The following is a 140,327-nucleotide window of genomic DNA, read 5'->3' on the forward strand; positions in this document are numbered from 1 at the left end:
GCATGGTGGCACATACCTTTAATCCCAGCTGTCTAGATGCCAAGGCAGAAGGTTCATGAGTCCAAGGCCAATCTGGACTTCACAGAAAGACTCTGTCTTAAAAAAAAAAGAAAGAAAGAAAATGAGGGGAGAGACTGGAGAGATGGCTGAGTGGTTGTGACTTTTCCAGAGGACTGGAGTCAGGTTCAGCATTTACATGGGGTGGCATGTAACTGCCTGTAACTCCAGCTGCAGGGGATCTGATGCCCTATTCTGGCCTTGTTGGGCACATGTGCACATCCATTCTCTCTCTCTCTCTCTCTCTCTCTCTCTCTCTCTCTCTCTCTCTCTCTCTCTCTCTCTCTTTCTCATACACACACACACACACACACACACACACACACACACTAAATAAATAAATTTTAAAAAGAAAAAAATCCAAATGCCTGGTGTAGTGGCGCACGCCTTTAATCCCAGCACTTGGGAGGCTGAGGCAGGAGGATTGCTGTGAGTTGGAGGCCAGCCTAGGAGTTGCCTACTAAGTTCCTTAGCTTTCTTAGAGCCCTTCGAAGCCTCTGTCACTTTTTCCCTCTTGTCTTCCTGTGCCACCCTGGAAGTCTCAGAGGTAATCTGTGCCCTCCTGGGCTGCTTTCTTTCCTCTCAGCTCCCATTGGGAACCTGTGGAAACTCCTCGTGGATCTCATTTTGCAGCCCTTCCTCTCTTCCTTCGCAGACGCAGATTGTATTAAAGTCTGACTTCACTGTGTTACTACAAACAGCTTGGCCTCAGTACAGCTCAGTGGCCAAGACTGGCATGTGTAGTGAGGATTCTGGAATTTTAGTTTCTACAGAAAACACAGAGAAACTCTAGCTCCAAAAATCAAAAACCAAACCAAAACAACAAAGCAAACAAAACCCCCCAAACAAACAAAAAAACCCCAAAACAAACAAACAAACCCACAGAAATATTATAAGAATATGATTTTCTTTTGATCCCAGGTGTGGGGATATGAGTTGTTTTGCAGCAGCTGACTGTGATTTGCCTCGTGCTCTAGCAGAACTGTGATTTTCCCAGCTGCAGATAGTTTCTGTGATTGTGTAACGTTTGGAATTCTGGGGACTTTTCAGAGGGCATATACATGCTAGGGCCCTGAGAGGTGTGGTTGTTCTTGGTTGCAGTTTGTTGAGTAGTTGTGTGCAAAGAAGAAACAAGAAGAATAAACTAGATAGCCTGAGGGCAAAGATCGGACTTGCCCCAAGGAACTTGATGCCCCTAATCAGCAAGAAATAGTCCAATGATAGTTGCCCTCTTTACAACTTTTTCAGGGATCTCTTTCTTCTCCTCTTTATCATTTGTTTGTTTGTTTGTTTTTATTCTTATCTAGTGTTAAGGGGTTGAAGGGATGGAAGAAAAGGGGTGGAGAAGGGTAGAAGAAGAACCCACAAAATAGCAAACACTGGCTACAGACATACTCATTTTTCAGTGTTGGCAACTTCTGCCACTGTGCAAACAAATGATCAGAAAATCTCCTGTATCTAAATTTCTCTCTTCTCCTTCATTCCCTCCTGTCTATACCTGACTGTGGTAGCACATGTAGATGGTTACAGTCCAAGAGGCCCTTACCTCTACCCAACAGCCTGTCCTAAAAGGGTTGAGAAGTCTTCTACAGCAGGCAGTCAAAGGCTGATTTGTTCCCTATAACTAACTCTCTTATCCAGCTCTCCTTCACCAAGGTTTACCACCATGCCTGTTTTCTCTGTGACTAAAAGGAAGATTACTGTAAAAAGTGGTCAGAAACTTTACAGAGGTTGCCCCTATTAGTTCTGCAAATACTATGAGACAAATCAGGACTGTCTTTGTTTGTTTGTTTTTGTTTTTCGAGACAGGGTTTCTCTTTATTACCCTTGGCTGTCCTGGACTTGCTTTGTAGACTAGGCTGGCCTTGAACTCACAGAGATCCAGCTGCCTATGCCTCCCAAGTGCTGGGATTAAAGGTGTGCACCACCATGCCCAGCTAAATCCGGGCTGTCTTAATTCACCTGCTCATCTTTATATACAGGAGGGATCCTTCCACCTCTACATTCAAGACCCATGGGGCACAAGATGGGAGGAGAGTGTCACCGGCCCACCATATTGTGTCCTGCTCAACAGGCGCCTGGTGAACACCATCCAAATACAAAGAGTATACACCCCATTCTCCTAACATCTAGGTCAGTGGTTCTCAACCTGTAAGCTGCAACCCCCTTAGGGGTCACATATTGGATATTCACATTATGATTCATAACAGTAACAGAACTGCAGTTATAAGGTAGCAATGAAAATAATTTATGGTTGGGGGTCACCACAACATGAGGAAATGTTTATTTTTAATCTTTAAAGACTTATTTATTTTTCTGTATATGGGTGCTCCACCTGCATGTACACCTGCAGGCCAGAAGAGGGCATCAGATCACGTTATAGATGGTTGTGAGCCATCATGTGGTTGCTCTGGAAGAGCAGATAGTGCTCTTAACCACTGGGCCACCTCTCCAGGTTCAAGGACATGTTTTAAAGAGTCACAGCATTAGGAAGATTGAGAGCCACTGGTCGAGTTACAGAAAAAGATTTAAAATGTGATCAGACATTTATCAAAGGTACTTAGCTCTCTAACCCTTCTCTTCTTGGATGATGCTGATCCCAGCTCTCTGTCCTCATGGCCACTCCATCTCTTTTTCCACACCTTAACCTCTGCGTATCAGTGGCTAAATGACACTCTGCCTGGTCACTCTGGAGAATGCTGACTGTGTGTCCCTTCTGGGTCATACTCATTACCACTCTTTGTGGCCTCACCCATTGCACTGTAAGGCTCCCACCTCGATAACCCATTAACTGTCCTGAGCCAACTATCACTGCCACCCTTAACTCTCCCACACCCCTCTCTTTGATATCACAGACTGCTTGAACTCCTGGGACACACTTTATGGACACAATGGATTCCTCAGACTGTAATAATACCTTAACCCTGAGCAGTGCCACCCCGCTCCTATGTCTGAGCATTCACAATGCCTCCATCCTCTATTGCACTCAAGTTTACCACTGCCTACTTTCTGGGTGATTCAGGACTTCCTCCCTAGTGTTCCTTTCCTCAAAATTAGGAGTGATACCCAGAGAGGAATGGTTCCTGTCACAGTGTTTATAGAAGCATGGCATGACAAACAAATGGTTGGGGCCCTAACCCTTCTCACAGTCCTGGGTCTTACTCCTAGTGCTGCCCTTGGAATAGCGGGACTAACCACTTCCCTAACTATCCACTATCAGTTTTCCTCTCAGTTCATCCAGGACTGCCAATGGGTGACTCAGACCATCCTCACCCTCCAGGGCCAAATTGACTCGCTGGCTGCCATGGTACTACAAAACTGGCAAGGACTAGACTGACTAACAGCAGAAGAGAGGTGGTCTTTGTCTCTTTCTCAGGGAGGAATGTTACTTTTATGTCAACCGGTTGGATATAGTAAATGATAAGATCTGACAACTCCAGACAGATCTCCAAAAATGTAAGAAGTAGCTCAGTGGGGCTGGAGCGATGGCTCAGAGGTTCAAAGTACTGGTTGCTCTTCCAAAGGTCCTGAGTTCAAATCCCAGCAACCACATGGTGGCTCACAACCATCTAAATTGAGATCTGGTGGCCTTTTCTGGCAGACAAGCATACATGCAGGCAGAACACTGTGTACATGATAAATAAATAAGGCTTTTTTTTTTTTTTTTTTTTTTTTTTTTTTGAGACAGGGTTTCTCTGTGTAGCTTGGCTGTCCTGGACTCACTTTGTAGACCAGGCTGGCCTTGAACTCACAGTGATCCACCAGCCTCTGCCTCCCAAGTGCTGGGATTACAGACGTGCACCACCATGCCTGGCAATAAATAAGTCTTTAAAAAAAAAAAAAAAGAGGCTGTGGTGGTGCACGCCTCTAATCCCAGCACTTGGGAACAGAGGTGCAAGTGGACCTCTGTGAGTTCGAGGCCATCTTGGTCTACAGAGTGAGTTCCAGGATAGTCAGAGTGGTTACACAGAGAAACCCTGTCTCAAAAAACCAAAACCAACGAACCAACCAACCAACAAAAGCTCAACGCCTTTGGCCAGTGGATCATTGACAGTCATGGAATTGGATACTGCCTTTCTTAACCCCCTTTTCTCTACTTTTCCTAATCTTACTGATTGCACCCTGTCTTCAAAACTTCTTGTCAAAGCCAGGCACAGTGGCACACACCTGTAATCCCATTACTTGGGGAGGCAGAGGCAGGAGGATCGCTGTGAGTTTGAGGCCAGCCTGCTCTACAAATCGAGTCCAGGGTAGCCAAGGCTACACAGGGAAACCCTGTCTCGAGAAACAAAACAAAACCAAACAAAGCAAAACACCCCAAACTTCTTGTTTACTTTTCTTCAACAACAAATTCAAAACCTTCCTAATCAGACCTTTAATCAGTTGCTATTACAGGATTATCAGCCCCTGTGGGACCAGAGGTCTAAGATCCCCAATTACGCCCTGATGGTGATGATCAAGTTTGCCCCATGGACTTTGACGTCCCCATACAGCAAGAAGTAGTTTAATGATAATGTTGCCATTCTTCCCAACACCTGGTTGTTTATTAATAATAAAAAGTCTGTGAGAACAGCTCTACCTCAAGACCTAGCTATACCCATACCCACTCCTAGGCATATACCCACAAGATGCTCTACCACACCACAAGGATACTTGCTCAACTATGTTCATAGCAGCTTTGCTCATAATAGCCAGAAACTAGGAACAACCTAGACGTTCCTCAACCGAAGAATGGATAAAGAAACTGTGGTACGTTTGCACGATGGAATACTACTCAGCTATTGAAAACATAGACATCATGTGATTTGCCGGTAAATGGATAGAACTAGAAACAATCATTCTGAGTGAGGTAACCCAGACCCAGAAAGACACGCATGAATATTAGCCATAAAGTACAGGATTACCATGCTACAATCCACAGATCTAAAGAAGCCAAGGAGAACCCAAGGAAGGATGCTTGAATCTCACTCAAAAGAGGAAATAATAGACATCTGAAATAGATGGAGGGAGGGAACGGGGTCAGAGGGTAGGTGGGGGTCAGGTGTGGAGAGATGGGGCTGGGGGAAGGACTAGGAAAGAGGATGGAAATCAGTAGGGGAGCACCTCTGGGACATGGGAAGCTTCCCGGAGTCCATGGGGGTGACCCTAGCTGAGACTGCTAGCAGCAGGGGGTTAAGGAGCCTGAAGTTGCCACCTCCTGTAGCCAGGTGGGACTTCCAGTGGATGGAGGGGTCACCAACCCATCTGTAAAACCTTCAACCCAAAATTTGTCTTGCCTACAAGAAGTGTAGGGATAAAGATGGAGCAGAGATTGAGGGAATGACAAACCACTGACTGGCCCAACTTGAGACCCACCCAATGGGAGAGAGCTAACCCCTGACACTACTAATGATACTCTGCTGTGCTTGCAGACAGGAGCTTAGCATAACTGCCTTTGTAAGGAGCAGACAAACTCATTTTGAGAAAGAAACCTCATTTTGTTTTAAACCTAGCCAAGGGCTGAACTCAGATTCCAGGAAAACCACAAAGTAGTCTAAACAGAAAAATATTCCCTAGCAACACAATCAGCTCACCTTGGGAAAGTCCAAATATACTCTCTGCTGGTCAAGCTGACCAGCAGGTGGTCTGCACATAGCAACAACCAATTAGGAGAAGCCAGGCCAAAGTTCCTAATGCCCCCATGACTGCTTCAACCAATCGTTTCTACAGGCCAACTTGCCCCTACACCTATTACCCAACCATGAAACGCCAAGGCTTGTAACTCCCTGCTTGCAGCTTTTCTGCCCAAATGCCATACAAATCATAGACTGTAAAACACCCATTTCTTTATCTAAAACCTATAAAAAAAAAAAAAGAAAAAAAAACTCTCAATTGAGGCCACTTCCCTGCATCTTCTGTGTCAGTGCAAAGGGAGGGGGGATGTCCCAGGTTTGAACCTGCAATAAAGACTTCCTTGCCATTGCATTTGGACTCAGCTCTTGGGTGGTCTGTTTGGGGAGTCTCTCAAAATGTGGGCATAACACCTTCTGAGAGTCTTCATGCAGCAGCTGATGGAAGCAGATGTAAGACCCACAGCCAAACAATAAGCCAAGCTCTGGGAGTTTTGTGGAAGACTGGGAGAAAAAACTGAGGGAGCTGGAAGGGTCAAGGACACCACAAGAAGACCTAGAGAGTCAACTAACCTGGGCCCATGGGGGCTCACAGAGACTAAACCACCAACCACAAAGCATGCGTGGGCTGGACCTAGACCCCTCCCCTACACACATGTAGCAGATGTAGCACGGTCATCATGTGGGTCCCCTAACAATGGGAGCAGGGGCTGTCTCTGACTCTGTTGCCTACCTCTGGATCCCTAGCTGGGCTCTCTTGTCTGGCCTCAGAGGGAAAGGATGCACTTAGTCCTACTGTGAGTTTAGGTGCCAGGTGTGTTGGTACTTATGGGGGGGCTCCCCTTCTCTGAGAAGAAAGAAAGGGGGGAATGGAGGGAGGGAGCATGAGGGTGGGACTGGGAGGGGAGGAGAGAGGGCCTAGGATAAGGCTGTCTAGTGAGCTTCTCACCAGAGCAGAGTCAGCCATTCTCTTGTTGGCACTGGTTTTTAAACTTTATTTATTTGGGGTTTTACTGCCTCTACCTCCCTTCACCCCAATCCCTTCTGACACCCCAACACTAGGTATGAGAGAAAGAAGGTTAGTTGAGAGAGGAGATGTAGACCTCTCTACTTCTCTTGGCTGTTTAGGCTTCACTGAAGCCTCTCTCTCTCTCTCTCTCTCTCTCTCTCTCTCTCTCTCCACCATCCTCTCGCAGCACTCTCTCTGTCTGTCTCCTCCAAGCCACCACCTTTTCTCTCTGTCTGTCTTCTCCAAACCTCCACACTTTCTCTCTGAGCTCTCCTATTTATATCCCCCAGAGTTCTCAAAATTAAACTAAACTGCAGCTGGCGAAGACCATGCCCTGCCCGAGGCAGTTATCAGCTGTGGACAAACTAAAGCCCAAACTAAAATCCCACACTTGGGATTAAAAGAAAAAACATGTTTATATACCATAACTGAGTTTTTAAAGAAACCAAAACTTCCATTACAATATTTTGTGTCTTCCCCAACAAATAAATCTCTGTGAGGTTTGGTGTGCTGTGTGGTACTCCTTGGGTATTGGCTGCCAGAATAGCTTTACCTTCAGAGCTTCAACACTTGCATTGGGAAACCTTTCCATTCAGAGCTGTTAAGATTTAAATTTGCAAGGTTGACCACTCCCTTCTGCAAATATATTTTTTTTCCTTCCTCCATCTTTGGCTTTTCCTTCTCAGGATCATTTGTTAGTTTGTCATCTGACTGACTATGGGATATGGGATATGGGAGTCCACATGGTCTTGGCTCAGGCCTTTCTCTTTTCACCCTCATATTCTGTGGGTGGTCTTATCTACGGTGCGGTGCTCCCACTGTTATGATCTAAATGTCTAAGGCTCTGAAGGTACATCTCTAGTCTGTTCACATCAAGATGCTCAGAAGTGGCTAGTTCAGATCTCTCTCTACTTAGTTCAAGTCTGTCTTCCTTCATTTTACTATAGTAAGAAATATCTAGAATAAAGAAATAAAAATGGAGAGCCTAAATGTGTGGGTTATTGCTTAGTTTACTCAGTAACAGGAAAGTGAAATCACTATGTAATTACCACCTAGACAAGAAAAGAGTGTTCTTTAAGGTTCAGAAGTCATCCACACACCCCTCTGTGAACACAACCAGTTTCCTCCTTCCTGAAGCCACAGCCTGGGTGACTCTCTTCCCTGGGGAGTGGTAATAATCAGCCCATTACATACATACATACGTATCTCTAAGTAGCATAGTTTAGGTTTTTAAAACTTTTTGAATGGAGCTACACTGCATGTTTTCTTTTTGTATTCCTGCTAAAAGGGAAGAAAAAAAATTTTTAACCTCTAATCTGGCTCTCTGGCCAGGGTCCAAAGGTTAGCCTCATCTAAGATGAACAAGAAGCTGGGTTTGGTGGTTCACACATTTCATCCAGCACTAAGGAAGTGGAAGCTACAGTGTCAAGAGTCTGAGGCCAGCTTGATCTACACAGCAAGGTGTTTCTCTCTCTCTCTCTCTCTCTCTCTCTCTCTCTCTCTCTCTCTCTCACACACACACACACACACACATACACACACACACACACACCGTATGTATTCATATGTACACATATACATATATGTGTATATATACACATACCTATACACACACATACGCAAGGGAGGCTAAAAGTGTTGCTCTGTGGTAGAGAACTTGCCTCACTTACATATGCCCCTGGGTTTGTCCTCAGCAAACCTCCAAGTAAAAATTCCACTGTCTCAAAAAAACCAACCAACAAACAAAAAACCCGTAAAATTGCAATAATAACAATAGTAGGGGCTGGAGAGAAGGCTCAACAGTTCAGAGCACTTGTTGCTCTTACTTAGTCAAGACACAGATTTGACTCCCAGCACCCACATGGTGGCTCACAGGCACCTGTAACTCCAGGTCCAGAGGATCCAATGGCTTCTCTGGCTTCTGAGGGCACCAAGCATGCACATGGCGCACAGACATACGTGCAAGTAAGACACTCCTAAGTATAAAACAAATCTTTAAAAATCTGTTCACATTTTGAAGCACTTTAGGTCTAAATAATATTCATAATAAAGGTTGAATTCATGTTTAGGTCAGCAGGCTAAGGAGCATGCTGCCAAACCTGACGACCTAGCTTTTATCCCAGAGATCCTTGTGGTGGAAGGAGAGCGTTCACTCTCATAAGCCGTTGGATGACCTCCACATATGTACTATGACATGTGTGTCCTTGACACACTTGTGTGGCACTTTTCTTTGAGATTGAAACATTCTGCCCTTCAGGGAAGCTCGAGAAACTAGAAGATAAACAACTCAAAATAGATTCAGGAAGTCCCTGAAACTGACCAAGTTCACTAGCCCCCATCCCTCCCCGAGTAAACAATAAATATTACTGAAAGTCGCTCTCACACAAGCCAAACTGCCAAGAAGAGATTTAGACCAACTGTGGCTGTGCCATGTGCTCCAGGTTCCCAGCTTTTCTGAGCTGTCACCCATGCTGGGGTGGCTTTAGTGAGTCATTTCTGTTCCTGTAAGTAACCCCTTTGTGGTGATTTCAATAGAAATAGCTAGGAGTGTTTATATACTTGTCCCATAGGGAGTGGCACTATTAGGATCTGTGGCCTTGTTGGAGTAGGTGTGTCGCTTGCAGGGGTGGGCTTTGAGGTTTCCTCTACTTAAGCTACGCCCAGGGTGGCACACAGCCTCTTTCTGCTGCCTGCTGATCAAGATATAGAACTCTCAGCTCCTTCTCCAGCACCATGTCCGCCCGCATGCTGCCATGCTTCCTGCCATCATGATAATGGACTAAACCTTTGAACTGTAAGCCGAACCCAATTAAATATTTTTCTTTATAAGAGTTGCTATGGTCATGGTGTCTCTTCACAGCAATAAAATCCTAAGACACCCCCTTTTTCCCGTAAGTAACTCCAGTAATATCATTGGCTCACCAACGTGTACTTTGGTGATTGTTATAACAATTGCCCCCACAAACCACTCGAGCACCAATCTTAGTGAGATATTGATGGTTTGTTAGAATGCCACACCCCAAGACTGACCATGGCCAGGGACACAGTGGACTCGGGAGCTTCTAATGCAGGCTTTTTATAAGAAAATCCATAACCAGGTAACAACCAGGTAACCACGTGGGAAGCAAGAGGAGGGCAGCATTACATCATTCTGACTAGATGAACACAAGAAGAATCTATTTTGTTCTGAGCACAACGTCCAGGTGGCTGGACAAAGCATTTTGAGCTGATTGGCTGGCATATAGACTTGGGGACCTTTGAGTTCCCCATCATTCTGGGAGAAGGGAACAAAGCAGGGTATTGTGGGTTTGTTTAAGTAGAACATACATCATTCATTCAAGCAGAATGTTCAACAAGTAGTGAGTTGTAAGCAAAAGGCTGTTCAAGCTCCCAGGCAGGCAGAGCCTGAGAACCTGTGTCGCGTCCCTTCCGACCAGCGGAAAATAAGGACACAACCTGAGCGTTCTTCTCCAGGCAGTTTATTCAGGAACCTTTTCAGCAAGCTTCTTCTCCCGCTCACTTCTCCTCCCCCAACACCTCCGCGCCCCTTTATATCCTCTGCCTCAACCAATCAGCAGCCCTTACGTTGGTAGCTCCAATTGGTTCCCGACAAGGCGGGATGCATACGTCAGAGCAAAGCACGGCCCACAACCCAAATAAGGACTTGTTTACCAGGAGCAGAATTGCAAGTTATCCTGCCTGGCAGGTTGCCAGGCGCCATCTTAGTGAGGGCGATAGCTTCAGCTTCCCATAAACCTGATCTTACTCAACCAAAATGGAGATTTAGAGACAAAATGGCGATTTAGAGACAAAATGGCTTCTGATATACTAAAAGTGACAGCAGGTGTCAACAGAGGAGCCACAGTTATGTTAGGAACTAAAGTAGGTCTCATGGAGGGGCTATAGAGTTTAAACAGGTTACAGCAGTGGTATCTATTCTTTTGTCTGTGTTGGGCTCCCTGTCTGGGGTGAGTAGACCTGTGTATGGTCTGTCTCCCTAGGAAAAACCTTGTCACAAAATAAACATTCCCACAAATAAGTAAATAAACAAACAAACCCATAAAGGGTCATAAAGTATGACTTCACTTCAGTGTAGTTCAGTGATAGTTTGCCTAGTATGTTTGAGGCCTATGTGTAATCTCAATAATACACACACACACACACACACACACACACACACACACACACACACCACAGTGATACACACAAACCTATAGTTCCAGCATTTAGAAGGCAAAAGGGTGGCCACAAATCTGAATCGTAGGTCCTGTCTAAAAAAATAAAAATAAAGCCAGGCTCGGTAGAGCACGCCTGTAATCCCAGCACTCTGGGAGGCAGAGGCAGGTAGATTGCTGTGAGCTCCAGGCCAGCCTGGTCTACAAAGTGAGTCCTGGATAGCCAGGTCTACACAGAGAAACCTTTTCTTGGAAAAACAAAAAACAAAAAAAAAATAAATTTGAACAAACAGACAAATAAAACTAATATTGTATGATTTTATTGCTAATGAGATAGAAATCAAATAGTTTTTTTAACAGTGTTGGGGGGTGGGGACTGGGAGTATCTCAGATTGCTTTCTCTCATGCACAAGGTTCTGTTTAGTCCACACATCACAGTACATGTTTGTTTGGTGTGTGTGTGTGTGTGTGTGTGTGTGTGTGTGTGTGTGTGTGTGTGTGCATGTGGCAGTAAGAGAGTAACCTGTAGAAGGTGTGTGTGTGTGTGTGTGTTCATGTGGTGGTAAGAGGGTAACCTATAGAAGTTGTGTGTGTGTGTGTGTATGTGTGTGTGCGCACGCATGTGATGGTAAGAAGGTAATCTATAGAAGCTGGCTCTCTCTATACATAATATGAGTTCTAAGGCGCAAACAAACTCATGTCATCAGTCTTGGCGGTAAGCGCCTTTACCCACTAAACTATCTCCCTGGTCCCTTAATAAATACATTTTAAAGTAGTGAAAAATAAAAAATAAAGATCCAACAAGATGGCTCAACAGGTACTTGCTGTATAAGCCTCGTGCCTGCCAACTGGAGCCCCGTCCCTGGAGAGAACCAACTCCACAAAGTTGTCTAACCATATTGGACACCATGCACACAAATAATAATAAATAAATAATAATTTTTAAAAGCTTGAAGTGGTGGCACACATTGAATTCCAGCTACTCCGGAGGCTGAGGCAGGAGGATCACAAATTTGAAACTAGTCTGGGTAGTTTAATGACACTCAGTATTAAATTTTTAAAAAATCTCTATGGTGCTAGAGCTATAACTTGGTGGTAGACTATTTGTTTAGCATGCAACCTGAATTCCATCCTCAGTACCAGATGAGGAGAAAAATTGGGTGTCTCTGTGGGATACCAAAAATCCCAGATATTGTGTTTCCTAGAATATAAACTGGGATTCCAGTGATGAGAATTATTGAGCGATGGTGCTGGAGAGACATCTGGCCAGTTAAGAGCACTTGCTCTTTTCCAGAGAACCCAAGTTTTGTTCTCAGACCCATGTCAGGCAGCTTACAACCTGTAGCTCCAGCTCCAGGAGACCTATCTGTTGCCTCTGGCCTAAGTGGGACCTCCTGTACATGCATGCATATATCCATATACACCTACACATCATTAAAAATAATAAAAATTTTAAAAATATTCAAGAATTATTGAGTGACAAGGGCATGAAATCATACCTTCTAGATTACCTACACAAGTGTAGCCTTGCAACAGTCTTTATGATTTTTTACATTAATATTTTGTATTTTGTGAGGGGCTGGAGAAGTGGCTCAGCAGCTAAGAGCATACAGTGGCAAATGATTTAACTCTCTGATTGTTGAAAGGGAGACATATCAGCTCAGGGCCCCAAGACCAAGTTCTCAGAACAAAGGAGATTTATTTTTCCCAGAGGGACAAAGGGTAGGGAATAAGAGACAAAGACAGGACCCTGTGGAAGTGTATGCCTTTAGTCCCAGCACACAGGCCGAGGCAGGTGGCTCTCTATGAGCTCCTGAGTGACCCTTTCTCAACACAAGAGAGAGAGAGAGAGAGAGAGAGAGAGAGAGAGAGAGAGAGAGAGAGAGAAGTGGGGGAGGGCACAAAGGAGAAGGGGAAGTGAAGGAGGGTAAGGGCGAAGGGGTATTTGTCACAGGTAGCATTGGGAGTGGTGCGGTGGGACAAAGGACTGCCTCTGAATAGAAAGGAGACAGGCAAGTGGTGCTTTATAAAGGTAAAATGGAAAACTCCATGTTAGGATGAGGTGTTTAATTGGGCGTGTTAATGAAGAAAGCCAAAGGGGGTTTTTGATACCTCCACTTCAATACTTTGACAGCATGGTAGGACCTTGGAAGGCAGCCTCAGGAGGAGGAACTGATCTTGGGGGCTAGCTTCAGGAATGCAATTAGAAGGAATGGGGGAGAAGGACAAGCCTGCCGGAGAGCCACATTCGCCATGCTCAGGCTGGCAAGTCCCTTCAGTTGTCGCCAGCCGTTCAGTCTCTAACTCGACCATTGGTGCACTTTATACATCTTACTACGATGGGAAAAAGGGTTAGTGGCTTCTTACTGCTTTCAGGGTAAGGCTCCAGATTCTTATTACCGTCTGTAAGTCTGAGCAGCCTGTTTCCTGCTTCAGCTCCCTGGAACCAGGCTCTCTAGCTGCAGCCATATTGTTCCTTCTGTCACAGGACTGCCCTGGGGTAGCTAACTCTCCTCCGTTATTCTTCAGGTCCATGACAACTTCCGCTAGGAGGCATTTCCTGACCTCCCAGCCTAGACCCGACTCCGGTTCCATGCTTTTCAGTGCTTATCTCTCTGTAATTATTACACAGACACCAGGAAGTTCTCAGCCAAGTTTGTTTTGTTTGCTGTTTTATCTTAAAATGACTGTTACACTAAAAAAAAAAAAAAAAAAAAAAACAACCAAAAATACTTTTTTTAATGCTTTCCAAATGTGAACTTTGAAAGTGGCTCAGATTAGTTTAACAAACCACCAGGCCAAGTCCACAGAGCTGGGCTGCCAGCCCATCAACACATCCTGTTGACTCACTGCGAAGCGCCTGAACCCAGGGGGTCTGCTTTCACCTTCTTTTTGTGGTGGAGGAGCTCTGCCCAGCCTCAACTTACACCTCCTCAGTCGCTGTCCATCTGACTCCAACGAAATGGCAAGACATGGATGCTTCCTTAGTGTAGGAAGATGAATAAATAAATACACCTACTTAAATTCTCATCAGACAAGAAAACGTTAAATGCAAGGGATGATAGTGGGATGGAGCAGTCACAGGCAGGGTTTGATGTCATGTGTGTGCTTTTGATTTTTAAAGATTATTTTTATTTATGTGTATGCTTGCATGCTTGCTTGTCTGTGTGTGAGCTGTGTGCATGCAGTATTCATGGAAGCCAAAACAAGGCCTCCAATCCACTAGAGCGAGAGTTACAGGTGGTTGTGAGCTGACTGACGTAGCTGTGAGAGTAGCAAATGTCCTTAACAGCTGAGGTGTCTCTAGGTAGCCCCAAAGTGCATGCTTTTTGTTTGCTTGTTGCTTTTGGTTTTCGTTGTTGTTATTTTCCGGTGTTATTTGTCCCAGGTAAGATTCTGTAGCTTTGATGAGACATCATGTCTAAAAACAACTCGGAGAAGAAAAGTTTTATTTTAGCCTGCAGCTCATCCATCCATCCATCCCCGGGGGGGAAGCCAGGGCAGGAAGCTGAAGGCAGGACCTGAAACACAGGCCGTGGAGGGGGTGCTCCTTTACTGGCTTGCTTCCATGGCTTCCTCAGCCTGCTTTCTTATACCACCCCCCCAGGACCACCTGCCCAAGGGTGGCACTGCCCCATAGTAGGCTGGGCCCTCTTACATCAATTACTAGTTAAGAAAATACTACACAGAGTTGCCTACAGGCCAGTCTTATGGAGGCGTGTTCTCAATTAGGTTTCCTCTTCCCCGGTTTGTCTAGGTTTGTGTCATTTTGATAAAAACCAACCAGAACATTGTTGTAGTGAGTATTTATTTATTTATTTATTTGTTTGTTTATTTATATCACAAGATTTTTATAGCCCTTGATGGCTTGAAACTCACTATGTAGCCCAGGCTGGCCTTGAACTTGAGGTGCTCCTCTATGCTGGAAATACTGGTCTTAGTCATTGTACCCAGCAACTTGTTTTAAGTTGACACCCCATTGTTTTGTATGCTTCCCAACAGAGTAAATTTTAAAAGTTTTAAAAGAGAACATGCCAAAAGACCAAAATAGAAGTGTATATTGCCATTTTACATTCTTTTGGAAGTCCCAGACAATACTTTTAGATAGTAAGGCTACTAGAAGACTATAAAACTCAACAGGAGAAGCCAGGTGTACACCCGTAATCCTAGCATGTGGGAGGCAGAAGCTGGAAGCTGGAGCATTCAGGGTCACCTTTCTCTACATACTGAGGCCTGGAATATGTTGTACAAGACGCTAGCTTATTTTTTTAAATATTTATTTATTATTTATACAGAAGAGGCCACCAGGTCTCACTATAGATGGTTGTGAGCCATTATGTGGCTGCTGGGAATTGAACTCAGAACTCAGGACCTTTGGAAGAGCAGACAGTGCTCTTAACCTCTGAGCCATCTATCCAGTCCCCTGAGACTGTATCTTTAAAAACAACTTAAAAGGCATAGATAAAATTTCTTATTACTTAGAGGTGATAATCTTAAGAACTAGCTGGAAACCATTATAGATGATAAAAGAATTAATGAGTAGTTGAGTTTTTAAAATGTCATGTCCTCAGCTGGAGCTGCACATCTCTAGTCTCCGCGCTCTGGAAGAGAGGCAGGTGGGTCTCTGTGAGTTCAAGGGGCCAGTTTGATCTGCATAGGAGTTCCAGGCTGGCCAGGGCTACCTAGTGAAATCTTATCTTAAAAACAAAACAAAACAAAACAAAAACAAACAAACAAACAAAAACCAAGACAAGGCAAAATAAACAAAAAATAAGTCGAATGGCTTCGTTTCTATAGCACCTAATAAAGATAAGCACACCTAGGAGTAAACTTGACAGGAAGTGGCGAGAAAACGTGGAGGCGCTGTTGTTGGACACAAACAGAAAAGCACCAATATGTGGATGTGCTACATTTCTGACAGGAAGAGGCTGCACCAGGAAGAGGGCCAGCTTTTCCTAGTTTGTATATTCAGGGTAAACACCAGCAGGAGCTTGTTTGGGGACTAGCACAGTGCAGGCAGGTGCAGTCCTCTGTTTGAACAGTGTCAACAGGCTTATGCCTGAACAGCATTTCTTTCTTTGTGTGTGTGAGTGTGTGTGTGAGTGTTGAGTGTGCATGTGAATGTGTGTGTGTGAATGTGTGAGCGTGCGTGTGAGAGTGTGAACGTGTGAGTGAGTGTGTGTATGAGAGGACAGCTTTCAGGAGTCAGGTCTTTACTTTTACCGTGTGGGTTCTGCAGAGCAATCTCAACCATCAGGCTTGGCATCCAGTGTCCTTCCCTGTTGAGCCGTCCTAATGGCCCCACAACACCATTTCCTTGAGTTTCTCTCTTCTCGTTTTGTTGAACACAATGTAGTAGGTTTTTTTTTTTTTAATCTAAACATATTGGACTAATTATTACGGATTCATGTCATTTGGCTCAAGCATGACAAGAGAAGGAAGATTTATCCTTGTGGAGATGCACCCCACCACTCCTTACTTCGTGCAGAAAGAAGTTGGACCTGATTTCCATAATCAACCTTAAATGACCCGTCCACTCAGCTGGCCCCGCAGACTCCTGGGGTATGTGTTTTCCTGCCATGCCGTCTTGATGAAGGCCAGCCACTGGGCTCCTGACACTTGCAGCCACACTTGTTACCTTTTATGGAAGGCAGTCCCGAGCACAGCCCTGAGCAATCCTTTAAGCACTGGTCGCCTCTGCTGGGCAGTACGCTGGATACATGTGTGAGCAGCAGACACTAACGAAAGGGTAAGAGACATTTCCCCCCAAGATGGAGTTTCACTGTGTAGCCCTGGCTGTCCTGGAACTGGCTCTGTAAACCAGGCTAGCTTCGATCTCAGAGATCTGCCTGCCTCTGCCTTGTGAGTGCTGGGATTAAAAGTGTGTGCCACTTCTGCCCAGCTAAGGGGCAAGAGACATTTTAAAGAGATTTTAAAAATAGTAATAATAGTAAAGATAAAATAACACATTGTGCAGGGCAGCCAGATGTTTGGCTGTGCCCAGGGACTTAATGCCTGTGGAAGAAGAGACATTTATGCTGGGCTAACTGGCTTGAACAAACAACTTCCTCCACCCATGCCTGTTTTCTTGTTTGTCAAGAGCGCTTGCCTCATGGGCACTGAGGGGGCCGAGTCAGTCCATATTGTAGGTGTGCAGAGTGCCTCCCTGCACACACTCAGCCGTGGCTGCTTAATATGGACACCACCTGAACCGAACCTAGGGCTTCTCCCAGAAGTGCCTTTGAGGGATTACATGTTTGAGTTTTCACCTTTGCCTTTGGTTTTAACCTGACAGTCTAATGTTTCCATACAAAACCCAAGATAAAGGACCTCAATCTTGTCTTTATTTGCATGTGGTTACAGTTTATAAATACACTTGCCATTTTTCTCCTGTTCCCAAACTCCCCCGATACCTGGTAACACTACCCAACCCCCATTCTCACTGTCTCACTATCCTCTCCCCCAGGAGCAAGGGAGGGATACTCCTCCCGTGTGGTTTCATCTTCACAGGGTCTATCTTGGTCCATGTGGTATGAGGCTGTCAAGGCCTCTGAAGGCTGGGGATGAGCACCGTGAAGCCTTGCAAGGTTCCTGTGATGTCCTTGCAAGTGGCCCCGGGACCCAGCTCCCTCCTTTGCCATGTTTAGAATGCAGAGAGGCTTGGTGGGGTTACAAGCCTTGCCTGTGTCTGAGGCTGAAGGGGTGGAGGCCTCTGGGAGCTGGTGGGTCTGCAACAAGGCCTCAGGCTTGCTTAGGCAGTAGTAGGAGTCCTGGGTGGGCACCGCCCTGCTAGTGTCCAATTCTGCTCTGAAGAGGTGTCTGAGGCCAAGTCCAGTCCGTCCCTTAGGGCTCTGCTTCTCAGATCCTGCCCAGACCCTGTGAGTTCTGGTGGGGAGCAGCCTCAGGAAGAAGGTGCTGGACCCTCTCTCCTCCTTGCCTTTCCCAGATGCCATCAGACATGGGTGGCGAATAGGTTCCTTGGCTCTGTCAGAGGGCGTGGCACCCTAGTGTCTCTGTCTCAGCCAGATGCCAAGCTTTGCCATCCTCCTGGTAGGGTGTAGAGAGCTCAGAAGGGCCGGGGGCTCCCTCTTCAGGAGTCGGGTATGGAGGCTCGGGGGGAACTGGAGGGTCTCCAGGACCCCGTGCACCCCCCAGCACTGGCCCGTTGTATATGTAGATATTGCCAGTGACAGTCACAGAGCCTCCACTCACATGGATGCCATTTGCACCTGTTGGGGAGAAGGCTCAGTTGAGGGGGTGCTTCCTGAATCCTCTTCTCTTTTCCTCACAGTCCCGCCTCCCATTTGCTATTCTTTCCTCTGAGTCAGGTCTCACAGAGCCCAGGCTCTGCAGTGGGGGATGGCTCTGAAACCCGAAGCTTCCTTTTCCAGTGCCTGGACTATAGGTGCGCCCCAGCCCCAGCTTCGCTATAGTTTTCCCAAGACACATTGCTCCTTTCTGACTCTTCCCTTCTGTCTTGCCTCTGGATCTTTTTTAAAAATATTTTTTATTAATTTATTCATATTACATCTCAATTGTTATCCCATCCCTTGTATCCTCCCATTCCTCCCTCCCTCCCATTTTCCCCTTACTCCCCTCCCCTATGACTGTGAATGAGGGGGACCTCCTCCCCCTGTATATGCTCATAGGGTATCGAGTCTCTTCTTGGTAGCCTGCTACTCTGGATCTTTTTTATTTCACCTGGGCCTTGTTCTTTCTCCCTGCTGGCCCTCCTTCCCTCCTTCCCTTTTACCTTCTCTTCTTCCCTCCCTCCCCCCTATGGCCTGCCCAGCTCACCGTGGGCCACCTGTCCATGTTCCCCAGGCTCAGCCTCCAGCTCCGTGCCCTGGCCCAGGGGACTCTGCTGTTGTAGCACCACTTCCTCCAAGACTGGGGTCACCGGGGGTCCAGCAGGGGCTGGGGACACGTCTCCAGACATGGGTAGAAGTGGCTCTGCCAGGTCAGGGAAATGTGGGTTGGTTCTTGGAGGGGGGCAAGGGGGAGACTCTTCTCCCTGTAGAAGAGGTATAGAGAGAACCATCCGCCCGTCAGAGAGACCTAGAAGTCACCTTAGTTTCCTTGTGTTTTGGCAACTCGTCCTGTCTTCGCTCCTTGCCTCGCTTCTTGCCTCAGGGCCTTTGCACTCCAAGCTTCTCTAATTCCTAGAGTTCCCAGGTTAGCGTCCTCATTTCTTCAGTGAACTACTCAGGTATTCAGCGTTATCCAAGGCTTCCCTGTGCACTCTGCCTAAAAGACCATAGCCCCATCTTCTGCTGTCACCCACTGCCTACCACGCTTTTATGATGGTTGCTACCTGATACAAACACACATACACACACACACACACACACACACACACACAATCTTACATATGTGTGCATGCATATGTGTATATATAATGTATATAGGATGACTGTTGGTGTGGTGTTTTTGTTTTATTTGAGGCAGACTCTTACTCTACCTCAGGCTGCCCTGAATTTCACTACATAGCCCCAGGCTAGCCACAAACTCATGGTGAGCCTTCTGCCTCAGCCTCCCAAGCGCTGCAATTACAGGATTGAGCCACCACCCGTGGTGGCTGTTTCCCCCTGAGGCGCTGGCAATGGAGCCCAGGTCTTGTCCGTGCCAGCTAAATGCTCTAATATCCCTGGACTTTGCACTGTATTCTTGTTCCACTACTGTGCAGACTCCAGGATGGACGGGAGGCAGGTTCCTGGGCTGTACGTCAGGTGCCTTGGAATGGCGGCACACTTAGCAAACAACTGGGCGGAATGAATGGCGGAGGCTAAAGTCTGCCTTCCTTGACCTTGCAGCCCCGCCCCTCCTAGCTGGCTTCTTCCTTTACCTCCGGATGCTTCTTGAGCAGAGTACCTGAAACAAAGAACAAAATGGGTTGAGAGGCCTCCCATTCCCAACATCCCACCTTCTACACCCCCTCCTCCACCCCGCCCCCGCCCCGCCATGTGCTGCTGCCAACCCTAGTGTCCCAGAGGTCAATGGTATTGTTACCCTTATCCCTAGCGTCAGAATGATTGTTGGGTAGGAGAGGATGGCATCCAGCACCCTGAGAGTCTTTTGCATGAGGGTTTTTCCTTCAATAGCCCTCCCCTCCATCACCACCTCCACGTGTGGATAGGGGACAGGGGTTCCTTCCTACCCAGCTTTCTGCAGAGAGAGGGGTGCCTCATCCAAGTGCAGGCCAGGATAGTGGTGAAAAGCAGAAAGAAGACCAGCGGTAGCAGGACGGCCAGCAGCAGCATTGTTCCTGCCAGGACAATAGAAGAGAGTGATGACACCAAAAGATGGGGCAGGAGGAGGAGGGGGCTTCTCCCAGAATTCAGACAGCCTTTTCCCTCTTTTGGAGCATTGCCCTCGGGCTGTGGACCAGGGGCTGGGGCCAGCCTTGGAAAGAGCTTTGGACCACACGAGAGACTCTGTCCTGAGTGGTGGGGCCTAAACCTCGAAGTCAGTGGGTGAGGGATGCTGGAGCATCTGGTTTTCAAGGCCAGAAGTAGGTGAAAGGCGGGTGGCGGTGATGTTTGGGTCCTAATGGGAGAGCCCTGTCTCTGTGACCTGGCTGCCTTACAGAGGGGCCACCAGGCCTGAGATTGCCCCCTGTGCCCCTGAGAATGTCAGTTGCTGCAAGTTGCTCACGCTCGTGCTCATGTCAGGGCTGAAGGAGAGAGGCAGAGAGATGGCATTTTGGCTCCCCATCCTTACCTACACTAGTTCACCCACAGCTGTGGCCTAAGGGAGTACAGCATGCAAGGCACGGAGAGAAACTGGACCAGAGTCTGGACGTCTGTGTGCCCGTCTTTTAAGTCAGCTCACCTATTTGAGCATCAGTTTGTCATCTCTACAACAACCAGGCTAACAGACCTACTGACCAAAATCCTAGCTCAGACGTAACCAATGATACGTGATGCAGTGCTGAGACTTCCTGAGAGGGCATGGAGAAATACTCTTGATATGCTGAAGGGGCTGGGGAAGAACTCCTTCCTCTCCCCCCCCCCAAAAAAAATTCAAGTGATAAAACATTTCTATCACACTTTTAGTTAAAAAAAAAAAAAAAGGTATGAGTAGAAATGCATAGGAAATATGTGAGAGGAGAGATATCAAAACAGTAGAGTAAAAGGGCTCTAAGTTCAATGGGTGAATTTTAGCTACGTTTTTATTCTCTCTCTCCCTCCTCCCACTTTCAGAGACAGTGCCCCCTACAGCCCTGCCTCCACCCCCCAAATGCAAAGACGACAGGCATGCACCATCACTCCCGGTAAGAATTTACAAAAATAAAATGAAACAGCAAATCAAAACTCTATAGCATGTGCACCTTATAAGTGGGCCCCAAGTAAGACAGACTTAGGTACAGACACTGATAGCAGGGCCCCAAATAAGACCAGACACTGATAACAGGATTTACACACACACACATACAGTGATCTCAGGCTAATCATTTGACACCTCAGTTTTCTCTTCCCATCGGTGAGGATGAGTAATTCCACCTTACAGAATCGTTAAGCAAATGACATGGGATCACTGAGGGGCTCAGAGTAGTTCTCAATCCTTGGAAGCTATAATTACAAATATCTGGCCATCCAACCCTGTTCCCACATTCTGCCAATTAGTAATGATTACAGTCATCAGAAGCAACCTACAGTCAGCTACCAGGCTGGGAAGCTAGTGGGTTTCCTGGAAGACAGAAATCAAGACGCAAGAAAACCTAGAAAGAGTCAAACGGGGAGCGTGTCTCCCACGGGAGTGTGTAACTGAACGGTGAGGTATTCGATTAGTAAGTGAATCCTCTGATGAGCTCTAGGATGGAACTGTGTCCAGAAGTAATGACAAAGTCCCAGCGTACAAGTGTTTCCTGGAATGATGCTTATAATTTTCAAAGTGTGGAAGAAAATAGCCCAGAGATGTTCTAATCTCCAGGCTCTTTTTTGAGGCAATCTTGCTCTGTAGCTCAGGCTGGCCTCAAACTCTTGATTCTCCTGCCTTAGCCTTCCACGTGCTGGGATTACATGGGTATGCCGTCACAGCTAGCTTTCCAAAGTTTTGTTTTTTCCTTTGGTAGCACTTGGATCTAAACCTTGCCTTATGCATCCCAAGCAAGCAGTCTACCACTGATTTGGATGCCTGCCCCTTCCAACTTCTTTGGAAGAGGGGTGTTTCTTTTCTTTTTTCTTTTCTTTCTTTCTTTTTTTTTTTTTTTTTTTTTTTGTCTAATCCCGGGAGGAAAGATGCACGGTTCCACTGTTTTTCTAGATGAGGGAGATTGAGGCATTTGCCCAGATCTTGACTCATGTCCCTCAGCCCAGCATCCTACCTGGCTGTGGCGGGTTTTTACAAACGGTGTCAGAGTCAGAGGTGCCTGGAACTGCCTCCACCAGGCCCTGGGTCTCACATCTGTGGAGGAAACAGGACTGTGATTTCCTCCTGCTCCCTCGGTGCCCAGTTCCCGGAACATGGTGGTGGGGACTGGCCAGGTGAACACACGGAGTCAAGGATTGGGGGGGGGGGGGCGGATGACAACCTTCGGGCTTCCTGGAGTGTGTTGGGGGGGGGGGGACACGCGGGGTGGGAAGGGGCACTCTCACCTGGTATGGGGTTGGCAGCGGGCTGTGGGGGAGGAAGTGTTCTGGAAGTGTCCTGGCTTGCAGGGGACACAGTTGGTGTCAGTATCTGTAAGTTCATCTGGCAAAAGGAAGGCCAGTCAGGGTGAGTGGACAAGTGTGAGCCCAGCTGTGGGCTTCCTTTATGCCTCTTCCTTGTCAACCAATCTGTTCTATAGCTGTTACCTTCCGCAAGCTTGGCTTTGCAGCCTGCCATTTTACCCAAGCTTCCCCAGTGCTGACAGGAGCCACCTTCAGAGCTCCTCACACTTCTCCCAACTCACATCTTGCAGGCCCCCCCCCCACCCCACCCCACTCCTTGCAAAAGCCCTTTGCAAGGAATGATAGTGTCACCACGGACACAGTACCATGCTCCTTGTTCTAGCCTCCCAGCCACCTTTCACTGGCTGTCCTCAGTGACCTCTGACCTGTGACCTCAACTTCCGTGCCAGGCAGGCAGACTACAAGTTCGCAGTGCACACACTCGTTGTCCGAATAAACACAGGTCATCCCGGGCTTACAGCGGCACTCGGGTTTGCGATCACTGGTGCAAGGGGAAACCTCCTCAAAGCCCAGCACTGGCAGAGAGAGAGGGGGGGGGGTAGAGTCAGGGAGGAGCTGGGGTCCCCAGGAGTACCAGTCATCCAGGTGCACACACCCCTCCCCCCACTTACCAGAGTCACAGGGGCGGCACAGATGGCAGATGGAGAGATGGTTCCAGTGCTCATTGTAGGAATTCGGGGGGCAAGTCTGGCAAGCTGTGTCTTGGCTGTGGCTGCATACAGCAGAGACAAACTTGCCTGTGAGGCAAGTGGGGTTAAAAAGGGTATCAGGAGACGAGGAGTCTATCCCTGTCTCTGCTGCTTGCTGCATGCTGTGGAGCCTCTTTGTCCCCATCCTGCCTTCACGGCTCCGCTGCGACCTCTTCAAATCAGTGCCCGTGTGACAACGGCTAATGCTTCTCAGTTGGTCTCAACTAGCTTAGTTTTACCAGTGTTGGTGTCACTCTGACCCACCTCTAACACCTAGGCTTCCTAGGGCCACTGTTCTCACCTGGGGGACAGCGAGAGCAGCAGACGTGATGTTCGGGCTCGTAGTATTCTTTGTCCTGGTCCCTGCAAGTTTGGTTTTCAATGCGATATGGGGGCACCTTCCAGGGGAGGCAGAGACAGAGAAGAATGAACAGTCAGCTCTGGGGGGCAGAAGGGCTAGGTAGAAGCCTGCCCAGGCCCTCTTTCCCACTTGGCCCATCCCACCCAAAACCCTCCCTCACCAGCTGGGGCTGAGATGCCACCAGGAGCCCGCAGAGTCCCAGCAGGAGTGGCCCCCAGACCAGGCCGCAGGGAGAGAAGGCCCCAGGCAGACGCATGGCGGCCTTTCGGGTCGGCTGACCAGATCGGGTGGAGGCCTGGGAGGAAGGTGGGAAGCCCGGACGTCCTGAGCAGCGTTGGCCACGACTTCCCAAGCCTCTCGGCTGGGGCCGACGTGCCCCCCGGGGGCCGGGAGCGGCCGGGCCTGGCCTCCAGGGCTCCAGCGCCGGGCTCAGGAAGTGGGAGTGGAGAGAGCCGGCCAGGGGCGGGGGCAGGGAGCTCTGGGAGCAGAGGCAGGCCTGTCGCAATCGCGACGGGGGAAGAGGAACAGGCTTGGCCGCCTTGCTCGACGCAGGGCGGGAGTGGGGGTTGGCCGGGAAAGCACGTGAGAGCTGCAGGCCCGGAACCGGCCTCCACCTTTCTTTGGAAGCCTGGCCCCTTACAGGGGCTGCAGATCAAGAACACCCGCTGGGCTGGCGGAAAGGGGGGCGCAGAGCCAGTGGCTAACCCTCATTCAGGCTGCCCTTCAAGAGCCTGGGGCACAGCTGACCTGGCAACACAGAGATGTTGAGGCAGAGCAGGCAGATCTGCAATGCGGAGCCACCAGGGAATGACAGTGAACCCGACCGAGACACTCAGAGATGGCTAGCTTATGCAGCGGCTGGCCAGTCACATCACTTGGCAGAGACTGTGGCCTGCCCCCACTCTGTGACTTTGTAAAGAAAAACAACCACAGTAACAAGCTACCAGGCCTCCGCCCTGCTGGTCCACCCACACCACACACTAGTGGGCACACAAGACATTGGCGAGAGTGCAGCTGGCCTTGAACCTGTCCTCCTGACCTCTGGGAACTTCTCTCAAAGGGGGAAGATAGGGAAACCCAGGTCCTGATGAGTGGGGACCTCTGGGCTGGGGCTGGGTAGCCCAGTTCCAGCGCGTGTACCCAAAAGCCTGTGCCTCTCTTTAAACAGGGGGACCCAAGAGGCCAGCCACTTTACCTTCTGGAGAAGACCTGCTCAGGGTGCCGGGTCCTTCAGCCTGTTGGCCCTTTTCTTCCCGACGTTAATAGCCCAGAGCTGATTGCCACCTCCCAACCCCATCTCCAAATTTTAGTCCATGCCTCCAGGAAGCCTTGGAGCCCCCAAGGAAGACCAAAGCCTGCCTTGTGCTGCCTGTCTGCTCCCAACTAGGCTGTGAGCTGGCCTGGTTTGGATATTAAGACTGGGCTCACAGAGTTTACCATGATCTGGCCTATGCGACAGGCCAGGTACATACATGGAATAAGTGAAGGTGGTCCACATAGCTTAGCCATTCTGGCAGAGTCTACCTGCACTCCAGATCTCAGCCCATGTCAGCAATCTGCCTGCCTTCCTTGTTACTCAGGGGAGTCTCCTCTGGGACAAGGGGATGTCTTCTTTTGCAAGGCTCACCTGAGAATGGGCCTTCTCCGTGGTGGATAGGATATCCAGACAGGCTTTCAGTGGAGATGTGAAAGGCTGGCGCAGGAGTGAGTTTTAGAAAAGACTCAGGTCCTGCCTTGGGAGTTTGATATGTCACTCTGTGCTGTCCCCTCACTGGATGTAGGTCATCGGGTTCGATGCTGGAGACTGTCTATACATCAGCAAGCCAAGGCCAAGGCCACCTGGCAAGGAAGGAGATCCCTTATAGCAGACCCACTCTGGCTTCTCTTCCTTCTAGGCCCAGGGAGTTGGGGCAAGGCCTAGACTCACTTGCATCTCTTAAGAGCATAAAGGACAGGTGGGTAGCAGTTTTACACAGTTGTCACTATTTCTTCTTTTTATGTTTTATTAGAGAGAGGTCACGTGTACTATCTAAAAAAAAAAAAAAAAAAAAAAAAAAAAAAAAAAGAAAGAAAGAAGTATTGGGACCCAAAAAGAGAGAAAGTAATATTGGGATCTGCCATGTTGTTATTACCTAGCTTTAACTTGTGGCCAGTCTTCTTTCTTCATATAGTATATGTATCTTTTTTCTTTTTTTCTTTTCCTGACAGCCCTGGCTGTCCTGGAACTTGCTCTGTAGACCAGCGATCTACCTGCCTCTGCCTCCTAAGTGCTGGGATTAAAAGCATGTGCCACCACTGTCTGACAGTATGTGTTTTTAAGGTTTCATAGGTAGACTAGTAGATTCTCACTTAATTTTTTTTTTTACTTGTTTATCTGTATGTTTATATAGTACGTATGTGAGTGTGGACACCTTCTGAGTCAGAACTCAGAAAGATGGGAAGACTCCTAGCAACCTATAGGGACTGCAGACAGACAGCTCAATGCAAAATGGGTATTTGGATGCCTCTCCAACCTTCTTCTGGAGGGTCGGAACTCGGGGAGGAGAAATCTTCAAATTCTTAGTGTGAGCATCATTGTCTTTACCTCTTGTGCTTTCTGGAAACGTTTATCCGTGTTTACTGGGCAATACCAGAGCAGGACTAAATGCCCCCACAGACTCCCGAAAGGTGTAAAGGGCTCCTCTCCCAGGCCTCCTTCATAGGGGATTGCTGAAATGCCCTTCTCCCCACAGCCGATGAGTAATCCCCAAAGAGAATTGGTGTCAGTGGGTCCCTCTAAATACTCCTTACCTTTCTCTTAGCCAACTGATGCCCTTGGCCAGCCCAGGAACTGGCATGTACTGAGAAATGGACATAGCAGATGAGAGGTAGCCCTCTCCAGAGTGTTTGGAATGTCAGTGGAACCAAAGCCTTTCCCAGTTACTCTCAATCTTGGTAACCTTGCTCCTTAGAAGACATTTGGAAATATCCTAAGACATTTTAGGTTGCAACTGCTTAGAATTCCCATTATCACCTAGTGCACAAAGGCCAGGGATGTTGCTATGACCCGCAGTGCAAGGCAAGCCCAGACAACAAGGAGTTGCCTGGCTGGGAATGCCAGCAATGCTGAACTTGTTAAGCCCTGTACTAACCAAAGGAGTACATCTCGAATGGGGAATATCTAAGCATCTTTCCAGGACACTAAACTGAAGATGGCAGAGAGAAATCCTCTGGTCCGTCATGCTAGATTTATATTACATAAAGGAAGATAAAAGGACGATTATATTTGCCACAATAGGCAGCTCTGTAGTTAGTGCTAAGTGTAAGAGTAAAGGGGGACAGTTAATTGGGTGACTCATTTTTGCCCTAAAAAGCATAAAAGAAGGCTGAAAAGAAAAAAGTGAAGGAAATTTCGATGAACAGACCGCAAATCAGTGTGCTATCTGAGGAAGTCCCAGATGTTTGATGGTTTCCCAGTGTATACTCTCTCTGTCAAAAACCAACCTTGGGTCCTAGCCAAGATGTGAAATTCTGTTGTCTGCAGAGTGGGCCATCAAGTAGTGACCCATAAGTTGGGCACAGCAGTATACATCTGTAACTTCAGCACTTGGACAATGGGGTAGGAGGACTGGGGATTTGAAAGCAGCCAGGGTCACAGAGTCAGTGTCTCAAACAAAACAAAGCAGAAATAGTAGCCACTGGTCACTGAAGTCACCAAGATAAGTGAGCCTGATGCTTGTCCTGGGACAACTTATGGTATGATCCACACACATGTAGGCATATGCACATGAGCACAGGTGCATAAGCGGGCCAGTTCATTAACAGAAAGGTCAGGAGGTGTTGAGGTGGGCTTGCTTTCCTTAGGAGTGTGGAGGAAAAAGGAATTTCTGCCAGTCAGCTCTCTCTGGAATGAAGAGTCAGGAAGACCTGTGAATCCATTGTGGCCATACTAAGGGTTGGTAAGTGGCTGGTATAGGGCAGGGAAAACAGCCTCTTATTTAAAGGATGGCTTTGGAGCTCTGGGGGAGGCAGTGTGAAGCCCTAGGAAGTGGGTCTTTCTCAGACAAGATTAACAACAACAACAACAAAAGGCCCCTGACATGCCATACAAGACTACCAGTCAGGAAAGCAGCATCAGACTTGAAAACAGCTCACCCCAACCCCTGGGTAACCCTGAGGAAGTTACTTTGTCCTCGCGCCTTAGCTCCCCTATGTACTGAGCAGGAGGCTAAGCCTTACACACCACTTCCTGCTCCTTCATTCTTTGTCCATCTGTTTTTCCTTCCTTCTGTACTTATTTATTTATTTATTTAGAGACAGCGTCTCACTGTGTAGCTCTGGCTGTCCTAGCACTCACCATGTGGACCAGGCTGGCCTTGAACTCATAGAGATCCATCTGACTCTCAAGTGCTGGCATCGAAGGATGTACCACTATGCCCCACATAGGAATGCCTTTCAAAGACAAACAGTTTAAAAATAAAGATGGAAGTCATAGAGTAATACCTAAGATGTGGTCCCTCCCACTTATGATTTTCTTTTAAACTTTTTGAAACGCATGTAAACTGGCATGTGGCACATATCTGTAATAGTAATAGTTAGGGAGTTGATAGCAGGAGAGGATCATAAATTCAAGGCAAAGCAAGTTTAAGGTGAGTTATACATTGAAGGCCTGTTTCAACGTACAGCACACCAAAACATGTAAGTCTAAAAGACACCCACAAAGAGACAGATGATAGACAATCCCAGTGGGTCCCTTTAGGTGGGAGGAGAGAAAGAAATGGAGCCCCAGGAAGCTCTTATTGTTTTATGTATTTCTGCATTTCTGGGGAACTATACTATGACAAAAATGGATGCACAGTCCCAGCATGTGGAGAGCTGAGGCAGGAGCACTACTGTGAGTTCCAGGCCAGCCTGGGGCTACAGAAGAATGCCCTGGTTTGGGGACAAAAGTGTGTGTGCACGTATATATATTTGCATGAATATGTGTGTATGTGTTTGCATGTGTGTGTGTGTGTGTAATATTTCAAATGGGGCTCTGAGCAAAGTACAGGCCTCTGACGTCTCTCACAACAGGCTTGCTCTAGCCTATTCCAGATCTCTAGTACTGTGGTCTCCAAGCCAAGCCACTCTCTTGTACTCTGTCAGGACACGCCAGAGTCACCATACTCTTTAGGCTAGGCAATTCTCACAGAGTCCTTGAGGTGAAAACTATTTGTCATGCTGCCTTAAGCCAGTACTTGGATTTCAGGCCCAGCTAGCAAACAGAAGAGGCAGGGAGGAGCCAGCTTCTCAGAACCTCACAGACCAAACAGTCAGGGGAACCTGGCATCCTGCCTGTTGGACACTCAATAGTCTAAGGACTCACTAGTCTAAGAGGGAATGGGGTTCCTAGGGGCATCTGGTGACACAGAGAGGTAGGAACAGTTCAGAGTCACACAGCCAAGGAGACAGCAACGAATCCTTGGGCTTTGTGTGGGACCGACCAAGCCCTTCCTGGGAGTCTACGGCTGGTCCGTCTCAGAAGGTAAATGGCAAAAAGCAGCCTCAGAGGAGAGGATTTTTGATTTCTGTTTATAACTGCTGCTATTTTGCTTTCTGATGTCAGAAGATTGCCTTTTGTTTTAAAGGGCCAGCCTCCCTCTCTTACGGGAGGTTTCATGAATGCGTGTCACGGCGGCTGTGATACAGCTTCGCTAGCAAGTGGAGCCCTGATTGACAGGCTCTCGGTTTAAGAATGAGATGAGGTGGGCTGGAGAGACAGCTCAGAGGTTAAGAGCGCTGGCTGCTCTTCCAAATGTCCTGAGTTCAATTCCCAGCAACCACATGGTGGCTCACGACCACCTGTAACGAGACCTTCTGTCGTGCAGGTGTACATGCATGTAAAACACTGTATGCATAATAAATAATAATACATAATCTCATTAAAAATGAGATGAGGCACTACCTTGAGCAAACGCCTTGTTCTTCAAGACTCAGCTGCAGTGCTAGGCTCCGGGGTGTCACTTGAAATGCGTCCTCTCTCCTGCCTCCCCCAGGTTCCCAGGGCACTTGGCTCTTCACCTCTGCCTCCAGAATCCTTATCTTGCTACATTTCAGCTACTTGTTATGCAGGCCTGTTTCTTTCCCTGAGCCTCTCTGGCTACGTAAGGTTTGTGTGTACAGGTCTGGGGGCGCACAGCAAACACCTCTGCCTGTTACTGTTGGAGAGAAGGTATGTGGTACGAAGAGCCAGTGAGCACACTGGGCTACTTGTGGTTGCCCTCTACATGGTTCAAGTGAGGATACCCCAAGCAGTGCAGGGCCTGGACTGGCTCTCCAGCAGCTCCTCGCACCTCCTTCTTTTTGGGTCTGAGCCTTTGAAGTGTATAAACCTGTGTGGTCACTGCTTGATGCTTGCGTGTGTGTCTCTCTCTCTGTCCCTCAGCTGGCTTGGGTTGAGGGAGGAAAACACAGCCCTGATAAAGTGACTCCTAGGACAGTGTGCTCACCTTTCTTGCCCCAGATAACAGCGTGGACACAGCTCTTGTTTTCTCCCAGTGTCTGCCATCCCTGCCTGGCCCTGGACTCTTGGTTTGTGCCCACAGAGATGTGCCTGCCCCCCCCCCACACACACACATTGCCTCTGGTGCCCACATTCCTGTAACCCTGTGACCACAACAGGGGACATTACACATTCCTAGCCTATCAGCCAATGATGTCAAAAAGAACAGAATGTCCTAGGACCTGGCCCAGCCCCCTACTTCACCTGGGCCCCTCCCAGGCCTGGCCAGGGCCAGGTAGGTGGGGTGAGGAGTTCAGAGGGGAAAAGGCAAGAAGGTGCTCCTCGTTTTGGAGGGACCCGTTCTCGGTTTCCTCCAGAGATCAACCTGGGATGGATGACCTTGAGGGAGCCCCAATCAGAAGAGACCCTAGTTTCCGGAAGTCCACTTAAGCTTCTTTCCCCCTGGCTAGCTTGCCTGACAGGAGAGTCCCTTTGGGGAGGGCTCCCTGCCGAGTCCTCAGTCTGTCTCCCTTTCCTGCCTTCTCTGCGCTTGCTTCCTCACCTATTCTCAGCCATCATCCCTGGCTTTGTGTGTAGAATCCTTCCTCCCGGCTCCGGCTTTCTAAGCCTCACTGGTCTTCCATTCCTACTTTACGCGCTAGTCAGTTTTCCCATCAATCCCTGGCCGAAAGTCTTCAGCAAGTACCTGGTTTACCTGTCCCCCAAGAGCCCTCCTCCCGGGAGAGCTCCGAGACCAAGACTCCTCCTCCGACCCTCCCTCTGCCCTGCTCACCTTTAATTGAGATGCTGATGAGGCTTCTGTCGCTCCCATCCTTGGCAGACCGGAGGGCGGACGGGCTGGCGGACAGGCGGGCAGGCGGGCGGGCTCCTGGGCCAGGCACTGCACCTGTCAGGTGAGAGGGTGGAGAGGCTCCACTGCCAGATTCAACTGGAAAGGAACCAGTCACAGCCCAGCCACACCTGGGAGCTGGGAGCAGGAGGCAGCTCAGGCCTCCCGCAGCCCCGCAGTCCCTGAGGTAGAGAAGGAGGTAGCAGGGAGCTGGAGACTGGGGCTGGCTAGAGCCCTGAGAAGACCTAGGAGGAGATAGGGAAGGCAGGGCAGGAAGAGAGACAGGATAAGAGAGCCTGGCCTAGAGAGGGAGAACCAAAGAGAAGAAGGAGACAGCTGGGCCAAGAGGGCGTGAAAGCTGGAACCAGTCACACAGTCCGGGAGGAAAAGAGCAAGAGGGAGAGGCGGTGCTAAGCCAGGCCGATTGCCTGCTGTGGAGACCCAGGGAGGCGTGCTAGCGGGCAAAGGAAGGTGGCCTTCGCTCTGAAGCTCAGTGGCTACCCCAGTGAAACTCAGTGCTGCTGGGTTGGCCCCAACTCCAGAAGGTCAGCTGGCTCCTGGAAAGGTGGAGGAGGGTGGGAGGACTCGGGGAGAGTGGATTCAGCGTGGGATGTGGGCATGGTCAGGGGCAGCCTCATTCTGCCTTCCCAGTCACAATGTTGGACCGCACCAGAGGCCCCGAGCTCAACCTTGACCCAGACTCCTCTCCCCTCCCCAACTCACCTAAGGGCTCCATGAAGGGCGACAAGTTCAAGGAGCAAGATCCTTGTCCTCCTCAGCCCATGCAAGGGCTGGGGAAAGAAGACAAGCGCGAAGAGCAGGGCCTGGGCCCCGAACCCTCAGCGGCCCCACAGCCCACCGAGGAGGAGGAGGCACTGATCGAGTTCCACCGCTCCTACCGAGAGCTCTTCCAGTTCTTCTGCAACAATACCACCATCCACGGTGCCATCCGCCTGGTGTGCTCCAAGCACAACCGCATGAAGACGGCCTTCTGGGCAGTGCTCTGGCTTTGCACCTTCGGCATGATGTACTGGCAGTTCGCCCTGCTCTTCGAGGAGTTCTTCAGCTACCCGGTGAGCCTCAACATCAACCTCAACTCAGACAAGCTGGTCTTCCCCGCCGTCACTGTCTGCACCCTTAACCCCTACAGGTCAGTCCACCCTGTGCTTTTTTCCAGGTACCATGAGTAGGGGTGGATGGGTGGCAGCTGAGCAGTGAAACATGTGCTTAGCATGCAGGAGGCCCAGATTCCACACACAGCGGCGGCCAAGAGAGCAAAACGAAGGTGGTGATGGAGCTGGAGCTGCGAGGCCAGTGAGCTGAGGTCAAGGTCTTGCCGGTGCCTGTGGAGGCAGATAAGATCTTTTGTGTAGAAGGGAAGTTTGCTGTGCTGTGGAGTAGGCAACATGGCCCTCGGGATGAAGGGTAGGAGAGTAGAATGGGAGAGAGGCCTGTGGTCAAGCTGTCCCCAAAGTCTCAGGCTGAGGTATGCAGGGGATCCCCGCTCAGCTATCCTAGCCGACTGCCCAGGTCTCTGGCTTTTGGGGGGGTGGGGGCGATTTCGGTGTGTTCTGAAGTTTGGGGGTTTTGTCCGTGCTGTTTGCCAGTTTGCGTCTGTTACCATGGAGAAGAGGGGGAGGGCAGGGCTGTGTGTGTTTGTACATACGGTTTGTCTTCGCTGAGTTACAGCACACTTTGAAAACGTGCGTCAAGACAGACTGTGCTAGGCACCCTGCAGGAGAACACTGCTGCTAATTCAGCAAGCTTTACGGAGGGCCAGGTACTTTACCAGGTACAGGAGACGAGAGACGGGAGAGCTAAGCAAGGGGGAAGACGTAGGCGTATAAACAAATAACTGCAGCCCACCGTGATTAGTACAACAAAAACTCTTAAGTTGGTCTGCCTTCGAGGAGTGTAAGGTCTCTTACGAGTGTTTGGATGAGGGTGAACGTCTATGTGAGCACACACATCAGGAATGCAAGCAATTATGGATGGCTGGGATTGGTCACACGCTGCAGGTGGAGACTCCCCCAGGTAGCCTGTCGTGTCCAGAGATGAGTCATGAATTAACAAAGGTTGGGCAAGCCCTGCTCTGGGAAGGCAAAACTGCCCCCATGTATCGAACGCCACAGAGAACACTTACTGTAGCTGAACACGTCAGACCCCTGGAAGTCCTCTGTGGCCACCTCCTCCTCTTTTATATTGTCATTCTCAAAGTCTTGGGGGCAGGGACCAGTATTATTATCCTGGTTTTACCTATAGGAAACTGAGGCCAGGAGGCCAAGGAAGTCAATAGGGTCACCGATACTGACAGAATCCTGATTCATCCTGTTTGATGCCCAAACTTGGTCTTGTCATATACTCAAGAGGTGGGACTTGGAATAGGTGACTTGGGATAGTTCCTTCCCCTTAGCTTCATGTTTCCTGCAGGGTTCTCAGCCCTTTCTCACTTTAGGCCTGACAGGGTCTAGGACAGAATAGGCAGAAGGTGCTGGCATGGGGGGGCCAGGGCCTGGAAGTAGGTTGCAGGCACTCAATAAATATTTGTGGTCACAAAGATGAGGAGATACGGGGAGGGCTGGGGGTGAGTCTGTTTAGGGTTGCATAATTTCTAAGGATGTGCCGGGTGCATGGCCCTGGACAGACCAGGATAAAACACCCAGGGACTGGACACCACACTGCCTAGGGACCCCCTGACTGGAAAGCAGCTGTCCATACAGAAAAGTTCCCTCTAACTGGAAGGTCACTGCAGAAGGAGGAGGGAGAGAACACACAGAAGGGAGGGAGGAGCTAGAGGAGGGCTCCCAAATACAGGCGGAAACTGGAGACCTACTATGTACCTGACTCCCTGTTGCATGATTTTTAAGCACTAGCTCCTCAATCCTGCCAAGTCCTTTGTTGCTTTCTTTTCTTTTCTTCTTTTGTGAAAGATAGGATCTTGATATAGCCCAGGCTGGCCTTGAACTCCTGGGATCACAAGGCACTTGGTACCACCAGTACCAAGTGTTATCTCCAGTTTTCAGATGAGGATAACTGATGTTCACCAAGGTGAATAATTAGACCCAAAGCTATAGCTAATAATGAAGAAAAAGAACAGTAACAACGGCGAATACATATTTATGTCCCAATGGCTCTCCAGATTAATCTAAATCAGAACAAAATAATATTAAATGGGCCAGCTGTGCTTATGCTTTTAACCTCAACACTCTGGAGACAGAGGCAGGCAGATCTCTGTGAGCTACAGGATAACCTAGTTTACATGGCTCCAGGACAGCCAGAGCGACATAGTGTTGCCAGCTGTCACCAAAGACCCAGGCTGAATACATGTAGGTAATCCCTGCTCAGCTGCCCCGTCCACCTGCCCAGGTGTCTGACCTTTAAGAAAAGCGAGATTATTGACTGATTTAACCCCACAACGGGTTTGGGAAATGTGTGTACCACTATTTCCTTCATTTTATAAATGAAGAAACGGATGCCCAGAGAGTTAAACTCAGGCAGATAGCAAGTGAAACTGGGATGCAAAAATCACTTCCGGCTAAGAGCTAGTGCCTCTCATGTTAGCAGTCACGTCCCAGATCAAGTGTGACTTCAGCCTCAGCGCCGTCTCATAGGAAGGCAAGGCTTCCCCAAGGTGGAGCATCTGGTAGGATCCCAGCAGGAAGAGAAGCAGAATGAAGGGGTTCCTGGTTAGAAGTGCAGGGGTGGGGAAACATGGCCAGGGGGAGGCAGAGACAGCAGACAAGCTGGGGCAGCCTCGTGGTTGGTGACCTGAGTGTGAATCATGGCTGTTGGCAGAGGCAGGGACTCAAGTCTCGGGCAAGAAGAGGATGGGATGGAGGATCCAGTTGCCAACGAGGGCCTGGAGTGGAGAAGAGTCACACAGGGGTGTCCACCTGCTGAGGGACACAGCCAGCAGAGAATCACAAGAAGGCGGTCCTGACGGCAGTGCTGTGTTGCTTTACAAGTTCTAGTCACTCGAAGGAGGGTGCTGGACATCGCCACATCCCAGGGAAGCAGAGCTCGCAAACATACATGGAACTTAGGGCTGGACCCAAGGCAGAATTCAGCCAGGCTGGGTGACACATGTCAGTGATGCTGGCTCTTGGGAAGTAAGGACAGGAGAACCAGGAGTTGCCAGGTTGGTTTAGCTACAACTTGAGTTGGAGGCTGGCTAGGGTACATGAGACCCTGTGCTAGCAACAATGAAATAAAACCAAGGAAGAACGTGGAGCTTTTGAACGGCGAAGACCATGGCCCCGTCTTTTCTGCAGATGGCAGAGCAAGGGACCTGGCAGCAAGAGTGGGCAGAGAGAGGGCCATTTCCTGAGAGAGTCACAAAAGGAAGTGCGGCTCTGAGCCGGAGAGCCACCCTTGACCTGCACTTCTCAGTCTGGTGTCCGGCAGGGAGAGTCCAGACTGAGGGTGGAGACTCTGGGGTGGCCAGTGGCCAGGCCATTGTCTGTCAGGCAGTCTGCTGCTGGGACCAGGGTGGTACAGTGCACGGGGTCTTGCATAGGCAGAGCTGTGTGTGTGTGCTTGTGCATGGGTGGGTGCTCATGTGTTTTGGCAGGTACATGGAAGACAACCTTGTGGGGCCAGTTCTTGCCTTCCTTTATCTGGATTCTGTTCTGGGGCGGGGGGGGGGGGGTGCTGAACTCAGGTTGCTTGGCTCGTCAGCAAACGCTTTTTACTAGCAGAGCCATTCCACTGGCCACTGTCAGGTTTCCCAGATAAGAAGAACAGATAGAAAGAAAATTGAGGCTCCAAGAACCTATAAGTAAAAAGAAACCAAAAGGGCTGCAGAGATGGTTCAGAGGCTCTTCTAGAGGTCCTGAGCTCAATTCCCAGCAACCACATGGTGGCTCACAGCTGTCTAAAATTAGACCTAGTGCCCTCTTCTGGGCACACATGTACATGCAGGAAGAGCACTGTATTCATAGTAATAAATAAATAAATCTTAAAAAAGAAAGAAAGAAAGAAACCAAAAGCCACCAGGTGCTGAGAGGAGCAAGAATCAGAATCTAGGTCTTCAGTACTCCTTTGGTATTTCTGTTACAACCTCGAAGTCACATGGTGGGTAAGTGGCCGGCAGTATGCCCCTGTAATGGCATTTATCTCTAATAGCTAATACATATGATGACACAACACCAACTGGAGTTGCATAGCACCCACTCGCCTAAGAGTGATGCGTAGTCCTTTTCATATGTTAGTAGCCCGCCGGGAAGCAACAACTCTTTGCCATCTATGTGGGGTTCATACTTCAAAGGCAAGGTGAACATCTCATTGTATTGCTAAGGGAAACATTTTATAGTGTGATTTGTTGTTGATTTTGGGGACTGGCTATCCATAAACGATGTCTTAGGTCAGTAGGGGTCAGATTCTACATGGCCTGGCCAGCTCATTAAAATGTGGCATTCTAAGCCGGGCATGGTGGCACATGCCTTTAATCCCAGCACTTGGGAGGCAGAGGCAGGTGGATCGCTGTGAGTTCTAGGCCAGCTTGGTGTACAAAGTGAATCTAGGACAGCCAAGGCTACACAGAGAAACCCTGTCTCGAAAAAGAAAAACAAAAGAAAACAAAAAGTGGCATTCTGAGTTTGAGGCAAGCCTGGTCTACAGGAACTAGTTCCAGGACAGCCAGGACAACATAGAGAAACTATTTATTTATTTGTTTATTTATTTATTTATTGGTTTTTTGAGACAGGATTTCTCTGTGTGTGGCTTTGCCTGTCCTGGACTCAATTTGTAGACCAGGCTGGCCTTCAACACACAGGGATCTGCCTGCCTCTGCCTCCTGAGTGCTGAGTGCTGGGATTAAAGTCATGGGCCACCACGCCTGGCAATTGTTTGTTTGTTTGTTTGTTTCTAGATTGTCTTTACTATGTAGTCTTGGCTGTCCTGGACTCCATTTGTAGACCAGGCTGGCCTTGAACTCAAGTGATCAGCTTGCCTCTGCCTCCCTGAGTGCCTCCTTTGTCTTGGAAAAACAAAACAAAGAAACAAACAGAAAAAGTGGAATTCTACGCAGCATCACCCTGATAGCCTAAGAGAAATTGTAACAGGGGTGTGTGTGTGTGTGTGTGTGTGTGTGTGTGTGTGTGTGTGTGTGTGTGTGTGTGTCTAACTCTAAAGAAGTAATTATCCTGCTTAGAGGCCCTGAGCCCTGCTTGCCCAGAGGCAATAACAGTCCTGCTGTGAGGCCAGAAGAGCTCAGCAGAGCCATCCTCTCAGCATGACACCCACACTCGCCACCCTGGCTGCCCCTACTCTCAACAGCTCCATGTGGCATCTGAGAGCTCAGAACCCATGCAAGAGCTCTGGATAAGGGCTGCTTGTTGGGTGTCTACATGTGAGTGCAGGCTGTGTGTTGGGTATCTACAAGCTGAGGCTATAGGGTCTGTGCGTGTGCCTCGTTAGCATTGTTCAGAGCTGCTTGGGAGATGAAGGGCTGGGAAAGTGATCAAAGAGAGGAGTGTCAAGACTGGCCTGGCCGAGGCAGGGAATAGGCTGAACATACAGGCACACACTGCCAAGGAAGGAGACTGCCTTGTCTCTTGTTCTCAGCTCTGCCAAGAACTCTAGAATGCCGGCTGAGAATCCTCCAAAGGTCCCTGAGCGGGTGTTTGGGAGCCCATCAAGTCTATCAGGGATGGAGGAGTAGACACAGATGGGAAAATATGTGTGCCAGCCCCCCAAGCCTCTTAGGATTCCTGTATCCTGCCAGCCTCTCTTTTACAGAGGAGAGTCATCTTCACTTTGTGTCTCCGAGTATTTCTTCCTTCCATCTCTCTAGGACTTTCTGTGACAGGCTGATCTGTCTAGTTCCACAGATGAGTGGCCAAGGCTGGGACTCACAAAGGTTTGACATCACCTAGCTGGAGCACCAGAGTGCCCTTCCAGCAGGGGGCAGTGTGTGAGAGTTCTAGTGGTCTGGGACAGACTAGAGGACGCTGAAGATGGAAAGCACATTCTGACCCATGTCCTCCTGGCCATATTGTCTTGGGAAAGGGCCACGGCAATGGTGTTAGCCCAGATGGTTAAGCCGTATATGTAATGGATGTGCCTGGCTCCTCAGAAGTGCTCATACTAGCCAGCATGTCCATTCTTGGAATATCAATGCCGAATCAGTCTCCCAGAAGGCCTTGGGCACACACCCTTAAGCCTGAGCTCTCTATTCTCCTGTGAGGGAATGAGGGAGCGGCTGCAAAAAGGGAAAGCCTAGGGTCCAGCCAGCTAGATTTTCAGGACGAAAATAGAGGCAAAGGGGGAGAAGTGTGAAGGTCTGAATGGGACAGTTGTACATTATCATCATGTGTGAGATTTTAAATAACCTTGGGCTGCAGGTGTGGCTCGTGGTGGCGGGGTGGAGGAAGGGCTAGCATTTGTAGGGCCCTGGGTTTGATCCTGCGGACCACAAAAGCAAACAAAACAAAACAAAACAAAACAAAATGGTTTTTGTGTCAGAGCCCAGATGCACTAACCCTACTTCCCTGGCAGTATCGCTTTTCACTAGTGCTCGAAGCTTGTTTTCTTTCTTTTCTTTTTAGACAGGGTATCACTGTATACCTCTGGCTGTCCTGGAACTCAATGTGTAGACCAGGCTGTCCTTAAACTCATAGAGATCAGAACCCATAGGCTGCCTCTGCCTTGAGCGTGCTGGGATTAAAGATGTGTGCCACCATACCCAGCTCTTGAATTTTTTTTTAAAGTGACATTTAATAGTGACGATATTGGGCATTTCCAGCCAATTCCTCTTGTATGTTTATTATTTATGTTGTTTGTTTGTTTGTTTTGAAACAAGGTCTCACTATGTAGCCCTGGCTGACCTGGAAATCACTATGTACATCAGGTTGGGCCTAGAACTCACAGAGATCTGCCTGCCTCTAGCTCTCTGATGCTGGGATTAAAGATGTGTGCCACCGTGCCTGGCCCAGCAAATATTTTAAAATTATTACTGTTACTATTATTATTACTATTATATTTCAAGTGTATAGGTGTTTTGCTTGACTGTACGTCTTTGGATGTGCATGCAGTGCTCATGGAGGCCAAAAGAGGATGAATCCCCTGGAACTGAAGTTACAGATGGTTGTGAGCCACCATGTAGATGCTGAGAACTGAACCCAGGTCCTCTGGGAGAGCAGCCATTGCTCTTAGCCTCTGAGACAGCCCTCCAGCCCCCTCTACAGTAAATAGTAAACTCAGGCAGTAGAAATCCACCTTTTTTTTTTTTTTTCTTTCCCACAATTGTTTTGGCCACGGCAGTTTCCTTGCAAACAGGCATTGTGGAATGTACCTGCAAGCTCAGCTGCTCATGAGGTTAAGGCAGGAGGATTTCAAGTGTGAAGTCAGCCTGAGTTTCATAGACACTCTTTGCATTTCCATAGAAGCCTTAGAACCACCCGCCACTTCCTTTGAAAATGTTTGCTGAATATGGGGTCTGGATTGTATGTCGTCTAAAAATCAAGTTGGGAGACGCGGTGACATCGAGGGCATGAGCAGCTGTGTGATTGCTTTGGGTTTGGCGATGGGTCTTTACTTTTGCCAGGCGTAGTGGCGCACGCCTTTAGTCCCTGTATTCGGGAGGCAAAGGTAGGCAGATCTCTGTTAGTTCAAGGCCAGCCTGGTCTACAAAGAGAGTCCAGATCAACCAAGGCTATACAGAGAAACCCTGTCTCGAAAAAATAAACAAAAAATAATTAAAATAAAAAAAAATAAAAATGTACTTTTATTTATATGTACATGTGTATGTCTGCGAGTGTATGCCACATGTGTGAGTGTGGCTGGAGGCCAGAAGAGGGAGTCAGATTTCCCTGGAACTGGAGTTCTGATGTGGGTGCTGAGAATTGAACTTAGATCCTCCAGAGGAGCCTCGAGTGTTCTTAATCGCAGAGCCATCTCTTCAGCCCCAGTGTGGTGTTATTTTCATTTTCCCTTTCTTTGTTGCTAGTATTTAGAAATGCAATTAATATCTGTGTATTGGTTTTTTTTTATCTTGCAGCTGGTTTAATTTACCACCTCTGCTTTGTTTCTTAGACTGTAATTCTAAGGCCAGCAATGTGGATGTCGGTCATGCAGATAGTAATACGATCAGTATTAAGAATGAGTGAGAGCCGGGTGTGGTGGCGCACGCCTTTAATCCCAGTACTCGGGAGGCAGAGACAGGTGGATCACTGTGAGTTCGAAGCTAGCCTGGTCTACAAAGTGAGTCCAGGACAGCCAAGGCTACACAGAGAAAACCTGCCCCGAAAAAACAAACAAACAAAAAACAAACCAAAACAAAAAATGAAGAGTGTTAGGATTTATATTTTTGAGTCTCCCTCCGCCCCCCCTCGCGCCAATCTCTAGAGAAATAAATGGGGTATTTTTAAAGCAGTTAAGGGAGATTCTGAAAGTGCAGTTGCTGAAAAGCCTCCACTTGAAGGTACAGGTGACAGGCACTCCCAAAGGGCACCCTCCCCTGAGGGGATAAGGGCAGGACGGAGTTCCTCCATAAATGAAGTCCTGGCCTAGGCATCCCCTACAGACAAGTCTCTTTCCTCCCCTACTTCCAGACGGCTCTGGAGCCACCATAGTGATCTCGGATCCTCTCGTTATTTACTGTTTACGGAGAACACCGTAGCGCAGCTCGAGATTCGGCGGGCGCCCCTAGACCGACCTCCTCCCCGTTGACTCTTTTCAGATACACCGAAATCAAAGAGGCACTCGAAGAGCTAGACCACATGACGGAACAGACGCTCTTTGAGCTCTACAAATACAACTCCTCCTACACTCGCCAGGCTGGGGCCCGCCGCCGTAGCACCCGCGACCTTAGGGGTGCTCTCCCGCACCCCTTGCAGCGCCTGCGCGTACCGCCTCCACCCTACCCAGCCCGCGCGGCGCGCTCGTCTTCCAGCGTTCGTGACAACAACCCGCAAGTGGACCGGAAGGACTGGAAGATCGGCTTCGAACTGGTAAGCCCCGCCCCTCAGTTCAGGACCCGCCTACGCTCTCGCCCCTTTGTCATGGCCCCGCCCACTCCGTCAGACTGACAGCCCCGAGGATCTCCTGGACTTTCAAGCAAGTAACACAAATACATAAATAAGTAAACAAGTAAATAAAAACAAATAAACAATCGGTGCAAAAAAAAAACAAAAACAAAAACCACAGCGGCGCCCCTCCCTGCCACCTTTCGTGGAGCCTCTTTGCCGCCTGCTTATGTAGTAATAAGTGGCGAGAAGTAAATCTGTTGCAGAAAATACACAGTTGTGAATTCAAGTCCCCACTGGTGGGACTTAGTTGAGACCCTTCCATGACAGAGAACAGAGAACTGAGGTTCTTCAAGCCTGTAACAGATGGTAAGTAAATGAGACACTGAATAACATGAGGGGTGTGTGTGTGTGTGTGTGTGTGTGTGTCTGTGTGTGTGTGTGTGTGTGTAAAACCCAGGTCATTCCTTGCGCTTGGCAAGGGCTCTTCCCCTGAGCCACATCCCCAGACCCTAAACACCCAGACTAAAAGTAAGAGTAGGAGAAAATGGGAAAGAGTGAAGGAGAAAGGGAGCCCTGTGAGATGGACCATACCACCAGCACAGTGGAGTTCTAGGCTTGCTTTTGTTGTGGAAACAAACCTTTTGATCCCTGACCTTTACCATTGGTAAAGGGGGCGGGGGGGGGGCAGGAATTCTTGCTTCTCTTCCTACCTGGTTGTGTAAGTAAACTACACCGAGGAGACACTGCCTACCACTGCCTCAATCCCATGATCCTCTGGCCAACTCTCCTAGGGGCTTCTAGGAGAATGTGTTTCTCCCTTTCTGTCCCACCTACATCCTGCTCCCTATACCTTCCTGGTTATCCGCCCTCAGAATAAGTCACCTCTCAGTCTTTGACGCTGATGTCTCCCTGATGGGCGCTGACATCATGGTCTCTTGTGTGCAGTGCAACCAGAACAAATCGGACTGCTTCTACCAGACCTACTCATCTGGGGTGGATGCAGTGAGGGAGTGGTACCGCTTCCATTACATCAACATTCTGTCCAGACTGCCCGACACCTCCCCGGCTTTAGAGGAAGAAGCCTTGGGCAACTTCATCTTCACCTGCCGTTTCAACCAGGCCCCCTGCAACCAGGCGTGAGTAGACCCCGCTAGCTCGGTGGTTCCTCGGAATCGCCTTCCAGGGTCCTCCCGGGGGGGCTCAGGAAATGCTTGCTGGTTAGACGAGGAAACAGATGTCTGAGGGTCGGTAAAATTGCGAGGGCACTAGCCTGAAGCCCACGTCTGTGCCCAACGCGTCATTTGTAGACGGTAATGTGGTAAGATCCACGGAGCGGAGGATCCCAGTCCGAGTTCCCACTGTGGCTCTGTCTCTTGTTGGCCTGGTGACTCTTTCATCTCGCAACGGTTTTCAGAACCTTTTCTTTGTAAAATGGAAATAAATCAAAGCCCAAGAAAGGAGGTTTCTGACAGTGTGGGCCGTGTGCCAGATCCGGGTGTAGGCACGTGGGATATAGTGCCCTCTTGGCGTTTTCACTCAAGTGATGATGACAGTGACTATCTTAGGCGGTACACCGATTGCCTGAGGTGGCAAATGTGAGAGGGCACTTTATACACTCCAGGGCATGGCGGGTCGGTCCTCTCGCACCCAAACAGGTGAAGTGCGGTGCCCAGAGGCTCAGGCTGACCTAAGGATTCTCCACATCCCACTGTCCCTCAAGGACAATTTCTGTCAGGACCCCTGCCTACTCTCCTTTCAAAGAGGACACAGACACCTAGTCAAGCTGGTAGAAGGAGGAAGTGAGGGGCTCCTTTCTGTAGCCTCTGGCCTCCTACCCTTGCTTTTTCTCCTCTACCTGGGCTGCTCGGCTTCCGGCTTCCAGGGCCTACCTCGGAGCCTCTAGCTGGCTGCGGACTGGTGCTGAAGCATTGTCTCGGCTCTGCAGGGGGCCCTTCCGCCACCCGTGTCACAAGAGAGTGGCAGCAGGGCCAGGTGTCACCTGCTTTTGCTTGTATTTCTCACCCCATCACACAGTTATGTACCTGCGTGAGCTCTTTGTTTGTTTATGGATAAACACTAACAGCAGGGAAGTGAGGCAGCTAAGCCTAGGTCAGCCACACCTCCTGTAACCAAGCCTCTCTGTCACCTTCCACCTGGAGTTTTTATCCCAGTCCTCTCCCTTTGTCCACTCCGAGCTCTGGCCTCCCTGTCCAGCAAGTCCACAATTCATCGTAATCCTGGCATACAAGTCCCTCCCTCAGCTCAGAATCTCAGCCTTCCTCACTCGACTGTTGGAACAACCCTATAAACTGTCTAACTTCCTGCCTTCAAGTCCTTGCTTTATTCCTCACAGGAAGTCTTTGTCCCTTTCTGTTGTAATAATGGAAAGCTACAAACTGGTTAATTTATGAAGAAAAGAAGTTCGTTTCTTTCTTTCTTTTTTATTTTCTGATGATCTTGGCTATTATGCATTTTGTTTTATTTTTTAAGATTAAATATATACGTATTTGAAGTTCGTTGCTTATAATCCTAGAGATTGAGAAGTCTAAAAGCCCGGTGCCGGAACCTGGTGAGGGCTCCCATAATGTAACATGGCAAAAAGAGGAAGGGAAAGTGAGCGTGTGAAAGAGAAAGCAGGAAGTTGGCCTGACTGAATAACAGCCTGTCCTTAACTATAGCTAACCCTCTCCAGAACCCTGAGGTAGCTAATGATGTGGATCCATTCATGGGGATTTACCCCGTGACCCCGTCTCTTCCTGTTGGATCCTGTCTCTAATACACTGGGAAGTCATTTTTTCAACATGAGAATCGAGAGGCACATTTGAAACGTTGCTTTGTTATATTAACTGTTCACGTCAGTGTCCATTCAAAGCCCTCTTGAGAAGGGGCTGGAGAGGGGACTGGCTGCTCTTGCACTGGGGCCAGATTCAGTTCCCAGCAGCCACATGCATGTGGCTCACAGCTGTCCGTAACTCTAGTTCCATGGGACCGGATGCCGTCTTCTGGCCTCCAGAGGTTCCAGGCGTGCTCATGGTGCGCAGATAGACATGTAGGCAAACATGCATACACATACAGTCAATACAACGAGACCCTCGGCAGTCTTGGTGAGCTTCCGAGCACGGCCTCCCGGATCCTTCCCTCCTCCTTCCTCCTGTCTTCTGGTTCTCTTTTCCCTTTCGTTTTGTTCTGACTATCGAGCCCAGGCCCTCGCAGCAAGCATGCAAGCCCTCTCTCACTGAGCCATGGCCTCAGACATGATCTTTTCTTCATAACATGTAAAACTCTCCTTTTTCATATGTCCAGATCAGTGGTTTTAAACATGTTTAGAGCTGTGCAACTCTTGCCCGTTATCTAACTTTAGGACATTTTCCTCACTCACCCCCAAGAAGCCTGTTTACTGGTTAGGCGATTCCCCGGTCCATCTCTTTCAAGCCCTGGGGACCACTAGTCTGCTTTCTTGTCTCCATCGACTGCTCTTCGTGGAGATGCCATTACAAGGGCCAGCGCTGTATTTCAGTGGAAGATTGGCTGTCTAGCAATTATTAGGTTCTCCCATATACATATGTGTGCACACAGACACACACGCACAGACACACACGCACAGTGGCTGGAGGTGTCTTTCACCTAGCATGTGCTTGCCATGTTTATCCAGGCTGTAACTTGTGTCTGAACTCGTATTTGAGCAGGTACTGCTGTGTTGTATAGACATAGCACGCCTTTGTGATATGGGACATTCCTAATCCTAGGCCTTTATGAGGGACACCTATGCAGATGTACCTGAGTAAGGTTTTATATTGGCAGTGTTTTAGTTTCCCCAGGAGTGCAAGGCTGGGCCCCATCACTGCCCAGCATCCGGAGGCCCTGCTGGACTCACTCACCCAGGCACACACACCTTCATATTCCCAGCAGCAATCCTGAGGGTCCTAAATTCTCCGCATCCTCCGCTTGTTATTGTCTATGTGAAAAACAAGCAAAGGAAGGAAACTACCTGTAGTTATTTGTCTATGTGCATGTGTGTAGGCAGAGGACAGTTTTCCCGGGAGTTGCTTTCCTCAACCTTAGACAGGTTTGGTGGCCAGCACCTTTATCCAGTTGAGCCATCTCTGCCTGTCTTTTTTACTTTAGGTGGTTTAGTCGATCTCTCCCTCCTTAGTGGGAAGCTAATACAGTCCTTACTAAGCACTCATGCTTTAACTTAGTGCTCAGTGCCCTACTCTAGCTGTTTCTTTCTTTCTTTCTTTTTCTTTTTTTTTTTTTTTTTTAAAGATTTATTTATTTATTACGTACACATTGTTTTGCCTGCTTGTACCCCTGCAGGCCAGAAGAGGGCACCAGAGCACATTATAGATGGTTGTGAGCCACCATGTGGTTGCTGGGAATTGAACTCAGGACCTCCAAAACAGCAGTGTTCTCAACCCCTGAGCCATCTCTCCAGCCCCCCCTAGCTGTTTCTATCATCTTCATTTGACAGAGGAGGAGAGTAAGAAACTTGTTTGGCCTCCTGTCTAGTATTTCTTAGAGTTAGCGGTTAAATATAAGGATTTCGGCTCTAGAGCCCCCTTTCCTGTTTTTTGGACAAGGTCTCACTCTTTCCCTAGACTGATCTGAAACAAACTATGTAGCATGTAGCCTCAGCTAGACTCATATTGATGGGGCTTTTTTTTTTTTTTTTTAAATTACCTTTGTACACACTTGCCTTCTGTGGAATACTTGTAGAGGTCAGAGGACTTGTGGAGCCCTAGGGATTTAACTTAGGTTGTCAGTCTTGACAGCAAGTGCCTTTATTCTTTTTTTTTTTTTTTTTAAGATTTATTTATTTTATTATGTATACTTGCATGTACACTTGCACACCAGAAAAGGGCACTAGATGTTTGTGAGCCACCATGTGGTTGCTGGGAATTGAACTCAGGACCTTTGGAAGAGCAGCCAGTGCTCTTAACCTCTGAGCCATCTCTCCAGCCCAAGGCTTTATTCTTTTTTTTTTTTTTTTTTTTTTTTTTTTTTTTTTCCCTGAGACAGAGTTTCTCTGTGTAGCCTTGGCTGTCCTAGACTTACTTTGTAGACCAGGCTGGCCTCAAATTCATAGAGATCGCCTGCCTCTGCCTCCGGAGTGCTGGGATTACAAGCGTTCACCACCACGCCTGGCCAAGGCTTTATTCTGAAACATCACATGATTTGGCATCTCAGTGGACACTGTATTAATGTGTTTAATGTACATTTCTTTATATGTTCATTTACAAAGTTTATTTTTTAATTTACATAAATGATCTTGTCTGTTATAGATCTTATTTTATCTTTTTCTAACATGCAGAATAGAACCTTCCTCGGCTCTGTATTTAAGACCCATCCATGATGCTCCATCGCACCCACTGACTTCACCTTCTTCATGCCATCCATCGCTGTGTGAATCCACCACACTGTGTCCTTCTCCGCTCCCAGCCAGTGGGGATCAGTGGCACTCTAAGATAGAGCCCTCCTTCAGTCTCCCTGCATCCAGCCCAGCTGTAGAGATGCTGGCTTCCTAGTGCAGCCTGACAGGAGCCTCAGAGTCTCACACCTTGTACCTGTCTTTGGTTCTTAAAGCCAGCAGAATGTCCCGGATCTTCTAGTTTCGCTCTGCTCGTTTTACAGATAAAGAGAACGACTGTGGAAGTAAGGCTAGCTCAAGGCCACGTGCGCAGACCCACTCTTAGATGGTCACTGTCCCCATCTCACTCCTCTACCGGTCACAGGCCAGCGCCTCATGTGCCTCCTGTCCTGTTCCCTCTGCTATCTCCCTGATGGCAGCAAGTGGAACCTGGGTCCCCTCTCCACGTGGCTCTCAGAACCTGTGATTCTACTGTAGCAACATGGCTGTGTGGTTTTCTTCCTGACTCCCGGGCCTGTTACAGACCAGCTACTGACTGGACCTATTCACCTGAGACTCGCTCGTGCACAGAGGCTTCTGGAAAACACCTGGCTTCATTTCCTCCCTTGTGCTCTGAACTTCTCCCCTTTAGCTCCATCTCACCGTGGCTTTCACTCCCTCCTCTAATGCTGTCCCCCCCCCCTTTTCCCTCATCAGTGCTCCCAATAGCCACTCATTATTATTTATTAGTGTTGTCTGTGTGCCACACTGGAGGTGACAGGAGTATGGGCGACCTCCCAGTATTATGTAGACACACAGGAGGTGACAGATGATTGATGGATGCTCTATAAGCCCGGCTTGGGAATGGTCTCTTCTGCCGTACCTCATGCTCCGCTGACCTCCTGTACTTCCCTCTCTGATCCTTTTGCCTACTAAGGAATTACTCTCGGTTCCACCACCCTGTGTATGGGAACTGCTACACTTTCAACCACAAGAACAACTCCAATCTCTGGATGTCTTCCATGCCTGGAGTCAACAATGGTGAGCAGCTCCTGCCCCCATGATGCCCTCCCTGCTGACCTGCCTCACCCATGTTCACTCACCTCGGCCTCACATTCTAGAGATGCTGGGCATCTTCTAGGGTCCACCTGGATATGTCCCCTCACTATTCTGAAAGGGTCTACTCAGTCCATTCTCCCCACACGCACCCCCCACCCACCCACCACCCAATAATCCACTCTTGGTACGGAAGGATTTCTTTAAGCTGGCCCAGAATTCAGCTCTGGTTTGCCAAGTTCACCTGAGGGGCTTGCTGGCCTTGTTCCAGGACTCTGCAAGGATGAGAGGGTAGGTCTCCACCCCCAACTCCTGTCCCACTGTGTCTCCAGGTCTGTCCCTGACACTGCGCACAGAGCAGAACGACTTCATCCCCCTGCTGTCCACAGTGACAGGGGCCAGGGTGATGGTCCATGGGCAGGACGAGCCTGCCTTTATGGATGATGGTGGCTTCAACCTGCGGCCTGGTGTGGAGACCTCCATCAGCATGAGGAAGGCAAGGATGCTCTGGCTGGGAACCTGGAAGGAGAGCATCACTGGAGGGAGAGGAAGATGGGAGACGGGATGTAGCCTTAGCAGCTAGGAGGCTGAATAGCCTTGTGAATAGTCTTCAGGGTGTGGAGGTCTTCAGGAGAGGAACCGGGTGGAGGGGCTAGCCAAGGAGGCTGAGGGAAGCAAGGCTTTGAGGAGAGGACCCAAAGTGCTAAGAAGGGTTCAGGACATCCTTAGGATTCCAGAGTGGTACAAGGAGGGGTGTCTGGGGCCCTGGAAGATGGTCCACCAAGATGGGGAGGCTGACGGATTGCTGCCCAGGGTGTGAGTTATACTTGGGATTGAGGGAAGACTGAAAAGCCAGGGTGAAGCCTGACCACCCGCCCCCCCACACCCTTTACCTGTGAACTAACTCATGGTGTGCACCGGTTCACAGGAAGCCCTGGACAGCCTTGGAGGCAATTACGGCGACTGCACTGAGGACGGCCTCGATGTCCCTGTCAAGAACCTTTACCCTTCCAAGTACACGCAGCAGGTACACAGAGCCTGTTGCAACCGTTTCCAGGAGTTGGTCAGCTGGGTGGAGGGGTGGAGAGGAAGTAGAAGGGGCGAAGGTGGTGCAGTGGTGAGAAGGGTGCAGCCTTCCTGCATGTGGGGGATCCCAGGGTAAGGTTGGGCCAGGTCTGAAGCCTCTCCTCAGCCCTCTCTTCTCCTCCAGGTGTGCATCCACTCTTGCTTTCAGGAAAACATGATCAAGAAGTGTGGCTGTGCCTACATCTTCTACCCCAAGCCTGAGGGCGAAGAGTTCTGTGACTACCAAAAGCAGAGCTCCTGGGGTAAGCCAGGGAGCCCCCTTGCACTGTCCGGAGTCCACCTCCATTTACCTAGGTGTCTGGCTCCCAGAGCCCTTGCCTCAGATGGCTCACTCCCACCTGTCCTAGGCTGCAGTCTCTACTTGCTTTTTTGCCTTCTGTCTCTGCCTCTGTTTCCCTCCCTCCCTCCCTTCTTCCCTTCCTGTCTTTGGCTGTTGTGTGTTTGTGAAGGAATTGTCCTGTTCTGCAGCAGAGGGAAGGAAGTGTGTGTATGTGCGCGCGCGCGCGCGCGCGCGTGTCTCTTGCGTCTCCTGCTGTGGTTTCAGCGTGCCTCCTCATTATTTGGAGTGCTCAGCAGGGATGGCTCCTGGAGGGTTAGGTACAGCACCCAGCTTCTCACTGGTGGCCCAGGAAGAAATTATTAGAAGCTCCCTGTTTCTGTCTCATCACCTTGTGCTTTAGAAATTGTGTTGTGCCCTTTCAGCATTCCAGGGATGCAATTTGTGAGCTAAAAATCATTTTTTAAACTAACCTCTCTTCCTTCCTTCCTTCTTTCCCTTCTCCCTCCCTGCATAGGTGTGCACGCGCGCCACGTGGTGTAACTCTGATCTTTGGGTTCAGCGGCTTTACCCACTGAGCCATCTCTCCCTCAGGGATGTAATTTGTAAACCAAATGCACATTCGCTTGTTAGAAAATGTTTTTACCTGGAGCAGGGCACAACCAAACAAGTTGGAGAGCCCTGGCATGCCCTACTTATCCGGTCATTGTCTTGAACGTGCCCTTTTCCTTTCCACGGTGGCAGAGCTAACCTAGGATGCTGGGAGGAAAATATCCTAACAGGAAACTACGGGATTGCAGGAACCCCTCAAGCTCCTGGCCCACATGCTCTTCTCTGCGTTTCAGAGCCCTCCTCCCAGGGGCCCCTCCCCGTCTCGTCCCAGAGCTTTACTTAATCAGCTCTCTAGCAGGCTGAGAAAGGGAGGAAGGGAGCCAAGGCTGTTGCTGGAGGGGGCAAGGCACCAGACACCATGGACACGGGGAGACCTCTGTGGAGTTCTCTCACCTGTCCCAGTCCCACCTGACTGTGGCATCTGGATCCTTTCTTGCCTTGGCCCACTGTGATAGGACATTTCCTCTGTCGCTGCTCTTGTCAGGGCAGCCTCCTGCCCCTGCCCCCTACCCCTGCCCACAGCCTCCTGCCTCTGCCCCCTACCCCTGCCCACAGCCTCCTGCCCCTGCCCCCTACCCCGGCCCACAGCCTCCTGCCCCTGCCCCATACCCCTGCCCACAGCCTCCTGCCCCTTGCCCTCTGCCTCTGCCTCTGCCCCCCCCCCCCCAGTCTTGGAGAATTGCAGAATGTCAGAACTGGAGGGAACGCAGAGGCCACTTGGTGTCACCTTATTTCTCAGATGGGCAGACTGGAGAGGAGGAAGGCATAGAAAAGACAGTGGGGGTGCTGGCTTGGTAGCAGCTCTCCTCTTCTCCTTCCTGCTTTTTAACAACTCTAAATTCATTTATCTTTTCATTTATTTACTGAAACAGAGTCTTGCTACAAAGCTCTGGCTGTCTTGGAACTCATTATGTAAACTAGGCTGGCTTTGAACTCACAAAGATCCTCCTGCTTCTGCCTTCCAAATGCTGGAATTAAAAGCATGGGCCAGGGCTGGAGCGATGGCTCAGTAGTTAAGAGCACTGTCAGCTCTTCCAGAGGTCCTGAGTTCAATTCCCAACAGTGGCACACAACCATCTATACTGTGATCTGATGCCCTCTTCTGGCATGTAGATAGAGTGCTCATATACATAAAATAAGTAAATAAATCTTAAAAAAAAAAAAGCATGGGCTAGCCGGGCATAGTGGCGCACGCCTTTAATCTCAGCACCCAGGAGGCAGAGGCAGGTGGATCTCTGTGAGTTCGAAGCCAGCCTGGTCTACAGAGTGAGTCCAAGACAGCTGGGGCTACACAGAGAAATCCTGTCTTGAAAAACCAAATCAAACAAAACAAAACAAAGCGTGGGCCACCATGCCCAGCCTTCTTTCTGAGTTCTGGGGCTTTGAAAGTCTGAGGAGAGTTGTGCAGATGAGGAGGAGGAACTAGAGCCAACAGCATCCTGGCGCCTTTCCTACATCTTCCTCCCCAGAGAAAGCTACTAGGCTGCTTCCCATGACTTCCTAGCATGGTAGCTCAAGGCTTTGGACCTTAATTGGAGGATATGTGGCACACCCCAAATCTCCCCCCATCTCTCTCTCTCTCTCTCTCTCTCTCTCTCTCTCTCTCTCTCTCTCTCTCTCACACACACACACACACACACACACACACAAATGTGCATGTGTGCACACACTATAACAAATCAGTTGGGTTTTTTGTTTGTTTGTTTTTGTTTTTGATTTCTTTGGTTTCCTTGGAGCTCTCCAGTGCCATAGGGGGGATCCTATAGCCCCATTCTTCTCCTCTTTTTTTTTTTTTTTTTTTTTTTAATCTGTTTTACTGAGATCATTTGCATCTTTCAGAGTTCACGTGCTTAAACTGAATGGTTTTAGTTAAATGTAGTTGTAGTTTGGGGTGTTCGGCTTTTATTCTAGTCTCGTGGTCACTATTTTAGAATTTTAAAAATCACTCCCCAAAGACAGTTTGTATCTTTGAGTTGTCCCCCAAGTTTCTCAACCCCCACTGCCAGCCTCTGGGCAACCACTAGTCCCCATGTTGAACATTTTGTGTAGATGGAGTCTTGAACATACGGTCTTGACCACTGCCTTTTTTCACTTCACAGTGATTATCCACGTTACAACACTCCAACATTTTATTCCTTGATGGTTGAGGCAGAATCTCATACTGTTATAGGCCAGGCTGGCTTCAGACTTAGAGCAACCCTGCCTGAGGCTCATGAGTGTTGGAATTACCGGTGTAGACCACCATTCCCAGCTCTGGTCTGCATTTTGTTTATTCACTTAACCAGTTGGTGGATATTTTGGTTGTTTCTAATCTGGAGTTTTGTCACTAATGCTGCTGTGCGTATTTGTGTACATGTCCTGGTGCAGACTATGTTTTCAGTTCTCTTCTTGTGCGCCTAGAAGAATAGCTTGGCTCATGGTAATTGTTTAATCATTCTGAAAGACTGTTATGGAGGTGGCTGTACCATCTCGTATTCTCAGCAGCTGTAAGTAATGGTCCCAGCGGTTATTGTTGGCAGTGATTTTTTTTTAAACAGTTGTCCTAGTGATTGTAAAAATTGTATCTCATTGTGGTTTAACCCTTTGTTACACAATCATTGTTCCCATTTTTTTTTCTGACTTTTAAGTTTTGTGCCTTTTGGAGACATATTTACATGGGTGTTCCCCAGCCCCAGCTTAGCTTAATTTGTTTTGTTTTGAGACAGGGTATCTCTGTGTTAGCCATGGCTGTCCTGGACTCGCTTTGTAGACTAGGCTGGCCTTGAACTCACAGTGATCCGTCTGCCTCTGCCTCCCAAGTGCTGGGATTAAAGGCGTGCGCCACCAGTTTTGTTGTGGTAGCCACTTCCAAGGCACCATTGAAATACTCTTGTAAAGTGGGCACTCAGGCAGCCTAGAGGACCTTGCATGTGGAAAATATGGGGATGCCCTCAGAAAACAGGCATTTCTCTGTACCCCCAGGCTACTGCTATTATAAGTTGCAGGGTGCCTTCTCCTTGGATAGCCTGGGCTGTTTCTCCAAGTGTCGGAAGCCATGCAGGTAAGGGCCCTTCCCTGGGTGTGGGCTGGGCAGCAGCTTCTAGGCTGGGTAGGATGGCAGCTGGGAGAGCCCCAGTCCATCTCAGAGCACTTTGATCTGTCTGCAGTGTGACCAACTACAAGCTCTCTGCTGGCTACTCACGATGGCCATCTGTGAAGTCCCAGGTAACATAGGGAGGGGAGAGATGGGTGTGCATGTGAACACAGCTGCCTATATGTGCAAGTGTGCATCACTCACTGGCCTTCTGGGTATATTACACATGTTGGCATATTTGACTGATACCATCCATCCCTGTAAACTCTCATTTTTTTTTCCAGGATTGGATCTTCGAGATGTTGTCCTTACAGAACAATTACACAATCAACAACAAAAGGTCAGGCCTGCTCCTGAGCCCCCCCCCCCCCACCACGGGCAGGACCCTTGGGAGGAGAGGAGGTGTAGGGAAGAGGTTCTGACGGAGGTATTGGGAAGAGGACCTGTGGCATTAACCCTCCATCATTTCATCCCACTCTCTCCCATTCCCCCAAAGAAATGGAGTTGCTAAACTCAACATCTTCTTCAAGGAACTGAACTATAAAACCAACTCGGAGTCTCCCTCTGTCACGGTAGGGCCCGCATGAAGTCAGGAAGCCTGAGATGATCTGGGGGCTTGACAGGGTAGTTGTGAGGGAGGATGAGGGGTTTGTGCCTCAGAGGTAGAAAACCAGGAATGGGAAGTGGAGTCCAGGATAAGGTGAGAGCGTTGGGAGAGGGAGCTGGGGCGTGAGGTCGGGTGCTGGGAAGCAACTGGCAGGAGGCCCTTGAGATGCGCCCTAGTTTCTGCTGGTCCCATGACCATTTTTTCCCTATGGGGGATGATAATGAGGAGATGCTCCCGCGCCCCTACCCCGCACGGCAGGAGGCATCCGGGGTACAGAGGGAGCTGGCTTGGTAAGGGGATGGATGCTTCTTTCTCCCCACAGATGGTCAGCCTCCTGTCCAACCTAGGCAGCCAGTGGAGCCTGTGGTTCGGCTCATCTGTGCTGTCTGTGGTGGAAATGGCAGAGCTCATCTTCGACCTCCTGGTCATTACACTCATCATGCTGCTGCATAGGTTCCGAAGCCGATACTGGTCTCCAGGACGAGGCGTCAGGGGTGCCAGGGAGGTGGCCTCCACGCCAACGTCCTCCTTCCCCTCCCGCTTCTGTCCCCGCCCTACTTCCCCAACACCTGCTTTGCCCCAGCAGGGCACAACCCCTTGCCTGGCCCTGACCGCCCCTCCACCTGCCTATGCTACCCTAGGCCCCTCTGCCCCTCCACTGGACTCGGCAGTGCCTGGCTCTTCTGCTTGTGCTCTGGAGGAGCCCTGAGAGAGGAGAGTGCTCCCTCACCCAGGCCAGTGCTCCCTGGTAACCCGAGGGTTAGCTCGTCTTCAGCAGCACCTTCCACACCCGAAGAAATAGGCTAAGGGGCCAGGAAGTTGTCCTGGTTAATGAGCTGCTCAGGGCCGCCCCCTGCTCCTGCTTCTCATGCTGAGCTTTCCACACAAGCACAGACAAGTCTCCTCTTCCCTTGGATCAGCTAAGCCAAACTTGGCGCTTTGACAAGGAACTTTCCTGGGAAACGACCAAGGAATAAAATATAAACAAGGCACAGAAAAGCAGCCACAGGTTTCCTACCCCGTGACCAGACATTGGCCTGGCCTCACTGTCTTCTGGGACACAGATGTCTGCTCTTGAACTTAGGTGGGGAACCCCACCCAAAAGCCCCCTTTGTTAATTCTTTGGCAATTTCCCTTCCCTGACTCCCCAAGGTGGGGGCCAGCGTAAGACGCGTATAGTAAAGGTTTGGCCATTCATTTCCAAGACTCTTCTCTCATTTGATAGACCAGACACCAGTGCCTTCAATACTTGTCTTCTTAGATATTTCCTCAGCCTAGAAGCTTCCTCTACCATCTCCCAGAGAACTTCTATGCATCCCTCAGAACCCTGCTCAAGAACACCATTACGTTTGTGAACTCTTTTACCCTTTCTTATCTCCCCCAGAATTATCCTCATCTCCCCTCATTCCCACACTGTACTCTATTATATGTTCTCATCCTTTGTTACCTGCCTCCTTGAGTGGATTGTGGACTCCTTGTGCTTAGGATGAGTGTTGCTCATTTTTGTATCCTTCTAGTCTAGCCCAGTATCCCACCTGGAGCAGGTGGGCAGGTACCCAATAAATGCTTGTCCATAAAACAGTGTCTGAAGATCTGGCTGGGGCCCCATGACATGCAAGTTCCTAAGGCGCTGCCTATGTTGGGGGTTTTTGTTTTGTTTTGTTTTGGGGGGCCCTAGAGTAGAGGAAGGGGACAGGCAGCCATGCCAAACGTGTCACTGTCATGTCATCAAGAATACTCCTCTCCAGACTCCACCTGGCTGTGACGTAATCTCTGCCACCCTCCTCTCTGGCACACCCTGGTGGTATTGGCGGCCTGGCCGTCATTCAGCTGTGATGTAACCTCCGCCATCCTCCTCTCTGTCACACCTCAGTGGTACTGACTATCACTCAGCTGTGATGTGACCTCTGCCACCTTCCTCCCCACCACTGCCCGGGTGTTGGGGGAGGGTGAGATTCGACCAGTTCTTCCAGAATTTCAGAGCCTTGGGTAGTCTTAGCCACAGTGAGAAGGGCAGAGGGAACCCTCTCAACTCAACAAAGGAGAAGCTGGGGAAATGTTTGAGTGGAATCCCGCTGTTCTCATCTGCAGAGACCAGAAGTGACCCTGTCTTGTTGTGATTAAGGAATAAGACTTGGGACTGTTCTATTTTTTTGCCGTTCATCACAATTTCTGTCTTTAGGAGCCAGAAAAGAAGGGGCTTTTTTTTTTTTTTCCTCCCTGGGAACTCACTGTGTAGACCAGGCTGGCCTTGAACTCACAGAACTCCCAGAGATCTACTGCCTCTGCCTCCCCAGTGCTGGGATCACAGGCTGTGGAGAAGGGGATCTTGTAGAAAGAGGGAAGGAGCAGGGACATGGGTCATGGGACTTGAAGACTTTGACTTCCCCTTCCCAGATTCAAGCAAATGGCAGGAAATGCTATTGTTTCAACAATGTCCCTGTCACAGCCTCAGGTGTGGCTGCTCTGGCTTCTCCTCTGCTTGGCCCAGCCCTGTTCTGCCGATCCCTGTCTACGGTGGCTGGGAAGGGAGGGCCTGGTGGACAGCCTACCAAGCTGGATCTAATGTGGGTCCTGCAGTGAGCTCCCTGCCCTGAGCTCCAGGTTCCCCTTACCCACCTCCGTGCCTCCCTGAGGTCTGAAGACTACTCCTGGGAGTTGGGATCATAGTGTTGGGGCGACGGGAGAGAGTTCCCTCCTCCCCATTTTCCTTATCAGGCTTAGCAGATGAAGTGACTTGTCCTGGCTGTAGCTCTCACAGAACCTGCCTGGAATCCAGGCCCTCGCCACTGACTCACACGGTCTCCCTGTAAGGGCACTGAATGGCAGGCCTGTGGCCAGGGCCCACGTCACAGGGAGTTGGAGCCCAGTGCTCTTTGGATTCAGTGTGGTGTGTACATGTGCATATGTGAGGCATGCCACACGTCAGGGGGAGGGAAGCTGTTATCTGAGGCTCTTTCTTTCATCCTTTCATGCCTTCCCTAACCTCTAGCTTTGTTCCCCTGTTCTGCCCACTATCACTTTTCTTTCTTTCTTTCGTTCTTTCTTCCTTTTTTTTTTTTGTTTTTGTTTTTGTTTGTTTGTTTTTTTGAGACAGAGTTTCTCTGTGTAGCCCTGGCTATCCTGGACTCACTTGGTAGACCAGGCTGGCCTGGAATTCAGAGATCCACCTGCCTCTGCCTCTCCAGTGCTGGGATTAAAGGTGTGCCACACCACAGCCAGCCCCCCCCCCCCCCCCGCACCTTAAAAAAGTAGGCTGGTTTTTTGTTGTTGTTGTTTGAAATTTTAAAAAGCTTATGGGGGCTGGAGAGATGGTTCAGCAGTTAAGAGCACTGGCTGCTCTTCCAAAGGACCCAGGTTCAATTCCCAGCACCCACATGGCAGCTTACAACTGTCTGTAACTCCAAGATCTGACACCTTCACACAGACATACATACAGGCAAAACACCAATGCACATTAAAAAAAAAAAAAGTTTATGTGTATGAGTGTTTTGCCTGAATGCATGTATATGCACCTGGTGCCCACAGAAGTCAGAAGAGGGCTCCAGATCTCCTGAAACTGGAGTTGCGGATGGTTGTGAGCCACTCTGTGGAGTCTGGGAACTGAACCTGCGTCCTCTGCAAGAGCAACAAGTGCTCTTAACCACTGAGCCATCTCTCCAGCTCTTTCTTTTCTTTTCTTTTTTTTCTAATTTCATTTTAAGATTTGCTATTTTATTTCACATGCATGGCTGTTTTGCCTGCGTGTGTGTATGCATGTCTGTGCACCACATGCATGTCTGAGGCCAGGAGAGGGTGTCTGATCCCTTGGAACAGTTATAAGCAGCCATGTGAGTGCTGGGAACCCAACACTGATCCTTTGCAGGAGCAGCAAGTACTTTTAAGTGCTAGCCCATCCCTCCAGCCCCAACCATAGCCTTTTCTAGTCCTGTTGTCATAGTCTTTTATCGTTCTTATGTCCTCTGTAAAACTAGCCGGCTTTTCACATCCTCAGGTTTGCCTGTTTTTACCCTCTTCTCTTAAACTGAGTTTTATGGAGCATGTTAGTACCGCATTGTCTCAAAGCTTCAAACTTGCTGAGCTAAATCAGCCTTTATCCTAAGCCATGAAGGAAATTCCCTTTTTGTGCCAGGCTCTGAGTAGTAATGGCTTTGGCAGGTTGTACAGACAATTAAAAATTCCCTGTAATATTAAACTTGGGACTTTGAAGTTGTTATTTATTAGTGGTACAAATTATTGATATTGTAGGAAACTTAACATGTGACAGACACTTGCTAATGCTTCTAATATTAATATGAACCTAATATGATTCTAACCACTAAACCAGCCCTGGAAGGTGTGCTAGTGTCTGTTAGTGTGTGTGTTATGTGTGTGAGAATGAGTGTGGTGTGCGTGTGAGAGTGAGTGTGGTGTGTGTGTGAGTGAGTGATGTGTGTGTGTGAGAGAGAGAGGGAGAGAGAGAGAGAGAGAGGGAGAGAGAGAGAGGGAGAGAGGGGGGGAGAGAGAGAGAGAGAGAGAGAGAGAGAGAGAGGTGTGTGTATGTGTGTGTGTGAGATGTGGGATGGATTTAAGGCCTTGCTTATGCTGGGCAAGCATTCTACCACTGACTTATACCTCAACCCCCCCCCCCCCACCTGGCTCCCTCCCGCTCCATGTATTTCTCCTGGCTTGTTCACATTGAAAACTGGCCAGTCTGATGGTGGGAAATGGGCCCCCAGCAGTAGGAACACCTCCAGGCAATCTGCAGAAGCTTTGCCTTTGGGGTCACAGGGGAGAAGAGAGGAACCCCACGGGGCAGGCATGCCGGAGGCTGGAGGTCAGCCTTAGCTCACAGGAAGATAGGCCAGGAGCTCATCTTCCCAGTTCCCAAGCCCTAAGCCCCTGGGTTCCCCCTGCATATCTCAGCGGCTCAGCTGCTGGAGGACCTCTGGTCGAACTGGCATACAGAAAGAAGGTCATTAAATCTCAAGGGCACTTGAGTGAATACTGTCGCAGGGTTCACTTGAGAGGAGACCTGAGCAGCAATGAGAATGGCAGGAGGTAGCCACCCCTAGTGAGAGAAGGTAAGGTCCTACTCTAAGGCGCAGAGAGAGCAGTGGGGCCTTGCGGGGGCGGGGGGGGGGGCGAGAATCTGTTTTCTGTGCCCTGTCTCCCAGTGTGCCCTTCTTGTGGCTTTCTCCTCACCGCCCCCCCCCCCCACACCCCAGCTACAGAACGCGGTGTACTACTATCTCTGGGGTTAGTCCCAGTGGATGTATCATCAGAGTATCTAGAGCTGGGTGTGTGGGGGGGGTGCACATGTAGCGGGTGGGAGAGTCCGAAGTACAAGGCCAGCCTCAGCCAGATAGTGAGTTTGAGGCCAGGTGGCTTGGGCTGACTGAAACCCCATTTCAAACAACATGCTTGGGAAAAGAGACCTGGAACCCAAAGCCTCTTTACAGACATGGCCTCCTGAATCGTCATGGCTTCTCTCTCTCTATGTGAGGGCAGGCATTTTCGCTCCCATTTAATAACTGGGGAGCCAACCAAGGTTTCGGGGTGGGACGCTGTATGATGCGCCCCTCCTGTTGGTGGCAGAACCATGATGGGCGCCTGGGGGAGTTGGGAGAGGCTGAGGGCCTGGCCCCAGGCAGGGTAAAAAACAAAACAAAACAAAACAAAACAAACTAGATTTGGCTTTCCTCCGGGTTTGGGTTGGATGGGTAAATGTTCAAGAAAGTGAGATTAGAAGGAACTCTGGAGCGGAGGGAGGGAGCTACGCGGCCCAGAGTGCTCACCACGCATGGTACTGCTAGTCCCTCAGTAACTCCTGCCTGCCATCCAATCAGATAGGCTGTCTTCAGTCGTTGAGTTTGAGAACAGGCTTGGAGGGGTTAATCCACGGGTCTCAGTTCACCCACCTAAAAAGCAGAAGAGGAGTCTGAACTGGAGTTCGGTGAACTTGACTCTCAAATTCTTAAGTGTTCCCACTGGGTGTTAAGTGGGTTTGGGGTGCCAGGCTGTGGGACCCGGGTTACAAAGTGTTAAAGAACCTTGGCCCTCCCCACTCTCCTTCTGGCTCCCTCCTCCCTCGCCTCTCCCCGGGCTCTTCCGGTCCCGCTCTTGCAACACCACCCCCTCCACTCTCCCTTCCCCTCCTACCACCTCTCTCCACTCGGCTTTAATTTTCTCCCCCCCTGAGTTTTCCGAACTCTGGCTCCTGATCGGGCCTACGGGGTTCGAGGTCCTGGAGGACCCGCACCCTGATTTCTATCTACCGCGGACTTTTAGCTTCTCTAACCTGAGGCCCAGGCTGCCATCGCCCGGGCCACCTGGTCCAACCGCCTTACTTCATTCATCAGCATTGCCAATTGCTGTCCTGTCCCAGCTCCAATGGGGGAGTGAGAGGACACTGCCGGCCGGACATGGGTCTCCCCACCGTGCCTGGCCTGTTGCTGTCACTGGTGAGACGGGAGACAGGAGGGAAGGGTGGGTTGTTGGCGAGGGGCGGCTTGGCAGGAGTGGGCTTGTCCTAGGGGTAGGGGCAGGGACAGGGACAGGGGCAGGGGCTTCTGTGCTTCAGTTTGCGCCAGGCTGGCTATGCCTCACCTTGGGGCTGCCCTGAGATGCCGGAAGGGAGAAATCGGAGAGGGAGAGAATCATGGCAAGCCAAGCTGGCAAGCCCAGGGTCTGACAGCCAAGGTGGCTGCTCCTGGGGTTGCGTTGGGCTGTGTGTGGGGAGGCTAGCTGCCGCGCCTGTGGAATTGAGCTGGGAGGAGCAGCCCTCTTTTCTCTAGCAGAAGTTGAACAGCGTGGGCTAGGGTGTTGGAAGACTGAGTAGAAGAAGGGGATCAGTTGGTGGGACAAATTTGGGATAGCGTGCTTGGAAGTGAACCCGAAACGGATAAAGCTGGGCTGCCGATCTGGTCCCGGACTTCTCCCCTGAGACAGCCTTTTTTTGCCGTCTGCTTCCAGACAAGAGGTCTCCACCGGCCTAACCCTCTCTAGGTAGCGAGAACAGCTTTACCTAGCCAGTGTGGCCTCTAGCCCCCTCCCCACAGACTTAGACGTCAATCTCATGGTTTCTAATTCCACAGTTAAGATTGGGGAAGTTGGTAACAGTTTGTTTTCGTCACTGGAAAATGTACTTTTCTCTGGGTTTGGCTTTGTTTCATGTTTCCTTGATTTCTCTCTATGTGCTTGTGGTCATTCCCTGAAGGTCGCCAGAGCTGGGGCTGTATGGGTGGTCTCTGAGCCCTGCCTTTCTCTAGCTGGGGCGTTATCCGTGAGCCCTGCCTTTCCCTGGCCCCGCATTATTATCCATGAGACGTGCCTTTCTCCATGCCTTGTCCTCACTCTTCTTTTCCTGTCAATGTTGAGAGCCTCCTTATGGGGCTCATTTCTGCCCCTTCCCTGCCCTTTTCCTCCAGTTCCCGTTCTAAACCAGTGCTTCCAGAACCCTGTACCACTCCAGTCTTCCTGGTTTTGGGTCTTTTCTTTCTTTCTTTCTTTTCTTTTTTCTCTTTCTCTTTTCCTTCTTTCTTTCTTTCTTTCTTTCTTTTTTTGGTTTTTCGAGACAGGGCTTCTCTGTGTAGCCTTGGCTGTCCTGAACTTGCTTTGTAGACCGGGCTGGCCTCGAACTCACAGCGATCCACCTGCCTCTGCCTCCCGAGTGTTGAGATTACTTTTCTTTTTCCTTTTGTTTATTTTTGTGTTTTTTGTTTTGTTTGAGAGAGAGGGTTTTTCTGTGTAGCCTTGGCTGTCCTGGACTCTCTTTGTAGACCAGGCTGGCCTTGAATTCACAGAAATCCGCCTGCCTCTCTCTGCCTCCTGGGTGCTGGAATCACATGTGTATACACCACCACCGCCAGGTTGTCTTTTCACTCTCTCTCTCCTGACTCCCGGTCTCACCTCACAACCCTCGTCAAGACGTCTGCTTCTGGCTCTGCACCCACCGTCCAGCTAGCCTAGCCATTTAATTCTTCTCTCTTGCGGGGTAGATCACCTGGATTTAGGGCTTAGTGACTCCCCTGTGCCTTTGCTTCTTCATTTCCAAAATGTCTATAACAACCACTACCTTATAGTTCGTAGTTTGAGATTGATTAGACAGGTGAGTGTTAATTTTTTTTCCAGTTTATTAATCTCCTACTCTGTGCTAGGGCCTACTTCAGGGTTAGGGTTAGAGGATCAAGTCCCCGAAGTCAGTGAACACTTAGCTTCTTTCCTCATCTCTAGCAGCATTAGTAGCCATTTCTCAATGGCTGCCAGTATTTTATTTTTTTCAAGACAAGGTTTCTCTGTGTAGCCTTGGCTGTCCTGGACTCACTCTATAGACTAGGCTGGCCCCGAACTCACAGAGATCCGCCTGCCTTTGCCTTCCTAAGTGAAATGGCCTGGATAAGTAAAGGAGAGAGATCTTGCTCCAGTTGTGGAGGTCCAGGTGGATATGGGGCACTAGGAACAGAAGCAGAACCTGAAGACGGGGGACAGAGAAGGCTGGTCTACGTAAGCCTGTCCACTGCCTTGTCAGTCCAGAACACAGTGCCGATGGGGTGTATGCGTGAGAAGGAGGTACTGGGGTCAGGAGGGAACAGTGCACACGGCAGGCATGTGGCGAGGCTGGCAAGATTTTGCGACTCTTAAAGAGTTTAAATAACAAGTCAAAATTACTTAGAACACTCTGGAGGAAAAGACATGCCAAGGCCTTGTGATGTCCTGTCCTGGAGGCAGAACTGGGGGAGGGGATTGGGCCACAGGCCAACTGTCTGCTTGCTTAATGGCTGGGCTGAGCTTGCCTGCATAGACCCGAAGGCTCACAGTGTGTTAACTTTGGCTCACAGAGAGCACCCATGCAGGTCCTGGAAGGGTTTGACCCTTGACTAATGGCTCAATCAGTTAAGGAGCAAGAGATAGGTCAGATGGAAACAAGAGGGACTGCCGCGCAGGAAAGAGGATGTTCTGGTATGCCAAGCCGGGAAGGAGGGAGGGCGAAGGAGTTGGGAGCCTGGGTTGGGGAAATGGAGAGATGGGATTTTGTGTTAAACGTAGTGGTTTCAGGAGCTGGACTCCTCAGCTGGGAGTAGAATGGCCCTGTTGAGCAATGTAACAAAGAGAGAACGGGCACTCTGCTGTGTGTGAAAAAGAATCCTGAGCCTGCCATGGTGGTGCATGCCTGTTATCCTAGAGGTAGGAGCTCCATTCAAGGCCAGTTTTGGCTACAGAGAGAGCTTAAGGCCAGCCTGGACTACATGAGGCCATGGCCTAAAAAATACCAAAAAGAAAAAGAGAAGACTCATGCATAAAGCCTCCCTTCTTCCCTCCCTCCCTCCCTCCCTCCTTCCTCCCTTCTCCCTCCTTCCCTCCCTTCCTTCCCTCCATTCCTTTCTCCCTTCCTTCCCTTCTTCCCTCTCTTCCTCCTTTCTTTTTTCCTTCCCTCCCTTCCTCCCTCCCTCTCTTCCTTCCCGTCTTCCCTTTGTTCCTTCCCTTTGGTATCGTCCTAGCATCCATTCTGTCCAGACTGTGTTCCAAATAACAGTGAGTTATCTTTGCCATGTGTACTCATGGAAATGATGTTTGGAGGCAGGTCCCAGAGGTGCCAAGGAAGATTCACACCCCAGTGATACAGGCTGAAACTTGAGTGCAGATAAGAAAGTATGTAGGCAGCTTCGGCCCCAGCAGACAGTTGAGGCAGGCCCATCCCTTGAGCCAGAAAGTTAGCATCAGCCTGAACAACATAGTGAGGCCCTGAGACCCCACTGTGGAGTAGAAAGGAGGAAGGCAGTTGCAATGGTCAGTGGTTCAGGTGAGGAGCAGCCAGAAGACATGAGGAGCTGGAGAGGTTCCAAGAGAAAGACTGACATGTCTCTGAGGGCTTTGGCACAGTTTGCAACATTGGTACCAAGAAGTTGGTGCTGTGGCATCTGGGTCAGGAGACTGGCAAGCTCCGCTGGGGGCAGGTTAAGTAGGTCGGTGACTGGCCAAGTGGAAGTGTGGTCGAACTGACTGCGGAACAGCTTTCAGGTTTTTCTTCCAGCCGATTCCAGCCGCATCTGCGGGACCCTGGAAGTGATAACACAGGACAGACTTATCAGTAGGATGAGTAGTGCACGAGCGGGCCTGGATGTGGAAGTGGCTGCAGTTTCCGAAATGTCTCCCGGGAGACAAGCGTGTCTCAGTGGCAGGGCAATGCTGCTTCCTTACATCCTTGAAGGTCTCACTGGCTCCATCTGGGATGGATGTCCCTCCGGTTCTGCAAGCCTGGCTCTGGGTGATGTGATCAAGACATGCGCTGATGTCTTAGCTCATAGGGGTTTGTGGTCTATTTGGGGAGATCGTATCTACTCATCTGAAATAACTAGCTTCTGATAAGAGCCCAGAGTAGATACGGACAGTCTGTGTTATTCAACACGAGCAGGTCACTGGGTATCCAAGGAGCTTTGGTGGAGAAACATGAGTCATCGGTGTGTGGGGCGGGGGCTTCGTGGGTGGGAGGTAGGATTGTGGCAGAGTTCTCAGAGGAGGCCATACTGATGAGCTCCTCACCCGTCAGGTCTTGACATTCAGTGGAACAAACACGTTGATGCTGATGCGGGGGACGGGCCTAAAGACTGGGTCCCCAAAAGGTGGCTAGGTCAAGGTTTGACCACAGGGTCCTGCTTGGCTTCTCTGCCCTATTCAGCAGGCAGCGCAGGAAGTCACACCTTAAGGCGTCCCCAGGCGGAAGCTGAGAGGCAATTAGATGCTTTGCCACCTCCTCAAGCATCTCTCTTCACGCACCCCCAGCTTCCTGCCCCTCCTCTGCTCCAGACAAAGGCATTCAGGTTTGGGACCTTAGACCTGGCTCCCCTACCCTGTCTTTTGCCTCATTATGCAACTGCTAGTAGGGCTAGGTAGTGCCTACACTTGGTGCCTACTGAGAGAATGTGAGGGCCCTGGAATTCCTGGAGTATGTGAAGTATAGTGCCGGTTCTGTGCCCCCTCCACCTCTTTTGTTTTTGTTTTCTTTGTTGTTGTTTGGTTTTGGTTTTGTTTTGTTTTGTTTTTGTTTTCCGAGACAGGATTTCTCTGTGTAGCCTTGGTTGTCCCAGACTCACTTTGTAGACCAGGCTGGCCTCGAACTCACAGTGATCCGCCTGCCTCTGCCTCCCGAGTGCTGGGATTAAAAGCGTGCACCACCACCACCCAGCTTGTTTTCATTGTTTTGTTTTGTTTTGTTTTTTGAGACAGGATTTCTCTGTGTAGCCCTGGCTTGTCTTGGAACTATCTTTGTAGACGAGGCTGGCCTCAAACTCAGTGATCCACCTTCCTCTGCCTCCAAATGCCTGGGAATAACTCCTTCCTCGTCTCTTCTAACCCTATGACGGCTGTGGCTTTTGTTCTGTGGCTACTAGGCTGGGCGAGTGGCTGGCTTTAAAACCTCAGAACTGGCCCACACCTGGACTCTTGGCTATTGAAACTGCCTTCCTCCTTCCCCCAAACTCCATGCACCTGGCCAGAACCAGGCAGGCTGTGGAAATGTGGTGAACTAGGGTGGGAGAAGAGCAGCCTGGGGTTGATTCTGGAACCCGGGAGTGTCTGGGGGCTGTTGGGGAACCCCGGGGAGCCACAGAGCAGGGATCCTGGATAGGGTTTTATCCGCTGAACTGTTTAACTTTAGGAGGAATCAGGGCAAGGTCCCAGCCTAAAGGAAGGATGTCATGGGCGAGGGGGGGGAGCCTATTGACTTGATTGGGGGGGAAGCCGGGAGTCAGGAAGACTTCCCTTTGGGATGGAATGGGAGAGGGAGGCATTTCCCCGAAATCTGTGGGCCCAGTGGGACAGGGGTTCATTGCCTGGCTCTTCTAAGGGGAAAGGGATAAAGGACTCTGAACGGGGATTAGGGAGACTGCTCACTGTGGAGGGAGCAGCTGGGGTTCCACTTGCTGGCTGCCCTTTTCTTTCTGCTGACTCACAGCCCGTGTAGAGTTGGGGAAGCTGCACACCGCGCCCCCCACCCCCACCCCACTGTCCTAGATCCCTCCCGCCCCCTTCCTGGCCTGAGTCACTGGGGCGGAGCTGCTGGGAAGAGATTTCCCTTTCCCGGATTTGGCTTAACCCCCAGAGTTCTGGAAAGGGAGGGAAGCAGGACCAGAGAACCCCAGCTCCTTCCTTGGAGGCTCATCTGTCCCTGGCTGAGCCGCTCCTTCCAAGGCTGTTCTTGGCCCAGAGCCCACCTCTACCTCTTTCTGCCGCTGCCTCGGCCTCCTGGCTTTACTTCAAGTTCTCTGATGGGGTTGGAAGGACCAATGACCTTAGGTGCTCCCAGCATTTCTTCTTCGGGGAAAGGAAGCACACTTAAATGATTTGGGAAGTTCTTATCCTAACTAACCCTTCCTGTCACCCTGGAAGCCTCTGCACCCAGTCGGTGTGTGTAGAGGCTGTACCCTTGCTCGAGACTGGTTACTGGTGTGCTTCTGTGTGTGGCTTCTCGGCTCTATGGCTGAGGCACAGGCTTCCTGACCCAAGCAGCTGCTGTTGCTGCAGTAGCTGACAGGGTGCAACCTGCCAGCCTCCTAGAAGAGCTGTGGAGGCTGCAGCGCCCCGCAGGCAACTGTGATCTGCTTGGTCTGCAGGGCCCCTGCATCTGTAACATGCCGTGATGACATCCTCTAATGTGACCTAAAGTGGCTCATAGCACGGGGTGGGGTGGGGTGGGAGTGAAAGAAAAAAGGCTGAGGGAAACCCAAAGCTGGGAGAGATCAAAGAGCAAGGTCTACACTGAAGCTAAAGTGATTTTGCTTTCTTGATTCTGGAGCTGTTTACAAACAGGAAAACCATTTAGCTGCTATGAGCTTTGCCGGGGCTTATAAAGCCAGCCTTCTAGAATACCCTGCCCTGCTTGGCCCAGGGCTTTGGGACTCCTGGCATATCCTCAGCTCCTGATTTCTTGGTCCGTCTTGAGCCGGATCACCAACCTCTCGCTGACATGGCCCACTCGTCGCCTGCTTCCCCTCTCTGTTTGTTCTCGCCAACCTGAGCTGTTAGCATAAATGTAGCTGTGGAGGGCATGGATGTGAGTGAGGGCAAGTTGCTGAACAAGGCTCGAAACAAATATTTAGAATTCGTGTGTGAATTGTGGCTCAGGGCATGTGTGAGGTCCTTAGTTTCATTCCCAGCTCCCCCTCCCCCCACGAAGACAGGTCATCGTGAACACGGGAGTTCTTTTTGTTTCTGCCCACTCCCAGCAATGATGCTTACAAGAACATCCACCTGTGTGCCTATCCGATTTGGTGTGTGTGTGTGTGTGTGCGCACACAGGTGTGTGTTTATATCCCTGTGTGTCAGTGTGCATGGAGGTCAAAGGTCAACCTCAGGTGTTTTCCTCAGATACCATTCACCTCCTATTTTGAGACAGGGTCTCTCTCTCTGGGCCCAGGACTCGCTGGTTCAGTTGGGCTAGGCTGGCCAGAGAGTTTCGGGGATCTGCCTTCTCCTCTCCATTGCCAGGATTACAGGCCCATGCTGCTATGCCTGGCTTTTTGTGTTTCTGACGGAGATTGATCTCAGGTTCTCTTGTTTTCACAGTGGGCACTTTCCTGAACCTTCTTCATGGCAGCCCTCCCTACAGCTTGCCCCACACACCCCCCCATAGTACTTTTTAGTAGGATGGAGTCAAAGGTTTACAGATCCCAATGGCTCTTCCTCCGAAGTGTTCACAAGCTGGCACACTGAAACCTGTACCTGGATATAGAAATGCCAAGTGAGGGCTGGAGAGATGGCTCAGAGGTTAAGAGCACTGGCTGCTCTTCCAGAGGTTCTGAGTTCAATTCCTAGCAACCACATGGTGGCTCACAACCATCTATTATGAGATCTGGTGCTCTTTTCTGGCCTGCAGGTGTACATGCAGGCAGAACACTATATACATAATAAATATATATATATATATATATAATTTTTTTTTAAATGTCAAATGAACTGTAGGACTGTCTGTTGGAAGAACGGGCTATAACTGAGGCAGCCTGCTACTTCTTGCTAAAGACATTTCCTCGTAGGGCAGCGGGCGAGTTCCACCCCTTGCCCTGCAAACAGCACCAACAACTAAACATTCCTTGACCAGCGGTCCTGTGACCAGCACTGGGAGCTGCTTTGGGGAACTGGGCCTGAGACCTAATTGCCCAGAGTTGTAGAAACAAATGCTAGCATACAGAACAACCAGAGAGTGAGAAAATACTAGACTGCACAGTGGCTGTGGTCCAAGGGAGAATGCTCCTCAGGAGGGATGTGAACTGGGGGGGGGAGGTGCTCAATTTGCTGCTGCCTCTGAGAACCCACCCCTGACGGTGTTTTATCTTTCTGATTCTTCCCCAGGTGTTCCTGGCTCTGTTGGTGGGGATATACCCCTCAAGGGTCACTGGACTGGTCCCTTCCCTTGGGGACCGGGAGAAAAGGGATAGTTTGTGTCCCCAGGGGAAATATGCCCACCCTCTGAATAATTCCTACTGTTGTACCAAGTGCCACAAAGGTAAGAGAAAGTGGGAGCAGAGAGTCCTCTTGAAGCATTTTTTGCTTGTTTCTGGTGTTCCCAAACCTTGGTCCCTGGGGGTCCCCTTACTTAGCTGTTTCCCTTGGACTTGGTTTTGTTTGTCAGCTCTCTCCTGCAGCCTAACCCTGACCCTTTTCACAGGAACCCACTTGGTGAGTGACTGTCCAGCCCCAGGGAGTGAAACAGTTTGCAGGGAGTGTGATCAAGGCACCTTTACGGCTTCCCAGAACCACCTGAGACAGTGCCTCAGTTGCAAGACATGTCGGGAAGGCAAGCCTTGGGAGTGGGCGAGGGCTTTGGAAGGTGCTCGGTCCGAGAAGGTGTGTGAAGATGGGTGTGCACGTGTGGCTGATTGTGGAGGGGGTGAGGATTCGAATCTGCTCCTGGGAACATGTATGGACGTGCAAGCCTGGGCCTGCGTGTGTGTGTTACAGACAGACAGATGCACATGGTGGAGCTGGGAAAGGGGATGCGGGACTCATGTACCCTGTCCTTCCCTCTTCAGAGATGTCCCAGGTGGAGATTTCCCCTTGCAGAGCAGACAAGGACACTGTGTGTGGTTGCAAGGAAAACCAGTACCAGTACTACTTGAGTGAAAAAGTCTTCCAGTGCAAGAACTGCAGCCTCTGCTTCAACGGCGTTGTGACTATCTCCTGTGAGCGCCACTCACCCAAGCCTGGGCCCCCTCCCCTCCTCAGGAGTATCTGTCCCCCTCCCCATGAGGCAGCATCTTCTCTACTCCCTGTTTTCTGGTCTGTGGGTATGAGCTCCTATGTGGTGCCTGCGGCCTGCCCGTCTTCCTCCCTCTGGGCCCTCAGACTGCAGGCATCCTTCCTGAGTCGTCCTGTTCTCTCACAGGTCAGGAGAAGCAGAACACTGTGTGTGACTGCCACGCGGGATTCTTTCTAAGCGAAAACGAATGTATCTCTTGCAGCCAGTGAGTATCTGCGAGGATTGGTTGGGGACCTGGGGCGCGGGGCGGAGGGGCAGCTGTGGCTGAGAGGCCCCAGCAGAATTAAGGGAGGTCTCTTACAAGCCATGAGAAGAAGGCTACCACAGGACATCAGACAGTCTTTGCAGCACAAGTCTAGCCACCTGAGTTCAAGCTCTGGAACCCGGGTGGAAGGGAAAGGAGAGCATGTCGACTCCAAAGAGTCGTCCTCTGCCCTCCACACGCGTGCCACACGTGTATGCATGCATGCCTCTGCAGTGCCGGGCAGTTAGATGCAGGCAGCACCGTTCCCTGCTGCGCTCTTGGGTTGATGCACGAGTCACTACTCCATGGTGACCCCTTCCCAGCCTCCTGGACAGACTCCCTCACTCCTGTGGCCCCCACATCTCATACATTTGCTTCCAGAGAAGTAACTCTGAGACTCTCATGGTCGGGCTGATCTGAGGTTAAATCCCAGCCTTGCCATTTCCTGGCTCTGCAACCTCGGGCAAGTGGTTACATCTCCATGTCTTAGGATTCTTAACCTTTAGGGTAAGGAGAGTGGGGGTGGAAGTGTGGTTCAATGGTAGAGCACTGGCCTAGCACACCTAAAGCACACTGGGTTGGATATGCTGGGTCAGAAAACCCCAGAATAGGGCAGGGGGAGTGACTGAAGCAAAGCTTTTTGCTTTCTCTTTTTTTTCCCCATTCAGTTTCATCTCAAAAGAGCTTGTGGACCCAATCCCATGTGTTTTTCACCCTGACCTCTGTGAGGTAGACAAAAAAGAAAAAAAGAGGGGAAAAAGCCTTTCTCTGATTGCAGATTCCTGCTGAGAACACACATTCTCACATTCCTCTGTTTGCCACTTAAGGGTGGTTTCTCATCCCCTCTGCTCTGTGACAGCTCTCAATGAGGGTTCCCCGACTGCCCCAGTGACAGACATCCTAAAACCTCTCCTGCCTGCCTGACCTGTCACCTCCAGAGTCAAGTGCTGGAAGCAAAATGGTGCCATCCAAGGAAAAGCCTTGGGAGCATACTGCAGAAACAAAGCTGCTCCCCTCACAGCAGCTGAGAGGTGCAGAGAGAGGGTGTGGAGTGAGGTCAAAGGCAAGCCCTCGGGGACCTAACTTACTAGACCCCACGTCCCACAGCATGCTGAGGATCAAGCCTTCAACACATGGATCCTGGCAAGACATTTCAGATCCAAGCCGCAGGCCTCTCTGTGCTACAAGTGAGCCAGCAAACACACTGATAAGCTCAGTCCGATGATGGCTGCTATCTACCACACACACCATGACAGGGCTAAGAACTTGATCCTTAATCCCAAAAGCCATAAAAGTGAAATGGCTTGTTAATGTCCTATTGATTGCGGCAGCCAGGCATGGTCGTGCACGTCTTTAATCCTAGCACTTGGGGAGGTAGAGGCAGGCGGATCTCTGTGAGTTCGAGAACAGCTTGGCCTACAAAGTGAGTCCAGGACAACCGGAACTGCAAGAAAAACCCTGTCTCGAATCCCCCCAAAAATGTGTGTGTGTGTGTGTGTGTGTGTGTGTGTGTGTGTGTGTGTGTTGGAATCCAGGCTGTCTGCATGATATTCAAATGCTCTTGACTAGCTCATTCATTGAGCTATCACCTCAGCCCTACCTATGACAATTTTTGTCCTCCCCTGGGGTTTCACTGTGTAGCCTTGGCTGGCCTGGGACTCACTATGTAGACTAGGTTGGCCTTGAATTCATAGAGATCTGCCTGCCTCAGCCTCCTGAATGCGGGAATGTGCCGCCATTCCTGGTATTTAAAAAAAAAAGGGGGGGGAGCGGCTAGAGAGATGGCTCAGAGGTTAAGAGCACTGACTGCTCTTCCAGAGGTCCTGAGTTCAATTCCCAGCAACCACATGGTGGCTCACAGCCATCTATAATGAGATCTGGTCCCCTCTTCTGGCCTGCAGGTGTACATGCAGGCAGAGTACTGTATATATGTGTACCATGTTCATGCCTGGTACCCTCAAGGGCCAGAAGAGGGCATCAGATCCCCTGGAACTGGGGTTACAGATGGCTGTGAGCCGCCATGTGGGACTATGACTGTTTTAAACCTATCAACATGGCTGACTTGTCTTTCTCACCCTTTCCCCTTTCCCTTCCTCTCTACTCTCTTCCAATAGACAGGGTCTTCTGTTGCCCAGGCTGCCTTTTCCCCTGCTATGTAGGCAAGGGTGACCTTGAACCGATCCTCTTGCCGCTACCTCCCAAGTGCCGAGATTACCTGCATACTATTGTCTACAGCCTTTCCAAGATCCCTTCAACTTGTAAAAACGAAATAGTTGTATGATGAACTGCTTCATTTTTCTGCATCCGTTCTCCAGATAAATTCTATTTTATGAAGAGATGGCAAAAAAAACCCAAAAACCAAAACAACAACAACAACAAAACAACTGCAGAGCAAAGAACTGCAGACAGTCTATTTACCAGCGCTGTTTCTTCTTTCAGTTGCAAGAAAAATCAAGAATGTGTGAAGCTGTGTTATCCTCCGTTTGCAACTAGCACAAACCCCCAGGACTCAGGTGAGGAAGAACGGCTTGGTGCCCATCCTCAACCAGCTGGCTGGCTGACTCCCCAGTTTCACCCACCCTCCCCTCCGCTTTAGCCCCCCACCCACACCCCACCCACTCCCGACCCCAGTCTCTGCCCCTGCCTCACACTGAGCATGCTCTATTTTGTTTGCAGGTACCGCAGTGCTGTTGCCACTGGTTATCTTCCTTGGCCTTTGCGTTTTATCCTTTATCTTCGTCAGCTTAATGTGCCGATATCCCCGGTGGAAGTCCAAGGTCTACTCCATCCGTGAGTGAGGCCTTGGGGTAAAGGGTGCCAGTGGAGATATGGGAGGGGGTCGGGTGGGCAAGTTGGAGGGAGATGAGTCCTTGGCCTTTGTTCACGGCTAAGGACTCTGGGCACGGAATAGGCCTGGATGATGAGAGGGAAGCCATACCGTAGCAGTAATTCTCTTGTCCCTAGGGCCACATAGCCCCTGAGGCATGACACCACAAGTCCCCAAGGCCAGGGTTGAAAGGGAAGTGAAATTCATGGTGTTTTGTTTGTTTCTTTCTTTCTTTTCTTTTCTTTCAGTTTGTGGGAAATCAGCTCCTGTCAAAGAGGTGAGAGGAAAACTAAGACTTCCTGGACTATTCCAATATTGGGGCATTGCTCATGGAGGGCAGGGCGGAGGGTGCGATGGCAGGGCTGCTGCTGGAGGCTCACGGTCCTTGTCCCCAGCGTGCTTCCACCCAAATTACTCCACCCAAATTACTCGGAAGGGGGGTGGTAGGCTCTCTTAGTTCCTCCATCCCCACACCCATAAAGAATAAAGAGCCTGAAGGGGCTCCCCTCTACCCCCGCTAATGGTATGCTTTCTCTCTTTCAGGCCGAGGTTGAAGGAATTGTTACAAAGCCCCTAACTCCAGCCCCTACCACAACCTTCAGCCCTGACATCAACCCTACTCTGGACTTCAGTCCCAGCCCAGACTTCGTTCCTTTCTCTAGTACCCCCAGCCCTACCTTCGACCCTAGTAACTGCCCCAACTTCAGGGTCCTACCACCTGTAAGGGAGGTGGTCCCATTCCAGAGCGCTAACCCTCTCCTCTACACAGCCCTCACGCCGCCGTCGGTCCCCCCTATTCAGAAATGGGAAGACTCCGCCCACCTGCAGCGTCCTGACAGTGAGTTTGGGTTCCCGGCTGAGGCATTGCTCATGGAGGGAAGTCGGGCGGGGCGGAGGGCATGATGGCAGGGCTGCCGCTGGAGGCTCACGGCTCCTTGTCCCCAGCTGCAGACCCTGTGACGCTGTATGCTGTGGTGGACGGCGTGCCTCCGTCGCGCTGGAAGGAGTTCATAAGGCTCCTGGGGCTGAGCGAACACGAAATCGAGAGGCTGGAGCTGCAGAACGGGCGCTGCCTGCGTGAGGCTCAGTACAGCATGCTGGAAGCCTGGCGACGGCGCACGCCACGGCACGAGGCCACGCTGGACGTACTGGGCCGTGTGCTTCGCGACATGGACCTGCTTGGCTGCCTGGAGAACATCCAGGATACACTGAGACGCCCTGCCTCCTTCTCGTCTACGTCCCGCCTCCCGCCATGAGGCCACACCCCCGCCTCAGGGGAGGGACTTGAAGGACAGTCCTGCAAGATGCCCTGCTTCCCTGTGGGCCTCCTCTTTGGGCTGGAAAAGAGGCAGGACCCTCGACGGGGCAGGTTCGAGCTGGCAGCCACTTCCTTGGTGCTACCCACTCGGTTGTACATAGCTTTTCTCAGCTCCTGAGGACTGTCTCAGAGCCAGCCACTTGTGCATGGCAGCGAGATGTGCTTGACATCTGTCAGCCGGCTGAGGGTGCCAAAAACCAGAACAGGTGATTGTAGAAGAAAGAGACACTCTTATCTCATGCCCACTTGGGATGCATGGGGCCCAAGCAAGGCTTCTTCTCATAGCCTCCCAGTTGATTCTTAGGCCTTTTTTTCCACAGCAGATAAGCAATCTTCGAATCAATTATATCACACTAATGGAAACTCAGCTTGCCTTTGCTGCCTGCCTGAGTGAACAGCTGAATTGTGTAAGGTAGAGGCAAACACAGGACAATGGGGTCTCCAGCCGGAGCCGTGGGCTCTTGTAAATACACTAAAAGTCTTAAAAAAAAAAAAAAAAAAAAAAAAAAAAAATCTCTGACCCTGGAAAGAATGGTCTGTGGCATAGGAGAGGCCGGGCAGAGCCCAGGACCTGAGGAGGAATGGGGAGTCCAGCCATTCTGCCTGCTAACAGAGTACACTGCACTGCGACCCTCTGGGTGCCCATGCGTTCTGTTTCCCACCCTCATCCAGTGCCAACCAAACAGCCATGTTTCTGGGCAGTTTAATGTAGGGGGCTCAGGGGTATGTCTGTGAGATGTCAATGTACAGTTCTCAACTTCTGGAGTTCTCAGAGCAGGAGGCAGGTTGGTTTGAAGTGCATCATCGTTGAGGTAGAGTCCAGGGGGAAGGGTGGTGACCAGCACTCTTGGGGAGATGGTTCCTCTAGGAGATGTACGGCAGGGCCTCGGCAACCCTCACGCTTCTCTGTAAAGGAAGGAGACAAATGCATAAGGTCAAGGTCAAACAACAGGAGTGGGTTGCCGTAAAGCTGAGTACCCTGCCCTGTGTTGGCCCCTGCTCTGCACAGCCTGCCTCTTAGAACGGCCCCTCACTCCATACTGCCCTCTGCCCCGTAGTTTCTGCACTTACGATGTGGACAGGGGTGTGTCCAGCTGTACGATGTGGGCTCCCCTCATTCTCTGCAGCTGAGCTCGAGTCAGCCTCCGGGGCTTGCCATCCCCAGGTTCAGAAGCTCCCTCAATGCGTTGGCTGGCCAGCTCCTCCCTTATTTCCTTGAGTATGTCAGCCCGCAGGGGTCGAGGGCGGAGTTCAGGGCCTACAGGCCCCTCCTCTTCATCCGAAGACTCCCAGAAGCTTTCCCCAGCCGAGTCAGTAGGGGTGGGAGAGTGGGGGAGCGGACTCCGACTTTGCGCTCTATTTAAGGTTTCTACCACCACATTCCCTGGTGTCAAGGTCTCATCTTCCTCCTCCGACCAGGCTGGTGAGGCTCTCCTGGGTAGACTGCCTCCTCTCAGGATGCCGTCTGGAAATTCTGGGGCACTTCGTCGCTGGGGAGCTTGGGGGTCAGGAGGCTGGGGGCGCAAAGGAACGTCTCTGAGCTCCAGGGTGGAGAAAGTGAGACGAGGGTCCCTACGGAGAGCCTTGGCCCGAAGCCTGTTCAGGGGGGAATGAAAGTTCTTGGGGGAGCTTGGAATCAAGGTGCCATAGCCAGAGTCTGAGGTATCATCAGGCACAGAGGGAGCGTCTTCATCTGTATCTTCAGTCACCACCAGGCGGGGGATGATGGTGAACTCCGAAGTCCTACAGTTAACAGCAGAAAGTCAGACTCAGACATAGATCAAATTCAAGGCTAGGAAGTCTCCCCTGTCACTCCATTCAGAAATGTTTCCTCCTCCAAACTTACTACCTAATCTCTTTTCATGACAGTGATTTTTTTTTCTCCCACCTCACTGGCTAGAACTGTACTCTATAGAAGACCTTGGGTACCAACTTTTTTTATACAGAACCTATGCAGAAATTGGAATGACACAAAGATTACTAATACAGCCCTGTGCAAGGTCGTAACATTTATGGAGTGTCCCATGTTTTTAAAAAGAAAAAGACCTTGAGTTAAGCTGGGTATGGTTCCTCAGGAGGAATGCTGTGAGTTCAAGGTCAGCATGAGTTGCACACCTCAAAAACAAACAAATATAAAAGAGCCTGGGCTGCCTCTGAGCTGTTGTGCCTGCAGCACCTGGTGTAGACCTCCCATTAAGCAGCTAAGTGGGTGCAGTGGTGGGTTCTTTTCTCTAAAAGCATGTTACTAGGCAGTTATATTAGCAGGGAGTGAATCTTACACTGTGGGAATTTGAGCTTGTGTGTCCCGGAAGCTCTTATTTTTCTGGGACTCATATCTTCCTTCACTCTGGAGCCTGCTTCTCACTGGGAGCTCACACGCCACGTTTCTGTCTCTGTCCTGTGCCCACCCTGTGCCACATATCCCTTCACATGGTGACTACCAGCTCATTCCACTCCCAGATGAAGCTCATCTTCCTGTACCCATGGCAAGTCCTCCAAGCCTCTACTGACTCTTCTCGGCCTTTTAAACTTCTCTCCCTCCTCCCAACCATGTACCCCTCCTTTGATGGTGCACTTGAGTGTTATTGTTTGTTTGTTTGGTTGGTTGGTTGGTTTTGGAGACACCATGTCTCTGTGTAGCCTTGGCTGTCCTGGACTCCCTTTGTAGACCAGGCTGGCCTCGAACTCAGAGATCTGCCTTCTTAGTGCTGCGATCGCAGGCATGTGCCACCGCACCTGGCTGGCATGCATGAGTCTTACCTCCCCTCTGAACCGCTCTGAGAATCCTCCGGGGAAGGAGTGGAGGGCCTGGTGCTGGGGGACTCCCTGCCCTGGCTGCGATAGAGAGCCAGGAGTTCCCTCTTCTGTTGAACATACTCCTCAGCCTTGAGCTTCTGCAGAACAGCCTGTGGAGGGACTTTTATTACCATGAGCTCATTTATAGGGCACTTACTATATGCTGGGCACTGTGCTCAGGGCCTTTTCTATGGTATCTTTAATCCTTCTAACCCACTCTGAGGCACAGGTGGGAGAAACAGGGGCACACTTGTCCTAGACTGAGGACGCTTCTGTCCCTTTAAGATGAGGGTGAAAGGAAAACTGTTCCAAGATGGAAGAGAAGATGACGCATATCTGGGTCCCTTCTTCAGAGTCTTCATACAGAACAAAGTAGTGACAGCTGAGAGATGGCTTACAAAGCATCCCCATAAGCATGGGCACTATGGCATATACCATCACCCTGCAGTAAGGAAAGCATGGCCGCGAGCTCCTTTTTTCAGATGCAGAGACTAGTCTTAGATGCTGCTTCTTGCCAAGGAAGCACGGTGGGGAGGAGAGCTGGGTGAATATGGTCTTTAAGTCCCCTTTCAGGGGCTGCAAGCTTTGCAAAGGCAGCCTTGAAGGGCCTTGAGTTACCACAGGAGGTTAGTGTTAGGGAAGACAGCAGGGCCTGAGGGGAGACACAGGGTGGGTGGTGGGAGGAGGCTTGGCATGAGGGAACATAGAAGGGGCTGCTGTGAGCAGAACGGATGTCAGTGGCTAAGAAAATACTAAAGTGCTTCCCGGCCGGTAAAGAAATGACTGCAGACTAGGCATGATCCCAACATTTGGATCATGGTGGGTCCACTTAAGGCAGGTGGGTCTCTGAGTTCGAGGCCAGCGTAATCTACATAGAAAGTTCCAGCAGCATATAGTGGGATCCCATCTCAGAAAGAAAAGGGGGGGAGGGAGGGTTGTGGCTGGAGTCTCCTATGCCACTCCCCAGGCATCCCCACCACAGTGGCAGCCAAGGAGCTGCATCTGACATAGCATGGGGACCTCAAGTGTCCCCCAACCCCATACAGTACTCTATTCTGACTGATAACTATGGTAGGCGAACGGCTCCATATTTGTACGTTATCATTAGCTTTGAGAATGTGAGCCAGCAGCCCTGAGGCTCCTAGGCTTCTCAAAGCTCCCGTAGGAGTACGGGGGCGGCTGGGTCAGGACGAGACATGCTGGAGGAGGGCTGGGCAGGCATGGGAAACGGTATCAAGTTGACACTCCGTACTTCTTTCCCTGGCGTCCCAGTCACTGAACGGGAGCAGAGGATGAGACACAGGGCCAGTTCCTATGTCCCCTCCCTCTTCCCCAGGCCTCATCTTCCAGCTCAGTGTGAAGTGAGGAAAGGTGCAAGCAAAAGAAGGGCGATGGGGCTGCCCAGCCTGTTTGTTGTGGGGAGATGCAATGCCCTTTGTTCCACATGCCCCAAGTTCAAGTTTGTGATAGGATGCCCAGGATACGGTTGTTGTGTGGAAGGAAAGAATAAGGGTGGGAGTCTTTAAGGAACATCCGAGAACAGTGTCTCCACTAAGCTTGCCCCTTGTCCCTCCCCAGGAAGAGCAGGAGTTGGGGGTCTACGGGAGGGGGGCGGGATCTCTGGGGCAGCGGAGCACAGGGCTTCCGGTTGCCTTGGCCACAGCAAGAAGAGAGCCAAGGTGAGCGGTATTGGAAAGAAAGAGCTGGAAGGTGGTTTCCCCTCCCCCCTCCCGCCACTCCCCCGCAAAGCTGAAGAAAGAGGGAAGGGCCTCCAAGCATGATTCCTGTCAATGTTCACCCACTAGATGACAAAGGATTGTGTTCCTTGCCTCTGTCAGCCATCAACGCCAAAGCCTTCTCCCAGCTCCGCACCACCTGCCATGCCTCCTCCACCTTCTCCTCTTTCTCCCTCTCTCCTTTCTCCTCCTCATCTCTTTCTTCCTCTCTTTCATATTCTCTCTCCCCCTTTCTCCCTCCTCCTCCTTTCTCTTCCTTGTTTTTGTGACACTGGGTCTTTCTGTGCAACTCAGATCCAGAACTTGCCATATAGCCCAGGCTAGCCCTAAGCTCAAGATCCTCCTGTCTCAGCTTTCTGGGTGCTGGGATTCTAGGAGTGCTCAGATAGCTCGCCCCTTTCTTATATGCAAAAAACAACAACAAACAAACAAACAAAAAAACCAATGACACACACTTGTGGAGCACCCACAGAGAGCAAGGCCTCATGCCAAGCCTCTGGCTTGCTGGCTTTCACTGTACCTTCCCACACAGACAGGCTTAGAAAGGTGAGTAACTTGCCAAGAACACAGGGTAGGCTCTGGACTTCTCTCTAAAATTTGCTTTAGTCTTCAATTAGCTCCACTTTCATTTCCTGGCCTCTATCTCTGAGGTTTCTTCCTGTTCCCCTTACCAGTTCCTTTTCCTCTTCCCAGCACGAAGTCCCCCCACTCCCACCCAAAAGCTCATTTTCTGTTTAAGCATAAACCACCTCTGTAAACCCTGGGCAGCGGTGGCACATGCCTTTAATGCCAGCACTTGGGAGGCAGAGGCAGGCGGATCTCTGTGAGTTCAAGGCCAGCCTGGTTTACAGAGAGAGTCCAGGAAAGCCAGGGCCCCACAGAGAAACCCTGTCTCGAAAAACCAAAAGGAAAAAGAAAAAGAAAGAAAGAAAGCCACCTCTGTAAACCCTTAAGGAAGATGTCTCACTAATATTTCTGCAAGAGAAAGAAGAGAAACCAAGAGATACTCTGCCACCCCTGTGTGTGTGTGTGTGTGTGTCCCAGTATTTCAGGCTTTGTGTGGCTGAGAGCCACTCTGCAAGTTTGGCCACAGAACAGAAGTGATGTTCCATTTGTCACCCCGCAGAGACTAGCCGGGGCCGGTTTTACTGGTTCCCAGAAGTTCCAAGAGTCCTTCTAAGATTGGAAGCCAAAGGAAGAGGGGAAATTTTAGAGGATCAGAGGTAAAGGAGAGTTTACCGGTGTGGTGATGCACACACAGTTATACACACCCAAACCCACACCCACTGGGGCTGGAGTTCCCAGTAAAGGGAAGGCACTGAGTTTGAGCCCCAGCCCTGACAACAAACAAGACAGAGTCTAACTCAAATCTCCATCTCTCTCTGTCCTTCTGCCCTGACAGTGGGTTGTCTGACATCCTGGAGAAAGCTAGCTCTGAAGCCTAAGCCGCAGAAGCCACATGCGACCTTAATTGGGAAAGGGTCTCTGAAGACGTAAAAAGACCTAAGGTGCTGATCTCAGATGGGCTCCCTCCTGCGCATGTACACTCTGGTGTACACACCTACACAGTCATACGCATATACCACAAAAATAATACACAACATGCTACACACACACACATTCCTTGGCAATGGGAGAGTGTGATAGGCAGGATACAAGGACATGGTCCCAAGCTGAACTCTATTTGTTTCTATGACCTTAGACCCCGTTCCCTGCCTATAAAGTGAGAGATGGGGCCAACTTGATACCCTCCCAGCTCAGTGGTGCTCTCAACACGCATGACTATGTCCTGTTAATGCATTTTTTGTATCTGGAATTCCCTCCTCCCTGCTTTCCCCCTGGGTCCCCCAGTGCTCCACTGTCCGGTTCTGTGCAATGGCATCTCCCCCTAATCTCTCAGCAGCATTGCTTTTCCTGCAGACAGGCGGCAGCAGAGGGCAGCCCCTTTCTCTGTCGCTGTCTTCTGCATAGTGGCTTCTGTTATTTGTACTCTAATTATTCTAATGAGCTGCAGCAGCTCCGATTCCTGGAGGGCAGGAATAGCACTTTCATTCTTTTCTGGTTCCCTGGCACCTAGCACTCTCTGTTCAGTGTGAGCAAACCATTAGGGTGTACCACGTCTTGGGCTGTCTCAGTAGCTGGCCACAGCCTTTTCTTAAACTCTGTCCTCTGGTAGGCACCCAACGCACTGATGGTCAAGTCTACACCTGCACCTAGCCTAGGCTATCTGTGATGTAGCCCAGGCTCTCTACCCTCCTTTGCCCCTCTGTGGTGTCAGTCAGTCTTGAGCTCCAGGGAGCGGGATGCGTGCTCATCCCTCTCTGTGCCTGGCTGCCACCTACCTGAGCCTGCTGGGTCTTCTCCAGCCACCGTGCGCGTTCTGTTGAACTGGGACAGTGCACAGTGAGGGCGCTGGAGACACACTGGAATTCAGTGAGGTGGATCAGCAGGAAGCTGTCTGCATGGAGAAGAGGCTCTGCTGTAAGGGCTGGGCCTTATCTGACCCCAATCCCGACCCTTCCTCCTCTGGAGAAGACACATACTGGGGTCTCGCAGTGGTTGGCACACGAGCCTCTCGAGCATGAGAGGGGGACGGATGACCTTGGCTCTGTCCACCTTGCGTTGAGGCTTGGTTACCAGGAGCACGTCAGAGAAGAGGAACAGGTACACATCTGTCTGCAGGAGAAAGAGGTGAGGTCAGGCAGAGCCAGGGCAGGGCCGGTCAGAGATCCTGGCTCACTGGTTCATACCTGTGAGCAGAAGAGCAAGGGCAGAACTGTGGCGTGTCAGATGGAAGGGCGTCAATTTGGTTCCATCCCTTGATTACAGGCAGGGAACAGGGCTGCCCCAAGGTCATACAAACAACTAGCACTCAGGCAGAACCAGAACCATGTCCTCTTGCCCAGCCCACCATAGTTTCTTCCATCGAGACCTTGTGTGTGTTGTGTATTGTGTGGGGGGTATGTGTACGTGACGGTGTGGGTGTTTGCTCCAGTGTGCCCATGCTTGGGCTCAGAAGAGAGCAGGATGCTGGGTGTCTTGCTCTGTCACTTTCTACTTTATTGCTTTGAGATGAGGTTGACTGGCCAGGGATCTCTCAGGATCTGCTTGTCTCTGCCCAGTCACAGTAGGGCTACAGATGCAAGCAGCCACGCCCAGGTTTGTCATCATTGTTGCCTCCTCCTCCTTACTCTTCTTCCTCTAATTCTTCTTCTTCCTCCTCCTCCTTTTCCTCCTTCTTTTCTTTTTTAAACATTAATTTTACTTTAGTGAGGTGTGTTCGTGTCGAGGTATATGCATTGGAGTGAAAGTGCCCAAGGAGGCCAGGAGAGTGATTTAGATCACCTCTGGAGCTAGAGTTACAGATAGTATTAAACCACCCGACCATGAGTGCTGAGGGGTCAGGTCTTCTGCAAGATGGGCAAGCAAGCACTCTGAACTGCCAAGCTACCTCGCTAGCTTTTTTTTTTTTTTGCCTTAATGTTTGGGGCCAGTTTGGTAAACCCCAGCTTTTTGTTTTTCCTTTAAGATTCTGTTTGTTTTTATTTTATGTGTATGGATATTTTTGCCTTTATGTATGTGCCTTCATGTGTGCAGTGTCCGAGGAAGCCATGAGAGAGGTTGGATCCTTGATTTGGAGTTATAGACAGTTATTAGCTGCCATGTGGGTGCTGGGAACTGAACCTGGGTCCTCTGCAAGAGCAGCAAGTGACCTTAACTGCTGAGCCATCATCTCTCCATCCCAAGGTCCTCATACCTAAAGAGCAAACTGACCCATCAAGCCACCTTCCTTCCCCAGCCCAATTTCCAGCTTGTTTGCCTCTCACCCCACGTGTGCCCTTCTAAGCCTTCCTTCTCTGTGGTTGCAATCTCACCTTGCCTTCTCGGCCTTCCTTCACTCGCACGGGTCCTTCCAGCAGTAGCTGCCTTGTGTGCTCAGGAGCAACCCCTAGTATAGGAGTCATTAGATCCAAGGTGGCAAACGGACGCAGGTTCTAAGGGAACACAGGGGAAGCAGGGAAGGGATCAAGATGCCATGTAGGCGTGCCTCTCCATCCCAACCAATGGTGGCTCCTTGTGCTGCCAGCAGCCCATATTTTCTGTACCTGGAGCCACAGCAAACACCCCAGGGTCCCTCCTTTGCTCTCCTCATCCACCCTTTGGGCTCCTCCCACAGAAAGGATTGATGGACCAATATACCCAGCTGTGGCACTTGGGTACAGAGTGTGTTGGCCTCGGTCCTCTTCCTGTCAGGCGTCTCCTTCATCTACCTTCCCTGGGGCCTGGTATCCTTAGAGGCCGGTTGCTCACCTTCTCCACCTCCTCACTGGAAGGCTCTAGCACCTCATAGGGTCCTATGCGCTGGGCTGCGGCCATCAAGCTCTCCTGGTCTTCACCCTGGCGGACCTGCCCATTTATGTGTCGCAGGAAGGACTCCACAGCTGTGATCTTAGGGGTGTGGGAAGCCCAGAAGAAGGCACAGCTGAGCCCAGTTGACCCATGCAACGGCAGCCATAGCACTGTACAATAGCCCTAGTCAGTCAGTGCTCTATGAGGAAGGAGACCTTCAGGGATCTCTAGTGATCAGGTCTTACCCCTCCACCCAAGGGCCCTAGCCCCACCCGAGGACCTACCATGGCATTCAGAGCCTCTTGGGCTCGGGGCTCCGGGCTTCTCTTGAGCACAGCCTGCAGCAACAGTGGGTACTTGGTGATTCTCTGATGAGGTTTAATGAGCAGATCACCCAGTGTCTGCCTTCCTGAGCGCTTGTGTTTCTCACACCACTGCAGGGGAGGAGGGTGGAATTGAGGAGGCTGCAGGGACCCTCCTGCTGGCACCTCCAGTGACTGCCTCAGCCTAGCACCCACCTCCAGTGACTGCCTCAGCCTGGCACCCAACTGAAGCCTGGTATGACCTGGCTGTACAATGGCGACCCTCCAGCCCCTATGTTCCACGGTACCCCACCTGCACAAAACTGTGGAACAGAGGGTTCGCGTCTTGCTGCTCCCGGGCATAAGCCATGGTCTGTTTTACTCGCAGGCAGTACTGGACATAAGGCTGGAACCGCTGGCCAAACTGGAGGAACAGATATAGAGCAGTTAGGAGAGGGTCATGAAAAGACTCTGGCTGCAGAACACAGCTTGCAGGCTGAGGAAAGAGCCTCACACAACCCCTCAGTGAAGCCCTTACCAGATCTACCTCCCAGGACATCTCTCACAGCCAAGCTGTGCTGCAGAGAGGAGCAAATCGCCCGAGAGACAGACAGATAGACCCTGGCTGCCCCAGGAGTTCATCCTGTCTGTTGCACTGGCTGTGCCTACTCCTGTGGCTGTGGCTGGACTCACTCTCTTGCCATCAATAATTCAACCTGACTGTTTTCGGGACACTGGGGCTCCTGTTTCTACGACCTGAAAGTCACCCAGAAAGCCCTGCTCTGAAAGAAGGGGGTGCCAAAGGCTCCCAGGAAACTGCCCTTCTAGCTTTGTACCCATCCCAACCTTTTCTACTGGCCCAGAAACACAATGAAAGAAAGTCTAACCAACCCCAGGCCAGCTCTCTTCCTCACACTCAGTGCCCCTGTGGCCTTTTACCAATCACCCCTTCTCCTCCAACTAAGCCCTTCCAGAATCTTCTTAGGTATCATTCTTTAAGAAGCATTTAAAAAGAAGATTTATTTATTTTATTTATTTATTGCATATGAGTGCTTTTATCTGCAGAAGAGGGCATCAGATTACATTATAGATGGTTGTGAGACACCATGTGGTTGCTGGGAATTGAACTCAGGACCTCTGGAAGAGCAGGCGGCGCTCTTAACCACTGAGCCATCCCTCCAGCCCCCAAGAAACATTTTTAAAAGGTTTATTTATTTTATGTGTATGAGTGTTTCATCCACATGGGTGTATGAGTACCGTGTGCATGTCTGGTTCCCTTAGAGGTCAGGTCAGGCCCCCTTGAACTAGTTACAGATGGTTGTGAGCTACCACATAGGTGATGAGAAACAAACGCAGGTTCTCTGCAGGAGCAGCAAGTGTTCCTAACTACCAAGCCAGCTCTCCGGCCCTTTAGATCTCATTCTTGCACTTAGCTGTCTGCTGGTGGGTCTCAAAGAAGTAATTAATGTTTTAGAGCTGCCAAGCGGGGCACACTTGTTATTATAGCACTCGGAAAGCTAAGGCAGGAAGAGCTTGAATTTGAGGCTAGTCTGGGTAACACTGCCAGACTCTGTCTTTACAAAAAAAAAAAAAAGAAAGAAAGAAAGAAAGAAAGAAAAAGCTGGGTGGAGGTGGTGCACACCTTTAATCCCAGCACTCAGGAGGCTGTCAGATCCTTGTGAGTTTGAGGGCAAGCCTAGTCTACAGAGGGAGTTTCAGGACACCCAGGGCTTCATAGAAGGCCCTGTCTTGAAAAACCAAAATAAATGAATGAATGAATGAGTGAATGAATGAATGAATAAGGAAAACAAATACAAATTGTATAGCTAATAAGAGCACCTCTTGCCCCCACCTCCAAGGTAGGTATATTTTCTTCTCTTTTCTTTTCTTTTTAAAGAGTTATTTATTTATTATGTTTACAGTGTTCTGCTCGTATGCCAGAAGAGGGCACCAGATCTCATAGATGGCTGTGAGCCACCATGTGGTTGCTGGGAATTGAACTCCGGACCTTTGGAAGAACAGAGTGCTCTTAACCTCTGAGGCATCTCCCCAGCCCTGTATATTTTCATTTCCTAATGCTCTCTAGGGGTTGAAGAGATGGCTCCTTTTCCAGATGTCCTGAGTTCAATTCCCAGCAACCACATGGTGGCTCCCAACCATGTTCAATGTGATCTGATGCCCTCTTCTGACTTTCAGGCATACATGCAGATAGAGCACTCAGACATAAAATAAAAAATAAATCTTAAACAAACAAACAAAACAAAACAAAACAAAACAAAAAACCGATCCAGGAATGGCCTTTAATTCCAGTACTCTGGGAGGCAGAGGCAGGCTTGATCAAAGTTCAAAGCCAGCCTGGTCTACAAAATGAGTCCAGGACAGCCAGGCCTATCACATAGAGAAACCCTGTCTTGAAAAAAAAAAAAATCAAAACAAAAATGACAGTATTTGCTGGGCAGTGTTGGCACACACCTTTAATCCCAGCACTCTGGGAGACAGAGGCAGGTGAATCTCCGTGAGTTTGAGGCCAGCCTGGTACTACAGAGTGAGTTTCAGGACAGTCATGGCTAAATAGAGAAACCTTCTCTGGAAAAACAAACAAACAAACAAACAAACAAACAAAGGGTCTCTAGAAGCCCCAAGAGCCTTTGGGACAGGCACACTTGTGGAGCAGAGTGAAGGACATGAGGTTATACTTTAGAGTTTGGACTGTGTCCTGTGGATCCTTTTGGGTTCACCTCATCCTGCTCTTTCTGGGTCTCCCCTGACTCACTGTCAGGAAGCCATTTTGTAAGCTGACAGGGTCCAGAGGCTGGCCAGAGGTGCGAGTGTCTTCCAGGATGGGCTGCAGCACCTCCTCCCAAAAGCTCCGGTGCGCTCTAATCAGGTTGGGGACATTTCCAAACAGCATCTCAGCTGACACCTGGAGAAGCGAGCAAAATTCAGTAAGGGACCTTTGTCAGGTCACAGTCAGGAAGAGACTTTCAGCTTCTGGGACAGGGCTCGGGTTGGGGGAAGGGAAGAGTCTCGCGGTGGCCCTGAAAATCCTAAGGAGCCCCTCTACCCCTGCAGCACCACCTAATGCAAATGGGAGATACAGGGAAATCAGGAGCGTCCCAAGAAATGGGAATGTGGGGAATTCAGAAAGTGCCTGCTTGGGAGGGCTCACCCCCTACAGTATTTCCTCTCACCTCAGTCAGCAGTCCCACCCGCTGCAAATTCAGCAGACCAGCTGCCAGGAGCTAGAGGCAAGGAGGAATTCGGAGGCTCAGCCCTTGAGCTCCCTCTTTCAGGATCTTCCCAACCCCACCACCTCCAGTCTTCTCTCCCCTGACCCTGAGCCCCCCTGATCCCAGCCATTCGGCTCTGGGAAGATGGAGCTGGTATGAAGGACCGAGGGAGGAGATGGGACTGAGGGCGGGCTCACATCCGTCATGATCTTGAGCTTTCTCAAGTAGGTCAGCTCGGTGCTCAGGAGCTCCCACAGTGCTTCCTGCTGGTGGCAGAGCTCGCGGCTCATCTCCTGAGGGGGACAGTGCTGGTTCACTTGGGGAACACTGATGAGAGTAGGTGCCACTTGTTAAGTGCTAGGTCCGAGTTCTAGTCCCTCCACACAGGACCATTTGATCCTAACTAGTCATCTAGTTTGGAGGTGGCATCACCTCCATTTTCCCATATGAAGCAAGTGATGCTCAGAGAGCTCCTCCGTCTTAACCAAGGTTGGTGGCAGAGCTGGGGTTCGAACAAGATTTCTAGAGGTTTCCCTTCTCCATGCTATATCCCAAGGCCTTTGTCTTTTTCAGGGTGGATGTAATATATATGAGCGCATGTGTGGAGGAGGGTCGGTCGGACGCACTATGGGGACATATGTCATTTCAAGCCCACCTTGTGTCCAAGCACCAGCTCCTTCCAGGACTTTTCCATGGGCAGGGAACTGTCACCTCCCTCTCCTATCTCCCAATGTCTCCGGTCCTCAGGTGGCAGGCGGGGCATCCCAAACATACTGAATGTATGCAGTCTCACCTCCAGCTCATGGGCCCTGGTGATTTCCTGGGAGAGCAGAGAAGATGGTCAGCATGATATGTCCTCAACACCTGGTGCCCAGGCTCTGGAAGGGCTGTGTGTGCACACATGTATACACACATGTGCCTGGCATGATGTGAGTAAACTCAGTTATTGCCCAGGAAATGAAATTACACTTTGTCTGCGAAAAGATCCCTGGGTAGAGGGGCTTGAGAGAGACCTTACTGACCAGAGTGATTCCTTCTAGAAGCTTCCTGATTCAGAATAGGGGTAAGGGGCAGAATCAGACTTTTCAGAGAGGTCTATAAGAGTTGATTTTCTTAGCCAGGCATGGTGGCGCACACCTTTAATCTCAGAACTTGGGGAGGCAGAGGCAAGTGGATCTCTGTGAGTTCGAGACCAATCTGGTCTACAAAGCGAGTCCAGGACAGTCAAGGCTACACAGAGAAATCCTGTCTCAAAACACAAAAAATAAAAAAACTAAAACCAAACAAACAAACAAAAAACCAACCAAACAACCAAACAACTCCAAACCCTCAATTTTGGCTGTGCTGTAAATTGGAACCTAGGATCTTCTACGTGCTGGGCAAGCTCTCTGCCACTGAGATATACACCACAGACTGAGGGGCTTTCAAGTAATGACCAGGACTAAAGAAAGGATGGTCTCGATTGGCGGTGGTGGTGCACACCTTTAATCTTAGCATTTGGGAGGCAGAGGCAGGCAGATTGCTATGAGTGTGAGGCCAGCCTGGTCTATAGAGCGAGTTCTAGGACAGCCAGGGCTACACAGAGAAACCCTGTGTCAAACCCCCTTGGTCCCCTTGAGGAAAAAAAAAATCAAAGAGAAAGCAAGGTCTCATGTAACATAATGACACAAAATGGACACATTTTTGTTTGTTTTTAGAAGAGGACTTACTATGCAGCTCAGGCTAACCTTGAACTTGCAACCCTTGCGCCTCAGACTCCTGTGTGCTGATAATTTAAATGTGCATCATTGTGTTTGGCTCACAGTGGAGCTATTTATGAAGCAGCATGCCTTATAATTTATAACTTTTTGTGTGTGTGTGCCAAATAATGTGGAAAACAATTTTAAGGCTCACCCCACTTCCTCACAGGAGGAAGTGGTAAGGCTTTAGCCAGGGTGAAGGATGAATAGCTTGTCCCTGGCTCACATGTTATTTGGTAATTTCCAAAAGCTGCAAGTTTATTTATTTTTATTTTTTGTCCACTGGTGTTTTGCCTGCATGTATGTCTGTATGAGGGTGTCGGGTCCCCTGGAATTGGTGTTACAGACAACTGTGAGCCGTCATGTGCTGAGAATTGAACCCAGGTCCAGTGCTTTTAACTGCTGAGAGAGTTTAATATTACTAGTTTAGTCTCATGAGGTCCAGCACATCGGCCACATACAGGTCTGTCCTTGAGTAGCCTCTGCACAGAGCTCTGCCTGCCTGCCTTCTCCCATCCAGTGCTCCTTTCACAGAGTTTCCAGGCTTGGTTGTCTTTAGAGGCCACCATGACTGAGGCTGTGAGCACTGGGACAGAAATCAAGGGAATCCCTACCTTGAGTTTGGGGGAATGAGGTGGGCCAAGCCCAAAATGGCCTCCATGCCTCTTCTCTGGCTCTGGTTCCCGATGCATCAGAGGAGACAGGCCTCGGGCCTGGCCAGAGGCCCTGGCAAAGGGGACAGATTGCTGGAGGCGCCGGTGACTAGGGTCCTGGGGGAGACGACAGATGTTCTTTAAGGGCCAGAAATACCAGAGAGGTGGTAGGGGCCAAGCTCCGCTCTGGACATTATCCCTCACTCCTGTAGGCTGGGCTGGCCCACTGCTCTCATCAAACCAGTTTGGTGTGAGCTGCTGCCTTCTTGAGTCACCGTGGCTGCTGGCAGGGAGGCCAAGTTCAGCTGGGCAGGGGCATGCCTGCCTGGTTCCTGAGGGAGCCTGGAGGTAGAAGCTGAGGCCTCCTGCAGAGCAGGTACGCAAGCACACACAAGCCTGGGCTCTGCAGTGAGTTCCCAGCGTCTGCCCAGCCATGCACAAACCCTCGGTGCCAAGGACTCACAGGAACAGTGAGTGACGCATGCTGTGTTTGGACATAGGTGTCCCTTTGCGGGCCAGCTAGCTTCCCTTGTGGGAATGAGAGTTCACAACTGGTGCAGCCTCCTTCCTAGGGGCTGCAGCGAGTGTCCTGTGCCACTGGGAGTTGCTGTCTTTTCTGTGCTAGAGGTTGAAGCCACAAGTCTCCTCCCAAGGCAGGCCTGGTCACATTCTTCGTCTGCTTTGGCCTGAGTTACCCCCACGTACTTCCTAGTGCCCCTTCCTGCCCTCTGCCTGGGAGAGTCTCCATCTCCGGGGTGGGGTGGAATCCTTGGGAGAGGCAGGGGATACCCCTAGCCGGAAGTGAACTCTTAAGGAAACCCTGGCCTCCACACCCCTTTCTTCTACTAGGCTTGGAGGTGGGCCAGGCAGGTGGAGCCAGGGGCGGGACAGTTCCCTCCACTCCCCACTCCCTCCTTCCCCCTCCCCTGTGAGAACAGGGCCACCCTGAACCTTTGCTCTTCTTCAGCCCTGACTCAGGAAGCTTTTAACTCCTCCCCAGTAGAGACTGAAAGGTATCTTTTCCCAACTGCTCGGGTATCGGATGCAGGAATGCCTTCCAATCCTCCTCTGCGGGTGTGGCTCCACAGAGCTCCCCACCTCTCCCACTCTGTTGTCTGGGGCTGCATGTGAGGGCCTGGGATCCCGGCCCAGGTACTCCCCCTCTCCTCCCAGCAACCCCGGAAAGCAGAGGAGGTTAAGAGACAAGAATAGAGCCGCTGTGAAACTATAAGGGGGCAGACTTCAAAGCCTTGGTGTCTTCCCTCCTGCTCCACCCAGGTCATCTTCCGGGCACAGGCAGACTCACCAATCCTCTGGGATAGATTTTCTCAGCTCTGCTCTGGGTGGAGGTCGGACGGCGGCCCCCATAAGTTTCAATTCGGGAAGCAACCAGGCCTTGGAGGGGGCCCTCATTTGGAGGACGGCAGGCTTGCATTGCTTCTCTCCTGGGTTATCCCCAGAGGATCATAGCTCCAATGTCTAGGAGAAAGGAGGGGGGGGGTCCCCTTTTCTGCAAGACAGAAAGCCCAGGCTGGATTATTGAGGAATGTCTCCACAGGTCAGAGAACAGGGAAAGGCAAGAGTGCGGGGGGGGGGGGGGGGGGGAAGGGGGGAAGAAGAAGGCCAGATGGTGATCACTTGGTGGGGGGAGGTGGAGTGTCTACTCTCTATAAATTGGTAGGGAGAGGGCAGGTCCAGGTGCATGCTGGGTAGGAACATCTGCTTTACATTCAGGAAACACTCCCATGTTGGCCTCAGAGGATGTTGTAGTCTCAAGAGCAGCTGGGAGGAAGGTAGCAGGGACCGTCTAGTGCCCTGGATAGCCCCAGGTAGAAGGCGTACTCTTGTACTAGGTATACGTCTGCTTTCCTGAGGGACTAGAGGCAATACTACACATAGTCCGTGGACTGGGGGTGGGTGAGGCTGACTAGAGATGGCCTAGGGGGTCCTCTGTGTCAGGACTGACTAAGAATGCCTTTTATTTTCTTGGCTGACTTGAGACAGGAGGGCCTCATAACGTAGCCCAGGCTGACCTGGACCACACAGGGTAACCCAGGCTAGGTTGCCTTCCAACTCTGCATTCCTCTACTCAACTTTTGAGGGTGCTGTGACCACAGGCTTGGCAACTTTTACATTTTTAAACAGTGGAGAAAAGTAAAAAGAAAAATAATGTTTGAGAAACAGTCCAACAAAGGAAGGGTTGGAAGTCATTTCTAAGTTACCAGTGCGGTGAGGACAGGCTGCATGCGCCCCTGTCACACAAATTCACATTCTGTGAGTTACAGCTAGTTTTTTTTTTTTTTTTTTTTTTTTTTTATCACAGTACGATCAGCCTTCACTGGTTGGCTTGCAATCCATGGCTGCTTTTCTGTTAGCTGCAATGGAGACTCGATACAATACGCGTTTTCTGTCCCTTTAGTGCACATCTCTTACCTGGACCCACAAGGCCGCCACGGAAGCTGGTGACGTTGGGAGAGCTGGCTGTCAGACAGGGTCCTTAGAGATGAGCCTAGCAGAAACAGCGGTCTGGTATCCCACTAAGTTCAGTCTCTCCCAGCCTCTGAGGACACCACTTTGGAGCTGGAAGTCAGATGCAGGACTCCACCTCTCCTTCCTAAACCTGGATGGGAGACCCATCCCTTCCAGTAGGCAGGGCCTGGAGGGGAGAGGCTCTAATGGAAGTTGGGCTCAAGACCACTACACAGGGGCCTGCTTCCCCACTAACAGAGCCCTAGTCCCCTTCCTTTATCTCCCCTAACTTTCTCTGATTTATGCTCAGAGATTGCTCATTATGTCTCCCGCCCCGGGCCAACAGTCTAGCCCTTGAAGGCAGTGTCCCTCTCACCTCCCCGCCCCCCTCCCGCCCCTTACTATCCCTCTCCATTTCCACCCTCTCCATCCTTTCTCAGGCCCAGCTTTTCTCCCTCCTTCTTTCTCTGCCTCCTCCCTTTCTCCCTCCGAGGCCTTGCGACCCCGTTCCAGGTTCCCGGTTCCCTACTCGCCCCGCACTCTCCCTCCCAAGGGCTCACCTGTGAGCGCAGGTATCCGGGCTTCCACAGTCCTGGATGCCTACTAGGACCGATGAGTCTCCCGGTCGTTGTCAACTTCCTCGGCGATGGCTGGCCCTCTGACTCAGCCGGGGACTGGGACCGAGCGGCCCATGGGGCCAGGCAGCGCGGGGCCGGGAGGGGAGCCGAAGGTGGAGGCAGAGGGGCGGGACGCGGGCTGGTACCTCCCCCTCCCTGCGGGCCTTGCAGCGTCGCGGTCGCGGTCACCGGGGCGGCGACTCACGTAACACAGCCACCAACCACCCCCGGACCAGGAGCGCTCACTTCCCAGTGTGCGCCTTCTTCCTTTCTTTTGCACCCGAACTAGCCAGCCTTCTGGCACCTGGTCGGGGCGCGGGGCTGGAACCTGTGCCACCCGCAGGCCACCAGCGCGTCCTTCTTTCCCGGTCAGACTCCTGCCAGGCGCCAGGGTAATGAGGGGCAAATGAGAGGTTGGGCGACGCTAGGCGAAGGCGGTGAGGGTAATGACCAAGTGACTTGTGGCAGGTACCCCTCCCCTCTTTGCACCCTTGTCCTTCATGCCTGACCTAGACCGTTAACCTGAAAAGGAGCAAGCCTCGCATCAGGAAGGGCTTGGGTTCTGGGCTCCTCGGCACCTTCGCTGTTGTCCTCTAGCGAAGTCCAAAGTGTATATAGCCCTTATCTCCAGCGGACCTGCTGACCTGCCCTGGCAACCGAGTGGAAGGTTCTGTGGACTTTGCTTTTGATTCAGGGAGGGGTCAGGGGCCAGGTCCCATTACCTAAGCCTGAAGGGAAGGGGCAGACCAGGTGAGGACACCATCCCGCGGCACTGCAATATGGGCCAGTGTGGCTTTCCCAAACAAGTTTCTCAAAAATGGTACTGAGCTGCCTGGGGCCATGATGTGAAAGGCTCCCCCCCCCCCCCACGTTCCCAAGTCGTGCCATCCAGCTTGAGGGAAGCACGAGATATCTGAAATTAACAGGCACCCCATGGATGAGTGATCAGAGGTGGAAGAGTCTGTAGGGGGCGTGGGCACAGGTCTGAGGCCCAGCTTGAGATCTTCCTTCTGCCAATGGATTGGACTGGGTCTGATACAACCTGCTACCACACAAAGCACGCTCACGTCCACAGAACCGTTTCAGAAGCCATCTCCCTGTGTTTGGAGCAAAAATGCTCTAATTCTCCCTGGCTCTCATGGCTCCTTTTGGTCTGGAAAGGCATCATTACCACTGGCTGTTTGTGTGTCCTCTTCCGGGCCATAAGTTTGCCCACCAGTGTTTTTGTTTTTGTGATTACGGTGTTGTGGGGTCTCAGTGGTGCAGAGGAAGCCTCTGGGCCCCTGCTCGCCTCCATCCTACCTCCTGCCTCTCAGCTGTGTGCATTGAGGGCAGGAGGGGGTTGGATGAGACTATGGCTGTGTTGCCAAGGAATTAGTGTTTGCCTGTTCTTACCTTCACACTGGGGGGTGGGGGGTGGGGAGAGGGGAGGTGAGGAGGAAGAGGAAGAGGAAGACCTGTCCAGGGATGACAAAAGTAGCCATGAGAGAGAGAAAGTTAATGAACCAGCTGGTGGTGACTGCCAGTCATAGTGAATGACACCCCAGAGACACTTGGTGCAGAGGGCTCCTAGCTTCTTCCCTCACCCCCACCCCACCCCAATTGTTTCCCAGATGGAGATGGAAGAGTAAGATAGGAATTGGAATTGAGAGGGTACCAAGGCCAACCCTGGACTTACATCACACATCTGTGTGAGCTGAGGATATCTCCCATAGACCCAGCTTCCCTCAAGGCTGAGGTCCCACCTCCACTTACCAGTGCCCCAGGGCCTGTATCCAGCCTCAATGGGAGGAGAGGTTCCCAGGCACAGGTAAAGACAGAGGTGTGGCCAGCCACAGGTGTGTGGGCAGGTGGACTCTCAGGCTCTCTTGTTCCATTCCTTTTATTCTGGCCTTTCTACAACTACCCCTCCCTACAGGCTCTTCTGTAAGGTGGAGGACAGACTCCTGGGGCAGGCTGATGAAGGAAACCCGACCTGAGGAACTAAATAGGCTCCTTATGCAATTGAAGACTAGGATGCCAGACCCTGGGTCTCTACTGGGAGGGGCTGGGAGTCACCGGTCTGAACAGAGGGGACCTCCTGGATACTTTTCTCTTTTTTGGCTTCCTTAGCCAATCCTGGTGGGATCACATTCCTTTACCGTGCCTCAGTTTCTTCTCTGGGCCAGAAGTTCTTCATCAGGCCCCCAGCTGGACCTCACAGCTGCTGAGTGTTTTTCTAGGACCTGGTCTTGGAGAATCGAAAGGCTCTGTCCTAAAGGTAGCTTTTGGGCCTGGTGGTGGATCTTGTGGGGGTTGGCATAAAGCCCCCAAGAGGCAGGAAAGTCTGGGAGATGCACTCGAGCCTTGAGCCCTACCCTGTCCACATCTCTGGGGAGAGGCAAGCCACCTGAGCTAATGAGGTGCTAGAAGTTACCGGCAACAGGAGGCAGCCAATGAGAATTTATGTCTTCTCCAAAGAGTGTGGGACGGACTGGGGACTTGCGCAGCCGGTGGCAGATCACAGAAGCCGATGTATACAAGGCAGCCAGGCCAAGCGGGTCCAGCTGTCGGTGCCTTACCTCAGCACTGGGCTCCTGTTCCTTTCTGTTTTCCTTCTTCCTGTCCACCCATGCAAGGTCTGATGAGTCTAGAAATACATGAGAGAATGCCAGAGTCTAAGGGACTCCCGGACTCGTGAGGGGCCAGATGGGTAGATAGAAGATTGATAAAGGTAGACCTAGACATGATGGTCCAGGAGCCGTGAGCGCACATTAGAGGGGCCAGTTCCCACGTAGGGGAGGTAAGGAAGGTTTCCTGGAGGGATTGAGCTCTGTGCTGAGTCCGCAGTGTGCTGCTGAGCAGGGCTGCAGGGAGGACGCTTCCGAAACAGAACGAAGAAAGACCTCGTGATGTGGAAGAGCTTGCCTGTCAAGAAGCCCGGAGCTTGTGGTGGGGTACACTTGTTGTCCTGGCTTCTTAGGAGGCTGCTGTGGGAGGGAGCACTATGTGTGCAGCACAGTGAGAGCCTGGCAGAAAAACAGGCAAGCAAGGCTAATGAGATGGCTGGGAAGACCAAAAGTACTTGCTGACAAGTCCGAAGGCCTGGGTTCGAACCTCAAGAACCACTTAATGGAAGGAAAGTCTCTGACCTCGCCATAAGCATAAGTATAGATATAAAAACAAAAAAGGAGGGCCGGGAATAGTGGCACGTGCCTGTAACCCCAGAGGTCAGGAGGCAGAGGCAGGCGGATTGCTGTGAGTTCGAGGCCAGCCTGGTCTACATAGTGACTCCGGGACAGCCAAGGCTACACAGAGAGACCCTGTCTCAGGAAACAAGTACACAGGCCCGGAGTGTGGTTCAGTTAGTCGGTAGAGTGCTTGCCTGGCATGCACGAGGCGTGGTGGCATATACCTCTTATTCTGGCACTGGGGAGCTGGAGGCAGGAGAACAAGAGGTTCAATAGTATCCTGGGCCACATGAGACTTGTCTCTAAACAAACAAACCAAAATATGGAAAAGGAAGGCTTTCCAAAGACTCCGAGAGTCTACTTTGATGGCCTCTGGCAACATCTTGCCTTCCATCTCTGGGGGGTGGTGACCAAGAAGGGTAAACCCTCTTTCTTCTGGCGTTCAAGGGCGTCCTCAGTGGACCCCGTTACAATTTCCACCTTTCTCCTGTGTGTCAGCTTCCTGAATCTGCCTCGACTTTCTTGATGCCCTCTGCTCAAGTAGTCTCCCTCAGTGGTACCTGCAAAGTCCTCCATCCGCTCTCATTTCCTTCCCTCCCTGCTGACACTAACCCCCTTCCACGGTTTCTTCCGAGGCACCGCTGTTTTCTTATTCTAGCCCCATAGCTCTCTGTTTGTGTGTCTTGATCCTTCACTAAATGTCCCCAAAGCGGGAACAAAAGTGGAAACTTTTGACCGAGAAGGCTACACATGTTTCATCCATATTTGTAGGGCTTTGTGTCTCAGGGCCCCAGGAAGTCCTTAGCAGTGAGGTGCAGGTGACCATACCACACTGCCCCTCACCTGCGGGATGTGCCCTACCCTCTCTCTGCTTCCAGAGAGGAAAAGAAAAGAAAACAACAACAAAAACCAACAGCGGGTTCTCTACAGATTGCTGCAGCTCAGGGGTTTCTCTGTTCCATCACACCTGGCGACCACTGCTGCCCCTAGTGGCATTCTAGAGAAACTACAACTGATTTGGTTTGGTTAGGCAAGGGGAGAGGGTGACGGCGGGGTGAGGGGAGGGGCGTGAGGGGGGCGGCGGAGCCGACGACGACTTGGCCTAACAACCTGAGAGGCTTCTCCTAGCCTGCCCTGGGAGATACCCAAGTGAGATCACCTCCTTCAGGCCCCTTCCTCCAAATGTTTCACTCTGCGCTGACCCTGGGTCTCTTGGACTTCTAAAGCTTTGGGGTGTCCCCAAAGCCCATGCAAGAGGGCATTTAAGAGCCTAGGTTAGTCCTTGTAAAAGTTTTCATAGCATCTTTTTCCTAAGCGTGTCCGGTTTCTATCAGCCCTGCCCTTGTCACTTGGTCAGAGGTCACAGACCTGGCTCTTGATTTTGTGTGTGTGCGTGTGCGTGTGTGTGTGTGTGTGTGTGTGCGTGTGTGTCAAGGCCCACTTGCCAGGGCAGCTGACTGTCCCAACCCATCTCGTTATGCCACGCCTTGTTCAGGAACACAACAGCTCTAAATCATTATTTCCAATTTAACTGGACAACCCTGCCTTTCAGGAAGTTCTCTCTCATCTCTGCCCTGCATTCGTCCTGCTCAAGCCTAATGTCCTTTGGGGAATCCCGTCTTATTAGAGGCCCTCCTATGAGTAAGCCACAACACAGGTCACTTTGGTGAGCTCCGGTCCTCTAGAAGTTTCCTGCCCTCCTCCTCAGAGACCAAGTCCTCAGTGGAATCCATGTACGCTGGCAGTGAGGCCTGACAGTCCCTATGTGTCAGGGACTGCTTTTGAGGACACAGACACGACCATTTCATTCTCCCCCCCGCCCCCGCACCCCTCCCTCACGAGGCCAGCATTGTTGGCCTTGTCCTGCTCGGCAGATGCCGAACTGAGCTTCAGACATGAACTGACCAAAGCACAGTGATTCAGGCCTTATATCGGGTGTAAGCGTGGGGTCTGACCCCAGGCTCCTAACAGGAGGGCACTGTGAGTGGGCGAGCCTGCCTTCCTCTCAGCTTGCTTAGCTGACCTGGCCTCCACTCCAGTGCTATGTAAAGGTCCCTCCCTCACAGTCCTTGCTGTAGTCACTGGTTTGTTGTTTTTAGAGTGCAAAAGGTCAGGTGTGGCCTCCTAAGGAGGCAGGGTGGATTGGGCCCAGGAATTCAAGACCAGCTTGTTGCCCGGGCAACATAACAGGCCCTTGTCTGGAGGAAGATGATGATGATGAGGAAACAGAAGCCATTGTCACACTTGAAGTGGAAGTAGGAAGATCAGCTGTTCGAGGACACTCAACACCACCGTGAATCCGAGGTGTGCAGGAATTAGACATCTGTCTCAGTAGAAAAAAATTACAAGATAAAATAAAATGGGTGTGCATTGTGCATATAGCCCCCACTGCTGCCCTGTGTCAGGGAGTCAGGGTTTTTTGTTTTTGTTTTTGTTTTTTTTGTTTTTTGTTTTTGCAGTCCTGGGAGTTAAACCCAAGGCTTTGTGCATGTAAAATAATTTACCACTGAATTCTACTCCTGCTTCAAGTATTCAGAAAGCCCTTCATAGATGCTTTGTTGTTGTTGTGGTGGTGGTTGTGGTTGTTATTGTTTTTATTTATTTACTTATTTTGAAGCAGGGTCTCTCTACATAGCCCTGGCTGTCCTGGAACTCATTGTATAGACCAGGCTGGCCTCAAACTCACAGAGATCCACCTGCCTTTAGTTCCTGAGTGCTGGGATTAAAAGTGTGCGTCACCACACTTGACCGCATAGACACACAGGAGGTGTACTGGCTTGTTATGTCAGATGCAGATTATAATAAGTAAACTTTAGTATCTTTATTTATTTATCTTTTTGTTTTTCGAGACAGGGTTTCTCTGTGTCGCCTTGGCTGTCCTGGACTCACTTTGTAGACCAGGCTGGCCTTGAACTCACAGCGATCTGCCTGCCTCTGCCTCCTGAGGGCTGGGATTAAACATGTGCACCACCATGCCTTGCTTTAGGATCTTTATAATAATACCAGGTGGTCTTTAAATACAGTGATTATGGTATGCAAGGCACATGATATTTCATTTAGTCTTCACCAAAACCTTAGGAGGGACTGTGATGTAGCTCGGTTGGTAGATTATCTTCCTGATAGGGCCCATCCCCGGCACCACAAAAAGTAGGCATCCTAAGCACTCAAGACATAGAACCAAGAAGATAGAAGTTTAGGGTCATCTTTGGCTACATAGTGAGTTCAAGGCCAACATGGCTACATGAGCTCCTGTCTAAGACAAAAATCGAAGACAAAGCCCATGAAGGTATTATTGTCCTATAACATGAGGCAATGAGCTCACAAAGGTCCTGATGATAACGTTAGCAAGAGCACACAAATATACGAGCCTGTGGGGGCCTCTGTTACTCAAACCACCACACCAGACCAAGCCGAATAGGGCTGACCTACATCCTGGATGAAACGAGCCTAGCTTAGGCCAACTCAGCAGAATGAGACAGTCCGCATCTGACCTGGCACAGAGGCTAATGTTCCCATTATTAGAGGTTTTGTGGGTGCCTGTTGACAGTTTCACTTGACTCTCCCTGCTTAGTGATTACTTCAGCTGAAGAAGGACCTGCCCACTCTGCTCCCTCCCTTGGGCACCTGCATACAATGACAGGCTAGCGTGACAGCACAAAAATCTGACCCCCTTTGTTCAGATGGGAGACACTTGTGCAGGGGTCCTGTGGTATGAGCCATCATCTCTGAGCCTTGATGTGTCCCCCTCTGCCCTCCGTAGAGACTGAATTTGAGAGAAGGTCCAAATGTGCTCCACTTCCTGTGACTAACTGGTAAGGGATTGTGTGTAAGTTGGCTTTGTGTCGCCATAACAAAGACGCACGAGGGCGAGCTTGTTAAGAAGAAAAGTTGAATTTTTTGGCTCATGGTTTTGTAGGGCTCACAGTGTTTTAGGTTTTAGTGCACTGCTTGCTCCTGTCATTTTGGGGGCTTGTGGTGACCTAGCACAGCATGGTGATTGTGGATCAAACCTACCTCACAGCAGGGGAAGAGAAGAGAAAGAATGGGACAGGGTTTGCTCACACCCCAACAGCCTCCCACTAGATGCACCTCTGAAGGCTCCCACTGTCACCCAGTAGCCTCCAGAACTGGCTGTAGTGGTCCTCCTTGGTTCTTTAGAAAATAATGACGAGAAAAAAAAAAATCTGTTTCTGCATGGTAAGTGCAGCTTTTTGCTGCTATGTCCCATCTGTGGTTAAATGTGAGGACGTGGCAGCTGCTGATAACAAAAGGGGAGGGAGAGAGATCCCGCTGTGAAGAACAGGGCCCTCCCATCCCAGGCCTCAACACTTTTCCTAGAGAAGGAAGACGCCCAGTGATTTCGCTTGTGCAGTCTGTTTAGAAGTGGGATTCTGGGGCTGGAGAGATGGCTCAGCAGTTAAGAGCACTATCTATTCTTCCAGAGGTCCTGAGTTCAATTCCCAGCAACCACATGGTGGCTAATGATCATCTATAATGTGATCTAATGTGCACTGTTTACATAATACATAAATAAATCTTAAAAAAAAAAAAAAAAGAAGAAGAAGAAGTGGGATTCTGCCATTTCAAAGACTCTCAAATCTCTCTTGTGCTGGTTGCTTTTTTCTGTCATCTTGACACAAGCTCAAGGTCATCTGGGAAGGCAGAGCTTCAGTTGAGAAAATGCCTCTATCAGTTTGACCTGTAGGAAAGTCTTTGGGGGGATTTTTCTTGATTAATGATTGATGTGGGAGGGCCTGGCCCACTGTGGTTGGCACTAACCCTGCGAAGGTGGTCGTGGGGTGTATAAGAAAGGCAGCTGGGGCAGGAGAGATGGCTCAGCAGTAAAGAGCACTGACTGCTCTTCCAGAGGTCCTGAATTCAATTCCCAGCAACCACATGGTGGCTCACAACAACCTATAACGTGATCTGATGCCCTCTTCTGGCCTGCAGAGGTACAAGCAGGTAGAGCACTGTATACATAATAAATAAATAAATCTTAAAAAAGAAAGAAAGAGCCGGGTGTGGTGGCGCACCCCTTTAATCCCAGCACTTGGGAGGCAGAAGCAGGCGGATCGCTGTGAGTTCGAGGCCAGCCTGGTCTACAAAGTGAGTCCAGGATGGCCAAGGCTACACAGAGAAACCCTGTCTCAAAAAGAGAGAGAGAGAGAGAAAGAGAGAGAGAGAGAGAGAGAGAGAGAGAGAGAGAGAGAGAGAGAGAGAGAGAGAGAAAGAAAGGCAGGCAGCTGAGGGAGCCAGTAAGCAGCATTTTCCCATGGTCTCCACTTCAGTTCCTGTCTCCTGGTTCCTGCCTTGAGTGTGTGCCCTGCCTTCTCTTCATGATGACCCAGTTACTTTTGGCCACGGTGTTTATGACAGCAATAGGAAGAAAACTAGGGCATTTCTGTACCTCCATACCGTCAAAGCAATAGTGCTGACTTTGTACAGTTACAAGGCTGGATGATTTAAGACTGTAAAGCTCAAACCGGGCGATGGTGGTGCACGCCTTTAATCCCAGCACTTGGGGGGGGGGGGCGAGGAGGCAGAGGCAGGCAGATCGCTGTGAGTTCGAGGCCAGCCTGATCTACAGAGTGAGTCCAGGACAGCCAAGGCTACACAGAGAGACCCTGTCTCGAAAAAAAAAAAAAAAAAAAAAACCAAAAAAGATTGTGAAGCTCTTAGAATGGTGCCTCATACATTTGCCACTCAATGATCGTGATCTGCATAGGGTACATTAGTGAGTTTAATGAACAAACTGTTATTGACAAGCTTCTTAGAAGAAGAAGAAGAAGAAGAAGAAGAAGAAGAAGAAGAAGAAGAAGAAGAAGAAGAAGAAGAAGAGAAGAAGAAGAGAAGAAGAAGAAGAAGAAGAAGAAGAAGAAGAAGAAGAAGAAGAAGAAGAAGAAGAAGGAAGAAGAAGAGCAGCAACAACAAAGGAAGTGTGAAACCTTTCACTTCCTCCTTCTTGAAGTCATGAAAATCCTGCAAAGAGCCAGACCAGGAGTGAGAAGTGACAAGTGAGAAGTGCTGGCCTGGCACTTTCTTTATCACTGAAAGGTTTCTTAGGGAGGGCTGGAGAGTGCGTCACAATGGATCAGCATGACCAGGTCGGTTTTTTAAGAATCATAAGTATCATTAGCATCAGATGAGTGGTGGTGCACACCTTTAGTCCCAGCACTCAGGAGGCAGAGGGAGGCGGATCTCTGAGTTCAAGGCCAGTCTGCTCTACAGAGTGAGTGACAGGACAGCCAGGGCTACACAGAGAAATCCTGTCTGGAACTCTCCCCACTTAAGAATCATTATAAACTGGGCGTGGTGGCACATGCCTTTAATCCCAGCACTTGGGAGGCAGAGGCAAGTGGATTGCTACAAGTTTGAGGCCAGCCTGGTCTACAAAGTGAGTCCAGGACAGGACAGTCAAGGCTACACAGAGAAACTCTGCCTCAAAAAAAACAAAACAAAACAAAAGAATCAGTCTAATAGATTATACTGTTCTGGGCTGTGAGGGCCCCATCTACGGGTGACAAGGTACCACAACCATCATTATGGCCTTTCCTTGCACTCAAGCGTTCTTGAACAACTTAAGAGGGAAGGAGGTTAATGTCATCATCGCTCTTGCTAGCCAGTTTGTCTGAATCCAGGAAGTGTAATGTGGCCTGAATAGCTTCTATTTTGACAAGTTGTCCTTAAGTGGTAATATAAATGTCCTGCCATGTGGCACACACCTTTTCCAACACTCAGGAGGTTAAGGCAAGATCTCACTGAACAGGTCTCCTAGTTTTTATACCTGGACACGTGAGAAATAAACTCAGATAGAAACTTATATAATTTGATTGTTATAGCCGGGCGTAGTGGCAAACACCTTTGAACCCAGTACTTGGAGACAGAGACAGGTGGATCTCTAGGTTCAAAGCCAGCCTTGTCTATAGAGCAAGTCCCAGGACAGTAGAGCTACACAGAGAAACCCTGTCTTGAAAACAAACCAACATTTTATTGTTACTAGGGGCAGAGACATCTGTATCATTGTTCAGAGATGGGAGCCACATGCGCTTAGGTGCCAGTGGGGGCTTGAGGGTGTCCTGTGGTTGTTACCTGCAAGAAGAGTGCGTGCATAGCCAAAGCTGAATCAGGCGCCACACTGAGCTATTTCTTATGCTTGCCGACTTTGGTAGTGCCCATCTGTAATCCCAGCAATAGTGAGGCAGAGGCAGAGAATTGCTGAAAATTCAAGGCCAGCTGGAGCTACATAACACCTCTGGGTTGACCTGGGTTAATTAGAAGACTTTGTCTCAACCCCCCACCCCACGCCACCTCCCTCCCGCCCCCCAGATAGAAACAGAGCAACTGGCAGTTTCAAAGGGAACTCTATTTCCCCAGATTTCAAAAGGCAGAGGGGACAAAAGGATATCCTATCTGTGCTGCCTATTAGCATAGCAAAGGGCAAGCTGGCCAGTTACACAGTTCAAAGGTCCTGCTGGAGATCTAGCTCTTCTCCCGCCTCCTCTAATCTAAGCTCCCCTAGCTCACAAACTCAACCCCTTCAGCACCCTTCAATCCTCCACCCCCATCCTCCCACCCCCACCCCACCTTTATAACCCTGCTGCTTCAGCTATGGTTCTCTCTCTCTCTCTCTCTCTCTCTCTCTCTCTCTCTCTCTCTCTCTCTCTCTCTCTGTTCTCTCCATCTCTGTTCTTTCTAGCTCTGTTCTGCACCTGCTTCTCTCAAAGTCAGATCATTCTACTACCCGAGCTCAGTCTACTCCTTTCTCTCTCTGCTTTGGTTTCTTCCAGATGCCACTGAGCCTAACCCTATCCCAACCCTAACCCTAACCCTAATCCCCTAACCCTTACCAACCCTAGCCCCTTAACCATACCATGGAGTGTTCATGTCCTCAGTTTATATAGCAACTATTTTTATTCTTTTTCTTTAAAATAATACGTTCTTGGCGGGGCTTGGTGGCACATGCCTGTCATCCCAGCACTCGGGAGGCAGAGGTAGGAGGATCTCTATGAGTTCAAGGCCAGGCTGGTCACCAGAGCATGTTCCAGGACAGCCAGGGCTACACAGAGAAACCCTGTCTTGAAAAACCAACAAAATGTTCTTGTCAGGCGTGGTGGTCCATGCCTTTGTTCCTAGCACTTGGGAGGCAGAGGCAGGCAGATCACTGTGAGTTGGAGGCCAGCCTGTTCTACAAAATGAGTCTAGGACAGATATGGCTACACAGAGAAACCCCTGTCTCGAAACCCCTGCCTGCCCCCCCCAAAAAAAACCTCTTTCTTTCTCTCTCTTTTTAAGGCTTTAAAAACTGTGTCAGTAATTTTTCATTATTTTAATGCAATACCCAGGGCAGACCAACTTTATAAAGAAACCTATCTTAAATTAAGGATATTGGAGTTATGTGCGTGTTAGTGTTTGCCAGCTTGACACAAACTAGCACCCGAGAGGAGGGGACCATAACTGAGCAACAGCCTCCATCAGACTGCCTTGGGCATATGTGGGGCATTTTTGTAATTGCTAATTTATGTGAGAGGACCCAGTGCACTATGGTTAGTGCTAACCCCCCCCCTCCCCTGGCAAGTAGGATCTGTGCTGTATAAGAAAGCTATCTGAGGGGTGGAGAGATAGCTCAGCTGTTAAGAGCACTGGCTGCTCTTCCAGAGGTCCTGAGTTCAATTCCGGACATCCATATGGTGGCTCACAACCATCTACAATGTGATCTGATGCCCTCTTCTGGCCTACAGATAAAGCACCCATATGCTTAAAATAAATATTTTTTTTTTTTTTTTTTTTTTTTCCGAGACAGGGTTTCTCTGTATAGCCTTGACTGTCCTGGACTCACTTTGTAGACCAGACTGGCCTTGAACTCACAGCGATCCACTTGCCTCTGCCTCCCGAGTGCTGGGATTAAAGACTTGCGCCACCATGCCCTGCCCCTAAATAAATAATCTTTAAAAAGAAAAAGAAAGAATACATCTGAGAAAAGCCAGAGGAAGCAGTAAGCAGCCCATGACCTCTGCTTCAGGTCCTGCCTTCAGCTCCTGCCCTGACTCCCCTCAGTGGTGGACACTATCTGGAAGTATAAGATAAAGCAAACCCTTCGCTTTCCAAGTTGCTTTGGGTCATGGCGTGACCACAGTAAAATGGAAAGCAAAGGAGGGCAAGGTGCAAGGTGGAGGCGGATTCTCTGGCAGAATCCTGAGATGCCTAAAACATCTTAAGCCAAGAGACTGGGAGTGTGTGTGCCACGCCTTTGTCACTGCAGTCACAGTGAGGTCACCGACTTCTTGGGATTCAGAGATATCCAGTTCCACAGGGCTGTGGGTCCTGACTGGGCCAAAGGGAGCTGGGATGATGCAGAAAGATGCCTTCGCAGTGTTGGGACAAATGCATGTAGCTAAGTCCAAAGGGTTTGGGGACACCTCTCCCCTTGCTGGGGTTTTCAGAGTTACATTCTGTGTCCATGTGCTTGAAATCTAAGTTACACATACATATTGCACACACACACACAGCCACACACACACACAGAGCTTTCTGATTTGACACTTGCACATCGCTGAAGGTCAGGGTGGTCACTATTCTGTTGGTTTTGGCTCAGGGCAGGGTGGAGAACTGAGTTTAGCAGCAGATGGCTTGGCCCACTGTGTACAGGCCTTGGGTTTAATCCTTTCCCTCAACCCCACCCCCACCCCCTCAACAAAACAGAGAACAAGCAAGCAAACTCCGATTAGAGAAAACAATGACACCCCTACAGAGCCACACCAAAGCAACCCAAAAGCCAGATGGGAGTGGTGGCGCTTGCACCGGAGGAAGAGGCAGGAGGATCATTGCAAACTGGAAGCCAGGATGATTTGTGTAGCAAGTTATAGGCCAGGGGTACACATCTCTGCCTCAAAAACAAACAATCCCAAACCTCTTAGACTGACAAAACACATTCTCTGCCATCGATCAGAACAGAGGGCTGAGGCGAAAGTGAAGAGCAGCAGGTAAGGAAACAATGAATGAAGAAGCCCACAGAATGGGAGAGAATATAAGCCGGGCGTGGTGGCACACACCTTTAATCCCAGCACTTGGGAGGCAGAGGCAGGCAGACTGATGTGAGTTCGAGGCCAGCCTGGTCTACAAAGCAAGTCCAGGATAGCCAAGGCTTCACAGAGAAACCCTGTCTCGAAAAACCAAAAGAAAAAACAAAAACGGGGGGGGGGGGGGGAGCTTTATATCTGATAAAAGAAAAAAAAATCCTGAATGCACAAAGAACAAAAAGCAGAATATAGAGTTAAGAAAACAAATGACCCAATTAGATGTGGTCTAGGGATCTAAACAGAGAGGTCTCAGTGAAAGAAGTGAAAAAGGATAAGAAACATCTCAAAGTTCTTCATCGTTGTGGTGGTTTGAATGAAAATGGCCTTCAAAAGCTTATATGTCTGAATGCTCCACCTTCAAGACCCTTTGGGAAGGGTTAGGAGGTGTGGCCTTGTTGGGAGAGGTGTGTCACTGGGTGTGGGCTGTGAGGCTTCCAAAGGCCACAGCAGACCCAGGGTCTCTCTCTCTCTCTCTCTCTCTCTCTCTCTCTCTCTCTCTCTGCCTGCTGCTCGTGGGTCTGAGCTCCATATCTTCCTGACACGGTGTTTCCTGTCATCCTGTCATAACCCTCACGGGCTAACTCTCTGAGACTGTGAGCAATCCCCCAACTGAATGCTTTCTTTTATAAGAGCTGCCTTGGTCATGGTGTCTCTTCAGAGACAAGAACAGTAGCTAACACAATCGTTCTTAGGAGTCAGGGAAACAAAGATGAAGACAACTTTGAGATTTCATCTTATCCCAGTTGGAAGGGCTCAGACCAACAAAACAACTGACCTCTAGTGCCGGTGAGGCTGTGGGGGAAGGGAGACCCTCGTTCACTGTTGTTGGGAATGTAATTGGTGCAGCCACTCTGCAAAGCAGTATGGAGAATGCTCAAGGCACTAAAAGTATATTTACTGTGTGACTGTACCACACTTCTTGGCATATGCCCAAAGAATTCAACACCCTAATCCACAGAAATCTGCTCTGCATAACCACCTTATTCACATTAGCTAGGAAGAAGGAACAAGTAAGTGTTTTTCAGCAGACGAATGGATGATAAAAATATGGCACATGTACAAAATAGAACACTATTCAGCTGCAAAGAAAAGTGAAACCATGAAATTTGCAGGTAAATGAGTGGGCCTAGAAAAGATTATATTGAGTTAGATATAATTAGTTAGATAATCCAGACTCAGAAAGACAACCCCTACATGGTCTCATCTGTGGTCCCTCGCTCCAAATCCTCAGGTAGGGGGATAATACATGGAGTGACCACAGAAGCCAGGGAAGGATAAAGGGACCATGGAGAGAGGGAGAGAGAGAGAGAGAGAGACAGACAGACAGAGACAGAGACAGAGACACAGAGAGAGACAGAGAGACAGAGAGCACATTTATGAGCTTGAGAAGGAACTAGCAGGGTCCATGAGGTATTAAGTGGTAAATGGAAAAATGGGAGGGGGGGAATGGGAGATCAATACAGAAGGAGATGGAGGGATGAAGGACAAATAACAGCAAGATTGTTTGATAAGGCCTCAAGGAATCATATTACATTATATTTATATTATACATATATAATATATTATTATATTTTTATATTATATAACTATTAAATTATATTTCTATTATATTATATGTATTATATAAATATAATATATATTATATAACTAAAATCACACATGATGCACATGCTCGCGCACACACAAACAGACATACACACACACTGAGAAACTGTCTCCATCAGATTACCCTGGGTATGTATGGGCATTTTCTTAATTTCTAGTATATGTGGAAGGACATGCATGGAGGGCAAACACTCATGTAGATACAATAAGATAAAATATTTTTAAATTTTAGATTCATTTATTTTATTGTATAGGTATAAATATTTTGCCTGCATGTATGTACATATGTAAACATGCCTGGCCCCACAGAAGGGGTCAGATCCCCAGAACTGTAGTTACAGATGGTCGTGAGCTGCCAGTGGGTGTTGGGAATTGAACTCAGGTCTTCTGCAAGAGCAACAAGTGCTCTAAACTGCAAATTTCCAGCCTCAAATAAAATACTTTGTTTGTTTGTTTTGGTAGTTCGAGACAGGGTATCTCCGTGTAGCCTTGGCTGTCCTGGACTCGCTTGTAGACCAGAGATCTGCCTGCCTCTGCCTCCGGAATGCTAGGATTAAAGGCATACGCCACCACGCCTAGCTAAAATGCTTTTTTAAATTCAAGAAATACTAGCTGTTATTCTTATCACTGTCACTGGAATGCCAGTTTGAACTCTATTTAAGTCACTGAAAAGCACTAACCGCCAGCGTTGTGGCTCTGGGAGCCAATGAAATGTTGAAGGAAATTAACAAGAAAAGTCTCAGTGATTCAAACAACAGTCACTAAGGAAACATTCTTTCCAGTGACTTCACGATGACACAGGAACATGAACAGGAGCTGCTTCTGCACTCTGCGCCCCCACCCCACCCCCCACTCGTCCTTGGGCAGTGCTCACATGGGCTCTGTTTGTTCTGTTTTGACATTTTTACTGAGCTATGATTCACACTGTATAAAGTTGTCATTTAAAGCTGACCAGTGGCTTTTGGCATACTCACCATGCTAAGTTCTATCTCATTCCAAAACACTCCCATCAGCCCCAAAGAAACCCCAAACATGTGTGCAGCTATATTCCTTCCTCCTCTGTGTCCCTTGGAAATGGCTAATCTCCTGTGTCTATGGCTAACCTCTTCTGGACATTTTATAAAATTTTATAAAAATGGGATCAGACGAACTGTTCAGACAGGGTCTTAGGTAGTCTAGGCTAGCGTCCAGCTCACTGCTCAGCCAAGCACGGCCTGGAATACCCGTTCTTCCTGCATGCTGGGATTATAGGTGTGTGCCACATGTACACAGTTTTGTATGAAGGTGTCTTCGCTCTCTAATATTTGCCAACAGGTGGAAGGAACTTCGAGATCGTATGGGCAGTTTGCATTTGACTCTTTGAGGAGCCACTAAGAAGTTCCATGTAGCAACTAAGTTGTTTTCCATGCCCACCAGCAATGCTTGGGGAGAGTTCTCAGTTGGCAAAACAGTAAACCTTGGATAAACCTCAGTGGTTACTGTACAGCCCCCATGCAAAGTTTAGGCCTGAGCACTGCTCTCCATCCTCACAGACAGGTGAGGCTATTTAATGATTACCTCAGCCCGGGTGAAGTGTGAACCGACTCTACCCCTAGTCACTGACTAGGCATTTCTGTTGTTACTGTTGTTGCTTTTGGTTACATTTCTGGGTTTTTTGTTTTGTTTTGTTTTTGAGACAGTCTCTGTAGCTCCAAGTAGCTTGCTGGGTAGAACAGACTGGCTTTGGGACTTAGAGGAATTTTTTTTGTTTTTGTTTTTGTTTTGTTTTTTGAGACAGGGTTTCTCTGTGTAACACCCCTGGCTGTCCTGGACTCTCTTTGTAAACCAGGCTGGCCTGGAACTCATAGAGATCCACCTGCCTTGACTGTCCTAGACTCATGTTGTAGACCAGGCTGGCCATGAGCTCACAGAGATCTGTCTGCCTCAGCCTCTGAGTGCTGGGCCATGCCCGGCCATAGGAATCTTTTTTAAGTGCTAAGATTATAGGTGTGTAGTACCATCTGGCTGTAACTTTTTTCATTTACAAAAACGTTGGTGCTTTGTGTGTATATGACACCCAGTAAAATGACAAGGAGCAAGGATGCACACATGTGAGTAACATGTATGTGAGCTGAACCTGGAAGCACAGGCCTATAATCCCAGCTACTTAAAATGCTGAGGCCAAGCCGGACATTGTGGCGCACTCCTTTAATCCCCACTCTCGGGAGGCAGAGGCTGGCAGATTGCTTGCAGTTCCAGTCCAGGACAACAGAGAAACCCAGTCTCACCCAAACCAAAACCAAACCAAAAAAATGCTGAAGGCTAGCCTGGGCTACAGAGTTCTACTGATTTAGCAGATTGAGCCCTGAGCCCAAACCCGTGGTGTTCAGATTCTGTTCTTATGCTAGGGTGTGTGTGTGTGTGTGTATGTGTGTGTGTGTGTGTGTGTTTATTGTTGTTGGGTTTTGTTATGGGTTTTGTTGTTTTGTTTGGGCAGGGTCTGACTACACCGCCTTGATTGACCTGGAACTCTTTGTATAGATTATGTTTACCTCAACTCACAGAGATCTGCCTGTCTCTCTGCCTCCTGAGTGCTGGATTACAGATGAGCACCCCCACACTTAGCCATCTGGATTATGTTAAGTAACTCGAGGACAAATCATCGCACTGTGCCAGTGGTGTGGGTCTCTAATCCCAGAACTCAGGGGACAGAGGCAAGCAGATTTCTGTGAGTTCAAGGCCAGTCTGGTCTACATAGCTAGCTCCAAGCCAGTCAAGGGTGCATAGTGAGACCCTGTCCAGGAAAATTTAAAAAAAGAAAAAAGATTTAGTTTACCCATTTTAGAAAGAAGTGATATATTCCTTGGTTTGGCATCTTCGCCGCATTCTGCACAAAGCAAATGAAAATATGGAGCCGGGCGTGGTGGCGCACGCCTTTAATCCTAGCACTTGGGAGGCAGAGGCAGGCGGATCGCTGTGAGTTTGAGGCCAGCCTGGTCTACAAAGGGAGTCCAGGACAGCCAAGGCTACACGGAGAGACCCTGTCTCGAAACCCTACCCCTCCCCAAAAAAGAAACAAAAAAGGATTGGAGTCTCCAAACTTGTGCATAAAAGATATGCTGAGTGTGGTGGCGTACCCCTGTGATCCCAGCTCTCATGGGGCTGAGGCAGAAAGATAGCTCCTTTGAGACAAGCCTAGATTACACAGAGACTTCCAGGCAAGCCTGGAATACGTAGGGAAACCTTGACTCTGTGGGAGGAGTCGGGGTAGCCACCTGCTGCTCTGGTGCCCTTTTCTTTTGGCTCCAAACAGCTTGTCCCCTGAGCTACGCATTTATAGATGGCCCATCACCCCTGCCACTGGCTTGGAGAACTGTAAATGACCAAAACTCATACACTGCTCTGCTTTTCATGGCTGGGAGTTCTCTGTGTCTGCATTTCTGGACTCCTCCCTAACTAGGTATAGAGGCTTCCAATCTGCTTAGAGTTTTACAGTCAGCCCCAATTGCAGAGAGCACGCCTTTTGTCTCACCTCCAAGGGAAACCCAAGCCTGAGACGCCACAGAACACACCTTCCCCTCCCCACATCACCCTGCAATGGGCATTGAAACAGCTGAGTTGCGAGCCAGACAAGGGATAGGATGCCCCACCCTGCAGACCCGCCCACTAGGAATCAATTGGGCTGCACTGTTGATGGGAACCGTGGAAACCAGAGGTGACTGTGCGTCAGCTGGTAGTAAACAGGATTCTTTACTAACAGAAGTTGCCCCGGCAACCCTGTGGAGCTGGAACCACAGGTGGGTACATGGGTTGCCAAGAGCGCGCCAGGAGTGCCAAGGGTCCCCCCAGTGCTAGGAACTGAACTGGTCCTCTGTAAGAACATTAAGTGTTCTTAGCGACTCAACCATCTTTCCGACTCCAGAAAGCACAGTTTAAAACGTGCATGAAGCCATGCACACAACAAAAATTAGCCAAGGGGATGCAGGCAGGCCTAGAACTCCCACAGCATACATGCGAGACAAGTGCTCTACCGCGGCCTACATCCTCAGCCCTTATTTTCTACGTCTTATTCTGAGAAGGGGCGGGGCGGGGGGGCGGGTCATCTCATCAAATTACCCAGGCTGTCCTTGAACTCAGTCTGTAGCCCAGCTTCTTCAGTATCTGGGCAAAGGTGATAATAATTAGGAACACCACAATTATTGAGCTGAGATTTTATCTCAGTGGTAGAGCGTGTATTTAAAATCCATGTGAGACCCTGGGGTCAAATCTCGAAGAGACAGAGAGAGCAATTACTAGGAGCACAATGGTATTTCTGTGACAATTTTAACTAAAGTCGCATTCCAGACTTGTGGCAAGCAGAGGGGCAGGGCTGACACAGGCATTTTCCCAGAGTAAAGCATTGTGAGGTTGCTGGCATCCACCAGCAGGGGGCACTGTGGACCTAGAAATGCTGGCCTTGGCCCTCCTGGGTGGAGCGTTTTTTTGAGCTCCAGGCTCTTCGCAAGCTAACCATGTCTCTCAGCTCTTTCAACAGATTAATTTTGTTTCTTTCTGTGTATTTAGGGTTCTTAACTTGGTTTCCAGGGCTTTTGATGTCCTACAAACGCCAGGAGATTATATTTGCACCCTAATCCACCATCCTCCTGCCCCAGCCTCCAGAGTGCGGGGATTACAGGCAAGGGTCACCACACCATGTATAGTTTTAATTAAACTCTCAAAGGGATTTGTGACAATGCCTGGCCTCCCCCCGCACCCCCCCCCCCGTCCACCCCTCCAAAGAACTTTCTGGGACCTAGCTGCAGAAGGCCCTCATGGTGTACAAAGTGTCAAAGTTGATATGTGTAACTTAACCGTATCCTCAAAATGCAGCTAAGAGGAAAATCGCGGAGTTGATAGACAGTGAACGGACTTTGTCCCGAGCAGGGACGTCTGTTGTGTCTTGCCTCACGCTGTGATGGACCCTGACATCCTGTGGAGTTGTGGTCCTGAGGTTCTGACCAGGGGACATTATAAAGGGAGAAGCAGACAGGAGCAGATAGAGTCCCAAGGGGAACCACACTGAGCGCACGCAGCAGCCTGTGGGACAGAGTAGCCAGCTCGCTCAGAGTAATGCACGGAGAGAAAGGCACAGTTCGTGGAGTTTGCTTGCCCTGCACTGGGTTCCGTGTCCAGCTCAGCAGTAAAACGCTGGTGGTGGCGCAGGTCTGTAAGCTCACTACTCAGGGACTCAGCAGAGGGAGGGAGGATCAGAAGTTCAAAGTCATCCTCGGGTACATTTGAGTGAGTTTGGGTGACTTGGAGGCCAGTTCCAACTACAAACTCACCCGACTCCTGCCTCCTTCGGTCACATCCGTCTTCTCCGCCTCCTTTCCTGGTTTTTCTTTATTTCTGTGGGCCTTGCGCAGGTGGCCAGAGCTGCGCCTGTTCAGGAATGCATCAGCGCTGTCACATGCTGAAGATTCCACTCCCTCATCCTTCCTTTACAATGTTCCTGCGGACTTAGGGTGACACAGATGTCCTGTTTTGCCTGAGCCTCGGTGTTCATTCATCCTCGGCATCTGACCAGTTATGAGTCCCAGTTTTGACCCTTGCCCACGGCTGAGAGGGGCTTTTTTTTTTCCTCAGCCAGAGCTCAGGGCAGCATTTATTAGTCTATAGACATGAACATAAATATTTATTATTTTTAATTTAAACACATTTTTAATTGAAAAATAAAATAATTCATATTACATCTCATTGGCTATCCCATCCCATGCATCCTCCCATTCCTCCCTCCCTCCCGCTTTCACCCCATTCCCCTTCCCTATGACTGTGACTGAGGGGGACCTCCTCCCCCTGAATAGATTATGAATATTTAGAAGGCGGTTTTACTACGTGTCCATTTATCATAGACTCCATAGAGCCATATGCTTTTGACCATGAAAACCAGCTTATGTGTCCCCTCCCACAAATCAGGCCTCTGCTCTCAGCAGAAGTCGGTTTGTAACCTGCAGATATTCATTATTATAGCAGTGGGAACGTCTTACCAGGAAGTGCAGAGCTGTAGCCTGTGGCGTGCACAGCTGGGTACAATAGCTCATCAGTTTCTTCCTCAATAGCCTACACAGCACCTCCCAGTACTATAAATGTTACCCAGCAGAAAGGAACCTTCCAGCCGGGCATGGTGGAACACGCCTTTAATCCCAGCACTCGGGAGGCAGAGGCAGGCAGATCTCTGTGAGTTCGAGGCCAGCCTAGTCTACAAAGTGGGTCCAGGACAGCCAAGGCTACACAGAGAGATCCTGTCTAGAAACAAACAAACAAACAACAACAACAACAAAAAAGGAGAGCCTGACAAATGAACAGTATACTCAATGAAGAAGCCCGTCTTGAAGTAGCAAATCCTGGGTGGCTCCCATTCTGTGAGGTTCTCAAAGAAGTCAAGTTCATAGAGGCAGGGGAGAGAGAAGAGAAAGTAGAAGAGGATGAGGAAGAGTGGAAGTGGGGGACAAGACAGGTTAACGGGAGATGAATGTTGTGATTATTTTTAAAAAGTTATACCGATATATAGAAATGCCATAACAAAACCCACTATCACATAATTAACATATGACAATAATTTTTTATTTTATTTTTTGTTTGTTTTTTGAGACAGGGTTTCTCTATATTATCTTGGCTGTCCTGGACTTGCTTTGTAGACCAGACTGGACTCGAACTGAAAGTGACCCGCCTGCCTCTGTCTCCCGAGTGCTGGGATTAAAGGCACACATCACCATGCCCGGCTTTTATTATTTTATTTTTAAAGAAAAAGAACAGTAGGTGCCAGAGCTAAGGGGGCGGGGGGTGAAGGATATGATGAGTCAGTTTGGGTGTGTTTTTGGTTTTTTTGAGACAGGGTTTCTTTGTGAAGTCTTGGTTGCCCTGGACTCACTCTGTAGACGAGGCTGTCCTCAAACTCACAGAGATCCGCCTGCCTCTCTCTATGGAGTGCTGGGATTAAAGGCATGTGCCACTGTACCTGGCTCGTTCCTTCCTTTTTAGGCTAAATAATACCCCATTCTATATGTATGCACCACATTGTGTCCATGGTTACGGAGAGTCACTTTATATCTTTTGGATGTTGTAAATAGTGCTGATACGAACAGACTTATCCAAATGTCTCTTTGGGGTCTTACTTTCAACTGTTTTTCTTTTTCTTTTCTTCTCTTTTTGAGACAGCATAGTCATGAATTCCTCCATACTTTTTTTTTTTTTTTTCAAGACAGGGTTTCTCTGTGTAAACAGTCCTGGCTGTCCTAGACTCACTTTGTAAACCAGGCTGGCCTTGAACTCACAGAGATCCACTTGCCTCTGCCTCCATAGCGCTGGGATTAAAGGCCAGCCTGCTCTACAGTGCAAGTCCAGCACAGCCAAAGCTAAACAGAGAAACCCTGTCTCGAAAAACCAAAAAAAAAAAAAAAAAAAGAAAAAACAAAAAACCACCTTGCCACCATGTCTTTGTTTCAGGAGGTCCTTGTGACTAACTTGTAACCCTGTTTATTTTGGCCACCAAATCCCCCATTTGGACACCTCCTACCCCTGAGCTGTGAAAACTGTCTTCCTCACGTCCGATCCTGACCTCTGGAACCCCACCTTAGTGGGAGGCAGCCCATGCACATGAATAAAAACTACTTTAATAGCCGGGCGTGGTGGCGCATGCCTTTAATCCCAGCACTCGGGAGGCAGAGGCAGGCGGATCGCTGTGAGTTCGAGGCCAGCCTGGTCTACAAAGTGAGTCCAGGATGGCCAAGGATACACAGAGAAACCCTGTCTCGAAAAACCAAAACCAAAACAAAACAAAACAAAAAACAACAAAAAAAACTGCTTTAATTAATTTGGCCACAATGATTTGGGTCAGTGGCCTTTCTCCTTGCATCCCTGGGAGTAACACATGACCAGAGACTCGGGGACCCATACAAAGCAGCACGGGAAAGCTCCTGACACTGGCCTTGGCAGTGAGTTTCTGGGTATTCAACCAAAATAAAACAACAGCAAAAATCCAGAAGGTGTGAAGTAAAGGAAATTCCTTTATAGAGTTGGTAGGAATGTAGATTGGTACAGATATTATTAAAAAAAAAAAAAAAAAAAAAAAGCACAAAGCTCTCTAAGGAAATCGCTAGTACCTTCCAGGCATCTTCCCAAAGGAAATGACATCAGCACCACATGCAGACACCTGTCCTGGAGCACTCCAGTGTCCACTGGAGCCCTGCTCTCAGCAGCTGGGAGACAACTGAATTGTCCACTGATAAGGGACGAGATAAAGAAGCTAGTCCAAATACACAGTGCAACATCGCTTGGCCCTAAAGAAGACTGAGATCTGCCATTTGTCACAACTGAGCCTGGAGGTCACTGCGCAGGTGAAATATGACAGATGGAAAGAAAAGCACTGTGCAATCTTGTGCTATCTAAAGATCGTATCCAATTATATAAGCAGAGAGTAGACACAGCAGTTACTGCAGGAGGGAGGCGGGGCGGGGGGGGGGGGGAAGGATGTGAATCGGAGCTACAAAGCACCAGGCAGCCAGGATGAGCAGGTCTGGAGAGCTAAGGTGCCTCATGAGGTGGGGGGGCAAGTGGGGGGGGGCGGGGCGGAGGAAGGCTGTGCTGCGGCCTGTGGGGTTTGTGGTGGATGAGCAGATTTAACTGTTTTCACCGCTAAAAACCATCAAAAGTGGGTAACTAACTATGAAGTGCATTGGACCTGTGGATCTGCTCCACTTAGTAACTTGCTCACTGCATGTACATGCAACCAACCACGTAGCATGCCTAGACCTCCAATGTGCAGAATGCAATTTGGTTGGTTTGTTTGTGACAAATTTTCACATGGGCCAGGCTGACCTTGAATTCATTATGTAACCAGGGCTGGCGTTGGACTCCTAATGCTCTTGTCTCAGCTTCCCAAGTGCACTGTCCATAGGCATGTGCCACGGGGATAGACAATTTGTTTGTTTATTTGTTTGTTTGTTGAGATAGGGTCTCTCTAGATAGCTCTTGTTGTCCTTGAACTCACTATGTAGACCAAGCTGGCCTTGAACTCATGGAACTTCACTTGCCTCTGCCTCCTGAATGCTGAGATTAAAGGCGTGCTCTACCATGCCTGGGAGCTGTTCTCATTGCATGCCCTGCATAGTAGAATATGCCTTTAAACCGGGCGTGATGGTGCACACCTGTAATCCCAGCACTCGGGAGGCAGAGGCAGGCGGATCACTGTGAGTTCAAGGCCAGCCTGGTCTACATAATGAGTCCAGGACAGCCAAGGTTACACAGAGAAACCCTGTCTTGAAAAACCCAAAAAACAAAAAAAACCAAAACCAACCAAACAAAAAAGAATATGTCTTTAATCCCAGCGACCTGGGAGATAGAGACAGGCAGGTCTCTATAGGTCTGAGAATAGCCTTGTCTACACAGTGAGTTCCAGGACAGCCATGGCTACGTACAGAAACCCTGACCCAGAAAAGAATTTGGCGAATTTGGCCTGGGAATGGTGGCACACACCTGGAATTCTAGCACTTGAAAGGCTGAGACAGAAGGGGTGTGAGTTTGAAGACAGCCTGGGCTACATGGTGAGTTCCAGGTCAGCCAGGGCTATGTGGTGAGACTCTTACTAAAGACAGAAGCCTGGGATGGGTAGGGGGAGTGGCCCAGTCGGTAGAGCATTTGCCTTATATGAACAAGGAACTGAGCTTAATCCCCAGCATCAAACTTTGTAGTCCCTGGCCCTGGGGAGGTTGAGACAGGAGGATTCTTGAGGCTCAGTGGCCAGCCTGTCTAGCCTATTTGATGTGCTCTCGACCAATGTGTCAAAGGAGGTGTTCCCAAGATGTCCTAGGATGGGCTCAGGTTGTCTAAACCCTTATGTTTAGACACATGCACTGGTGCTGCTCCCAGCCTTCATCAGAGCAGCTTCTCTTTGCAGCGGGCATGAGTCAGTGCAGAGACTCATGCTTGGTCCAAGTGCTGAGAAGCAATGGCTGGCTGAGTGCTTGGTGAGCAAGCCTCCATTTGCTCTTTCTCCTCTGCTTCCTGCTGATAAGGTGAGCATCTCTGTGCTGTCAGCCATGACGCACTGACGACCATAGATCCAAAATATATGGGCCATTCACATATGGGTCAGGTCAGCGAGATTTCCAGCTATTATGGATACCCAGGTACTGGACCTTTGTAAATTGCCAGCCCAACAGTCTGTGGCCCTACCTAGTAAATATGAATCAACTGCACCCCATCTCCCCCTGAGGAAGCTTTGCCTCTCTTCTGCCTGTCTTTGAGGGCAGTGGTGTCATGTTTTGAGTCCCCAGTAAGACTATGAATTGTACTAGCACCATGTGGTAGGCATGCCTGTGAGTTACAGTTTAGATGTATTCTTTATTATTATTATTATTATATTTTTGTTGTTGTTATTTTTTGAGACAGGGTTTCTCTGGGTAGCTTTGGCTGTTCTGGACTCACTTTGTAGTCCAGGCTGGCCTCGAACTCACAGAGATCCACCTGCCTCTGCCTCCCAAGTGCTGGGATCAGAGGCATGTGCCACCACACCCTGCGTATTCTTATTTTTCTAAGGTTTCTTTGTTATGTTACAGTATTCTGTACTGCATGTGAACCATTAGGCTCACCAGGCACCAGATCTCATTACAGATGGTTATGAGCCACCATGTGGTTGCTGGGACTTGAACTCAGGACCTCTGGAGAACAGCCAGTGCTCTTAACCACTGAGCCATCTCTCCAGCCCAGGTGTATTCTTTTTATTAGTATTATTTCCCCGGCTTCAAATTCATTATGTAGCTGAAGTTGGCTTTCAACTCCTGATCCTCCTGCCTCTACCTCCCTAGCGTTGGGATGGCGAGGGCAGATGTGAACCACTACATCTGGCTCTGTTCTTTTGCTTCTGTTTGGTTTCTTTGTGCTGCTGTGACTGGAGCTCAAAGCTTCCCATTTGCTAGACGGGTGGACTACCGTTGAGCTAGGCTGCCGACCTCAAGGCCTCTCTTCTGGGGACAGTCTTCCTCTGTGGCCTCTAGAAGGCAGGCATCTCGGACTTCCCTCCCTGCCCAGGGGAAAATGCTCCACTGGTCCTGCCTCTGTGGTTTGAGCTCCGTGACTCACTATTATTGAACTTTGCTGGTGTGGATATAGAGATAGCCTTTTCCTGTTTGTTGTCCCTTCCGGGCTACACTCACACGACAGGCCCCGCCCCCTGTTTTTCCTCTTGTAAACCAGCCATTCTGCTTTTTCACGACGCTTAAAATTTTCCCATGCCAGCTTCTCAAGGAGCCAATCTTCCTTTTGAATTTTCTTATTTATCTATTTATTATTATTTTTTTTAATGGTCTTGACATTCGTTGAGTAATGCAGGCAAGGTACCACCAACCCCTTCCCGAGATCCCACTGAGGGGAGCGGAGCGCTCACCTCAGGTCTGAAGCCCTTTTCCCTCTGGCTTTTCAGCTCAATAACCCAGGCTCTTCACTAGGTAACGCACGCTGGTTTAGAGTTTGCTGTGGTGCTTCGGGCTAGGCGACAGTGAATGGGATTCTAGGCTTCCTCAGGATGCCTGATGCCCACGAAGGCTGTTTAGGGCAGTCTGGCTTCCTTGTGTGTACAGCAGCGCAAACCCACCACAGAATCTCAAGACACCCTCTGGGCTCTGGAAATACAGTGTGTGGGAAACCAGAAACCGCCCACCAGGCTCTGGCTTCCTAAGAGCCAGGTGTGGTGGGTGGAGGTGGGTGGAGGCGGGGTGGGGCGGGGGGGGGGCGGGGCGGGGTGGGGGAGGGGCGCTTAGGTTTGTCCTGGATGCTACTTCTAACCAGAAGGGTGGACTTAGTGACTCATGTCCCTGGAGTCTACAGGTATGGTTGGGTGAGTCACTTTATTGCACGGGGCGTGGGGAGGGGTAGGGAGGGGTGCAGAGGGGTGGGAAGGAATGGAGAGAATCACCAAACTATAAAGAAATGAGGATTCCTATCTGAGAGTTGGAGCCATATGACCTTGAGAAAATAATCTACTTTTCCTGTGAGCTGACCTGTCTGTACGAAATAATCCTACACTTCAAATTATTGTGGAATTATTTTTCAGTTATTTATTTGGATGGCTGGTTGGTTGTTTCTTCTCCTCCCCCCCCCCTCTTCTTTTTTTTGTTTTGTTTTGTTTTTGGAGACAGGGTTTCTCTGTCATTTGAGACAAGGTTTCTCCGTGTAGCCCTGGCTGTCCTGGAACTCACTCTGTAGACCAGGCTGGCCTCGAACTTAGATCTGCTTGCCTCTGTCTACCAAGCGCTGTGATTAAAGGCTCATGCCACAACCACCCTAGCAAATTATTGTGAAGTTAAATCAAAGTGTTGCTTAAATAGTTGAGTGCACATTGGTGGCGTACACGTTTAACGCTGGCGTTCAGGAGGCAGAGGCAGTCAGATCTCTGGAGTTTGCTGCCAGCCTGGTCTGAAACACAGAGAAACCCGGTCTCGAGAAACCAATGAACAGACCAACAAAAACCCCACAAAAATGAAACGAACACATAAATAAATGAGTATGCTGCAAATGCTGCCGGTATGGCTACTTAAATCTTCATTTACTTCTGAAGATAGGTGTGCTCCCAGAGTGAAGGTTGGCGAATAGGATTAGGCAAGCAATCTGTCTGCCCCCGAATTGTGAGCCTACTGGGTGCTCATATTTGGTGTTGCGCCTCCACAAGGAAGAAGAAGACGAAAACCAATTGATTAAGAAAGTGTTTGTGCTTGCTTGTCTCCTTCCTTGCACCTCAAATTTCATTAAAAACAAAACAAAACAAAACAACAAAAAACCACCACCACCACCACCAACAAAAAAACCCAAAACGATGTAGCTTGGAACCAGGGGCCCAGGCTGCGCTTTCTGATGTGGCCTCTAGGGGGCGCGGCCCCTCTGGGACAGAGCCACTCTTCGTGGCCGCGGAGGCTGCGTTCACCGAGGATGAGTCAGGCCCTCACTCCCCGAGCGACCACACCCTGCCCGTGGGCTCCTGCCTCGGGGGTCACCCTTCGGTATCGGCCTACGAGTCCGCAGGGACTCAGGCTTTCCACGGGGCCACGGATTGCTGAGTGGTGGATTCAAAGATCAGGCTAACCCTGGGAGGGCCTCACGTGGGACGATGCTGCCTGGGAACGAAGTGACTTGCCTTAGAGACCCAGGAGCTACGGGGCCTCCCACTGAAGAGGCGCCGCGAAGTGCCTAAAGTCATGTCTAGCCCAGAGCACTTAAACATTGTACATAGTAGTGTACGTGTTATTATATATCTATAGTTTTAGATATAAAGTTATAATTAGTACACAAATCATATAGATTTCTGTGCATGTATACACATGTACTTTACAGGGCACCTCCTGCGTGCTAGGTATTGTCCCAGTGGCTCTACAGGTAGTAATTATCTCAGGCCACCTTCACAGGACTCTAGGGCATCAACGCTGATTGTTCCCGCACAGAAGCTGCAGAAGTCCAAGCCAGAGAAGCAGCTTTTGAGGTGGATGTGGTGATGCATGTCTGTAAACCATGCACTTGGGAGGTAGAAACAGGAGGTCCAGTGTGCATGTACTAACCTTGCTTTTTGCTTTTTGGCTTCTGTAGTGCTACTTCTTGCTAACTGAAGTATGCCAACCCAGGACATGGTTTTTGTGCTTAAAGGCTCACCCCGAGAGAGACTCGGGGGTCGGGGGGGGGGGCTACACTGTGGTATTCCCGGGCCCCCGGTGTAGTCACCAACCAGCTAATAAACTTTCTTTTGACTTAAGCCCGTGTCTGGGTAGTCTTCTCTGGTGGCTATCCCACAACACCAGGAGTTCCAGTCTGTTCTCAGCTATGTACTGAGTTCAAGGTCAGCCTGGGCTACATGAGACTCTGCCTCAAGAAGAAGAAGGAAGAGGAGGAGAGAGGGAGGAAGGGAGAGAGAGGTTGAAAGACTGAAACTAGAGGTCCTTGCCTGTTAGATGCCTTGAGACTTCAAATATTGCCGGGGGACGGGTGGTCCCCTTCAGGGGGTGTGAAGTTTGACCCTGGAAGGAGGTGCTATTTTCTAGATCCAGTCCCATCTCTACCCACCTACCTTTGTGTCCTCTTCCCCACCCTCACCTCATCTCTGTCAGTTTCTCCTTTTGAATGTGGAACCAGGGACAGACACATCAGTAAAGAAAATCGACACCTCTCCAAGAAGCTCTCCCACACGAATATTTCCTCAGTTAGGGATGGAGTTTCCCTCGCACCTCTTCTCTCTGTGCTGGAGCTCAGGGTCTCAACAAGCTTTTTCCTTTTTTTTTTTTTTTTTTTTTTTTGTCTTCTCCTCTCCTCTCCTCTTCTCTTCTCTCTGTCTCTCTCTCTCTTCCCCCTCCTCTTTTTCTGAGACAGGGTTTCTCTGTGCAGCTTTGGCTGTCCTGGACTCCATCACTTTGTAAACTAGGCTGGCCTTGAACTCACAGATATCCTACTTCTGCCTCCCTGAGTGCTGAGATTACAGGCGTGTGCCACCTCGCCTGGCTTCTACAAGTTTCTAAGCGATTTGAGTAAGCAGCTGAGGCTGAGCAAAACGGCTCTGAAGACCGAGTTGGTGGAGTGAGGTGATCCTGGGGACTCCGTTCTCTAAAACACAGGCTCCATAGATTTTCGTGCTCGGCTGTGTCTTGAACTTCCTGTCCAGGGGAGCGCCAGGGTCGCAGGTGCGAGCTGCTTCTGAAGGAGCCTGGCTCTGCTCATCCTCTCTCCCCAGTTTAGTGTACTATTATCTACCATTCTCTCTCGCCTGGTGGAGTTCACCTCTCAGGGGGTCTGGGCAGTCCTCCGAGTTCTCCACGGGAGGCTGGGGGGTCCTGTATATGTTAGGGTCAGATAGCTCTGTTGGCAGGCCATGGCCCTCTCTCTGTAAACCACCCCCCTTTTTTTGGTCTGTTCCTCAGGTCTCCAGTTCTGCCTCTTATTTAGATTGCGTGCGACCTGGGAGTCAGGCTCTGTCTAGCATCACTGTACCCGGGAGTCAGGCTCTGCCTAGCATCACTGTACCCGGGAGTCAGGCTCTGTCTAGCATCACCCAGTTTAGTAGACTCCTTCACTCCTCTTTGGCTATGAGGTGCTAGTCTATCTATGCTAAGTATCAAACTAGGAGTCTTCCTGATCAGTTTAGCTGGACTTAGAATCACCTCAAAGACAGAACTCTGGCCGGGCATGGTGGCGCATGCCTTTAATCCCAGCACTCAGGAGGCAGAGACAGGAGGATCATTGTGAGTTTGAGGCCAGCCTGGTCTACGAAGTGAGTCTAGGACAGCCAAGGCTACACAGAGAAACCCTGTCTCAAAAAAGAAAAAAAGAAAAAGAAGAAGAAGAAAGAAAAGGGAAAAAAAAAAAAGAAGAAAGGAAAAAAAAAAAAAAAGGATAGACCTCTGGGTGTGTCTATGGGAGCATTTCCAGAGAGGAAGACCCACCCTGGATGTGGGTAACCCTATCTCTTGGGCTGCATAAGAAATAACAATGGAGAAAATGACTGGAAGATAGCATTGTTCTCTGTCTGCTCTCTGAGGGCAGGTGTGACGTCTCTCCATGCTTCCCCACATAGTGAGGTGACTTTCTCGTTGTCGGCACGCCTTCTCTGCCATGCGGACTGTACTATGTATGAGTCAGAATAAATCCAGCTTCCTTTCTTGGATTGCTTGTGTCCACGTTTTTGTTTTTGCTGTAGACCAGGCTGGCCTTGAACTCCTGCCTCCCAAGGCCTCCTGCTGTGGCCTGGCAAGTGAGCATAGTCACAGGACTAAGGTGAGGCTCATAGCAGAACCTGCAGTGCTTTGGTGAAGGCAGATCATGACATAGCAGAGGCCACTCCTTTGTGACTAGTCCTTTGTAAGGGACAGCCCCTCCCTGTGCCTGCTATTCTAATTTTTGAGGCCACAGCTACAGCTAAATTTTTCTTGAGGTTTACAGAACTCAAAACAACTGGTGACCTTTAGAAAGCATGAGTATGTGTAATTTTCCTCTCTTTTTCTTCTTCTTCTCCCCCTCTTCCTCCTCCTCTTCCTCCCCCTCCTTCTTCTTCCTAGTTCTTTTTTTTTTTTTTTCCTTTTTTTTTTTTTTTTTAAAGCTGGAGTTACAGACAGTTGTGAGCTGCCATGTGGGTGCTTGGAATTGAACTCGGGTCCTCTGGAAGAACAGCCAGTGCTCTTAACCTTTGAGACACATCTCTCCAGCCACCTTCTCCCTGGTTCTTTAGCTCAGTGTCCCAGCACACACAAAACTCCCAAACTGTGGAGCAGTTTAGCTTGTGGAAAAGTATCATATCAGTCTAAAGAACTACAGGGTGGAGCCTGGTGACACATACCTGTAATCCTAGCACTCAGGAGGCTGAGGCAAGAGTTCCAGTCCAGGCTGGGCAACAAGGCAAGACTTGATACTGCAAAACAAAGCAAAAACCTTAGATATATACAAACATACAGATGGGAGGTGGGGACTGAGTACAACTGTCTGGCAGAAGAGGAGGAGGAGGGGGAGGAGGAGGTGGAGGAGGAGGAGGAGGGGGAGGAGGAGGAGGAGGAGGAGGGGGAGGAGGAGGAGGAGGAGGAGGAGGGTGTGCTGAACAGCCCAGGGAGGCTGAGAGGGCAGAGGAGGTATGGTCCAGCTCAGCTTTGGGTCACAGACTGGAGCCACAATTTACTATGACTGTGTCTGGCCAACATCAATAAAGGCTGTCTGTTGACAACAGGCTAGGTGTGTAGATGCCAAGGCACTCCTCATAGATGCTACCTCCCCTCCCCAACAATCCTCTCTCCTTCACTCTGGCTACCTCCCAGCATTCCCTGGGCCTCCTCATTGTCACTTCCTCCCCACACTCTCTCCCTGTCTAGATTGACAGAGGCCACAGCTACCCAAATGTCCCACCCAGAACCTCCATCCATTGTTCTCACAGAAACGCTAGTCTACTCGGGAATGGATGCAGCAAGGGAACTATTCTGTCTGGGAACCAAGAAAGCTGGGAAAGGGGTGGGTGGGTGAGGGGACAAGTGAACCCCAGCCCCTGGGCTTGGATCGGGGATGACAGCTCACACTGGCTAGCCTGGCAGTGGTCAGAAATGATCCTTGCCTTCCTTGGCCCTCACACAAGCCTTAACGGCTTGTTGTAACTTTTCTCCTCGTCACCTCAGGCCCTGTCTGGTGTGCAGTACAGTTTCTTTGTTTGTGCCTTGGTTTCCCAGTCTGACCAGGGGAAGCAGGTATGTAGACTGGGGCAAAGCCGGAAGGCCGACTACGGCTGTCCATGGCCCCATGTCCACTATCCACTCTTCTCCAGGGTTCCTTTGCTCTCTGCTGTCTGCCAGCCAGTGGGAGCCCCAGGAAGATTGGCAGGCTTGAGGAGGCTGGCGTGGGGCCTGGGCGCTTATTCCCTTGGTTCATTGGCTTCATTGCTGGGCTCTTCATGCTCCCTCTCCCACCTCCTCTGCCTCAAGAGTGCTAGTGTCTCCCTGGTTTTGTCAGCCTCACTGTCTCCATTGCTTTTCCTTTTGCCATAAGATTCCTGGGGTGGATGGAACTCAGGCATCAGACTTGCACTTTCTTGCCAGTCCTTTTGAAGTCACTTAGCTCCCCCCTCTTTTTATTTATGTACCTTATTTATTTATTCATTTATTTTAAGACAGGGTTCCTCCGTGTAGCCCTGGCTGTCCTGGAGTTGCTCTGTACACCAGGCTAGCATTGAGCTCAGAGATCTGCCTCCCTCTGCCTCCCTAGTGCTGAGATTAAAAATATGCGCCACCACACCTGGCACCACCACCCCTCTTTTATTTTGTGACAGAATCTTGCTAAGTGTCCTGGCCCTTTTCCTGCTAAGCCTCTAAAAGTAGCTGCAAGAACCACAGGCCTCACCATCTGACCTAGCTGTTAGGTACATTTGTTTGCCACTCCCGTTTCAGGCTCGTTCTTCCAGATGATTGGAAGGTGTTACGGACTAATAAAAACAAATGTGCAGAATGCTGGGGCGGGGAGTGCTAGAGAAAAATAAAGGGAGCAGGAAGAGGAGGCCAGAGGGCGGGGCCAGGTGTTCCTGGAGGGTAGTTGGGGCAGACCTTATTGAGAAGTGGATTTGAGCAGCCTGCTGGAGCTGAAGAGTGTATCCTTGAGCTATCTAGAAGGGGAGGGTGCTCTTGGAGGGGACATTGAAAGCAAAGGCCCCTGGAGTCCACCGGGCAACAACAAGGGACAAGAAAGCCGAGCAGTGGTGGTGCATGCCTCTAATCCCAGCACTTGGGAGGCAGAGGCAGGCAGATCACTCTGAATTCGGGGGCAGCCTGGTCTACAAAGTGAGTCCAGGACACCCAGGGCTGCACAGAGAAACCCTGTCTCGAAAAACAAAACAAAACAATAAAACAAACAAACAAACAAAAAGGAAGGAACAAGAAAAAGGCCAGAGTGTTTGGAACCGAGGAACCAAAAGGAAGTGACTTGCTACATCTTCTTGTTTGATTTCCTTGCACTTTCTGGGTCTCTTGCTTGGCTCTGAGGGCTGCGAAGTCCGCCGCTTTCTCCAGACTCTTGAACAGAAGCTGTGTCTGCGCTCCTTGCTCTCCGCAGCTGAATTTCCTCTGTTTTCTCAGTGTAGTCTGTCTGAGAGTCATTGGTCTGGAAGCCAAAGGCATGTGATTCCTTGGGGATTCCCAAGGGGGTCTTTTATAATAAGCCCCAGTAGTTGGAGGTGGTTGTTATTTAAACTTAAAGACACAGCGGGACTTGGTGGCTCAGACCTTTAATCCCAGCACCCAGGGAAGCAGAGGCAGGCAGATCTCTGTGAGTTGGAGGCCAGCCTGGTCTACAAAGCGAGTCCAAGACAGCCAGGGATACACAGAGAAACCCGTCTGGGGGTGGAGGGAGAGCAGAATATTTGTTTGGCTCCATTGCTGTTGAGTCTGTGTGTCATGAAGTGGAGCGCGATGGGGGTTGGTGGGGGTGTCGGAACACAGTGGCTCACTTCCTGGTGGACAGAAAGACAGGATGTGTCCACTGCAAGATATACCCTCTAGGATTTGAAGGTCCCCTGACTGTGATACTTATGACAACACACAGGGCTAAAGGCAAAGGTTGGTTCGGCTGGTCAGCTGGCTGAAAGGCCCCGCCTTCCCTCCCTACCCTGTGCAGTCGCTGCGGTCAAAGCTGCACATTAGCCAAAGAAGACGCCTTCTCCCAGAGAGGTGACAGTCCTCAGTCAGGGCTATTTGAGTAGCGATTATTTCTCTGGTAGACTCTCCAAAGAAGTTTTCAAGACAGACCATTCGAAGGCCTGTCCCCAGCGACTGTCTTCCTCCACCTGCGTCCCGCTTTCTAAAATTTGTGTCACTTCCCTAAAGTGCTGTTGCAAGCAATTCCTGGAAAGACTGTCCATCTGCAGAGGATAATTGACTGATTATAGCTCCATGATACAATGAGGTTGGAATGTTGCAGGTCCAGAGCTTGACTTATCTTGGGCTGTCTTTACTCTCTAAACAGCCATTATCTGCCCACGTGTGCTTCTAATCTAACGCCTCTGTGATTAAAAGATGAAAAAAATCCTTTGAAATATATGAACAAGAGTCTAGTTTCTGTTAGTCAGAAGCGCTAAGAGTTCTGTCAGCTAGAATGTAAGGTCTGCAGCCGAGCTGGCTCTCTGCCTTGTTGTAACCCGCCTCTCTGATATTTACACCAGTATATCCTGATTTCTGACTTCCATGGCTCTGTCACTACAAAAACTTCACGAAACTGCTTCCCTGTTGGGATTTGGGGAACTTGAATCTGTGTTCCCTGGCCATGACCACTCATATTTCTCTCTTCTGAAGCAAGAGCTGTGTTCTTGCATCAACACCGTCATAACTGGACTCCGTCAGGGATTGACCCATTGGTTTGGCCAAAGTCCCCAGGGATCTCTTGGGACAGGTTGGGACCCAAGTGTTTCTGGGTCCCCACCTTTAATTCCTTCTTGCCACATTCAAGTTTATTCTAGTTTGTCAGGTCCTAACAGTCTGTAGTATGGTTAGCGAGGAGTTTTACACTTAGTTTCTTTGGAGACTCTTAACTCGCCTATCAGTGCATATGATTTCACAATATAAATGCTTGGTCTTTGCTTCCGTTTCCTGGCATGTAAGCACTAAACTCTTAGACCCGCTGAAATGAGACATCAAATGACAGTTCCCAGGGAGGCTGGGTGATGATTACCAGCAAGGCAGAGGCTGGATTGGAATTTGTCATTATTCAGATGTTACGGAAAGACACAATCCTGCCCATACATGTAGGCGACACGGTGTGTGCATGATGCTCCCGGAACAGCAGAGGGCGGGGCTCGGGAGCTTCTGGAGAGATGAGCACCTGGAGGTTTCTGAAGGGTGGTGTGAGGAAGTAAGGTAGAGATTGGTGGAGGAGGAGGGATGCAGAGATTAGCCGAGGGTGGCAGGGGGAAGAGTGGCAACCCTTAGTCTACCTGGACATCATTCAACCCACGGAGCATGCGCTGAGGAACTCCCATGCTCCCAGCTTAGGAGAGGCAGGTACTATTTCAGTGACATAGAAAATATCAAAATGTCACTGCGGATTCTTCCTCTTCTGCTCCCTTACAGCCAGGCCACATGGGAGGCTCCTCACACTTAGCCCCCATAGGCTCACGGGGAGTGGCACTATCAGGAGGTGTGGCCTTGTTGGAGGAAGTGTGTCACTGGGGGGGGGGCTTTGAGGTTTCAAATGCTCAAGCCAGACCCAGTGTCACTCTCTCTTCCTGCTGCCAGAGGATCCAGATGTAGAGCTCTCAGTTCCTTCTCCAGCGCCATGTCTGCCTGCACGCTGCCATGCTTCCTGCCATGATGATAATAGACTAAACCTCTAAACTGTAAACCAATTAAGTGCTTTCTTTTATAAGAAGAGTTAATGTGGTCATGGTGTCTAAAAACCCTAACTAAGACATCCCTTAATAATCTATTTGCATTTCTGCAATTATCCACGTGTCTCTATACCAATGGTTGTAAAAGGACACAGCAAACCGGAAACTCCTGTGACTGTCTCTAGACTCAGGTCTGCTTCTGCAACAGAGGCTTTGGCTTTCTCCTTTCCTTGTCCCGTGAATCTTGTCTATGTCCTTTCTAAGAATCTTTTATATTAAGGCAGTAAGTGTTGCCCCAGGTGAATGTTGGGCTTCAGATCTGAAACAAGTGTCTGAGACACATTTTTTGTTTGTTTGTTTGTTTTTTCGAGACAAGGTTTCTCTGAGTAGCCTTGACTGTCCTGGACTCACTTTGTAGACCAGGCTGGCCTGGAACTCACAACAATCCACCTGCCTCTGCCTCCTGAGTGTCTGAGGTGCATTGTTGTTGTTGTTGTTTTTTTTTTTTTTTTTTTTTTTTGTTTGTTTTTTAAGACAGGGTTTCTCTGTGTCACCCTGCCTGTCCTAGACTCACTTTGTAGACCAGGCTGGCCTCAAACTCACAGTGATCCACCTGCCTTTGCTTCCCGAGTGCTGGGATTAAAGACATGGGCCACCACACCTGGCTAAAGTTATATTTTAAATTAAAATTACTGTGCTTAAGAGGTCTATGAGAGGCCGGGCGTGGTGGCACACGCCTTTAATCCCAGCACTCGGGAGGCAGAGGCAGGCGGATCGCTGTGAGTTCGAGGCCAGCCTGGTCTACAAAGTGAGTCCAGGATGGCCAAGGGTACACAGAAGACCCTGTCTTAAAAAACCAAAAAAAAAAAAAAAAAAAAGAAAAAAAAAAAAGAGGTCTATGAGTTGGGCTGGAGAAGTAACTCAGTGGCTAAGAGCACTGGCTGCTCTTCCAGAGGACCCAGGTTCAATTCCTACCACCCCTGTGGCAGCTCACAACTGTCTGTAACACCAAGATCTGACACCTTCACACAGACATACATGCAGGCAAAACACCAATGCACATAAATTTTGTGTGTGTGTGTGTGTGTGTGTGTGTGTGTGTGTGTGTATGAATCAAAAATGTCTTTAACTTCTAAGACTTACTTGCCCAAGATCAAAAAACTTCCTGGAATGGGGCTGTTGTTCATGTAAAATAACAAGCCATGTGTTTTCGCTTCTGTAAGCAAGCTTGGTTGCACCAACTGCACAGGATGTGTGTTTGATCACACATAGTCAGGACATACATAGGCAGGAAGTCCATCAGGATATATGCTTACTTGCCCCTGATTGGACTAAAGCATGAAGTACGTAGCTTGTGGGTTTTGCCTTTAGAAGCCCCTGACTAGTGTAATTTGCCACCATACTCTGAGAATCTAGGGTATGGACCTGGCTAGTATTTAGTAAAGCTTGCTTCAGAATTGGCTCAAAAATTGTGGTAGGCGTCTTTTTCTCACCCTGTGGGATTAACAAGTCTTGTTAAATTTCTAGGCTGGGCTAGAACTTGCAATCTGTCTACCTTGGCCTCCGAACTGCTGAGTGTGCACTACTGTTCTCAGTTTGGATGTCACTGACTTCTCGGCTGGGTGTGGTGGCGCACGCCTTTAATCCCAGCACTCGGGAGACAGAGGCAGATGGATTGCTGTGAGTTCGAGGCCAGCCTGGTCTACAAAGCGAGTCCAGGAAAGGCAGGGCTGTTACACAGAGAAGCCCTGTCTTGAAAAACTAACACACACACACATCACCACCCCCACCCCACCCCCCGCAAAAAAAAAAAAAAAAAAAAAAGATTGACTTCTTTCTTGCAGGATTCCTTACCTCTCCTGGTCTTTTCCACTTACTTACTTTCATAAACCAGACTGTTATGGATCTGAGGCCACATGGCAAAGCCCTGAGTCATGTGGGAAAGCTTGTAGTGGGCCCTTCCTTCTCCGGGTGTGCCCTGACAAGACTTAGTCTTGGCCAGCACCTGGATTTCAGCCCAGGAAAGTCTGCAGCAGAGGGCTCCATGAGATGTGTCCAGATTCTGACTAACAGGAGTATGCTCTTGTTTCAGCTGCAAGGTTTTGGGGATATTCGTTGTGTGGCAGCGGAGAGCTAAAACTGTTCCCCAAGACGCACTCACTGCATCTCTATCTTCCACTGAGCTGACTTTCCAACTTCACTTTTTCTCTTTTGGCAACACTGAAGACTGAGCCCAGAGTCTTGTGTACAATAGACAAATGCCCTACGTTAGAAGTGTCTCCAGAAGGCAAAAACATTATTCTTGAGGAAGAGACTATGCTCAGAAGAGCAAGCTCTCTGAGGCAGGATATGCACTTGGTTTTTATTTTAACTCATGTGGTGATTCTTTTTTTCCACTGGCTAGACTAGGACCCCACAGTCTTTCGAGGCTGGCTAGTTTTAAAAGCCCCCTGCCCAAAGGAAGTTAGGGAAAGGGGGAAGAGGCTGGCCACTTTAGTCGCTTAAGGTCTGAGAATAAGACTGGGCTCCTGTTTAAAGAAAGGCTTAGCCAGGCACTGTGGTGCATACCTGTGATCCCAGCACTCAGGGAAGCAGAGGCAGGTGGATCTCTGTGAGTTCGAGGCCAGCCTGGTCTACAAAGTGAGTCCAGGACAGTCAAGTCTACAAGTCTACACAGAGAAACCCTGTCTCAAAAAACCAAAAACAAACAAAGCAAAACAAAAACCAAAAACCAAAATAAACTAAAGAAAGGAAGGAAGGAAAGCAAGTCTGGGCAGGGGTGTTAAAACATTTGCATAAAAGTCTTACAAGATAGGAGAGCTAAAAAGATTTGAATTTCTTGCCATAAATACAAGTTTAACAGTGTTTGATAGAAAAGACTAATATTTAATGTTTCTTATACTATCAAGCTATGTCTCCAGCCCCTCCTTATTTTTATTTAAAAAAAAAATTTTTTTTTTTTTTGAGACAGGGTTTCTCTGTGTAGCCTTGGCTGTCTTGGACTCACTTTGTAGACCAGGCTGGCCTTGAACTCACAGCGATCTGCCTGCCTCTGCCTCCCGAGTGCTGGGATTAAAGGCGTGCGCCACCATGTCTGGCCCCAGCCTTTCTTTTAAAAAAAATATTGTTTCTGCATGGGTGCATATTTGTGTGTCCGAATGTGCAAGGACAGAGGACAACCTTGGGTACTGTTCCTCAGATGTTGTCCCCTCCTCCTCCCCGTTCCCCTCCTCCTCCTCCTTTTTCTCTTTGAGGCCGTATTTCACTGGCCCAGAATGCACCATGGCCCAGGCCTCTCTAGGCTGGCTGGCTAGAGAACTCTATGGAATCTGCCTTTGTCATTTCCCTGGTTCTGTATTACAAGCCTGTGCCATCATATGCGCTTTTTCACGTGGGTTCTGGAGAGTAAATTCCTCTCCCAGTGCTTGCGAGGCAAGTACTTTACCAACAGAACTATCACCACAGACCTCCCTCCCCCTTAACAAATTATTTTGAAAACAATTGCCCAGGCTGGCCTTGAACTCATAGACCTTCTGCCTCCACCTGCTAGGTAGTCAGGGTAGGCTGTACTGCCCACCAGGTGTGGCTCTGACTCTATCCTTTCTTGTCCTACTCACTGGTACCTGCTGCTCTCTTGGCACAGAACGTCCACTCCTTCTATCTTCGGTGAGAATTTCTCTCTTGCTTAACTGCCGTTCCCCGAGACCTGCTTTGGCTGTTGTACTGACGCATGCTCCATCACCACACAGGCGCTGTGGACCCCACCTTTCATTGGCACCACACAGGTGCTGTGGACCCCACCTTTCATTGGCACCACCTTATTTTTCATAGCGTTCGCCACCTCCTCACATACTGTGTGATGTGCGCGAGCGTTGTTATTATTTTTCGTGGTAACAAGGCTAAAGCCTAGGGCCTTCACACGTGCTAGGAAAGTGCTCTACTGAGCTACACCCAAGCCCTGCGTTATTAGCATTAATTAGGCTCATCGTCTTCCTGCACTCTTAGGCTGCAAGATGCAGAAAGACAAGGAGCTGGTCCATTGGTTCACTAGTGTTTCTCCATGCCCAACATGTGACTGGACAGACAGTGGATACTTAAGTTGTATCTGGTGACTAAAGGAGGGAGAAAATACACCTCTAATTATACCTGACTCTGAGGACGTCAGAGCTGATCATTTTCCAAGGTCAGCCATGCCTCATTGGAGGCAGCAGAGACAAGAGGAGCCCTGGGGCTCTATGGCCAGCCAATGGGTCCCAGGCCAATGAGAGATCTTTTCTTGAAGGACTTGGGTGGTGTTTTTTGAGGATGACACCTAAGGTTGTCTTTTGGCTTCTACATGCATGCTCACCCATGTGTGCACATACCTGCATTCTCAGGCACCTCTCCCCATACACACATATGCACATACACACACACACACACATATATATGGCACACTCACCTTTACAAAAGTAAAGCCAGCTGGGTGGTGGTGGTTCACACCTTTAATCCCAGCACTCAGGAGGCAGAGGCAAGCGGACCTCTGAGTTTGAGGCCAGCCTGTACTACAGAGTGAGTTCCAGGACAGCCAACGCTATGCAAAGAAACTCTGTATTGAAAAACCCAAACCCAGCCGGGCGTGGTGGCGCACGCCTTTAATCCCAGCACTCGGGAGGCAGAGGCAGGCGGATTGCTGTGAGTTCGAGGCCAGCCTGGTCTACAAAGTGAGTCCAGGATGGCCAAGGCTACACAGAGAAACCCTGTCTCGAAAAACCAAGAAAAAAAAATTAATTATTTGGGGGCTGGAGAGATGGCTCAGAGGTTAAGAGCACTCATTGACTGCTCTTCCAAAGGCCCTGAGTTCAATTCCCAGCAACCACATGGTGGCTCACAACCATCTATAATGAGATCTGGTGCCCTCTTCTCACATGCAGGTGTACATGCAGGCAGAGCACTGTATATATAATAAATAAATAAATCTTAAAAAAAAAAAAAGCGTCCCCTGCAGCATGACTCAAAGCTTCTCTGCCCGGTACCTTATCAATTAAGGCCAACGTCCCCTATGCCCCTTACCCAGTTATGTGATGCCAAGGCTGGGAAAGTCCCGCTTGTGGTTTCTGCCTTTAAACCTTGTACTCTAAGGAATCAAGGCCGCCCACCTCCCTCAGCCTCTGGGGAACGGATGGTTCTTGCTCGAGAGCAAGATCAATAAAAAAAAAAAAAAAAAAAAAAAAAAAAAAAAAAGAAAAACCCAAACCCAAACAAACAAAAAAGAAAGTAAAGCTGAAAAGACCAAACTCCATTTTGAAAAAGAGACTCCATTTTGTATTAAACCTAGCCACAGCTGAACCCACATTCCAGAAAAAGCACAAACTAGTCTAAACAGAAAAATATTCCCTAGCAACACAATCAGCTCACCTTGGGAAAGTCCAAATATACTCTCTGCTGGTCTAACTGACCAGTAGATGGTCTGTACATAGCAACAACCAATTAGGAGAAGCCAGACCAAAGTTCCTAATGCCCCCATGACTGCTTCAACCAACCGTTTCTACAGGCCAACTTGCCCCTACACCTATTACCCAACCATGAAACGCCAAGGCTTGTAACTCCCTGCTTGCAGCTTTTCTGCCCAAATGCCATCCAATCATATACTGTGAAAACCCATTTCTTTGTCTAAAACCTATTTAAAAAAAAAAAAAACCTCTCAATTGATACTCAACGCCACTTTCCTGCATCTGCTGTGTCGGTGCATTGGAGGTGTGTCCCGGGTTCGAACCCTCAATAAAGACTTCCTTGTCATTACATTTGGACTCGGCTTTTGGGTGGTCTGTTCAGGGAGTCTCTCAGAATGTGGGCATTAACAAAGCCAAACTATTTCCATTATCACCACCATTAGTCAGAATGGAGTGTACTGTGACTTATAACCAGATAACTTATTTTAGCTTCCGTTAAATACCCTGCTTGTGCAACCCCTCCCCTCCAGCTAACTGCTTATCTGTGAACTGCGTCTGAGTGGTCAGCTCTGGTGAGCTCCCTATAACATCAAAGCCAGCCTACTAGTTGAACAGCAGGGTCTCCGATCTCTCTCACGAATGCTAAGCAAATGTTCTACCACAGAGCCATATCCCCACAACCTCCCCATCTCTGGTTCCCTTTTCTGTCTTCCCACAATATCACGGTTATATGATCCTTCTCATTGTCCCTGTCTATTAACTCCTTATGCAAATGTTTTAATGCCCCTGCCCAGACCTGGTCAAGCCTTTCTTCCTGGGAGATCAGATTCTAGCTAAGTCTAAAATAGCTCCAGAAAGAATACAGGATGGAGGACCCTTTGCACTGTCTTGCCCTGTTATTTTTAATCCTCCAGGCAGTTTTAGGAATTAGCTGTCATGGTTCCCCCTTCGGCAAAGAAATTGAGTTTCTATGACATTCAACGTCTTGCCTAAAGTCATATTGCTAGTGAGTGGCACGGGTAGGAAATCTAGGACTTCTGATCTGGAAAGCCCACGTGCCTACTGTGATTTATGTGTCTCTGTTTTTTTTGTTTTTTGTTTTTTTTTTGCGAGGGTGGACTTCCCCAAACTGCCATGTTTTCAGCACTCCAGGAATTCTGGCAAAGGGGCCAGAGCAGAGATGAGGAGAGAGCCAGGTGTTTCTGTGTGTGAGCCTTCTTTGGGATAAAGATCACAGTCCATCCTATGCTTGCCTCTGCTCTCCAGAGCACTTCCAGCAATCTGGGTCAGGTGAGGCTGAATTCCTGGTGCCCTGGGGCCTGTTTGTGTACTGTGTGGTCACTCTGCCTACAGTCCCTATTGGGAGAAGCTTTGCAGGCTCATGGAAACTAAAGCCGGCTTCTTCCTGTCCTGACCCCACAGCTAGCTGCTTTGTACAAGACTGGGTACTACTGGCCCAAAGGCAACTGTGGCAGGATATTTGATCCCATTGTGATCCCTGAGATTGCGAACTGTAAAAACCTGTCTTTTGTTTGGTGCAGTTGAACCCTAATACCCACCTTTATTCCAAGAGCTTTCTGTACATAGGATTTAATAAAATTCACCCTAGGTCAAGAGGTGGAGCAAGAAACCAGCTGACAGGGATTAAAGAACGGGAAGGGCTATGAGTTGAGGGGTATTTAAGACAGCGTGTAGAAGTAGGAGAGGCTCTTGGGCTCTTTAGCTCCTTGGCCTTTGGCTTTTGTACTAGCAAGCCTTTGGCCTTGGGGGTTTTGGCCTTTTCCTCCTGGGCTGTCAGCTGAGCTAGTGAGCCCTTTGGACCTTTTCCACTGGAACATGAATAGGAAGGTCAGCTGGGTGCTTTCTCTGCCTCTCTGAGCTAGCAGGTTTTCACCCCAGCATCTGGCTCCTGAGTTTTCATTGGTTAAATAGAACAGGCAACCTCAGCATAGGTTGACAGAACGGTGCTACAACTTTGGTGGTCAGGGATGTGACCAGACAGGAGAGTAGCAGTGAGCTGGGCCTCTTGGCAAAGGGCAGAAGGGAGACGGTAACAGGAAAAAGAGCAAAAAAGGTGACTATCTCCAAGGAGTTCTGGGAGCATGAATATGAAGCCTACCATTATGGCAGTTCCCAGGGTCAATCCCCAGCCCTCACGCTTTATTCTGTGAATCCCTTGAAAAAGTCCTTTTATGGTGTAGCTCAGTGATGGAACACTTGTATGGCATGTATAAGGCTCTGGTTCAATTACCAACAAAACACACAGAACACACACACACACACACACATACACACACACACGCACGCACACAGAACACACACACACACACACACACACACACACACACGCACGCACGCACACAGAACACATAGGAATCTAACTCACTTTAGACTTTAGTTGTGGCGTGCCTTATATAGTCTGTTTCTTGTAGCATCACACTTGTGTACATTTTATTATTATTATTTTTTTTTTTTAGCTTTTTGTTTTGGGTTTTCAAGACAGGGTTTCTCTGTGTAGCCCTGGCTGTCCTGGACTCCCTTTGTAGACCAGGCTAGCCTCGAACTCACAGTGATCCGCCTGCCTCTGCCTCCCGAGTGCTGGGATTAAAGGTGTGCGCCACCACACCCAGCTAGTGTACATTTTATAATAACTTTTTTTTTCTCTTATGCTAAGGATGGAACCCAGGGCCAGGTAAGCAAGTGCCCACCACTGCTCTGTATGCCAAGCCTCCATGTTTACTTCTTTAACTGTTTACAAAAAGGCCAGAATGGAATTCACTGGAATGTTTCTTGCCTTCCCTTCTGGCAGGCTCTCTCCGCATAGGCAACCATCTTGACAAAATTTTGGGGGCATCCTTCCATCTAAGCAAACACAATCATACTCACATTCTGTCCCACTCTTCCTGTTTTGCTCACAAATCTTAGTACAGGCTTCTCACTGTGCTGTAGCTTTTTTTTCCCCCTTCTCTCTCTGTAGTTGTGGAGGATAATTAACTTTTCCTCTCAGTGAGAGCAGAGACTTGCTTGGCTCTGGAGCAGGATTCTCTTCCTTGTTCACATTGTGGGAGGGCGGTGGGGGTGGCAGTAGAGGTCAGGACCCTTTGGGAGGTGGTGTATTTGCACTCAAGCTTGCTTGCGCCTGTGCATCTCCAGGAGGGGCTGCCAGAGAGCTCTTGTGTGGGGGCCTCTGTTAGTCAGCTTTCCATCAACATCACAAAATGCCTGCAACAATGAACTTAAAGGAGGTAACGTTTGTTTTGGCTCATGTTTTCTTTCATGGTTTCTTCTGTGGCCTTGGCCTTGATGTTTGGGGTCTGTAAGTGGTACGTTATAGTGGGGGTGTTTATCTTGTGATGGTCAAGAAGCAAAGAGACAGGAAGAAGATGATATTGGTTGGGGTCCCAATATCCTCTTCAAGAGTCTATCCCCAGCCAGGCATGGCAGCACATACTTATAATCCCAGCACTTGGGAGGCAGAGGCAGGCAGGTCGCTGTAAATTCAAGGCCAGCCTGGCCTATAGAGAGAGTCCAAGACATCCAAGGCTACACAGAGAAACCTTGTCTCGAAAAACCAAACCAAACCAAACCAAAACAAAAAAAAAACCAAAACCAAACAAAAACAAAAAAGTCTATCCCCAATGACCTAACTTCCTCCCATTAGGTTCTGCCTCCTGATGCTCCAGTTGTCGGGGACCAAGACTTCAGTCCATAGGCCCCTGGGGGACATCTCAGATTCTCAACTCTGGCAGGCTCAGTTGAAAGGCCAGTTCTAGGCCTGAGTCTCACTAACAAGCCTTAATCAAGGCCTGGCACTTTGTTTTAGTTTCTGCCTCACAATGAGAAATGATAAGAATATTTTCTGGCGGTGTTGGGAGGATACTGAGCACACGCAAGGAGCTGTTTTGTGAGTTTCAGGCCCTAGGCCGTCACAACATAAAGGGTGTGTCTGACCTCAGCTCCCATGATCCCTCTCACTGGAGAGCAAGTCCCTACTTCCTGGTGTAGACAGAAGGCATTCGCTCAGCTTCCTACAGCTCAGGAGGCTGACGCAGGAGGAGCGCCTTGAGACTGAGGGCAACATGGCTACGTAGTGAGTTCTAGACCAGCCTGAGTTATAGAATGAGATTTGAAACAACAAACAACAACAACAAAATGGCGTATGAGATTTTAATGATGAGCTCTGTCTGAGGAGATAGGAGGGAAAGAATGGGAAGGGGGTGGTTTGGCTCAAAAGAAGCTAAAGACGAAGTAAACAAACAGTTGCCCAGGGATGGAAGAAACCCTGGTGAGCATGAGTGTGTGTCTCTAGTACTTCGGGTGGGCAGGAGAGTCTGGGCTTGACATGTGGTGGACCTGGTTTCCACCATGGCCTCCAGTGGCCTCTCTTCCTCATTTCCAGCCCACTTTCATGAGCCGCTCTGTGTAGGCACTTTTATCCATTAGACTTGTCTTATAGTTTGCCACCGGAAGCATGGCAACACAATGAGATTCTATTTTTTCTGAGTATAAAGATGGGGCTATTTCGGCTAGGCGTGATGGCGCATGCCTTTACTCCCAGCACTCGGGAGGCAGAGGCAGGCGGATCTTTGTGAGTTCGAGGCCAGCCTAGTCTACAAAGAGAGTTCCAGGACAGCCAGGGCTGTTCAACCCTGTCTTGAAAAACAAAAAACAAAAACAAACAAACAAAAAGGATGATGGGGCTATCTCACCTAGCAGTGGTGCACCGCAGTGGGAAGGCAATTAGAGAGGCTGTCTCTGTTGTGTTCCCATTGGAAAAGCCCTTATCACCATGGCCTCTGCAAAGCTGAGGGCAGAGGTGTGGCTCCGTAATAGGGAACTCACGTGGCATGTGTGAAGCCATGGGTTTCACTGGAGAAAGCTGCTTGAGAACCACATTGGAAGTGAAGAGACTTGGCAAGGCTTTGTGTAAGGCTTATGGTTGACAACATTCAGAAGCAGGCTAGATGCAATGGCTAGCATGTGCTGGTTTTAGGGACTGTATTAGCGAGGGCTGGACATGGGTGCATAATGTGTAGGTGTGCATGGGTGAGAGAGAGAGAAGGGGGTGGGGAGACAGTGTGTGTGTGAGTGAAGGAGAGCTTTTAAAGATTATTTTAAACCGTGTCTCTGTGGGAGTGTGTGCTCATGAGTACAATGGTCATGGGGGCCAGAGGTGTCAAGGCTGGGAACCGAACTTGGGTCTTTGGGAAGAGCAGCATGTCCTCAACTGCGGAGCCAAGGATATTGATTCTTTTTTTGTTTTTGTTTTTGTTTTTTTTTCGAGACAGGGTTTCTCTGTGTAGCCTTGGCTGTCCTGGACTCGCTTTGTAGACCAGGCTGGCCTCGAACTCACAGTGATTCGCCTGCCTCTGGCTCCAGGAGATTGATTCTTAAGGAACTGAATCTTGTAATTATGAGTTTTTGGTGGGTCTAAACTGCAGGGTATGGCCAGGCCAGAGACCAAGGGAAGGGCCCATGCTAAGAGTCTGTTCAGGTTCTAGTCAGACTGGGTGATGCCCACCTATACATCTTGCTTTATGCAGAGAATGCCAGTGTCATACAATGTCAACAAAAAGCATCCAATCAAATGTTTGACCAACTGAGCACTGTTTTCCAGCCCACACAGGTGAATTAAGCTCACACCTGTAATCCAGAGGTAGGAAACTGGGGAGTTTGAGGCTCGAGAGGCTACGCAGTGAAACTCTGTCTTCTTTTTCCCCCCAAGACAGGGTTTCTCTGTGTAGCCTTGGCTATCCTGGACTCACTTTGTAGACCAAGCTGGCCTCGAACTCACAGTGATCTGCCTGCCTCTGCCTCCCAGTGTGCTGGGATTAAAGGCGTGTGCCACCACCACTTGGTGAAACTCTGTCTTTAAAAAATGTGGCACATGGGCTGGAGAGATGGCTCTTCCAGAGGTTCTGAGTTCAATTCCCAGCAAGCACATGATGGTTCACAGCCATCTATAATAAGGTCTGGTGCCCTCTTCTGGTTTGCAGGCACACATGTATATGTAATAAATAAGTAAATCTTAAAAAAAAAAAAAAAAAAAGAAGTAGTATACGTCTTTAATCCCAGCACCCAGGAGGCAGACAGGCAGATCTCTCTGAGTTTGAGGCCAATCTGTTCTACAGAATGCGTTCCAGGCCAGCCAAGGCTAAAGAGAGACTTTGTTTCAGAAACAAAACAAAATACAACAAAAATAAACAAAATCCCACACTAACAAAGACTCTGAACGTTCCCTATGGGCAGAATATTCACCTAGCATGAACAAGGCTGGATTTAATCACCAGCTTGTCAATTACAGACAGAATGAAAGGAACCTCCAAGCAGGCCCCAGCCTGAGGTCCCCACCCTTCAGTGTCTGGGTAAGATTGGCCAGTATCTTTGAATTCCTCTTTGTGAAATGTCTAGAAACTTCCCCCACCTTTCAGAGGCCACGTGAATGGCTGTTGGGCTGCGTTCTCTCAGTCAGTCTGGTTCTTGGCCTCCACTTTTATCTAGGCAGCCATCTTAACACTTTCATCATTCCTGTTTGTCAACCCAGCCACCTTCTTCCTTTATTTCAAAACCCACCCCCTCAGGACCTCACCCAGAGGTGCTCATGATGCGTGTGCATGTGTGTGTGCCTGTGCCTGTGGCTGTGTGTGTGAAACTTTCCAATGATCTGGCAAGACAGAAAGAGTTTACACTGCGGTGGACGTAACCTGAAATTGGGTGTTAGGTCTCACGGCTTATGAAACAAGCATTGCCTGGTGTAGCCACGGCTTTGCCTCCTGGTTGCTAGGTGCTCATCTCTTTTGTTACTGTCCCTTCCTTCTCAGACTTCTCCCAATGCTACCAAAAGTTTCTCAGATGAAAATCAAAGTCCAGCTGGGTGTGGTGACAGACACCTTTAATCCCAGCACTCGGGAGGCAGAGGCAGGCAGATCACTGTGAGTTCGAGGCCAGCCTGGTCTACAAAGCGAGTCCAGGATAGCCAAGGCCACACAGAGAAACTCTGTCTTGAAAAAAAAAAGAAAGAAAGAAAGAAAAGAAAATCAAAGTCCTCCATTTTCTTAGGTAGTGAAGCCACACCCTCTCTTGCCCTGAATCTCTGTCCTGGCTCCCAACTTCTTTTTTGGGGTGCACACAGGAGCTAGGTGCTCTATTGCAGGCACCAGGTATCCTCTTCCTTGGATGCAGTTGGGAGGGTGAGGCCAGAGCTCTCCCACAGGAACTGGGCAGAGGTAACATTTGAGGCCACTTTGAACACTGGCCTTTCCAATGCTGGCCAGATGAGAAGGTCACCTTCACTTGCTCAGCTTGTGGCAGGTGACTCAATCATTGGAGGACAGTCACTTGGGCTGCAGACATCAGGCTTGACTTCAAACAACTTACTGATACCTCTACTTCTGTGGTTCATCCAATGGGAGAGGACACCTGGCCACAGAACAGGAGGGCTTGCTATGGCAGTTGCACCTGCTGTCTCTGATGGCCATTAGGAAGTCACCTTCCTTCTGCTGGGATGGATGGACTCTTGCGTTCTGGTCTTCTGCACTGCTGATATCTGTTCCCTACTGGTGGCATTGAAGGCCAGACATCCTGTATCCTAAAGTTCAGATGACCAAAGTCTCAAGCAGTTGGGTCCCTGAGAGGTGTGCAGTGTGATGCAATGGGATGACTAGGTACACAGACACGACTGAAATCCTGCCTGCATCCTCCGCCATGGCTAATGAGTGCAGGCGGTATCATCACAGACTGAGTTCCTGGCATAGCCCCAGTGCGCCAGACTACAAGCAAAACCGGAGTTGCTTATAACAGAGCAGCACTGTGACCTACTGAGACTCCTTGTAATTTGATCTTCCAACAAATCAACTACAAAGCAAGTCCAGGACAGCCAAGGCTACATAGAGAAACCCTGTCTCAGAAAAGAAAGAAAGAAAGAAAGAAAGAAAGAAAGGCTGCTAAGAACCCATGTTTCTCAAGGTGGCTGGATTCACTGGCTTGGTAGTGAAGTCCTCCTTTCCCTCTTTACAAAAACTCACCCAGAAGGGCGTGGTGGCGCACACCTTTAATCTCAGCACTTGGGAGGCAGAGGCAGGTGGAGCAATATGAGTACAAGGTCAGCCTGGTCTACAAAGCAAGTCCAGGACAGCCAAGGCTACACAGAAAAACCCTGTCTGTAGACCAGGCTGGCCTCGAACTCACAGAGATCATGTGCCTTTGTGTCCTGAGTGCTAAGATTAAAGGTGTGTGCCACCACTCCTGCCAGCTCATTCCTTTATTTTTAATTATTGTGTGTGTATATGGTGTGTGTGTGTGTGTGTGTGTGTGTGTGTGTGTGTGTGTGTGTGTGTGTGTTGCTGGGGGTGGGGTGCACATGCAGTGACATGTGTGTGAAAGTCAGGAACAACTTTATGGAGTCAGTTCTCTCTTTCCACTTTTCTGTGGATTTGGGGCTTGGGTTCAGATCACCAAGCTTGCATGGCCAGTGCCATCATTTATTTTTGTTTGGTTTTTCAGGACAGAGTCTTGCTGTGTCCCCCGGGCTGCCCTGCAGCTCATGATCCTCTCGCCTCTGACTCTGCATGCCAGTGTACAGGAAAACATCCGATGTCTGATTTCTGTGTTGGGCAATTCTCATAGCCTTTTCTCCCCCCCCACTCCTCCCCTTCCTCTCTCCTCTCCTCTTCTTTCTTCCCTCTCTTCCTTCCTTCCTTCCTCCCTTCTTTTCTGGCTTTCTCCATGCGAGGGATGCAGCCCAAGGTCCTGTGCGTGCTAGACAGACATGCTCTACTTAGCTATATCTTC

The 140,327-nt window shown here is 49.6% G+C and overlaps 4 protein-coding genes across 5 annotated transcripts; 2 read left to right on the forward strand and 2 right to left on the reverse strand.

Annotated features, from left to right (window-relative positions):
* Window positions 1–17,164: 17,164 nt before the first annotated feature.
* Window positions 17,165–24,027, reverse strand: Ltbr (lymphotoxin beta receptor). The gene is made up of 10 exons (XM_051155400.1): window positions 23,736–24,027; window positions 23,516–23,612; window positions 23,137–23,262; window positions 22,891–23,040; window positions 22,448–22,544; window positions 22,177–22,256; window positions 20,008–20,115; window positions 19,696–19,721; window positions 18,648–18,864; window positions 17,165–18,079 (listed from the first exon to the last, which is right to left on the reverse strand). The coding sequence occupies exons 1-10, from the start codon at window positions 23,829–23,831 to the stop codon at window positions 17,838–17,840; spliced, it is 1,239 nt and encodes a 412-aa protein (XP_051011357.1). The 5' UTR covers window positions 23,832–24,027; the 3' UTR covers window positions 17,165–17,837.
* A 6,870-nt stretch (window positions 24,028–30,897) lies between these two features.
* Scnn1a (sodium channel epithelial 1 subunit alpha) lies at window positions 30,898–54,489 on the forward strand. The gene is made up of 12 exons (XM_051155399.1): window positions 30,898–32,035; window positions 40,565–40,835; window positions 41,799–41,989; window positions 47,138–47,241; window positions 47,589–47,752; window positions 48,185–48,283; window positions 48,467–48,584; window positions 52,193–52,271; window positions 52,378–52,435; window positions 52,589–52,644; window positions 52,801–52,876; window positions 53,234–54,489. Exons 1-12 carry the CDS (start codon window positions 31,542–31,544, stop codon window positions 53,618–53,620), a joined length of 2,097 nt encoding a protein of 698 aa, XP_051011356.1. The 5' UTR covers window positions 30,898–31,541; the 3' UTR covers window positions 53,621–54,489.
* Window positions 54,490–59,088: 4,599 nt separating this feature from the next.
* Window positions 59,089–72,576, forward strand: Tnfrsf1a (TNF receptor superfamily member 1A). Its single transcript, XM_051155401.1, has 10 exons — window positions 59,089–59,354; window positions 67,237–67,390; window positions 67,553–67,681; window positions 67,917–68,066; window positions 68,270–68,348; window positions 70,827–70,900; window positions 71,064–71,177; window positions 71,463–71,491; window positions 71,758–72,052; window positions 72,160–72,576. Exons 1-10 carry the CDS (start codon window positions 59,316–59,318, stop codon window positions 72,468–72,470), a joined length of 1,374 nt encoding a protein of 457 aa, XP_051011358.1. The 5' UTR covers window positions 59,089–59,315; the 3' UTR covers window positions 72,471–72,576.
* A 1,023-nt stretch (window positions 72,577–73,599) lies between these two features.
* On the reverse strand, window positions 73,600–88,826 carry Plekhg6 (pleckstrin homology and RhoGEF domain containing G6). 2 transcript variants are annotated; one of them, XM_051155402.1, is made up of 14 exons: window positions 88,645–88,826; window positions 87,300–87,455; window positions 85,602–85,766; window positions 85,144–85,239; window positions 84,908–84,958; window positions 84,490–84,639; window positions 82,030–82,140; window positions 81,699–81,848; window positions 81,376–81,513; window positions 80,940–81,059; window positions 79,608–79,740; window positions 79,407–79,522; window positions 75,293–75,438; window positions 73,600–74,275 (listed from the first exon to the last, which is right to left on the reverse strand). In XM_051155402.1, the coding sequence occupies exons 1-14, from the start codon at window positions 88,771–88,773 to the stop codon at window positions 73,600–73,602; spliced, it is 2,337 nt and encodes a 778-aa protein (XP_051011359.1). In that variant the 5' UTR covers window positions 88,774–88,826. The 2 variants fall into 2 exon arrangements, with proteins under 2 accessions (XP_051011359.1, XP_051011360.1); XM_051155403.1 differs by having other exon boundaries at window positions 87,300–87,411; window positions 88,645–88,751.
* Between the last annotated feature and the right edge of the window lie 51,501 nt (window positions 88,827–140,327).

The sequence above is a fragment of the Acomys russatus genome, chromosome 13 (assembly GCF_903995435.1).
Source record: "Acomys russatus chromosome 13, mAcoRus1.1, whole genome shotgun sequence".
In the NCBI taxonomy this organism is placed as follows: Eukaryota; Metazoa; Chordata; class Mammalia; order Rodentia; family Muridae; genus Acomys; species Acomys russatus.

Coding starts and splice junctions, on each gene's coding strand:
- Ltbr (XM_051155400.1), bottom strand. CDS start 23,831: ATGCGTCTGCCTGGGGCCTTCTCTCCCTGCGGCCTGGTCTGGGGGCCA. Junction 19,722..20,007: donor CTCTCTCTGCAGAAAGCTGG/GTAGGAAGGAAC, acceptor TCTTTGTTTCAG/GTACTCTGCTCAAGAAGCAT. Junction 18,080..18,647: donor ACATGGACAGGTGGCCCACG/GTGAGCTGGGCA, acceptor TCTCCCCAACAG/GTGCAAATGGCATCCATGTG.
- Scnn1a (XM_051155399.1), top strand. CDS start 31,542: ATGTTGGACCGCACCAGAGGCCCCGAGCTCAACCTTGACCCAGACTCC. Junction 48,284..48,466: donor CTTCCAAGTACACGCAGCAG/GTACACAGAGCC, acceptor CTTCTCCTCCAG/GTGTGCATCCACTCTTGCTT. Junction 52,877..53,233: donor CGGAGTCTCCCTCTGTCACG/GTAGGGCCCGCA, acceptor TTCTCCCCACAG/ATGGTCAGCCTCCTGTCCAA.
- Tnfrsf1a (XM_051155401.1), top strand. CDS start 59,316: ATGGGTCTCCCCACCGTGCCTGGCCTGTTGCTGTCACTG. Junction 67,682..67,916: donor TTGCAAGACATGTCGGGAAG/GCAAGCCTTGGG, acceptor TTCCCTCTTCAG/AGATGTCCCAGGTGGAGATT. Junction 72,053..72,159: donor CCACCTGCAGCGTCCTGACA/GTGAGTTTGGGT, acceptor CCTTGTCCCCAG/CTGCAGACCCTGTGACGCTG.
- Plekhg6 (XM_051155402.1), bottom strand. CDS start 88,773: ATGCAAGCCTGCCGTCCTCCAAATGAGGGCCCCCTCCAAGGCCTGGTT. Junction 82,141..84,489: donor TACAAAATGGCTTCCTGACA/GTGAGTCAGGGG, acceptor CTGTTCCTCCAG/TTTGGCCAGCGGTTCCAGCC. Junction 74,276..75,292: donor CAGAGCGGTTCAGAGGGGAG/GTAAGACTCATG, acceptor TGTTAACTGTAG/GACTTCGGAGTTCACCATCA.